Source organism: Girardinichthys multiradiatus, chromosome 5, assembly GCF_021462225.1.
Source record: "Girardinichthys multiradiatus isolate DD_20200921_A chromosome 5, DD_fGirMul_XY1, whole genome shotgun sequence".
Lineage (NCBI taxonomy): Eukaryota > Metazoa > Chordata > Actinopteri > Cyprinodontiformes > Goodeidae > Girardinichthys > Girardinichthys multiradiatus.
Genome location: NC_061798.1, coordinates 148390 through 292568, shown reverse-complemented (window position 1 = coordinate 292568; position 144179 = coordinate 148390). Strand labels below are relative to the sequence as shown.

At 42.4% G+C, this 144179-nt stretch overlaps 2 protein-coding genes and 3 long non-coding RNA genes across 12 annotated transcripts; all 5 read right to left on the bottom strand.

The window, feature by feature from the left end:
* Positions 1–37634: 37634 nt before the first annotated feature.
* Positions 37635–132074, bottom strand: LOC124868333 (GTP-binding protein 2-like). 7 transcript variants are annotated; one of them, XM_047365493.1, is made up of 13 exons: positions 131332–132031; positions 117983–118021; positions 116993–117019; positions 107559–107743; positions 84460–84571; positions 83685–83882; positions 59509–59683; positions 47554–47710; positions 47202–47337; positions 46417–46475; positions 46050–46221; positions 41320–41484; positions 37635–41251 (listed from the first exon to the last, which is right to left on the bottom strand). In XM_047365493.1, exons 1-13 carry the CDS (start codon positions 131515–131517, stop codon positions 41069–41071), a joined length of 1794 nt encoding a protein of 597 aa, XP_047221449.1. In that variant the 5' UTR covers positions 131518–132031; the 3' UTR covers positions 37635–41068. The 7 variants fall into 7 exon arrangements, with proteins under 7 accessions (XP_047221449.1, XP_047221446.1, XP_047221451.1 ...); XM_047365490.1 differs by having other exon boundaries at positions 47554–47773; positions 131332–132029; XM_047365495.1 differs by lacking the exon at positions 83685–83882 and having other exon boundaries at positions 47554–47773; positions 131332–132033.
* LOC124868335 lies at positions 52109–54236 on the bottom strand. The gene is made up of 3 exons (XR_007038304.1): positions 52764–54236; positions 52419–52680; positions 52109–52348 (listed from the first exon to the last, which is right to left on the bottom strand). It is a non-coding gene; the product is annotated as an uncharacterized LOC124868335 (long non-coding RNA).
* On the bottom strand, positions 122320–125544 carry LOC124868334. 2 transcript variants are annotated; one of them, XR_007038303.1, is made up of 4 exons: positions 123934–125544; positions 123298–123447; positions 123017–123167; positions 122320–122944 (listed from the first exon to the last, which is right to left on the bottom strand). XR_007038303.1 is itself a non-coding variant. In XM_047365498.1 (4 exons), the coding sequence occupies exons 2-4, from the start codon at positions 123408–123410 to the stop codon at positions 122421–122423; spliced, it is 756 nt and encodes a 251-aa protein (XP_047221454.1). In that variant the 5' UTR covers positions 123411–123447; positions 123934–124614; the 3' UTR covers positions 122320–122420. The 2 variants fall into 2 exon arrangements, 1 of the variants encoding a protein (XP_047221454.1); XM_047365498.1 differs by having other exon boundaries at positions 122320–122912; positions 123934–124614.
* A 289-nt stretch (positions 132075–132363) lies between the features above and the next one.
* On the bottom strand, positions 132364–133914 carry LOC124868336. Its single transcript, XR_007038305.1, has 2 exons — positions 133050–133914; positions 132364–132937 (listed from the first exon to the last, which is right to left on the bottom strand). It is a non-coding gene; the product is annotated as an uncharacterized LOC124868336 (long non-coding RNA).
* Positions 133915–135490: 1576 nt separating this feature from the next.
* On the bottom strand, positions 135491–136711 carry LOC124868944. The gene is made up of 3 exons (XR_007038434.1): positions 136575–136711; positions 136398–136458; positions 135491–136025 (listed from the first exon to the last, which is right to left on the bottom strand). It is a non-coding gene; the product is annotated as an uncharacterized LOC124868944 (long non-coding RNA).
* Positions 136712–144179: the final 7468 nt, after the last annotated feature.

Below are 144179 nucleotides of genomic sequence, written 5' to 3'. Positions count from 1 at the left end.
TACCCCAGTCCTCGTCAGGACTGAGTTTGGATTGCCAAATCCGGAACTTATTTACTGGCCACTTTGAAGCGTCCCAATCCCTCGGGGAGGCTCTTACTAACCCCAGCCTAAACACCCCAGTCCTCGTCAGGACTGAGTTTGGATTGCCAAATCCGGAACTTATTTGCTTCAACACCATCACCATTTAAGTATCTTCGGTGAAAAGTATGTTACAGCATCAACATTCAAGTATCTCGGCTAAAATTTATCTTGTCTCAATCAACAAATATTTTTACGCAATATATCATTTCTTTACCGTAAGCCATTATTTCAACCAACAAATATTTTACCCAAAACTGATCAAGACTGTAAAATTAAGAGAAAACAGATATCTATTCCACAACACCACCTACACTATTAGCAGGCAAAAGGAGAATAAATATAGATCTCCTTACCTTTTTTTATTGTGGGTCGACCCAGTGTTGTTGTAGAACGACGTCCGCCTCGTAATCAATTAATTATCCTTTAGTTAGTGCCAAATCCCGGGTTTCGGCACCAATTGTTGAGGTAGGAAAACTTTACTGGCCGTCAGTTAACTCTTACATTACTCCTTACCTCTCCCCGACTCTTTTATTTGGCACCCAAAGGACTATCCTCAGTCAGAGATCAGTTGTACGTTTCCACAAGTTTATAAAAAACCAATCTGAATTCAGAGAGGAGACACACACTTACACTGGTACCTGGAAACGTCTGTGTGTTGTCCATTTTGGAGGGGCCACAAATACCTTTATATACTCCTTGCTGCTATGCAGTACACATACACAATCATTCTATCTGTGGATATCTCCCCAGCAACCATATAACCTCATATCCAAATAAGGAGTACTTCTGGTTCTTCTCTTATAACAAACTTATCCTGCCTTGTCTCTAGCCTTGTCTCCTTCCCCAATTTATGACCTTGCCCTCTCTGTGCGCTGTTCTCCCCTGTCTTCTTCTCCCCCATCAGTGATTCCTTGTCCTTCACTAATTTATGACTTTGGACTCTCTACTTCACTCCCTAAGCTTGAACCCCTCTGGCCTTTGTACACATGTCAGTTACACACAGAGATAGTTAATATTACACACATAGATATTTTATATTCTACAAGACTCACGGGTTTTTTAGTTTTTTTTGATTGTTGTGTTTAAAGAGTTCAGAGTTAATGATAAACAGCCACAATATTTAAGCCTGAATGTAATATTAGCAACATAAAAATAGTTTGACCGCGGTGTAGTTTGAAGTTGAATATTGGATATTCGAGCTCCGCGGATTCAGCGGGTCAGCCTCCTGTTTCGGCCGGCAAAAGGGGGCTGATTCCGGGCAACTGCTCTTTGCCGTCTCGCTCCTCCTACACACGGTGGTTCGCTTAGGGACCGTCGATAAATGTCCGAACCAAACACTGGGGAGAAACAAATATTAATAACTTTTATGTCTTGTAACCTAGTGACACAAAATACATGTCAAATAATCATATTAGACGTGAAAGATGTGGCACACTGATTTATTTTGAATTTAAGTGCATTTTCTATTTTTTATGAATTTTTAATATTACAATTCACCATTTGTCTTCAATAGCTTTGAGATTATGTGACCAATTCACATAAAATCACTCTTAAATCATCCTACTAGACTGGGAGAAGGAGGCACACCCATTATTTTCTCATTTAGAGGCATTTCTTATTTTTTATGAAGTTTGTACATTAAAATTCACCGTTTCTCTTCAATAGCTTCCAGGTCATGTGACCCACTGACACAAAATCTGTCTGAAATGGCTCTACTACAATGGATAGATGAGGCACACTCGTTTGTATTCCATTTTAAATCTTTTAAAAATTTTCAACAATTTCTTTCATCACAAATCATGATTTTTTTCAATAGCTTTTAGGTCACATGACCCAATGATACAAAACTAATGTGAAATCGTTAACATGAAATCATTCTACTAGACAGAATAGATGAGACACACTTCTTTTTAAAGAATTTTTGCAATCACAATTGATCACATTGATTAAACATAGGATTATAATACATACTGTGATCAGTTGCAAGGTAATTCTCAAAGCTTACAAGCTCCAGTCAAATGTAAAACATTAATTTTAGCAGATCACACCTGCTTTTTTGAAACTGTCCAGCTTTACTGTATACGTCTTCAATGCATGAACCAGTTTCTTGGTATATCTGATTGCAAGTTACCCTTACTTAGGAAAAAGAGGGGCCCAGACATCCTTTCACAAATCAAGAGTCAAAGCCTGTTCGTCCATCATTCAGAGTTATGCTCCTTTTGTCCACATCAGCAGTTGACAGGAGAGGTATGTGTGTGATTGTATTTTTTAAGTTCATGTTTCACTTATTTGTCAACATTTACTTCATCATTATATCAACAAATGTTTTGATTTGCAGGCAAACAGTTTTAGCCACTTTAAATATTTATAATTTTGTCAGGATGTGACATTTTGGACTTTGTTTGTGGTTTGTGTTTTTGTTTACCTTTTAGCTAGATGTTTCTTACTTGTGTTTTGTATTCATGTTAGTTGTGGTTTTCTGTTTTGGGTTATCTTCTGCCCCCCAGTGTGCTCTCCTAGTTCTTGTTGGAGTTGTCCTCCTAAACTCCTGCGTGTTCGTTCATTTGGTCAAAGCATCTTAATTCTGTACGAGAAAAAACTAAACTTAAATGTCTAAGAAAAGAAAACACGGACAAGAGGTTGAAGCTGATTCACCCGGCCGGGGGAAGAGATGCTGCGTCTGCGTAGTCAGGAACACATCTGTTTGTCTCTCCCCTGCACCGTTCTTTTATTGAACACACACATACTACAGAAATATACATTTTACATTTGTTGTGCAGCCATTTCTCAGTTTCTCACACATTCTGTTGCTGAAGTATACATTTTACAATGCTTGTGCAGCCCTTCTCAGTTTTCTCACACATTCCTTTGCTGAAGGACAGTTTCTCACACGTCTTCATGAATCTTCAGGGAGAGGAGTTACCATGCCTCCCTAATATACTGGTGGTTTCTCACGATACAGACAGAAAACACCTGCAAGCTTTAACCTTGAATAATAAACACTCATTGTGTGACCACACTAGAAGCTACTGTCTAAGGATTTTTCTAACTGTCAAAAGCACAACTAAAAACTCCTAATAATAATCAATCTATAAGCAGCAAATCCCAAATATATCTTAGCTTTAGCTACTAATGATAAGTCATTTATATTAATGATAATGATAAGGCTTTTATATTTCCACAATTCCCTTTTGAAGTCTGTTAAGACTTCACTAAAAGAATACAGAAAGTAAACGTCTATACCAGAAGCCTAAGCACAGCGAAATTGAATCAAATTCTCAACACCCCTTCATATTCCTCGTCGTCATCAGGGATAGCCAACAAAGGCATCATATGAGGGGGTGTGGTTGCCTTGCCTTCAATAGTTGCAGTAATAAAACGCACAATCAAAGATCTAATACATGGTACACAACAACATCCACACGTCACCATAATAGCAACAAAAACAGCAATGGATATAAACAATGACATAATTAAACCTTTCCAGTGTCCAAACATACCAGTCATCCAGTCTTCGAACTTGTCTATTCCTGAGTGCTCATGCATAGTGGCTGAAAGTGTTTTTAACCCTTCTAAAGCTTTTGAGACGGAACCATCAGGGGCGGTATTATTGGGTATGAAAGTACAACACATGTCTCCAAACATAGCACATACGCCCCGTTTTTCAGCTAACACCATGTCCAGGGCCATCCTATTTTGTACTGCCATAAGGGAAGTAGGTCCTGATTGATCAGCGAGTCCCTCAACTGCATCTCGAGTTAAGTTTGCGAGGCGTAGGATATTGTAATGAAGATAATTGATGCGGTCGACATTCTTGTTAGGGGTCACAGGGAAAAGGGCAGCAATGATTGGTATATTCTCAAATCCTGCAGAAATTTGGTCAGCCAATTTATATTCATTTGGTACTCCCCTAGGGACACCTATAGCATCTACATAGGTGGGGGAGCCCTGACTTAAATCAAATCCAGCAGTGCTTCGTTTCATAATATGCCGTTGCCTTTTGCGGGTGAGAGCTGTGCTTTCTGCATGTTTTGAGGGAAGATACTTAAAGTCTTTACCTAACAGAATGAGAGGTGCCTGCAACCTAACCATGGCACACATTCCAATAGTATTATTTTGAATCCTAGTTAATAGCCGATGTCCTCCACAATAATAGTAGAGTCCTGATCTTGCCCAGGGACCTATCACTGAGCCTGGCACCGTGATGTTACACCAATCGCGAGGAATTTGTCCTACATTTACCTGTGGTGTTGTGGAAGTGAAGGTAAAGCAAATGTATGTGCCATTTCTTCGTTGAGGGTTGAAAGGGCCTGCTCTGGTGTTATTGGCAATGGGTGGGAACAGACTGGCCAAAGTGGTACAGTTTGTGGGAGTAGCCACTCTAGTCAGCTGTAGCATACAGCTATAACCCCACTGGTCCTCTGGATACAGGGGAGCAGGGTCAGTAGTTAAATGTGGTCTTGCAGCCGCGCATGCCACACAATCTGATTCACTTTGTTCTTTGGCAGTCTGAGATATCCATTGGAGCCAGAGGTTATCTTCGGTATATCCCGTGGCCATCTGGATAACTTCTATGGGTTTTAAGGTGTTGTAGTCTATTTTTATCCTCCCCTTGCCTGACTCTGCCTGATTGGAGTGATTTACGAAATTTATCTTGATGATGCCTTCCGGATTCTGTGTGTTCCATCCCAGTCGAAGACCAAACATGAAATAGGCGATGTGTGTTCCTTGGGGGTTGTGTGTCAAGGCTTTAAGTGTTTAAAGAAATGGCTGTGGGCCGTTTGAGGCGGTATCAGAGAAATGTTTAGCGCTTCAAGTTTAGGTGTCGGGTCAGGGTTAAAAATATCGGTATTCCATGATCCGCTGTAATATATAGTATTTTCCACCCCCTACCGCACAAAGGGGTGGGTGTGTCTGTACTTGTGGATGCGCAGTGTGTGGAGAGTTCAACATTAGTGCATAGGTAATAGTGGAGCCTCGTCGACCATGTGCTGCCTGGGATTTGGTAAGAGCTACAATTGATAACATCGCAGAGATCAAATTGGAAAGTCGTGGTCGCGCCGAGAGTGTAATTTAATTCTATTCCCCCAAACGCCTGGAGGCATTTATCTGGACCCTGGGGTTTGGATTGTCTTTTACTGATCTGAAGATGACTGGAGCATGTCTGGAAAGGAAGTTCACAATACATACCTAGAATCAATGTGACAATGAAAACTGATAAAACACCTATACCTCCCATGACCCAACCCTCAAGGGGCCTGGGTCCTAACTTTTGATCTCCCATTCTTTTCAAAGGTACCTGTAAAAGAAGATAAGGATTAACAATATGGTGAAACACAAAAAACCTGTAAAATTAGATAAGGATTAACAATATGGTGAAACACAAAAATAACTTTTTTTTTGTTTTTGTTTTTCAGAATGTTCAGTTCAGTTCTTTGGTGGGAGAGCAGCTACAACCACCAGTGAAAGAGAGGAAAGCTCAATCATATCCGCCTCTTCTGTGTGATGTCCTGGTCTTCACTCACAGGTGTAGACTGACCTGGAGCTAAGTGGTCTCACCAGGGGATTATTCTGCCCCTATTTGGTGGGACCACTGATTTAACGGTGCACCTAAGGTGTAGACTAACCTTTAGGTGTAAATTAAAACTTTCTCACCCTAGGGGATTATTCTGCCCCTTGAATTGGGTGAGAAAGGTCTTGAGGTGTGCTGGTGTTGTCCCTCAGGTTCTGCTGGACCTCTGGCAGCGATCTCTGTGGTGCCTCTGCTGCTGCACACTGGCTCCAATGATACCACGTGTCTCCTTTGCCCTTGACCCTCACCGCATGTGAGGTTCTTTCTGTGACCTGGAATGGACCCATCCACCTGGGCTCTGACCACTTCCGTTTGATGACTTTCAGAAGGATCCACTCCGCGTCTGAGGTTGTGGCCCGAGCCTCGGATGGTTGGGCGGCCACTTGTTTTGAGAATGCTGCAACCAAGCTGTGGAGAGATCTATAGTAATCACGGTGAGACATAGATTGTTCACATTCAGTCAGAAAAGGTAACCTGGTTTTTGGGCCTGGAAAAGGTCTTCCAGTCTGCAGTTCATGTGGAGTTAGACCATGCCTCTGATTTACAGAGCTTCTTACTGACATTAAGGCTAATGGTAAAGCTGTGACCCAATTCATTTTGGTCTGTGCACAGATTTTAGCCAATTTGGTTTTGATTGTCTGGTTCATCCTTTCCACCTTGCCCTGGGACTGTGGATGGTACACTGTCCCAGAAGAATGTTTGAGACCCAAAAACTTTTCCACTTCTTTCAGCTCTTCATTTTTAAAGTGTGTGCCATTGTCTGATCTGATTTTCGCAGGAAAACCGTGCCTGGGAATGTAGTGATTAATCAGACACTTCACCACTGTTTTGCTGTCTTCCTTTTTTGCTGGCCAGGCTTCAGGCCATCCTGTGAATGCATCCACACATACCAACATATATCTGAACCCATTCACTCTCTCAGTCATATCTGTATAGTCAATGATAATTTCTTTCCCTGCAATAGGATCCACTGGGAATTTCCCTGGCGCTGGCTTCAGGGTAGGTTTGGCATTGAACTGTCTGCAGATTTCACAAGAGTTTATCCAATGCACTGCCATTGGTTTTAAATAAGGATGCCACCAATGTTCGAGATTTTTCAGCATCTGTGTGGTTCCTACATGCCCCATGCCATGGGCTTCCTCCAGGGCTGCTGTAGTGAGCCCTGGTGGCAGGATTGGACGTCTGCCTGGACTCCTCCAAAGTCCATTTTGGTCCTCACTGCCTCCTCTCGCCTTCCACATCGACTTTTCTTCTGGTGAGGCCCCCTTTTGTAGTTTCACTACTTCCTCCAGAGTGGGCTCTGGTGTCCACCCTACCTCTGAACACAATAATATATTTTTTGGTTGATACCCCGCACACTGCTTTGCTGCTTGATCTGCCGCCTGATTCCCTAGTGCTACTCTGGTATCACTGCTGTCATGTCCTTTACACTTGATAACTGCCACCTCCTGTGGTAAGAGCAATGCTTCAGCCAACCTTCTCATTTCCTGTTCATGCTTGATGGGCTTCTGTCCTGCTGTCCTAAACCCTGTTCTCAACCAGTTCAACATGCACTGCGCCTGTGGTATATGCTGAGTCTGTGTAAATGTTTATTTTTTGTCCTTCTCCTAATTCTAGGGCCACGATCACTGCCAAAACTTCTGCTTTCTGTGCTGATTGTGTGTCTGTCAGCCTTTCCGCTTTCACTGTTACAAAGTCTGTCCCTGTGTCCTCCACAACTGCATACGCTGCTTTCAGTCCTTCTGTGTCATGTCTGAAACAGCAACCATCTGTATACAGATTTCTTGCCTCTGTTAAGGATGTGCTTTGTAAATCTGGTCTGATTTTTTCATTAAACTCCACTTTTTCTGCAGAGACATGTGGTTCTCCTGATGTCATTCTATCTGCCATGTTTATGCCTTCATGTGTGTATGTGATGTTGGGAGCTTCCCGCACCTTGCTCAGTCTCTGTTGTCTCAGTGGTGATAGTGTGAATGTCTTTGAGTTCACAAAAGCCACTACTCCATGTGATGTGAGAATGTGGAGTGAGTGTCCCATAACTACATGGGCTGTTTTCTGGATTATTTTAGCCATCCCTGCTGCATGTCTGGTGCATTCATGATGTCTTTGTTCCATGTTGTCCAACAAAACACTTATGTACATTAGCACTGTTCTTATTCCCCCTTTTTTCTGAAACAGCACGCCATTGGCTGTGTGTGCTGTTACAGAAACATCTAAATAGAACGGCAATGTGTAGTCGGGGTGTGCCAAGTGTGCAGCTTGGGATAGGCTGGTTTTCAAAGCTATAAAAGCTTCCTCAGCTTCTCGAGTCCATTCCAGTGGGGCAGTGAGATTTCTCATGCCCTGCTCTTTGACCAGGTCTCTAAGTGGAGCAGTGAGATCAGTGTATCCTGGAACAAAAGATCTACTGTATCCAGTAAGACCCAAGAAGGAAAGCATGTCTTTCACAAAAACGGGTTTGGGATGGGAAAGAACAGCTGACTGATGAGTAGGGGACATCCCAGTGCCCGGTTGGGAGATAACTCTATCTAAAAAGTCAACCTGTTTTCTGCAAGTTTGCAGTTTGGCTTTGCTGACCTTGTAACCGGCTTAAGCAAGGTGTGAGAGGACCACAGCCGTGGCCTCCAAACATTCTGAAACAGTTGGCGTTGCCAAAAGGATGTCATCCACATATTGAATCATTGTGGTGTGTGGTGGAAGGGGGCAGTCCTGTAGAGAGTCTTTAAGAACTTGGTTAAAGATTCCTGGAGATAGAGCAAAACCCTGTGGCAAACGAGTGTATCGATACCTATGTGATCTATAGGTAAAAGCAAAAACATCCCTGCATTCCTCAGCTAAAGGCAGACAAAAGAAAGCATTGGCCAGGTCAATGCATGTGAACCATGCATGTTCCAGATTAAGGTTAGTGAGAGCGACATAAGGATTTGGAACTGGGACAGTGGGAGTGGACAGTGCTGCATTAATAGCTCTCAAATCATGTGCCATCCTCCATTTTCCTGTCCCTTTTTTCTCTACTGGCAAAATAGGTGTATTCCACGAGGAGGAGTCAGCCGACTCCAGCACACCTGCATTACACAGCCCCTCTATTGTGCTCCTAATGCACAGTTCAGCAGCGGGTTTATGAGGGTATTGAGATCTCCAGATTGGTTGATCAGTCGTAAGCTGAAAGGTCAGAATCAGAATCAGAATCAGAAAAGCTTTATTGCCAAGTACGTTTTTGGACATACAAGGAATTTGTTTTGGCGTAGTCGGTGCAATACAGTACAAATTAAACAGTATAAACATATCTACAATATAATATAAATATATGTGCACAGTTTTAAGTGAGTGAGAGTAAGTATAGAGCAGTATAAGATGCAAGAGCAATACAACAGTGCAGGTGATCATTGTGCAAGTATGGCAGTGCAAGTAAAGCAGGAGTCCAAGCTGAGCGTTAATGTAACGCATAGAGTTACAGGTTACAGGTGTCCTGTCAGCAAAAAAGGGGGGTGTGGGGGAAAGGGAGAGTGTCAGGGTGGTTTCCGGGCTTTGTTAACCAGGCTGGTGGCAGATGGGAAAAAACTGTTCTTGTGGCGTGAGGTTTTGGTCCGGATGGACCGCAGCCTCCTGCCAGAGGGGAGAGTCTCAAAGAGTCTGTGACCGGGGTGGGAGGGATCAGCCAGAATCTTCCCTGCCTGCTTCAGGGTCCTGGATGTGTACAGTTCCTGGAGCGACAGTAGACTATAGCCAATCACCTTCTCAGCAGACCGAATGACATGCTGCAGCCTGCCCTTATCCTTGGCTGTAGCAGCGGCGTACCAGATGGTGATGGAGGAGGTGAGGATGGACTCAATGATGGCTGTGTAGAAGTGCACCATCATAGTCTTTGGCAGGTTGAATTTCTTCAGCTGCCGCAGGAAGAACATCCTCTGCTGGGCTTTCTTGATGAGGGAGCTGATGTTTGGCTCCCACTTGAGGTCCCGGGAGATGATGGTTCCCAGGAAGCGGAAAGATTCCACAGTGTCAATTGTGGAGTCACAGAGGGTGATGGGGGCAGGTGGGGCTGGGTTCTGCCTGAAGTCCACAACCATCTCCACTGTCTTTAGAGCGTTGAGCTCAAGGTTGTTCTGGCTGCACCAGTCCAACAGATGGTCCACCTCCCATCTGTACGCGGACTCGTCACCATCAGAGATGAGTCCGATCAGGGTGGTGTCGTCCGCAAACTTCAGAAGCTTGACAGACTGGTGACTGGAGGTGCAGCTGTTGGTGTACAGGGAGAAGAGCAGAGGAAAGAGAACACAGCCTTGGGGGGAACCGGTGCTGATGGTCAGGGAGTCAGAGACGTGCTTCCCCAGCCTCACGCGCTGCTTCCTGTCAGACAGGAAGTCAGTTATCCACCTGCAGGTGTAGTCGGGCACACTCAGCTGGGAGAGCTTCTCCTGTAGCAGAACTGGGACGATGGTGTTGAAGGCAGAGCTGAAATCCACAAACAGGATCCTGGCATAGGTTCCTGTAGAGTCCAGGTGCCGGAGGATGAAGTGAAGGGCTAAGTTGACTGCATCATCTACAGACTTGTTGGCTCTGTAGGCAAACTGCAGGGGGTCCAGGAGGGGGTCGGTGATGTCTTTTAGGTGTGAGAGCACAAGGCGCTCAAAGGACTTCATCACCACAGAGGTCAGGGCGACGGGTCTGAAGTCATTAAGCCCTGTGGTCCTTGGCTTCTTGGGGACAGGGACGATGGTGGAGGACTTGAAGCAGGCTGGCACATGACATGTCTCCAGTGAGGTGTTAAAAATGTCTGTGAAGACTGGAGACAGCTGATCAGCGCAGTGCTTCAGGCTGGCTGGTGAGACAGAATCCGGACCAGCAGCTTTCCGGGGGTTCTGTCTCCTGAAGAGTTTGTTGACGTCCCTCTCCTGGATGGAAAGAGCCGTCCTCGGTGTGGGTAGGGGGCTGGTGGGGGGGAACTTCAGGGTGGGGGTTGGAGGTGCCAAGGCCCCTCTTGAGGTTGGGGAGGTGGGGGTGGTGGATTGTGGCTGCAGCTGTTGGGGGGCGTCGTGGGGGATGGTTGCAGGACTGTCCCTTTGTCTTTCAAAGCGGCAGTAGAACTCGTTCAGGTCATTGGCGAGGCGTCGGTCGTTGATGGAGTGGGGGGCTTTCGGCTTGTAGTTGGTGATTTGCTTGAGCCCTTTCCAGACAGACGCAGAGTCGTTGGCTGAGAACTGGTTTTGGAGCTTCTCAGAGTACAGTCGTTTGGCCTCTTTCACTGCCTTGCCAAACTTGTTCTTTGCCTCTCTGTATATGTCTTTGTCCCCACTCCTGAAGGCCTCTTCCTTATCCAGTCTTAACTGTCTTAAACTGTCTATATTTGGGGAGTTCGTGGGTGAGATTACCTTTGTTAAAGTCACCAACGACGAGTACTAAGAAGTCCGGGTTGGTCCGCTCCACACTCAGTATCTGGTCGGTGAGCATGCGCTGTGCGTTTCTGCACGTTAGCTTGCGGCGGGATGTAAACAGCGACCAGGATGAACGAAGCGAACTCACGGGGGGAATAGAAAGGCTTACAGTTTATGATGAAGGCTTCCAGGTCTGGAGAACAGTGCTGCTGAATCACTGTCACGTCGTTGCACCAACCACTGTTGAAGTAAAAACAGATTCCTCCACCTTTCGCTTTGCCGGAGAGTTCCGTGTCTCTGTCCGCTCTGTAGAGCTGGAATCCTGCCAGCTTCAGCGCAGAGTCTGGTATTAATCCACACAGCCACGTCTCCGTGAAGCACAAAACTGCCGATGAATAAAAGTCCCTGTTTTTCCCCAACAGCAGTTGTAGTTCCTCAATTTTGTTGGGAAGTGAGCACACGTTAGAGAGAAATATTCCAGGTAACGGTGTTCGTAGTCCACGCTGGCGAAGACGTACCAGCACCCCAGCCCGTTTCCCTCTCTTCCGGTGTTTCACAAAGGTGAGCGCACCTTTGACCAGAATGTCCAAAAATTCCAGAGCAGTAGGCAGAAAAGTTGGAAATAACTCCTCTGGTGTAGTAGCCCTGATGTTCATGAGTTCTTCTCTGGTGAGAGAGCTCCGGGTACCATCACAGAAGACCGTTTTAAAGCAAAAAACAAAAGAAAACAAAACAATGCGCACCAACACACCGAGGCGACCATCTGCGGCGCCATCTTGGATTTATGAGGTAATAGGAGTACAGTGTATGAGACCTACGTCCGTAGGACCTTCAGCCCAAATTGTGGAGGGCATGCTCTGGACAACAGCTGCTGCCAGTGGGTGATCTCATTTTTCTCTGCCATGATGTCTGTCTAACTGTACATGTTCCAGGGTGCCTACATCTGTGGAATGATTAAGAATGCGGTAAGTGTTCCCTGAAGGTGAATAGGAGAGGTTAGGAGTGGAAGAGAGATGCCAATCCTGTAGGGAGAGGGAGCGTTTTAACACACCCCCTAACTCACGTGCTTGATGTCCTGGATGGAGGGCTAAAGAAACGTGGGGAACGCCATCAGACCACATTTTAAACCACTCTTCCTGTTCTTTTGATAACTGTACAGATGCGACAACGCCCTCGGGAGCTACATAAATGTCAGTGGTGACAATGTCCCATGTCTTACCCTCCAGCTCATCAGCAAAGCTTTCCTGGTAGCATTCAGTTATGTCTGTCATAAAACAGCGTGACATGTGGTGGGTGAGGGGGAGGAACATAGGGTGCCAGAGCGGAGATCCAGGATTTCCACCGAAGGAAGGAAGAGAGAACACCTCTGCATGCCGTGGTTTCTGGGTGTAGCAAGACCCAGTAAATGTCAGCCATAGGATCGGGCAAGGGCTGGATTAAATACTGTCCATATGAAAAAAATGTGTTTCTGCCACATGAGAGTTGGGTGCCATTAGGAAGATGCACCTGCAGTCCTTGTCTGCGGACACTAAGTAGCTGTGGTTCAAAAGTTGCCCTCCTATTTCAGTTCTTAGGGGCTTGGTGTAAGGTAGGACCTATTTAGCCCCAGAAAACCCCATGACAGTGGTAGTCCGTGTGGAGAGAGTGTTAGGAGGGGCTTGTTGGATGGTTGAGCCCCAGTGTCCACTAGAAAAGGAAGACTTTGTCCATACACCGTCACGGACAGTAAGGGGTCCTCAGTCCCTCTGTCCGGGGGGCTCTGTGGGGACCCTCAATGGTTCTCTGGCCAGTGACTGGGCTCATCCCAGGCTGGCAATTGGAGTGAAGGCTGCTGCTGTTGGCCTCCACGTGATGGACCGCCTCGTCCCCTTTGTGGGCGTCTCGCAGACCCTCCCATAGGTCCATGCCATCCATAACCCACATGTGGACCGCGTTTGTAGGGACAATCCCTGCTCCAATGCCCAGGCTCTTCGCAGTAATAGCACACATCAGCATTCCCCCCCCTCCGTGGCGGTCCTCACTGGAATCCCCTTCCCCTGGGCCCAACCCCTCCCCTGAAGTGACCAGCATGTGCCTGATAAGGACCAGAGGCCATAGGCCCCTGTGCAAACGTGTCCTGGTGGTCAGGAAAGGGAGGAGCTTGTGGAGGTTGGGACACAGCACTTTCATACGTTATTTTAGGGGTTTTACCTTCTTTCTTCTTTTCTCCAGCTTTTCATTGTGCTTCAGCTAACTGCATTTTCAGTAGCTGAGTTTGTAATGTTTTAAGTTCTTCCTCATCTTTTTTATTTTCCTCTCTTATTTTAGATAAATGGTGGATTAAATGGCGGACCCATATTCCAGTATCAGCCCCTAGCAAATCAGGATTGTCCTCCATGTTGGTTTTAACCTGTGTGGGCAAGCCTCTTAACACAGCATCTCTGAACCAATCCCTCTGTGAGCCCTCATTGGCTGGATTAGTACCGGTTTGTGTTTGCCAAATGGATTTACACTGGTCCAAATATTCTCTTGGATTGGTATTTGGATTCCATTCAAATTTAGGGATAGTGCGCCCCCTGGTTACAGGGTATAACTCCGTCAACGCGTCCCCTATGTCTTGGGCATGGAAAGAGAAAGGAGCTGTGTCTGGGAAGAGAAGGGAGCGAGCATTCGCTTCAACCTCTCTACAGCTGTGTGGCTTCATGCAACGTACTGCAATTGCGCAGTAGTCCCCTAGAACGAAAGTGGATCCTGCAGTTAAAGAATCCAATGTTTGCAACCAAATAGATGCACCCCCTGTAATAGGGGGTAATTTGTCGCACAGAGTGGTGAGATCTCCTAAGGAGAAAGGTTTATATTTTGTTTGACCTCTGGACCCCGGCTGTTCAAGAAGCGGTAAATTGTACGTATGTCCTGGCTCCCTAGACGCCACCGTATGCAAAAGATACCTGTTAGGTATGGGCCCACTATGCATGGATGAGGGCCCCACACCTTCCTCATTTTCTTCCGCAAGACTAGTGGGCTCATTGACTGGGGGGGCTGGATACGCAGGGGTGGAAGCATTGACGGAATAGGAGTAGGCAAGGGTTGGGGGCCTGGGTACCACTGGCCGTTAAGGGCCATGACAACTGAGCCCTGTGTTGGCTGTGGAGTTTGTGGAGTGTGTTGAGGAGCGGGTTGGGTGGGAGTTTGGTTAAGCTCGCAGTAATTGGTATGCGGCTGTGGGGGTAGAGATGAGTCAAGAGGACCTGCAGAGTCAACAATCTGTTGGAGATGCTCTCTCATCTGACGCACGTTCCAATTGTCAAGAGGCAACCCTCTGTATGTGTCAAGTGAGGGTTCTTCACCTGTGGATGATTTAGAGGTACAATCGGATGAAGAGAAAGGATTTCCGGGAGATATATGACCGGACAGAGGTCCGGAAGACACAGTAGAGAAAGATGCTGTGGGGGGTGGTTGCGGTGGGGGAGATGATGCTCCGCCTGCTGGAGAGTTTTGTTCAGGCAAACCAGTAATCCTCAGTCTGCCCTCAGAAATGTCCAATGTGGGGTAAAGGCCCACTGGAGTGGGAGGAAAAGATTCCTTAGTGGTGGATTTTGGAGGAGGAAGACCATATGGTGGTAGTTTATCTCCAGTGTGTGTGTTGGTGGGTGTTGTGTGGGGTTTGTCAAACATAGCATGTTTACCTCCCTGCCATATCAGCACCATTTGCGACCAAAACATTTCATTCTTTGCCGCTTTATCTCTTGTTTCTTTAAACTTCCCTTTAAACCGTCCACTATTTTTGCATTTTTTCTCAGCCAACTCTCTTTCTGTCTTAGCCTTCTTCATATTCAGCCAAAACCACCTTCCCACGTTTTTTCTGCTCTTTTCATCAGTTCCATCTTTTTCGACCTCCTCCTGTATTTTCTGATTCATCTTCTTAATCAACCTTTCTGCCTGTTTTTCTTCCTGTGTCTGCTGCACCAACTGCCTCACCACATACACCTGTTCCTTAAATGTTTTCCACACTGGTGCCTCTTCACCCCAACCTGAGTCATCTGTGTCCCGGTCAAATTCACCATCCATCCTGCTAGCCTGTATAAATTCTTCACCAAAAGTTTTAGCACCCTCAAAAGTTTTCCAATCTTAGAGATTAGTTTAATTTTTGTGTGGTACCACTGTCCAATCAGGATCTTTCTTACCTTCAAAAATAACCCAATTTGTCCAGTAAAGGTTTGTTTGGCCAAGGAAAATGTGTTTAACAAAACCAATTACTCTCAAAGGTTTTTAAAAGTTTTTCAAATCCGTATTTTATTTTATTATGTGAAATAAATGTTCAATGACCTCTACACAATATGCGCACAAAATCCGCTTATCACTGTGTTGCCATTGTTAACAACACAGTGCATTTATTCATCTGCAATGACACAGCTGCTTCTCCACTGGCTGTACCCCCACACACACACACACACACACGGTCAGAGCTCCTCACAGAAACACATTCCAGTTCGTATTTCCTCAATTCGACACAATTCTGACAGACACTCGCCCACAGGAAATATGCACAAATATGCAAAAACAATCCACTACAAGCCACTTCACCCTATATACAACAAATGCATTTTATTTTCGCTTAAGTAATTAACAATCCAACCGCATGTTTAAGTCAGAATGTGTGTTCAAATATTGAAATTCGACTGCACTGCCAGCCACTTGTGTAATTCCTCCGTGTGACCACTAGATGGAGACTTTAACCCTTGTAAAATTTCTGAATGAACCGTTCACCTGATTGAAAAAAAATCAGATGCTCTGTCAAGATTTCTATTGTATTCACACCTTTCTTCACTCCACTCTGTTCATTCACTGGTCAACTGAGGCCGTCCAGAAAATATGGCACGCAGTGTCCCTGGTATCTGGACTATTTGAGAGTGACATAAACACGTCTCAAGACACCTCAATTTTCCCCCAAACCAAGCAGCTTATCAGCACTCTGTCATTGTTGACACCAGTTAGGTTTCCATACAGGAATGCTGCATTAATTCACCTGCCAATGAGAGTCTGGCGAACCGCTGCGCCTCTCTCCAGTCACACCGTATTTTTCACACACTCCTCCTAACAAGTCTGTCTCACAGATTATTCTTCCGAGGACAGCTCATTTATTTTATGTGTCTTTATGTTTGTGCACTTTTTCTATTATTGGAGTGCACTAAATGCGCTCCAGTTTCTGACTAGTCTTGCTGAATTATCCTATTCAGCTCATAGTTTTCTCATGCTGGTCTTGTTACAAATGTCATTCATAACGCACAGTCATGCACTCACTGTTACTGGTCTTACAGATTCATACAAACTGTTCACAGTAACTTATAGCTTCACGGGACTTCAGACTATGTGTTTTATGAAGTACCACATCTGTAATCTGGTTTTATTGAGACAGAACTCGAATAAAACACAGCATTCAAACCTTTGTGTTTTGCCCTTTCTTAGCTTCTGATTCCAAGAAAACTGTTGAATTCTCGCTTATTATTACAGTTTCACCATTTAAGTATCTCAACTGTCTTCCCTCACCTGCCAGTACATGGTCTTGGGGTCCTTCAACACCGTCACCATTTAAGTATCTTCAGTGAAAAGTATGTTACAGCCTCAACATTCAAGTATCTCGGCTACAATTTATGTTGTTGCTCACTTAAACAGTATTTGACCTCTTTTATATTATCTTAACACACTAGTCTACGCATTTTAAATTTAGCAGAACATTTCACTTACTCAGACATCTGACACCAAGAATTTAGGTCTATCGACAATGCCAAAAGTGCAGAGTTCGTTTTAAACAGGTTTCTGCTTACCTTGTAAGAAGTGCGGGGGTACCCCGGTGTCAGACATCTTTTGGTGAAGTTCTGATTTAGCCGAAAGTCCTCGCTTTTCCCAAATCACGTCGGTGGTCACCAAGTGTTCGTTTATTTGGTCAAAGCATCTTAATTCTGTACGAGAAAAAACTAAACTTAAATGTCTAAGAAAAGAAAACACGGACAAGAGGTTGAAGCTGATTCACCCGGCCGGGGAAGAGATGCTGCGTCTGCGTATTCAGGAACACATCTGTTTGTCTCTCCTCTGCACCGTTCTTTTATTGAACATACACATACTACAGAAATATACATTTTACATTTGTTGTGCAGCCCTTCTCAGTTTTCTCACACATTCCTTTGCTGAAGGTCAGTTTCTCACACGTCTTCATGAATCTTCAGGGAGAGGAGTTACCATTCCTCCCTAATATACTGGTGGTTTCTCACGATACAGACAGAAAACACCTGCAAGCTTTAACCTTGAATAATAAACACTCATTGTGTGACCACACTAGAAGCTACTGTCTAAGGATTTTTCTAACTGTCAAAAGCATAACTAAAAACTCCTAATAATAATCAATCTATAAGCAGCAAATCCCAAATATATCTTAGCTTTAGCTACTAATGATAAGTCATTTATATTAATGATAATGATAAGGCTTTTATATTTCCACATTCTCTTGGCATTGCTTTCCTGTTTATTTTCTTAGAATGGTTTTCTTATGATTATTATTTCTCTTAGTTCTCTGGTTCCCTTGCATTCTCATTTATTAGTTTCTTTTCTGTTACTCCTCTCATCATTTGTTTTCCCTTTTTAGTTATTACTCAGTTTAAGTTCCCTTTATTCTCCAGTTCTTCTTAGCTTTGTTCCTCTAGTTCATCTTTGTTTTCCACCCTCTCCTTTATAGGTTAGCTTTAGTTGTTGTTTACTTAGGTTTCTTTACTTTTGTAGTCAGGGTTTCCTTATGGTTTCTGTTTTGCTAAGTGCTTAGGTTGTTGTGTTCCCTCCAGTTTCTCAGTTTCCTTCAGTTCATGTTTATCCTTGATTCTTATGCTTTATTTTTATCTTGGTTTATAGTTTCATTTAGGTCTGCTTACTGTCTTGTCTTTAGTCCCTTTCCTCATGCTTTGGTTTTATTAGGTTCACCTGCTCCCTCTGCCTCCCAGCCTCCTTGTCTCACCTGTTCTTAGTTCCTTTGATTACCTGCCTTTGTTCTCCCTCTGTATATTAGTTGGTTTTGTTTCATTGTTCCCTGCTGGTTCCTCTGTTTGTTTACACTCTGTTCTGCCTGTGGATTCACGCTCACTACCCTCGTCCTTGCCTTGTTCTTGCAGTGTCGCAGCTTCTTAAGTTTTCGGATTCCGGTTCTGTGTTGTACCTGCAGTGATTTTGTTATGTTTTTTGATCCTTCAAATAAAATAAGGATTTATTTAAGATGCTGCTCCAAGCTCTTGTCTGCGCTTCGGTCCACCCCAAAATCTCATCTTGACAAATTTATTATGTTACTTATGCAGAATATTGCAAGCCTTTTTAATGTGGCAGTCCATGCATCGGGATTTACCTCCTAAATCCCTCCACAGCTGGTGTGATTCTGTTTGGTGACAGAACAGAGCTTCCTCCTCACAGTTAACCAAAGGTAATATATACAGGGGTTGTACAATGAAACTGAAACACCTGGTTTTAGACCACAATAATTTATTAGTATGGTGTAGGGCCTCCTTTTGCGGCCAATACAGCATCAATTCGTCTTGGGAATGACATATACAAGTCCTGCACAGTGGTCAGAGGGATTTTAAGCCATTCTTCTTGCAGGATAGTGGCCAGGTCACTACGTGATACTGGTGGAGGAAAGCGTTTCCTGACTCACTCCTCCAAAACAACCCAAAGTGGCTCAATAATATTTAGATCTGGTGACTGTGCAGACCATGGGAGATGTTCAACTTCACTTTCATGTTCATCAAACCAATCTTTCACCAGTCTTGCTGTGTGTATTGGTGCATTGTCATCCTGATACATGGCACCGCCTTCAGGATACAATGTTTGAACCATTGGATGCACATGGTCCTCAAGAATGGTTCGGTAGTCCTTGGCAGTGACGCGCCCATCTAGTACAAGTATTGGGCCAAGGGAATGCCATGATATGGCAGCCCAAACCATCACTGATCCACCCCCATGCTTCACTCTGGGCATGCAACAGTCTGGGTGGTACGCTTCTTTGGGGCTTCTCCACACCGTAACTCTCCCGGATGTGGGGAAAACAGTAAAGGTGGACTCATCAGAGAACAATACATGTTTCACATTGTCCACAGCCCAAGATTTACGCTCCTTGCACCATTGAAACTGACGTTTGGCATTGGCATGAGTGACCAAAGGTTTGGCTATAGCAGCCCGGCCGTGTATATTGACCCTGTGGAGCTCCTGACGGACAGTTCTGGTGGAAACAGGAGAGTTGAGGAGCACATTTAATTCTGCTGTGATTTGGGCAGCCGTGGTTTTATGTTTTTTGGATACAATCCGGGTTAGCACCCGAACATCCCTTTCAGACAGCTTCCTCTTGCGTCCACAGTTAATCCTGTTGGATGTGGTTCGTCCTTCTTGGTGGTATGCTGACATTACCCTGGATACCGTGGCTCTTGATACATCACAAAGACTTGCTGTCTTGGTCACAGATGCGCCAGCAAGACGTGCACCAACAATTTGTCCTCTTTTGAACTCTGGTATGTCACCCATAATGTTGTGTGCATTTCAATATTTTGAGCAAAACTGTGCTCTTACCCTTCTAATTGAACCTTCACACTCTGCTCTTCTGGTGCAATGTGCAATCAATGAAGACGGGCTACCAGGCTGGTCCAATTTAGCCATGAAACCTCCCACACTAAAATGACAGGTGTTTCAATTTCAGTTTCATTGTCCAACCCCTGTATATGTTTGTTTATTGTGATATTGTACCAATGCAAGAAGTAGAACTCTCACACATCAGCACTGAGTTAAACATGATTGGAAATGAACAAATCTGCATATAAACCAGTAATCCAGTGAAGAGTTTTAATAATACCTCTCTTTTAGAAGGTGTACTTTGTCACTAAAATAAATGACATACAGTACATCTGCAAAGTATTCACAGCGCTGCACTTTTTCCACATTTAGTTATGTTAGAGCCTTATTCTAAATGGTATCAATTTAATCTCTTTCATCAAAATTCTAAACACAACACCCCATTATGACAATCTGAAAAATGTTTGTCTAAGTGTTAGGTTTAAACACCAAACACTTTCACAATTCTGCACAAAGAAAGACACAGAGAAGTTAGTTCATTTTAACCTGCAGGTGAGAGTGTCTCAGAGGCTGCTCAATTACAATCCTCCAAACACACTCTGAGACAGCCCCTGCTCTCTCTGCCTTTTATTCATAAGAGAAGAGGCCCTGGTTACAAAATGTTCCAAGCACAAAACAGGGAGAGATGCACACTCATATTGATTAGAAACAGCTGCACTGACAGAATGTTCTAGAACATCCTGTCTCTATCTTGCAGCTCTTGTACATATAAGATATAATCACTCTGAACAGCAAGCTTCACTTCTATTAAAGTTAAAACATATATAATCATTAATTAACCCTAACATTTTCCTCCTCTTTATAAATGTTTTAAACACTTGATACATCAATCATTAACCTTTTCTTCTCAGATTTTCAGTTAAGACATCATGGTGTGTTTTATCTGTACATGTCATTAAAAAAGTAGCAGGAGGTCTTTTAAGTTTACTGTATACAACTAATTGTCGTCAGGGTCAAGATACAGATCAGGGAAATGCAGAGAAGTCTCTTCTTCTTCCTGGTCATCATCATCATCATCACTGGCTCCTTCTGTCTCCTCAGGTCTCAGGAGGGCATACATCTCTGACATTTCTGTTTTGACTGGCTGAATAGCAGAGGTTATTATGCGAGTGCACAAAGCTCTTATACACGGAATACAGCAACATCCACACAATGTGAGAATAGCTGCAAAGACTGCTATTGACATAAGGATAGACAACACTAATTGTTTATATTTACCAAACATTTCTCCAAACCCATCCCACATTGTGGTGTCAACTCCAGAATGATCTTTCATTTTGCTGTTAAGTGACCTAAGGCCCTCCAGGGCCTTGGTGAGGCTCCCATCAGCTGCGGTGTTATTTGGAATAAATGTACAACATTGATGCCCAAATATTGAACATACTCCACCTTTTTCAGCTAAGAGCATATCGACAGCAATTCTATTTTGGAAAGCCATTAGAGAGGTAGCTGACAATTGTTCATGGATGGCTGAGAATCCTTCTTCAGTTTTATTTCCTAGTCGTTGCACATTGTAATGGATGTAATTTATTCTGTCAACATTTTTATTTATTGTGCACCACCAGCATATGGTGGATTCAAAACCTGCTGCTACTTGATCTGCTAACTTATATTCATCAGGAACTCCTCTTGGTATTCCTATGCTATCTATATAAGTAGGGTCGTCTTTACTCCATCCTGATCTTTTTTCTCTATTTTTCCAGGTGTGTGGAAATATGCTGGCTACTGTTCCCAACAACTCTGCCACTGAGAGTGGAATGACAGACACGGGAAATATTAATGACACTGATGCACACAAACCAGTTGTGTTGTATGGCAACCTGTCATACAGTTTATCGTCTCCACACCACCACCAGATGTCGCTGCGTGCTTTAGGTTTAAAGCTGACACCTACTGCTATGATGGAGTGACATTGATCTTTATTGAGTCTGCTTATGTTTGATCCCACACCTGTTCGGTTTATACAGGAAAAATTTCCTGGAGCAACCTTATTTGAAAACATCGGTTTTTGTTTTTCAGCTGTAGTCAAGGGATAAATCTTATCCCACATAGTACAGTTTGTTGAGAGTCTTGTGCTGTTCATTACTTCTACTAAGCATTTTTCTGTCAACGTTGAGGGGACCACCTGTAACAGTGGTCTGGCTCCCATACATACTACACAATCTGTTTTTACTGCCTGGGCAGCCTGTTCTGCCATTAAGAGCCAGTTGTTATCTATTTTAGATATTCCTGTAGTTATTTTAAACCAGTCGTCTGTGGTCAGGTTCTCAGGATCAATTCTAACTCCTTTCTCTACTGTTTTTTGAGAGAGAGTCGTTGTATTCTTATGTTCACAAATAAACAGTAGGAAACTGGGATCCGTCCCTGATGAATAGGCCCTTAGTAGGAAAAGCCAACAATCTCCCTGTAAGTTGCTCCCAGGGGGTTTTAGGGAAGTTTTCGTAAGGTTCACGGTTAAATATACAACTGAACCTGTCACGTTAAGTTTGAACAGTTTTTTCTGGTGCTTTGCATATGCAGTAGTGCCCCACGTTGGGGTCCACTCATTATTTGCATCAGCTACTATTGTGGCCCATTGTGTTTGTTTTTGATCATTAGTCAAGTACCATTTGTAGTTTTTATAATCTTGGCCTTTTGTGCTCGAATGGCTCAGACTGGTAAGTGGAATGACAAGACTTGTGGTGGTATTTGACTGTGCACACACCATTAATCCGGATTGATAGGCATTACTTGCGCTACACATGTGTGTGTCACGTGCCTGGGATCTTTTGTGCAGTGTTCTATGATTTCTTTCCCATATTAGCAGGACACCTACAATTATGATCGAGATGGTGCCCCCTATTATCAATATCTTTTTGTGTGTTGGTGTGAACATCTTTCTGTAGATTGGCGCCCTTCCTAAAAACCTGTAACAGAGCTGTGGACAATCTTCACCGGTTTGAGACAGCTGCAAACTATGATTGCAGCTCCCTTTGTAGCCGGACTTTCTCTGAAGGTCAGATGAAGAGCTACAATGCTACAACAGATACCACAATGCTATGACCACAACACAAATTATGATGGTTAGAATAAACACTGCTATTAAGAAACTTATTTTAGTCCCCTTTTTGGTCTGAAGTTCCCTTGTGCATTGTGTTTAGCACAGATCAAACATGTTCTACAAAAATTTTTTGAATAAGAGTTAAATCCATATGTTGTGTATATTTTGTTCACTAATCCTACCATTCCTCCTCTCGAGACATGAGAAACTCCATGACTCGATATTGCTGCCCATTTGTATAGGTTTTTTGGTAGGATAGGTTTATTTTCTGGTCAGGTGTATATTGTTGCACTTTTTCCTGTCATTAATTTGCATGCTTCAGTTAAGGCTACTAACTCAGCAGCTTGCGCTGAGTAGTGTGAAGGGAGTGCTTCTGCTTTCAGTACTTTATCAAGAGTTACTACAGCATATCCGGTTTTTGTTTTACCTTTCTCATCCTTTTTGGAAGACCCGTCTACAAATAATATTTCTCCATCTGTCAGAGGGGTATCTTTTAAGTCTTTTCGGCTTTTTGCTATTTCTTCAGATAATGTTTGGTTTAGTTCTTATTAAAAATAAAAAATAAAAACTCACTCACTGATGAACACAAAAAATGAAGGGCATATTATATCTTATAATCTTAGTTTGTTTTACCCAGTTTTATAGATACAACATACAGTTTCAGTCAGCTTTGTATTTAGTTCAAGTAACTAAAGTTTGTTTCAATTAACTCAAGTTTTCTCTATTTCAGTCCAGTCCAGTAATTCTGTTAAGGTTCATTTAATCTTATGTTAAGTTTGAGTCTAATTCAATCATTTTGAACCTGACTGGAAAAAGTCTAAACATCTGTTAAAATCTTTTTGTTTTACCATAGAGAACTGACCTAATATTATTATGGTAATGTTGAGGACTCTAATTTTTACATAACATGAAACAGACATTTATTTCACAAAAACAGAAAGTCAAACACAGACATTTGGCCACATGAAAGTTTAAATAACCTGTTTGTAAAAGAATTAGGAAAAATTGAAGACAGATCTATGAACTTTCCTATAGTTATCAGTATTTTTAATACAGGTAGAACCTTTGCTATCTTTATATGATTTTTCGGAAAAGATTCTGGAAACCTTATTAAGATATAAATTTGGCAAAGATCATCAGAACATCAGACCTTTATTAGCGCTTTTAATGTCCCTCAAAGATGCATTACAATGAAATCAGTCATTCCCATTCACACACATTCACACACTACTTACTTATTTCTCTGTCAGAGTAATTTTTATTTGCAAAGATTTGAACATAATTTGACTTCTATTATTCTTAAAATGCACATTGTTTCCTCATAACCCCTTTTGTTTCCACAAGGTCTGTTTTGAACGCTTCAATTCTTTTTTTTTTTTTTTTTTTTTTTTTATTCACCAAGAATCAATAAGGTGGTCTTAGTGGATCCACCTTAAAGGTGTTATCTGTTGGGTGTCATGTTATCATTGTCAGGTCAGTGAGGTTCATAAGTCAGTCAGAACCTTGGTCATTTGTTCTGTGCACATAATGTTTCATAAATCCAGCCTATGATTAATCAGCAAAACGTCCACCTATAGGAGAAAAAATGATTGTTAATGAATGAGCTGCATTTCCTAGGAACACTGTCTTCCTCCTGGATGAGCATCACCTGTTGAAAAACTTTCATCATTGTTTGTTTCACATATTCACTCACATCTTTATATTATATCAGTAGGTGAAGTTGTTAGTATCTCATGTAGACTGACATATACTGTTGCATTTGGAGAAGATCTCAGATTAAATAAACTTAGTTAGAGCTTCAATCCAGGTTCATTTTATGTCTGCAGACTTTAGCCAATTTTTCTTTTCTTTCTTTTTTTTTTTATACATAAAGAGCAAGATTCAAAACATTTTCAAAAGGCAGATTGTGGCAGAATGTAAACAAAACTGCTTATTGATTGACAAAATAACATTCAAGCACACAATCACCATATTAAAAGGCTCTACTTCTAGAGAATCACTAAACTTCTGGGGTCCGGTTTTGGCCCGCGGACCTTGAGTTTGACACATGCAGGGTAGAGTTACAATTTTTTTTTTTTTCAGACCTTTCAGCAGAGACAGGCTTAGTTTTATCTTTGTTTTCAGGCAGCTGCATCTCTTTGTCAAGGTCGTTTCACAGAGCTGAAATTTAACTTCTCTCAAAGAGGAAAAATCAAGAATGCACACAATCTGAGCCAAATATGGAATTATTTCCCTGTAAAATGAATCTTTTGCATTTTATCATGATATTGTTGGTAGTATAACACCATAGAATGATTTTTAAAGCACCTGTTTCTCACTAATGCTTGCCTACAAAATCTTTTACTCTCAGATTACTTCTTTAACAACTCTAGTCATTGTTCACTGGGTTGTCCAGTTGGACAGTTTCCATGTTGTCCACATTGTCACCTCCTCTTTTAACTTCTTTTACCACGTCCTCTAAAACCACCTCTTAGTCTTTATAATTTGGGGCTACCTTGGTATTCTAAACTGGGATGGGTGGCAGTCCGCCCCCCCCTTTATTTGTTTTCAGTTAAGCTGAAAGTTTTTTCCTGTGCTTTTCTTAAGGCCTCAGTATTATGGCTATGTCAGTTAAAAGCTGCTCTTATTGTTGTTTTTTTTTTTAATTCATCTTTTTGTTTTAATCTGTTTATCAACTGTGAGCACTCAGGGACTGAAAAGTCCCCTTTGAAATTATAATCTGGCAAGGTTTTTTATTGTCTCTTGAATCTTTTAAATGCATAATCTCCAGTTTAAGATCCCCGTGTAGTTTTAGGATTTCAGTGATAATTAAGTTACCTGAAAATCCGTATTTTTATGCCATCGTGTACATATTTCTGTTAAATCAGAGCTTTTTCTCTGTTCTTCCCCCATTGTTCTTTGTTATTTTTCTCTTTTTAGTTTTCATTATTGCTAATTTTAGATCCCCTTGTAATTTTAAGACATCCTTTGTATCTAATTTGCCCAAAAACCCATGTTTTTTATTTTTTATTCCATCTATGACAGATCATACCTGCTCCTTTTACATAGTTCTCCATAAACTTTACCTCCCCTTCTAAGTCAATTAGTTTACTTTGTTTCTCTTTACTTTGCCCCTTTCCCATTTTGAACTAGATTTAGATCCAGTATGTTTTTTAATACCTGGTGTATTCTAAATACTGGATTTATGTATTTGAAAACAGGATGGTGATCAAGAAGTCAGTTGTGGTAAAATCCACTTCAACCCTGTTCAGGTGGGATTTTCTTGCCTACAAGCATCCACAAAGGCTCACCATTTACTATCTGTTTTCAGTTTATATGAAAAGTAAGGACCTAATGGTCATTACGATTCCATTCACTCTTCCACACGTTTTTCAGTCACACTTTTTTACGCGTTTTACTCTTACTGTAATTACTTTCACAAAAACATAACAGAGGACTCCGCCGTCCTGTGTAGAGTTTAATTAGTCTATTTCAACTAAGGGAGTCTACCCTCCTGCGGAATTTAACTGTCTATTTTAGTTCAACAGAGGACTCCGCCGTCCTGTGTAGAGTTTAATTAGTCTATTTCAACTAAGGGAGTCTACCCTCCTGCGGAATTTAACTGTCTATTTTAGTTCACCTGATAGTGTCTAGAATTGTCAGGGTTTCTCTATACTGTACTATTTTAGGTCATTTGCATTTCATCACTCATTCCTTTTAAATGAAAGACCTACTCACTGGTTCTCTGTGTCCTCGGGAGTACCGTCAGCCGTCAGACCCCAGCCTGTCAGGGAGGGACCAGTCCCGGAAAGGGTATTAGTACTGTGGCCACAGATTTGTCTGGAATCTCACTCACCCACTGGGATCGTCAAGCGTCTTGGTCTCCGGCTCGAAGGACCATTTATGTTAGGTTTAAACACCAAACACTTTCACAATTCTGCACAAAGAAAGACACAGAGAAGTTAGTTCATTTTAACCTGCAGGTGAGAGTGTCTCAGAGGCTGCTCAATTACAATCCTCCAAACACACTCTGAGACAGCCCCTGCTCTCTCTGCCTTTTATTCATAAGAGAAGAGGCCCTGGTTACAAAATGTTCCAAGCACAAAACAGGGAGAGATGCACACTCATATTGATTAGAAACAGCTGCACTGACAGAATGTTCTAGAACATCCTGTCTCTATCTTGCAGCTCTTGTACATATAAGATATAATCACTCTGAACAGCAAGCTTCACTTCTATTAAAGTTAAAACATATATAATCATTAATTAACCCTAACACTAAGTTTGTTGCAAATTTATTAAAAATAGAAATCGCATTTACGTAAGTATTTACAGCCTTTGCTTAACACTTTGTGGATCCACCTTTGGCAGCAGTTACAGCCTCAAATACAGCCTTGTATATGACGCCACAAGCTTAGCACACCAGTTTGGCCCATTCTTCTTTGCAGAACATCTCAAGCTCCATCAGGTTGGATGAGAGAGGTCTGTGCACAGCTATTTTCAGATCTCTCCAGATGTTCCATCAGATTGAAGTCTGGACTCTGGCTGGACCACTCCAGGACATTTACAGGGTGGTTCTGAAGCCACTCCTTTAAGATCTTGGCTGTGGGCTTCGGGTCGTTGTCCTGCTGAAAAATGAACCGTCACTCCAGTCAAAAACGCTCTGGAGAAGGTTTTCATCCAGGATGTCTCTGTACATTGCTGCTGCATTCATCTTTCCCTTTATCCTGACTAGTCTGCCATTTTCTGCTTTGAAAAACATCCCCATAGCATGATGCTGCCACCACCATGCTTTACTGTAGGGATGGTATTGGCCTGGTGATAAGCGGTGCCTGGACTCCACCAAACATGATGTATATTTGTCTAATCAGACCAGAGAATTTTGTTTCTCATGGTTTGAGAGTCCTTCAGCTGCCTTTTGGCAAACTTCAGACAGGCTGCCATGTGCCTTTTATTAAGGAGTTTTTTCAAGGAGTAGCTTTCATCTGGCTACTCTACCAACAGGCCTGATTGGTGGGTTGCTGCAGAGATGGTTGTCATTCTGGAAGGTTCTCCCCTCTCCACAGAGGAATGCTGGAGCTCTGATAGAGTGACCATGGGGTTCTTGGTCACCTCCCTGACTGAGGCTCTTCTCCTCCAATAGCTCAGTTTAGATAACTGTCCAGTTCTAGGAAAAGTCCTGATGGTTTCAAACTTCTCCCATTTACTAATGATGGAGGCTGCTGATTGTGGTGACACATCTTTAAAATGTGGAAACCTCTAAGTGGTTTGAAAACATATTTTAAGAATTCTTAAAACACTGGTAGAAGTATTCATACCCCATAGGTTGTTCCACAAGTGATGCTGTACAACCAAATATGTCAATATATTTTCTCTTTATTAAGCAACACAACTTGCACTGAAAAAACTATTCATACTTATTACATGTTTATCTGCCTTAATGCTGTGAAACCACTAATTACAATGCATTTTAGTGGAGTTTTATGTGATGACCAAAACAAAGTACGATGATAAAAACACTTTGTTTGCTGCTGTTAAACTAAGCAAAACCTGAAAAGTGTGACCTGCATGGGTTTTTAGCTCCCACTAGTCAACACTTTTAGGTCCATTGGGTTCTTTACAGCTGCAAATGTTTTGTCAATATGTTTCCTCCAGTTTCAGGATGTAATAATGGCTCAAACAAATCATATGGATTGTCCACAAAAAGACTTGTACTTTCTAAAACACGAATATGGTTTGATATAAACCTTGAATCACCAGTGACCTGAAGGACATACTTAACAAGGAATAAAGAGCCTTCAGAGAGGAAGACAGGGAATTATTGAGGAGTATACAGAAGCAACTTAAAGTCAGGATAAGATACAGCAGGGAGGTGTACAAGAACCCCCTTCAGTTTGCTTATCGCTGTGGAGTTGGAGTTGAAGATGCCATCAAACACCTGCTTCAACAAACCCACTATCATCTGGACAAAGCCAGCAGCACTGTGAGGACCATGTTCTTTGATTTCTCCAGAACATTTAACTCAATCCAACCTGATTTGCTTTATCAGAAACTCCAGAAGACTCAGGTGGAGGCCTCAACAATCTCCTGGATCAAACACTACCTGACAAACAGACCACAGTTTGTGAGACTGGAGAGTTATGAGTCTAACCAGGTAGTCAGCAGCACAGGAGCACCACAGGGGATGGTACGCTCACCATTCCTCTTCACTCTGTACACCTCAGACTTCCAGTATAAGACAGACGCCTGGTCAGGATCTGGGTTTGTGTTTGTTTTTGTGCTTGCTACATGTGCTCATTTTCAGGTGGTGCTGGAGCTCTCAGGTGTGCTGGGTGACAGGTGCGACTTGTTCCACTGATTGCCAGGAGGAGTACTTAACCAGGAGGTTGCCAGCAATTCAAGGCGAGAGTGTTTTTGCCACAGTGGTACAAACTCGAGCCACGCTCTAAGTCTATGCTTCGTTCTTCGACCTCGTTTAACTTTGTTTTTTGCTCCTCTGCAGATTTTGAAAGCCTAAGCTTTGGATCTATGTCACTGAGTTTTCTGGACTACGTTTCTGAAAGTTACTCTTAAGGATCAAGCCTGTCTTCGTTCTGAGGATTCCTGTCCTGTGATCTACCTTCGTTTGGATTCGCATCAAGCTGGCAGCTTCCTGTCCTCTTTGTCTCCTGAGCCAAGCCACAAGCGTACCCTGTCCACCCTCCAACGTAACCCACCGCACATCGAACTTGTTTACTGTAACCTGAGCTCCACAGAACAGCACCAAGTGAACTCTCTACGGATATACCTGCTTAAGACCTGGATCCTGAATCTCATTCCCCCTGGCAACCTGACCATCATAACTCAGTAAGCCGATCTCAGTATCAAAATAACTATTTGCTCTTAGTTTAGTTTTTCCCTCTGTTACCTGTACTCATCCATTCTCTTCACTTCCCCCTTACAGTGAGATATTTCGTGCATTCCGTTCCTGACTATATCTTCAATAAACAATCCTTATTTTACCTCCTCCTCCTGCGTGTTCTTTGTATGTGGGTCCGAGCTATTTTCAAACATAATGACACTCCTGTCATCTGCAGAAATACAGGGAGCTGGTGGAGCGCTTTGTAGCATGGTGTAGAATAAAATAACCTCATCTTGAACATGAATTAAATAAAGGAGGTGATTGTAGATTTTAAGAAAAACAGGAATAGGTCAAACACTATTTCCACCATGGGAGAAGAAGTGGAGGTGGTGGAGGAGTATAAATACCTCGGTGTTAACCTGGACAACAGACTGGAGTAGAGATGCAACTGTGAAGCCATCTACAAGAAGGGACAGAGCAGACTGTACTTCTTGAGGAGGCTAAGGACCTTTGAGTTTGAAACAAGATGCTGCATATCTTCTATAAGTCTGTTGTGGAGAGTGTGATCTCTTCTGCCATCATCTGCTGGGGAAGCAGCATCAGAGCCAGCGACTTAAAAAAGCTCAACAAGCTGATAAAGAAGGCTGGCTCTGTTCTGGGAACTCCTCTGGAACCCCTGGAGAGCATTGTGCAAAGAAGGATTCTTCATAAAATGAAGAACATTATGGAGAACCCTGAGCATCCTCTTCATGAGACTGTTGAACAACAAGAGTGTCTTCAGTCAGAGGCTACTTCAGATCTGCTGTAAAACAGATCACTACAGGAGATCCTTCCTGCCCACAGCCATCAGCATCTACAACGATATTAACAGATCCAGTGTGATGACTGACAGATGGCTCCATGTCCAGTGCCTCAACACAAACGGCATAGAAAATGGCAATGCAAAGAAAGGATGGAAATGTCCATCATGCAAGTAAGGTGCAGTGTGAAGTTTGTCCAATAATGTTAGAAGGAAATTATAGAAATTATATGTTGGAATTAAAACTGTAGATCTGTCAGATTGCTTTAAGACTGTGTCATGTTTAGTAGAATGATTTAACATCAGTTTTGTGAAAGGCATGTTACCTCAAAGCTATTGACAAAAAATAGAAAATGCAGTTAAATCAGATAAAAGTGAGTGTGCCTCATCTATTCAGTCTAGTAGAACAATTTCAGACAGATTTTGTGTCAGTGGGTCACATGACCTGGAAGCTATTGACGAAAAATGCTAATTTTGCACTAAAACAAATGTAAAAAAAAAATATAAAAAGGCTTAAAATGGAATAAAAAAAGAGTGTGCCTCCTTCTTCCAGTCTATTTGGATAATTTATGATTGATGTCATGATTGTGTCAGTAAGTCACATGACCTGGAAGCTAATGAAGAACAATTCAGAATCAGAATCAGAATCAGAATCAGCTTTATTGCCAAGTTCGTACATACAAACAAGGAATTTGACTCCGGTACACTTTGCTCTTTTGTTTTGCTTTTGCATTACAGAATATACATATTTACAATGTACAACATACACATATATAATAAAAAGGTGCATTTGCAACATCTGTAAGCTGTTGTTTTGTACTCTATTTAATGTTCAACAGAGAAACAGCCTGGGGGAAGAAACTGTCTCTGTGGCAGCTGGCTTTAGTGAACAGTGCTCTGTAGCGCCACCTGAAGGTAAAGCTCTAAACAGTTTATGTGCAGGGTGTGTGGGGTCTGCAGAGATTTTAGCAGCTCTTTTCCTGACCCTAGACCTGTATAAGTCCTGGATAGAGGGAAGGTCAGCTCTGATTATTCTCTCTGCATTCATGATTATTCGTTGCAGTCTGGACCTGTCCTGTTTTGTGGATGATCCAAACCACACTGAGATGGATGAAGACAAGACAGATTGAATGATGGCAGTGGAGAAGATGACCAGGAGGTTGAACTTCTTGAGTTGCCTCAGGAAGTACAGTCTCTGCTGGGCCTTCTTTCGAACAGTGTCTATGTGTGAAGACCATCTCAGGTCATCCGAGATGGTGGTTCCTCAGAACTTGAAGTGGTCCACGGCCGATACAGTGTTGTTGAGGATGGTGAGGGGGTGTATGGGGGTGGTGTTCTCCGAACGTCCACCACCATTTCCACAGTCTTGAGTGGGTTCAGTTCAAGGTAGTTCTGACCGCACCAGTGTACCAGCCGATCCACCTGCTGTCTGTATGCAGACTCATCACCGTCCTGGATCAGTCCAATGACAGTGGTGTCATCTGCAAACTTAAGGAGTTTCACGGACGAGTCCGATGAGGTGCAGTCATTTGTGTACAGAGAGAAGAGGAGTGGGGATAGAACACCAGTACTTATTGATCTGGATCGGGAGAAGATGCTCCCCAGTCTCACCTGCTGCTGTCGGTCTTTCAGGAAGCTGTTGATCCACTGACAGGTGGAGGCTGGGACGTTGAGCTGTGTGAGCTTCTGGTGGAGGATGTCTGGTATAATAGTGTTGAAGGCCGAGCTGAAGTCTACAAACAGGATCCTGGCGTACGTCCCTGGGTGGTCGAGGTGTTGCAGGATGAAGTGTAGACCTAAGTTAACAGCATCATCTGCCGACCTGTTTGCTCGGTAAGAAAATTGCAGGGGGTCCAGCAGGGGACCTGTGATGTCTTTCAGGTGCTTCAACACCAGCCGCTCAAAGAATTTCATGACCACAGACGTCAGGGCTACAGGCCTGTAGTCATTTAATCCTACGATGGTGGGTTTCTTGGGAACCCGGGATGATGGTGGATCGTTTGAGGCAGGAGGGGACCTCACACGTCTCCAGTAATTTGTTGAAGATCCGGGTGAAGAGCGGAGCGAGTTGATGTGCACAGGCTTTCAGGCATGATGGGGGAGACGTTATCAGGTCCTCCAACTTTCTTTCTTTTAATGCCCTGTAAAAGCCTATTTACATTTTCCTCTGAGATCTTTAGTGCAGGCAGGTTTGTTGAAAGGATGTTTTCTGGGCAGCGTCAGGACTCTGTAGTCGGTTGGCATCCTGAAACAGCTCACTAGGGGAGAGAGAGCGATTACTATCTGGCAGATGAACTTGGATATGAGGAAGAGTAGTTTAAGGCTTACTTGTGGGTGAAGGTGGTGATTCCAGGGATAGATGAGCAAACCACAGAGGCTGAGGTTGGCTGGCAAGCGCGCCATGTGAGCAGATTCCTCCAGAAGGTGTGTGATGTTGGAGGGTGGACAGGCAGAGTGAGTGAAGATCCGGGTGAAGATCGGGGTGAGTTGATTTGCACAGGCTTTCAGGCATGATGGGGAGACGTTATCAGGTCCTCCAGCTTTCTTTGTTTTCATGCGCTGAAAGAGCCTGTTTACATCATGCTCGGAGATCTTTAGTGCAGGCAGAGGATCTGAAGGTAGGGGGTTGGTTGTTTTACGGGTCAAATTTGTTCCTGAATGGGATGTGGAGGAGATGATTTGAGGTGTGAATGGCTTCTTGTCATGTCTGCAGTAGAAGTCATTCAGATGGTTGGCCAGGAGACGACTCTGTTCAGGATGGGTGGGGGGGGGCTCCTATAGGCAGTCAGGTTTCTCAGACCGGTCCATACAGCTGAAGTGTCACCAGTAGAAAGGCTGTTCTTCAGCTTCTCACTGTAGCTTCTCTTGGCTGCTTTGATCTCTTTTGTTAGTGTGTTCCTGGCCTGCCTGTACCGCGCCGATCTCCACTGCTGTGAACTTCTTCCTTTTCCCTGTGCAGATTCCTGAGGTGTGGAGTAAACCATGGCTTTGTGTTCCCAAAGGTGCAGAAGGTCTTGGTGTGCACACACATGTCCTCACAGAAACTGATGTATGATGTCACCACATCAGTTAGTTGGTTTAAGTCAGTGGCTGAAGTTTCAAAAACAGTCCAGTCTGTGCATTCAAAGCAGGCCTGTAGCATCTGCTTTGATTCCTCAGTCCACTTCTTAACAGTGTGAACCTTGGGTTTGGAAGCTCTTAGTCTCTGTCTGTAGGTTGGGATGAGGTGGATTAGATAATGATCCAAATAATCCAGAGCAGCCCTGGTAACAGCATGATATGAGTCCTTTAAAGCTGTGTAACAATGGTCCAGTGTGTTTTTGTCTCTGGTGGGACACTTAATATGCTGTCTGTATTTGGGGAGTTCATTTGAGAGGTTTGCTCTGTTAAAATCTCCCAGTATTATAATGAAAGAGTCCATGTATTTTTTCTCCACATCTGTAATCAGCTCAACAAGATGTTTTTCAGCAGCAGAAGTACAGCCATGCGGTGGAAAATATGAACCAATTATTATAAACGAGGAAAACTCTCTCGGTGAATAAAACGGTTTACAGATTATGGAAAATGACTCCAGATCCGGGCTACATGTTTTTCCCAGCACTTTTACGTCTCTGCACCAACCTTCATTTATATAAAAGCAGATTCCGCCTCCTCGCCTCTTACCCGATAGCTCCGCGCTGCGATCCGCTCTGAACATCTGGAAGTCCAGCATTAGCAGTGCGCGGTCCGGGATGTTTTCACTCAGCCATGTCTCGGTGAAGCAGAGAACGAAAGTTACGTATGTAACTACGGTTCTATGAATCCCGGATGACCGCCAGAGGCGGTGCTTCAAGCACTGAATGATCATTCTTGCGCATGCGCAGGTCGAGAAATTAATAACAACATGGTCACATGTGACCTATCGGTGGCTCACGTGAGTCTATATAGTCACATGACACCAGGAGTCCAGTCCCGACAATCTTCTCGCGAGCACGCGGAGACCGAGGGACCGAGCGCTTTGGCGGTCATCCGGGATTCATAGAACCGTAGTTACATACGTAACTTTCGTTCTATTTCATCCCTACTGACTGCTTCAAGCACTGGATGACGCATACCAACAGGGTCCCGAGGGATCCTACGGAGGCCCCAAGGAACACAGCAACACCACTAACCTCAACGGGACGCAGAAGACCGTTGCACCAGTATTCCCTGCAGGGGATGCGGCGCGGCGACGTTCACCCTGTAAAACCTGGCAAAGGTGCTTGGCGCCGTCCAGGAAGCAGCTTCACAAATGGCCTCCAGAGGCACCCCGGTCATGGCAGCCCACGAGGTGGAGAGGCTCCTAGTGGAGTGACAGCGCACGCCGCTCGGCAGGGGCTGATCCTGCAAGGAGTAAGCCACAGAGATCATCTCCACAATCCAACGTGCCAACCGTTGTCTAGAAAGGGCCTGACCTTTCCGAGAGCCAGCATAACAAACGAAGAGACAGTCAGTCCGACGAATGGGTGCCATGGAGCGGACATACGCCTCAAGCGCTCGGACAGGGTTGTTATTAATTTCTCGACCTGCGCATGCGCAAGAATGATCATTCAGTGCTTGAAGCACCGCCTCTGGCGGTCAGTAGGGATGAAATAGAACCGCTGATCCGCAGAGGTCCGTGTTTTTACCGGTGAGAGGAAGCAGCTTGTCCATCTTGTTGTTTAGAGAGCGGACATTTGCCAGGTGGATTGAAGGCAGTGGTGTGCGAAGTCCTCTTTTGCGGAAGTTTACCAGCGCGCCAGCACAGTTTCCCCTTCGACGCCTTCGGTGCAGTATCCCGTATAGAGCCGCAGCTCCGCTTGCCAGGAGCTCAGTGAACCTCAGATCAATGAAAGATGGTGAAAAAATCCCAAGAGAGGATTCTCTGATGTTGAGAAGTTCCTCTCTACTGAATGAGACCACAGGATTGTGGCTCGAAAAAACACACAAAATACAAAAACAAAGAGAGAGCGAAGCTCCGAGGCTGCCATCGTCGGCACCATCTTGAGATTATAATTGTGAATTTTAATATTAAAAATTCACGAAAAATAGAAAAATACATTTAAATCAAGAAACAATGAGTGTGCCTCCTTCTTACAGTCTAGTAGGATAATTTATGGTTGATTTTGTCAACTGGTCACATGACCTGCAAGCTATTGAAGAAAAATAGTGAAGGGGTTAGGGTTACCCTAATACAATAAAAAAAAAAATAGGAAATGCATTTAAATCAGACAGAAATGAGTGTCACTCCTTCTTCCAGTCTATTGATTTATGATTGATTTTGTGTCACTTATTCACAAGACATGAAAGTTATAGTTCCACCCACCCCCCGAGTGTTTGGTTCGGACATTTATTGAAGGTCTCAAAGGGAACCACCGTGTGTAGGAGGAGCGAGACGGCAGCGAGCAGTTTCCCGAAATCAACCTGCCCGTGCTGGCCCAAATAGAAGGCTGACGCCGCTGAATGCGCGGAGCTTGAATATCCAATATCCAACTAACTTCACCGCGGTGTACAGAAGATTCTTTCTCCACATCATCTGTCACTTTATCTATGCCTCCTTCTGGCCAAAGACAGCAGACATTTTTGCGTCCCAGTTAGCACTTGTATTTTAAATGTGCTAATTTCACACGCTACAATTGCGCCCGCAATCCCTTCCAGGTTTGGAAAATGGCATTGCGGGTGGAGAAGGATTAGATTCGCATATATCCTCCCATAAATTTGCGGGTTTGGGTCATTATCACGTGTTATGCATATTTATGAAGGCAGACACGCTAAAATGTTTGCGCCCGCAGTTCTGCTGATTTTCCACATGCAATCCGATTACCACGTCGTTTGTAGATCAGCTTTACGGACGCAAACAGGTTTGCGTGCGGTTTAATACACGCAAAAAAGGTCAAAATTTGTGTCACCACATAGAACTTAATGCTGAGATGAGGATGGGATAGGAACCTCCGCCCATCACTTATCATGCAGTGTGTATTAAATCCACGAACCTTTGAAATCCACATGAAATACAAACCAATGTAAAGCTAGAACACAAATATTTCACTGCAGGTAATTTGAAAAAGGTGTTCAATGTGTCAGCTCCAGCTGATACAATTTACCATCAACAAGGCAAATTTAAGATGTGCTGAACCCCTGAATCCTTCAAAATGCAGAAAAACACCATGAGGCAGAGATATGGTGCCTTATCAGATACTGGACACAAATGGCTAAGAAGATACCCAATCTAAACCTGCAGAATTTAACACTGTTGGTAAGGTAAGTTTATTTATATAGCGATTTTCAGCAACGAGACACTCAAAACGCTGTACATACAATTATAATACAATCACAAAGAGAATAAACACAGATACAGACACAGAAAAACAAATCAAATGAATAAATCAAACAGCAAGACGAGTGAAATCCTTCAATCCTTCTGATTTTTTCTTAGCCACGTCATCCATGGCTCCACAGTGTATAATAAGGTTTTCTAGAGACGGGCGCTTTTCTGTGATTGCAAGAATATTCTCTGAGATATCGGACACCACGTTTCTGGTACTAATCATAACGTTTGTGTTTTTGTTGTTGCAGAAGTTTTTAATCCCATCCACAGCTGTGTTGCCCACTATTAGGGTTCTTGGTCTGGTGGGGTACTTTTTCTCTGGCAGCTTAGGAGAAGACTGTTTAGAGTGAAGGTTGTTCTCAAACCTTTTATTGTTCTCAGAAGATGGATCATTTTCCTGGTTTTCGTTCTGTAGTGGAGCAAATCTGTTCTGGAGGGAACTCCATTATTTCCAGCTGTCTCACTCCTATCAGTTGTTGTGACAGCAGCTCGCTGTCGAAGTATCCTTTTCCCAGGGGAAACGGGGGCATTTTTCTGTAATTCTGGCCATTCTGATTTATTTAATTGTTGAGATCTTCCAGTGAGTCGTCCACCTTGATTTTTTGGGCATGCCCCTAAAACATGCCAGGGGGGTCTGCCGGTAGGTTTATTCTCAGTGTTCTGATTGCTGGCTGAGTTGTTGAGCTGGCTGTCACTGTTTGGGATCACAGGCAGAGTTGAATCATCGCTGTACCCCATATTCACCTCCACATTCACTTCTAGTCCATGGATTTTCATCTCCAAAACAGCCAATTTCTGTAAAAGTTTGTCAAAATCCCTCCATGTTTAGCATGCTGTACAGTTATTAGGGTTAAGTTTCCCTTAGACTATGGCCAGGATGGTCAAATTCATACCACCAAAATGAGAGACAATGAGGGAAGCGTTAACATGTGCCAAAAGGTAGTGAAATGTTTGATGCCTGTTTAAATACAAACCGCACTACATGTGCATGCTATAAATGTTTATTAGTAAAAGTATGACAAAACATGACAAAAAGTTGTTTTAAATACACATCCTCAACTCTAAATACTAATTGAATTATGTGTTGTATTTCTCTAATGCAACTGTTACAGTTTCAGTACTTCTTCCTGTCAACAGTGATTCTGACTATGTTGTTTAAACAGTTCAGAATGAACAGTTTTTATCCTTAAATGCCTATTGAAGTCATGGTCTTCAATATTTCTTATGCAAAACAGGAGGTTTTGTAAAAATCTACCAATGATGGCCCATGTTGTATCATACTACAATGGCAACCAAATTGCAGCTTACTCATGCACATGTTTATACTGTACTATACTTGAAGTTGTAGCTTTCAATTAGGTCTCTTCTGATGTAGAAATCCTCACCATTGTACCTTGTAGCTTTCAATATCAGTTTTGATTATTAAGTTGCAGTAAAGCTTGTCTATGCCATGCTTTACACTTCTTGTTTAACTAAATTTTCTCAACCTGTTGATTATTTACTGTGACAGAAATGTATGTGATTTGTGAATACATTGTTTCTCACATTTATTTGGCTGGGTGGAGCTAAATGCAGTGCAGACCTGGCGAGTTGACTTGACCTACAAACCACCAGGATCGGTTTGATAAACAGCAAGTACACCTAGCAGTACAAGAATCCTCACTGATGTCTTCACCTTTATTGGACATAAAAAATTCTAAACATCTATAGGTAATTATCATCAAAATATCAAAATATGACACTAGTTCCATTTGTGGAAAGGGGTTAAAAAAATTCTAAAATCCTGTGCGGTCATACACAGAGTCAGACACCTATTCACCCAAATCATGGACCTTAGTTCAAATTCTAATGTTGTGAGCAAGTATAGAACTGAAACAAATCAACTAATAATTGTAATTGGTAATAACAATATAGTTTGTTTTATGCATTTTTCTGTTGCTTAGCTGTTATTTGTTCCCTTACAGATTTTTTGTTTTTGCTTTTTAATCACACCTAAAGATTTCAGATCAAACTAAATTTAGTATCAGATGAACATAGCCTGAGTAAATACAAAATAACGTTTTCTAATAATTATTCAATGATGATTCAATGTATCATTAGAAAGAAGCTACCCAAACCAGCTTTACAGGAACAACTGATCACCAGTGAAACTTTCTGGACGTGTGCATCCAATTAAATCGGGGCCCTGTTTCAGAAAGCAGGGTTACCAAGCTCCAAGTAGAGAGCACATACCGTGAGTAGACCTACTCCACAATATTATACACAGGGGTTTTGGAATGAGAACAGGTTGTAACAACAGGGTTACTCATCTCTGAGTAGAAGTTGCCTGAGTTAAGCATGATCGCAAGGAAATAAGAAGGCCTCATCAATGGAATGCAGATAACGTGATTCACCATTGCAAAGGGAGGAAATAAGAAGCCTGGAAGTGCGTTTCCCGCCGACGGAATTAGAAATATTTATGACAGCATATGTAGAATATCAGCACATATTTAAGAAAAAAAGCATTGCTGTTGCTGCTACAAAAACAGCTATTGGTATGTTTAACCAACTAACCAACTAAATTACCTAGCATTCACTGGCTATATTCAACATATGCAATTAATGATGAGTAAGAAGTTAAAGGTTGGCTGATGAGTTAATATGAAAAAGAGTAGACATGCAACTGCAATTGAGATATTTTTCTCTCCATAACGTTCCTGTGAAACAGTTGTACAAAGTGTATTTACAAGAAATACAAGAAAACATAGAAACATGTCTAATCAGAAAGGAATACCTAAAAATGCAGCTGCAGAAAACATAAAGTACAACAGCTGGAGCATCAGTTAAACGTAGGTGAGGTGCCCACAGAAGTGGATGATTTTATTTGTTTAAACAAAATATCAATAACTACTGTATTTCCAGTTGCAGGCAATAAAGAACACTTAATAAAATGAAACGACTGTTGTCTTTAGTTTGGGAAGTGATTGGTGAATTTGAAATTATTATAACAAATATGATTTTATATATATATATATATATACTAATCACAAAATATGTGTAATGCACAGACCCAGGCCACTTGGCTTCCACATTGCTGATTATGTGGGCTGCAACACATATGATCCTAACACTACAAAACTGCAATTATTTGCTATATCAATGACATTTGTATTGATTAAGTGAATTTAATACAGAATAGAATAGAATAGAATAGAATAAACATCCTTACTCTTGGACGCATCATGCACAACACTGAATGTTACAAATAGCTTTTTATTTTTCCTTTTTCCAACTTTGCGTGCACCTCTCCTCATAGCACTGGATGGTAGTGCATCTCCACCACCCTCAGATTATTTGCTGTCATCATAGGATGCAGAGGAAAAACAAATAAGCAACACATGCTAATCATGGTGCATGTTGCAGCAGGAGGAGGATAAAAAATAAAAGAGCTGTTTAAACAAATTCTGCTGTACTGTACGTGTACACAATGAAATGAAAAAGTATTCTAATTCCATAGTCGAATGGTGCAGGGGCCTGGTTTGCGCTCCAGGCACGGTATATAGTAAAACACTTTATGTTTGCTGTAAGATATCAAGTATTTTTATGTCAAGGAGCTTGTCATTGGTGTGAAAGTCCCAGTCAAGTCATAATCTTTGTGATTTTAACAAGTCAAGTCATTTAAGTAATTAAATTTGTGACTAGTCTGACTCGATTCCAAGTCACGACTCAAGTTTACACCTCTGATACCTTCTCACATCTTTCAATAAAACAGTCTGAAAAGTGCAGCATACAGTTTCTTATCTGAATCCTTATCAAGATAAGTGAGCACTCTATTTCTTTAAAGGAATGTAAAGCTTGGTCCCCCAGATAATTCTTCTAATAGCAGCAAGATGGAATAAAAAACATTGTTAAATTAGTCTCTGACATGACATTAGAGGAACTATTCAGAATGAAGTCCACTACAGTCATGCATATTCAACATAAAGCACATATGCCTGCTGGCAATGATGATGATTTACTCATTAGGACCCAAAGGTGTGAATGAAAACAAAACATAAAGCCTGAAAATATTACATTAGAACACAGAAATTTGTTCTCTCCCAGGTCTGCAAGAAAAAAAATTGATACGTTTTTACAACGCTAGCCTGGGTTCTGGTAGTCTTTCCAGCTTGGGCAGAATATATTACTTGTGTAATTGCTCAGAAATTTAAAGTGGGTGTGTTTACTACACTGATGTTTGCTGCAGTAAGATAGATCTATGAGGACTTCCCAGAAATTCTTAACTTGAGTTTGATGTTCTTGCTACCTTGGTGAAAACACCACATTTTATTTTTTTGTGAATTATGTAAAGGATTAAAGGGTGGATCAATATGCATACACTGGGCAGGATCATAAAGCTAGTTTTTGTTGGTCAAATGAAGAAGAGAGTGTGAATAGTCGCTAATAATCCTGCAGATTCTGGTCATGGTTCAGATACTGGTTGTGTGGTAGCAGACGTGTAACATGACCAATGCCCTTGGTGACTCCTTCCCTGAAGAGCAGCTTGGCAGTCAGTCGCAAATACTCAGGGTGCTTGATGAAGTGAAAGCGAACAACGGCCCTCTCTCCTGTTCGAAGCTCGTCCTGAAATCAGCAGTGAAGGCTTTATAGTCTGTTTTTATGTGCAAGATAAATAAACAAAACTCACCAACCTTTCCATGAAGGCGCTCCACTGTTGCTGTCTGCCTGACATTACCAACATGGACAGTGACCTGTGAACCCCGCCGGAAAGTCTTTGCGTGAAAGAGCAGAACAATGGCAGCTTCAAACTGACAGCAGATGGTTGGGTTCATCTTGGGGCTGACCATCACCATGCCCTGAAATGAACAAACAACTGCTGCTAATCACATTTTAAGGGATAGGCCAGCTTAAAAAAAATGATTATTCATTGTCCACAGAAAATGGCTCCACCACTGATTCTGGCTCTGAACATCAGCTGAGAAACCAGCAGCCCTACTGCAGCCACAAATATGGGCGGTTCTAGAAAGGTACCAGTGCCCCTGTAGAACTGGTCTTGGCCCCTGTACTGAAGACATCATACTAAATCAGTTTCTTATGATGATATGCGCTGTCACAGAAACTGCAACTAATTGTTTTTTCTTACCTTTACAGTTTTACTTTAACAATTAATTTAAAATTAAGGTGCTTTTACCGTCAGCCGTATTGAGATAGGATTACAGTTTTCATCTGCTAGATCAGTGGTCTTCAACCTGCATCTCCAGAGCCACAAGTTATATATTTAATATAATAAATGATGAAATATTGCATTTTTCTTTTTTCTATTTTTAGGCTCTAGGTGACGAGTCAGACAAAGAGCGGCTCAAGACACCTTCACCCCTCCTTGAACCACCACCTTAATGTGGTGGAGGGTTTTGAGTGCTCGAATGATCCTCGAGGCTATGTTGTCTGGGGCTTAAATACCCCTGGTAGGGTCTCCCATTGCAAACAGGCTCTGGGTGACGGTTCAGACAAAGAGCGGTTCAAGACAACTTCATGAGGACCACAAAATCAAGGCACGTGACGTCACCTGGTACGGCGGAGCCAGGGTCCCACCCTGGAGCCAGGCTTGGGGTCGGGACTCCTCAGTGTGCGCCTGGTGGCTGGGTTGCTCCTCGCGGGACCCGGCCGGGCCAAGCCTGAACGAGAGACACGAGGCCATCCCCCAGTGGGCCCACCACCTGCAGGGGGAGCCATGAGGGACCGGTGCAAAGAGGATTGGGCAGCGGATGAAGGTGGAGACATTGGCGGCCCAATCTCTGGATGCTTAGGCTGACGGTAGGGACATGGAATGTCACCTTGCTGTGGGGGAAGGAGCCTGAGCTTGTGTGGGAGGTCGCGAGATATCTACTAGAAATAGTCGGGCTCACCTCCAGGCAAACCGTGGGCTCTGGAACCCATCTCCTCGAGAGGGGCTGGACTCTCTTCTACACTGGAGAGGCCCACAGGGAGAGGGTGGGTTTGCTTGTTGCCCCCCAGCTCAGCCGTCTCGTGTTGGGGTTTACCCCAGTGGATGAGATGGTCCAATCCCTGCGCCTTCGAGTTGGGGACAGGTCTCTGACTGCCATTTCGGGCTACGGGCCGAGTGGTAGTGCGGAGTACCCGGCCTTCTTGGCGTCCCTGTCAGAGGTGCTGGATAGTGCCCCTCCCGGGGACTCTATTATTTTGCTGGGGGACTTCAACGCCCACGTGGGAAACGACAGTGACACCTGGAGAGGCATGATCGGGAGGAATGGCCTCCCCGATCTCAATCCGAGCAGATTGTCGTTATTGGACTTCTGTGCTAGTCACGGATTGTCCAAGCATAAGGGTGTTCATCAGTGCACTTGGCACCAGGACACCCTAGGGAGGAGGTGGATGATCAACTTTGTTGTCATGTCGTCAGACCTTCGGCTGCATGTTTTGGACACTCGGGTGAAGAGAGAGGCTGAGCTGTCCACTGATCACCACCTGGTGGTGAGTTGGATCCACTGGAAGAGGAGAAAGCTGGACAGACTTGGCAGGCCCAAGCGTATAGTGAGGGTCTGCTGGGAACGTCTGGCAGAGCCCTCAGCCAGGGATATATTCAACTCCCACCTCCAGGAGAGCTTTGACCAGATTCCGGGGGATGTTGGAGACATAGAGTCCGAGTGGACCATGTTCTCTGCATTGATTGTCGATGCTGCTGCCCGTAGCTGCGGCCGTAAGGTCTGTGGTGCCTGTTGCCGCGGCAATCCCCGAACCCGGTGGTGGACACCGGCAGTAAGGGACGCTGTCAAGCTGAAGAAAGAGTCCTATCGGCTGTGGTTGGCTCGTGGGACTCCTGTGGCGGCTGACGGGTCTCATGAGGCCTAGCGTGCCATGGCCCAGGCTGTGGCATAGGCAAAAACTCGGTCCTGGGAGGAGTTTGGTGAGGCCATGGAGAAGGACTACCGGTTGGCCTCGAAGCGATTCTGGCAAACCGTCCGGCACCTCAGGAGGGGGAAGCAGTTTTTCGCCCACACTGTTTACAGTGGTGGGGAGCTGTTGACCTCGACTGTGGACATTATCGGCCGGTGGAAGGAGTACTTCGAGGATCTCCTCAATCCTGCTGTCATGCATTCCCTGGTGGAAGCAGAGGCTGGGGACTCAGGGTTGGACTCTTTCATCACCCAGGCTGAAGTCACCGAGGTGGTTAAAAAGCTCCACGGTGCGGAGGTGAACGAGATCCGCCCTGAGTACCTCAAGTCTCTGGATGTTGTGGGGCTGTCATGGTTGACACGCCTCTTCAACATTGCGTGGCGGTCAGGGACAGTGCCTCTGGACTGGCAGACTGGGGTGGTGGTCCCCCTTCATAAGAAGGGTGACCGGAGGGTGTGTTCCAACTATAGGGGAATCACACTCCTCAGCCTCCCTGGTAAGGCCTACGCCAGGGTATTGGAGAGGAGAGTCCAGCTGATAGGCGAACCTCGACTTCAGGAGGAGCAGTGTGGTTTTCGTTTCAGCTGTGGAACACTGGACCAGCTCTACACCCTCTACAGGGTACTTGAGGGTTCATGGGAGTTTGCCCAACCAGTCCACATGTGTTTTGTGGACCTACAGAAGGCATTCGGCTGCGTCCCTTGTGGTGCCCTGTTGGGAGTGAGTCGGGGCCCCTTTTATTAGGGGCCATCAGGTCTCTGTACAAGCGGAGCAGGATTTTGGGCCGCATTGCCGGCACTAAGTCGGACCTGTTCTTGGTGCTTGTTGGACTCCGGCAGGGCTGCCCTTTGTCACCAGTCCTGTTCATAACTTTTATGGACAAGGGCCGGAGGGGGTCTGGTTTGGGGATCAGAGGATTTTGTCTCTTATTTTTGCAGATGACGTGGTCCTGCTGGCCCCCTCTAGCCAAGACCTACAGCATGCGCTGACGCAGTTCGCAGCTGAGTGTGAAGCAGCTGGGATGAAGATCAGCTCCTCCAAGTCAGAGGCCATGGTTCTCAACCGGAAAAAGGTGGCTTGTCCTCTTCAAGTTGGAGGGGAGTTCCAGCCTCAAGTGGAGGAGTTCAAGTATCTCGGGGTCTTGTTCACGAGTGAGGGGAGAATAGAGCGGGAGATTGACAGACCGATCGGTGCGGCTGCCGGAATAATGGAGACGCTGTGCCGGTCCATTGTGGAGAAAAGAGAGCTGAGCCGAAAAGCGAAGCTCTCGATTTACCGGTCGGTCTAGGTTCCTACCCTCACCTATGGCCTTAAACTTGGGGTCATAACCGAAAGAACGAGGTCCAGGATACAAGTGGCTAAAATGAGCTTCCTCCGTAGGGTGGCCGGGCACTCCCTTAGAGATAGGGTGAGGAGCTCGGCTATCCGAAAGGAGCCAGTTGAGGTGGCTTGGGCATCTATACCGGATGTCTCCTGGACGCCTTCCTCCGGAGGTGTTCCATTCCAGGCGCGTACCACTGGGAGGAAGCCCAGGGGAAGGCCCAGGATACGCTGGAGGGACTATGTCTCTCGGCTGGCCTGGGAATGCCTTGGGCTCCCCCGGGAGGAGCTGTCTGGGGAGAGGGACGTCTGGGTGTCTCTACTGAGTCTGCTGCCCCGCAACCCGGTCCCGGATGAAGCCAAAGACGGTGAGTACGAGTACGATATTGCAGTTTTTTCTGTTTCTTTCTTTTTTTCATGTGTCCCCCATTAAAAAACAGCAGCCCCACCCTGGCTCCCCTGGTAAATTTAGCCTAGAACCGCCACTGGCCACAAGTAAAGATATTATCATTGTGAAGTTCTGGAAAGTTTTGCAATGTACTTTTGTTACAGTTTTTGTCACTGCAGTGTAAATTTTTCATTTTGTAAAGTACTTGTCTTGTTGCTGAAATGTGCTATACAAATGAACTTGCCCTGTCTTGTGCTGGTTCCCTGTGATTTGCAAACCAGTCCAATATAGAGAAAAGTTTATTTGGTGTTCATTAAAGTCCTATCAATAATTCAAGGAAAAAAGGCTTCTAAACCCAATAGGCTCTTTTGTTAGCAGATTGTTAAGCACTAGTGACCTTATTTCATAGTTTTAATACAAAAAATGAGACAGAGAAGGCGGCAAGACATGCAGCAAAGGTCCTCAGGTCCGTAATTGAATCTTGGACAGCTGCATTGAGGACTGGGGACCCTATACACGTATCAGTAACTGTATTGGAACAAAAAAAGAGGGGATACTACTTCCTTAGTCCCTTTAGTTTCCCAAAGTATATTGGTTTTATTGAAACCATGTAAGGTGATTTTTCAGGAAAATACTAGTCCTCTATCACCTGAATCTCAGAACAAATTAAATCAGATCAGAAATGCTTCTGATAATCAAAAGTAACAACAACTACTGCTTCAGTGTACATTAGCAGATGAGCTCCATTAGCCACAAATCCCATTGTAAATAATAACTCAACTTTAAGTGATCTCTGACCTTGCGCAAAAGAGAACGGTCAAAGTTTCCTAGAGCCAGAGTGGCTGCCTGTCCGGCCTTTAACACCCTGCAAGCTGAGCGGTTCCTCTGGATGCTGTCCACTTTCAGACGCAAGAAACGGCCATCTTCTGTGGGACCCACAACTAGTCGCTCACCCTCCCTGCACACTCCACTGGCAAAAAAAAGGTAAAGTGTGCAGATTTTATTTTCAAGCATTTAAAGTAAGAGGTTAAAAAAGGACTGAGTAAAAGTGTAATTTAAACTGAATCTAAACATTAGAAAAGTATAAGGTCAGCTAATTCATTCATCATGTATCACAACAGCAGTAAAATGGCCAACTTTTTCTGTGAAGACCATGTCATCTAACCTGTACAGAGTGCCTCCTACAACAGTCCCAACGTCAGGAACTGAGTAGATCTCATCCACCTACAAACACAGAGGCATGATGGGACATCTGCAGCATACAAAAAACATTTTTAACATGATGATTTCTTTGGATTAATTTAGCCCACAATAGTTTTAACTGGCCACTTTGGAGGGTTTTAAGCATGAACAGTCTCTTTTAAGGTAATGCCACAGGATCTCAATCAGGTTATAGTCCACACTGTTGCCTCTTTTCCATTCAACATTCCAGCACTGCATGGCTCCGCTCCACTCTACCCTGCTCTACTCGTTAGAAAAGCTGTTGTGTTTCCACTAAAGCCCTACATCTAGTCGTCAGTGTTATGTTCTTTGCAAAGTAAAATAAACACTCACAGTCGTACATCATGCCCTCTCAAAATATTGAGGTTGCGGAGTTCAGACCACCCTTTTGTCACTCCCAGGTTTTATGAGCATTTCCTGGCACTGTGATGTGTGGTAAAATTCGTTGCTCGTCATTCTCTCCTAGCCCTCCCAGCAAACACTTTCTTGTGCCGTTGACATACAGCTGACCATGCTCAAGGCCAATCTGTGAACAGTAGTCTGTTCACTTCACATTTCGGCTCTGCTCAGGACTGATGAGCAGAAAGCTAGTACCGAGCCGGAAAAGCCAGTAATAGAAACGGTTGAAAAATATGCTGAGTGGAATGGAGCCAGCCAAAGTAGAACCCATGGAAAAGGGGAATGTAAAATGTAATGTCGTATCCATGTTGTGTGTTTATGCCCATAGACCTGGAATTCAGTAAGCTGTTGCATCAGATCTTCTTGCTCCTTGCTGTTGCTAAGTGGAGGAAGGATGTTCAGGAAAACCTTCAGAAGGTCTAGACTTTCTCCAGACACACTGGACAAGGTGAAGATAGGTGTGATGCTGCACACACACACACAAATACATACAAGAGTAGCCGTAAAACTTTTAGTTTGAAGGTTTCAAGTGACCATAGAGAATAAACATATATTTAAGTGAGATTCAAACACTGATGTCAGAGTGTAGAAAAATATTATTTTTCTGTACTGACAACTGCTGTTTCATTTAGTTTGGTAGTTAAGTGAGTGTTTAACTGCATCATTACAAGTGAGTACCCACCATGCAGATTGAGCGAACTGCTGCGCTGCAGTCACAGCATCATCGGGGTTCAGCACTACCATGGGAACCTTGTTGCAGCCTGGTTGCTTGAAGACTCGCTCCAGCTGGCGGACAGTTCGCTCCACTGTGCCATGGGAGCACAGATCCACTTTACTGACTACAATAAAAATGGGGACTTTCAGAGCCATGGCTAGTCCCAAATGCTCTCGGGTTGTACCAGCTGGACATAGAAGAGATGAAAAATACTAAGCCTGGTAACCACGTGCAAGAAACATAATCCATCTATCTATTGTTTAAACCCACTTGACCCTGCAACCCTACATAGGTTGTGAGTGGGAGGGGCTGGTTCCTATATCCAGCATTGGGCGAGAAACAGAGGACACCCTGGACAGGTTGCCAATCCATCACAGGGCAACACAGAAACACACAGAACAAATAAAGGGCAGTATTAGCATGACCAATTAGTGTAACAGTTATGCTTTGGGACTGTGGGAGGAAGCCAGAGTACCTAAAAAGAACTCACACAAGCAAGGGGAGACCATGCAATATCTATGTATCCTACACTATATTGCCAAAAGTATTGGGTCACACAATCAAATCAACAAATTCTGGTGTATAAAGTTTGGTGTGGAGAAACTTGACAGGTCTGTACAGAGTCCTGACCTCAACCTTCTTAAACACTTTTGGGATGAATTAGAGCAAAGGCTGAAAATCTGGTTTTGTCATTCAAGTATGAACATACTCCTTAACCTTGGAATTGTGGAAAAAAGAACTGTGGAAAATAGTTCAACTTGCTATTGCTGGCAAAATGGGTCCATCAACAAATTAGACCTTATATATATTAATATTTGGATTTCGGGTGAAATTTAGGGAAAACCTAAAAGGTTCATGCTCCAGATATATATATATATATATATATATATATATATATATATATATATATCTCAGAATCAGCTTTATTGCCAAGTTCGTACATACAAACAAGGAATTTGACTTTGGTACACTTTGCTCTCTGGTTTTTGTTTTTTGCATTAAAGAGTATACATATTTACAATGTACAATATACACATATATAATAAAAAGGTGCATTTGCAACATCTGTATGCTGTTGTTTTATACTCTATTTAATGTTCAACAGAGAAACAGCCTCGGGGAAAAAACTGTCTCTGTGGCGGCTGGTTTTAGCGAACAGTGCTCTGTAGCGCCACCTGAAGGTAAAGCTCTAAACAGTTTATGTGCAGGGTATGTGGGGTCTGCAGAGTTTTTAGCAGCTCTTTTTCTGACCCTAGACCTGTATAAGTCCTGGATGGAGGGAAGGTCAGCTCTGATTATTCTCTCTGCAGACCTGATTATTCGTTGCAGTCTGGACCTGTCCTGTTTTGTGGATGATCCAAACCACACTGAGATGGATGAAGACAGGACAGACTGAATGATGGCAGTGTGGAAGATGACCAGCAGGTCCTGTGGAAGGTTGTACTTCAGAGCATCGTCCGAGCTTCTGCTGGCAACAACTTAATGCTCACACTCTACCGATGATCCACATAGCCCTGTCTTTCAGTGTTTAACCCTTTCTCTCTCCTAGACATGGCTATTGACTGAGCTTAACTGTAACAAACTATGTGCTCTCTTTCAGACTCTATCCTTGAAAACTGGCTCAGAGTTTATCTGCTCTTTCTTTCTAGATGAAACCACTAAAGAAGTTACATCCATTAACATTTACTTTTCCTTCCCATAGAAAGTACTCCTGGATCAGTGCTTCTTTGTTCTCTTTGTGTCTCTGCTCTGTTCTCTCAAACCCCCAGTCAGTCGTGGCAGATGGCCGCTCACACTGAGCCTGGTTCTGGTTCTGCTGGAGGTTTCTTCCTGTTAAAAGGGAGTTTTTCCTCTCCACTGTCTCTACATGCTCATCCAGGAGGAGTGAATGCTGCAAGTCACTGACTGGATGCAATCGGCTGGGTTTCCTTAGATAGAAAAACTTTTTATCCAATTTTAATAAATAACTGAATCTGACTGAACTGTTCAATGGTTACGATTAATTGGAATGTATGAACCTGACTTTTGTGAAGAGCCTTGAGACGACATGTGTTGTGAAATGGCGCTATATAAATAAACTGAATTGAATAGAACTGAATTGAGTTGAGTTGCCTCAGGAAGTACAGTCTCTGCTGGGCCTTCTTTCAAACAGTGTCTACAGGTCCTTCTCAAAATATTAGCATATTGTGATAAAGTTCATTATTTTCCATAAAGTAATGATGGAAATTTAACATTCATATATTTTAGATTCATTGCACACTAACTGAAATATTTCAGGTCTTTTATTGTCTTAATACGGATAATTTTGGCATACAGCTCATGAAAACCCAAAATTCCTATCTCACAAAATTAGCATATTTCATCCGACCAATAAAAGAAAAGTGTTTTTAATACAAAAAACGTCAACCTTCAAATAATCATGTACAGTTATGCACTCAATACTTGGTCGGGAATCCTTTTGCAGAAATGACTGCTTCAATGCGGCGTGGCATGGAGGCAATCAGCCTGTGGCACTGCTGAGGTTTTATGGAGGCCCAGGATGCTTCGATAGCGGCCTTTAGCTCATCCAGAGTGTTGGGTCTTGAGTCTCTCAACGTTCTCTTCACAACATCCCACAGATTCTCTATGGGGTTCAGGTCAGGAGAGTTGGCAGGCCAATTGAGCACAGTGATACCATGGTCAGTAAACCATTTACCAGTGGTTTTGGCACTGTGAGCAGGTGCCACGTCGTGCTGAAAAATGAAATCTTCATCTCCATAAAGCTTTTCAGCAGATGGAAGCATGAAGTGCTCCAAAATCTCCTGATAGCTAGCTGCATTGACCCTGCCCTTGATAAAACACAGTGGACCAACACCAGCAGCTGACACGGCGCCCCAGACCATCACTGACTGTGGGTACTTGACACTGGACTTCTGGCATTTTGGCATTTCCTTCTCCCCAGTCTTCCTCCAGACTCTGGCACCTTGATTTCCGAATGACATGCAGAATTTGCTTTCATCCGAAAAAAGTACTTTGGACCACTGAGCAACAGTCCAGTGCTGCTTCTCTGTAGCCCAGGTCAGGCGCTTCTGCCGCTGTTTCTGGTTCAAAAGTGGCTTGACCTGGGGAATGCGGCACCTGTAGCCCATTTCCTGCACACGCCTGTGCACGGTGGCTCTGGATGTTTCTACTCCAGACTCAGTCCACTGCTTCCGCAGGTCCCCCAAGGTCTGGAATCGGCCCTTCTCCACAATCTTCCTCAGGGTCCGTTCACCTCTTCTCGTTGTGCAGCGTTTTCTGCCACACTTTTTCCTTCCCACAGACTTCCCACTGAGGTGCCTTGATACAGCACTCCGGGAACAGCCTATTCGTTCAGAAATGTCTTTCTGTGTCTTACCCTCTTGCTTGAGGGTGTCAATAGTGGCCTTCTGGACAGCAGTCAGGTCGGCAGTCTTACCCATGATTGGGGTTTTGAGTGATGAACCAGGCTGGGAGTTTTAAAGGCCTCAGGAATCCTTTGCAGGTGTTTAGAGTTAACTCGTTGATTCAGATGATTAGGTTCATAGCTCGTTTAGAGACCCTTTTAATGATATGCTAATTTTGTGAGATAGGAATTTTGGGTTTTCATTAACTGTATGCCAAAATCATCCGTATTAAGACAATAAAAGACCTGAAATATTTCAGTTAGTGTGCAATGAATCTAAAATATATGAATGTTAAATTTTCATCATGACATTATGGAAAATAATGAACTTTATCACAATATGCTAATATTTTGAGAAGGACCTGTATGTGTGAAGACCATCTCAGGTCCTCAGAGATGGTGGTTGCTAAGAACCCGAAGTGGTCCACGGCCGATACAGTGTTGTTGAGGATGGTGAGGGGGGTGTATGGGGGTGGTGTTCTCCGAAAGTCCACCACCATTTCCACAGTCTTGAGTGGGTTGAGTTCGAGGTTGTTCTGACTGCACCAGTGTACCAGCCGATCCACCTGCTGTCTGTATGCAGACTCATCACCGTCCTGGATCAGTCCAATGACAGTGGTGTCGTCTGCAAACTTCAGGAGTTTCACAGACGAGTCTGATGAGGTGCAGTCATTTGTGTACAGAGAGAAGAGGAGTGGGGATAGAACACACCCCTGGGGGGCACCAGTACTTATTGATCTGGATCGGGAGAAGATGCTCCCCAGTCTCACCTGCTGCTGTCGGTCCGTCAGGAAGCTGTTGATCCACTGACAGGTGGAGGCTGGGACGTTGAGCTGGGTGAGCTTCTGGTGGAGGATGTCTGGTTTGATGGTGTTGAAGGCCGAGCTGAAGTCTACAAACAGGATCCTGGCGTACGTCCCTGGACGCTCGAGGTGTTGCAGGATGAAATGTAGACCTAAGTTAACAGCATCATCTGCCGACCTGTTTGCTCGGTAAGCAAATTGCAGGATTTCATGACCACAGACGTCAGGGCTACAGGCCTGTAGTCATTTAATCCTACGATGGTGGGTTTCTTGGGAACCCGGGATGAGGGTGGATCGTTTGAGGCAGGAGGGGACCTCACACGTCTCCAGTGATTTGTTGAAGATCCGGGTGAAGATCGGAGCGAGTTGATTTGCACAGGCTTTCAGGCATGATGGGGGAGACGTTATCAGGTCCTCCAACTTTCTTTCTTTTAATGCCCTGAAAAAGCCTATTTACATTTTCCTCTGAGATTTTTAGTGCAGGCAGGTTTGTTGAAAGGATGTTTTCTGGGCAGCGTCAGGACTCTGTAGCCGGTTGGCTTCCGGAAACAGCTCACTAGGGGAGAGAGAGCGATTACTATCTGGCAGATGAACTCGGATATGAGGAAGAGTAGTTTAAGGCTTACATGTGGGTGAAGGTGGTGATTCCAGGGATAGATGAGCAAACCACAGAGGCTGAGGTTGGCTGGCAAGCGCGCCATGTGAGCGGATTCCTCCAGAAGGTGTGTGATGTTGGAGGGTGGACAGGCAGAGTGAAGCGGGGAGCAATTCTTGAATTTAAATTGAAGGATCCAGAGCAGTCCTTGAACGGGAGTGAATCCAATGAAGTACTCACCTTGAACAACCAGAACCACGGAGGTTATCCAGAGCAGGACTGCTGACAGCAACCTTGAGGGAGTACAGAGCTGGGTTAGATGCAGGCAGGGAAAAATAACGGCAGGTTCAGAGCAGGGCTGGTTCAGTCTGATTACCATACAGCAACGCCTCCTTCAGAGTCCCAGCCGCTTAAGTACCCTCACGCTGATTGCTCCAAATGCAGCACAGCTGTGAGCTGTGGGGCTGCCCCAGTAACTGCCTGTCGCACCCTTGTGGAGGAAGGGAGAATAACACTCACACAGCACACAATACCTGCACTCAGCTCCGTGGCCTGACATCAATATGTTTTCTATGGGATTCAGCTCTGGAGAAAGTGCAGGCCACTCCATTTTAGGTACCCCAGCCTCCAGCAGGATGACTGAATTGGCAGTCCTTCCCTAATGATGCAACCTCAGTGAGCCAGAGCATTGTCATCCATGAAGATGAAATTGGGCCTGTGTTGTTAATGCAGGGGAACAATGACTGAACTTATAATGTTATTCAGGTATTATGGGCTTCTTACTGTAACATTCACAAAGTGTAGGATAGTTCTTTGTTGAATATAAACACCTGCTTTTAGCAAAATGATAGTTTGCAATGTTAAGATCCTTTATACTTTGTAATTGTACAGCATTACACTGCATGGGTCTACAGCATGTCACATTACTGTGCTAAACTGAGTACAAATTAAAAGTTAATTAAATAGTTTTAACTTCTCCAAAACAATTTATTTTGCTTGAAAAATTATTGTGGATTCATTAGACTGAACGCATTCCCTAATGCCATTAAAAGGGAGTTTAAAATATTCCAAAAATAAGGAATATATTTTGAATGAAGGACCTGGGTTAGGATTATATACATAGAGGAATATAATATTTAGTTCAAATTTTTGTTTTTATTTTATTTCAATTTAAATTTGAGTTTATGCATTAAAATTGCATGACACATTTCCATTAATTTAGATCTACATATCTGTAAACAAGACAAATCAAAATGATGTGTGACTCATTTATAAATACATAACAACAAAATGTATGTTTTATTGTTAATAAAACTGAGATAATTGCAGTTATTTACAACCTGTTTTCTGGCTGGACATTCACAGCCAAATTTGACTGAATGAAAACATTCATTTGAAATACACGATAATACATTAATTTAAGCATTAGAAAAAGTTAAAGGATTAGAATTATTTATCAGGAATAAATTAATGTCGAACAGAAAATGTTCAACATTAAATTATTCCTGATAAATAATTCTAATGCTTTAAATGGCCAAAACCTAAAGTTAAGAAAAGTTATTAATATTTTAAATGCATCACTCCTATCTGGTTTAACTAGGTTAAAACTATACGCATCACTTCACATGATATGCAAAGGAAAATGCCATATTCTAATTTCCCCTCGGGGATCAATAAAGTATCTTTCAATTGAATTGAATTGAATATTGCCCACATGAATAGAAGCTACCCGTACTCGTACTCGTCATCTTCCGCTTATCCGGGACCGGGTCGCGGGGGCAGCAGACTCAGCAGAAACGCCCAGACGTCCCTCTCTCCAGACACCTCCTTCAGTTCCTCCAGGGGGAGCCCAAGGCGTTCCCAGGCCAGCGTGTCCTGGGCCGTCCCCTGGGCCTCCTCCCGGTAGGACGTGCCTGGAACACCTCCCGAGGAAGGCGTCCAGGAGGCATCCGGTATAGATGCCCGAGCCACCTCAACTGGCTCCTCTCGATGTGGAGGAGCAGCGGCTCTACTCCGAGCCCCTCCCGGATTGCCGAGATCCTCACCCTATCTCTAAGGGAGTGCCCGGCCACCCTACGGAGGAAGCTCATTTCAGCCGCTTGTATCCGGGATCTTGTTCTTTCGGTCATGACCCAAAGTTCATGGCCATAGGTGAGGGTAGGAACGTAGACCGACCGGTAAATTGAGAGCTTTGCTTTTCGGCTCAGCTCTCTCTTCACCACAAAGGACCGGCACAGCGCCCCCATTACTGTGGCAGCCGCACCGATCTGTCTGTTGATCTCCCGCTCCATTCTTCCCTCACTTGTGAACAAGACCCCGAGATACTTAAACTCCTCCACTTGAGGCAGGAACTCCCCTCCAACCTGAAGAGGACAAGCCACCCTTTTCCAGTCGAGTACCATGGCCTCGGACTTGGAGGAGCTGATCCTCATCCCAGCCGCTACACACTCGGCTGCGAACCGCCACAGTGCATGCTGTAGGTCTTGGCTAGAGGGGGCCAGCAGGACCACGTCATCCGCAAAAAGAAGAGACAACATCCACTGGTCCCCAAACCAGACCCCCTCCGGCCCTTGGCTGCGTCTAGAAATCCTGTCCATAAAAGTTATGAACAGGACCGGTGACAAAGGGCAGCCCTGCCGGAGTCCAACATGCACCGGGAACAGGTCCGACTTAGTGCCGGCAATGCGGACCAAACTCCTGCTCCGCTCGTACTGGGACCGGATGGCCCCTAATAAAGGGCCCCCGATTCCATACTCCTGGAGCACAACCACAGGACTTCACGAGGGACACAGTCGTATGCCTTCTCCAGGTCCACAAAACACATGTGAACCGGTTGGGCAAACTCCCATGAACCCTCGAGCACCCTGTACAGGGTATAGAGCTGGTCCAGTGTTCCACGGCCGGGACGAAAACCACACTGCTCCTCCTGAAGCCGAGGTTCGACTATCGGTCGGACTCTCCTCTCCAATAGGCAGGCCTTACCAGGAAGGCTGAGGAGTGTGATCCCCCTGTAGTTGGAACACACTCTCCGGTCACCCTTCTTATGAAGGGGGACCACCACCCCAGTCTGCCAGTCCAGAGGCACTGTCCCTGACTGCCACGCAATGTTGAAGAGGCGTGTCAACCATGACAGCCCTACAACATCCAGAGACTTGAGGTACTCAGGGTGGATCTCATCCACCCCCGAAGCCTTGCCACCACGGAGCTTTTTAACCACCACGGTGACTTCAGCCTGGGTGATGAAAGAGTCCAACCCCGAGTCCCCAGCCTCTGTTTCCACCACGGAATGCGTGATGGCAGGATTGAGGAGATCCTCGAAGTACTCCTTCCACCGGCCGATAATGTCCTCAGTCGAGGTCAGCAGTCTCCCGCCCCCACTATAAACAGTGTTGGCAAAGCACTGCTTCCCCCTCCTGAGGCGCTGGACGGTTTGCCAGAATCGCTTCGAGGCCAACCGGTAGTCCTTTTCCATGGCCTCACCGAACTCCTCCCAGGCCCGAGTTTTTGCCTCTGCCACAGCCCGGGCCGCAGCACGCTTGGCCTCACGGTACCCGTCAGCCGCCTCAGGAGTCCCACAACCCAACCACAGCCGATAGGACTCCTTCTTCAGCTTGACATCCCTGGCATCCCTGACATCCTTGGCATCCCTTACTGCCGGTGTCCACCACCGGGTTCTGGGATTGCTGCCGCGACAGGCACCGCAGACCTTACGGCCGCAGCTACGGGCAGCAGCATCGACAATAGATGCGGAGAACATGGTCCACTCGGACTCTATGTCTCCAACATCCCCCGGGATCTGGTCGAAGCTCTCCCGGAGGTGGGAGTTGAATACATCCCTGGCCGAGGGCTCCGCCAGCCGTTCCCAGCAGACCCTCACTATGCGCTTGGGCCTGCCAAGTCTGTCCGGCTTTCTCCTCCTCCAGCGGATCCAACTCACCACCAGGTGGTGATCAATGGACAGCTCAGCCCCTCTCTTCACCCGAGTGTCCAAAACATGCGGCCGAAGGTCTGATGATACGACAACAAAGTCGATCATCGACCTCCTGCCTAGGGTGTCCGGGTGCCAAGTGCACTGATGTTTGAACATGGTGTTCATTATGGACAATCCGTGACTAGCACAGAAGTCCAATAACAAAACACCACTCGGATTCAGATCGGGGAGGCCATTCCTCCCGATCACGCCTCTCCAAGTGTCACCGTCGTTCCCCACGTGGGCGTTGAAGTCCCCCAGCAGAATTATGGAGTCCCCGGGAGGGGCACTATCCAGCACCCCCAACAGGGACGCCAAGAAGGCCGGGTACTCTGCACTACCACTCGGCCCGTAGGCTGAAATGATAGTCAGAGACCTCTCCCCAACCCGAAGGCGCAGGGATACGACCCTCTCATCCACTGGGGTAAACCCCAACACGAGACGGCTGAGCTGGGGGCAACAAGCAAACCCACACCAGCCCGCCGCCTCTCCCCGTGGGCCACTCCAGAGTAGAACTGGGAACATTTTAAACTAACTCTGGCTGAAGTAAATAGTTATGCCAGAATTTGTTTCTTTAAAACCACATAATGTGGTATCCTGAAACTATGGAAAATAATTACCTGTAATCAGGCCCTACTCAAACATCATACACCTTATATCAGGCATCTCTCCAGGTGCGAGTTGTCTGCCATTAGCAGGATGCAGTCATCTGCACCAACTGCAGCAAGTATATTGGACATCAAAAAATCGAAAGTCCAAAATGTAAACCGGGGCTGTTCCAAGGAGCTGCTGGTGACTCAGACATCAGCAACTAATTGCAGACAGGTTCCTGATCCACCAGCGTTAGCCCAAGCCAATGGGCTAGAGCACTAGGCCTGCTCCAACAATTACAGGATTGAAGGAAAGGAGATTACCCCATGAAGGAAAGCCCATCCACAAACCAAACTGTAAACTAATCACTGGAGGTGGGTGAAGAACACAGGGCATAATAATCCCTTGGGTATTGCAAGGTGTGTTTTAAAATTAAGATCCTGATCCAGCTGATCATGCTGGATCAGCTTTCAACATCAGGCCTTCCAAGATGAAGATGCACAGCAGATTGGCACGCTTGCTTTTCAGTTTACCTGTAATTGCTGTGTTGAAAATGGTTAATATTACTCTTCACAGGGGGTTAAGCATGCAAAGCCATGTAAGGAGGCCATAGTCCTCAACGCGGAGTCCCGGCCCTGGTGACATTGCCGCACGTCTTCCCCCTCTCTTTCCACCCCCATGTCCTGCCTGCGTACTTTCTGAAAAAATATCTTTAAAAAAAGTATCTTAAACAGGAGGGAAATGTTAGATAGACTTTATTATTTGTAATGACATTTTGTAATGAATTTTGTAATGTCCCTGTAATCCTTTATACTTTGTAACTCTATAGCATTAATGTTAAATTACTGTGCACATGCTGAACTGAGTATGAACTTGTGAGTTCTCACAGGAATGCTGTGACCTTTAAAGATTTAATGGAGTTCTGAGAAAGAGGGAAGCCCTGTGATCGCAACCTAGGCAACGATAATAGTGTGTGCAAAACTGAAACATGTAGAGGCAGGAGCTCTAGACAATTGCAGACGCATTACCTGTGTTAGTTAAACTTGAGACAACCGAGACACTGTACAGGTTGCATTTTGTTGAACGCCTTTGCTTTGAGTTGTTTCTCTTGATAAAGGTATATCAGGAAACCTTTTACCCCCCACCTGCCCATACTGTAACACCACCGCCACCAAAGGCATGTCTGGTGACAACAGTGGCTAATCATTTCTGCTCAAGTGAATCGACTTTCATCAGATGAGGCCCACTGGTTCTCGTCCGGCATAATTGCTCACTGGTCCATGTAAGATAGTGATGTCTGCGCCTGGTAGTGTGGTCAGGTAACCTTGCAGGTCATCTAGCACCCAGGTTATGCTGATGTAAACAATTTTCAATGGTCTAATGTGACAGTGCCTGTCACCTCCCTTAAATGTGCCTGGAGTTGAGTGGCCTTCATCATCCTGTTCTGTAGGGCATATCTCACAAAGAAGGGGTCATCAGTGTGGGATCTGGCTAAAGGACGTCAACTTCTATGTCTTTCTGTGACTCTTCCAGTTTCTCTGTATCTCTGTTGGAACCTGCTGATGACACTCTGTGACACTCTATGCTCAGTGGCCACTTCCATCAGAGAATAACCTGTTTGAACCCTTGCAATGTTGAGGTACTGTTGATCAATTATTAGGTGTCAAATTGGTCTCATGTTGTCAAAATGTGAACAACATGATGAGGTGGACTGTTTAAATAGCAATTCTGATTGAACCAGGATCAAACAGTTGTGGATTTTGCCTTTAAGCTCCTTGTTTCAGAACAGCAAGTTGTGTAAAAAGCACTGGAACATTGAACAGTTGGGCACATTGATCTAAAATTTTGAGAATGTCACATGAAGTTCACCGGTAAATGTTATTGTGCATTTTAGGTTCATCCTGAAACTTCACCCAAAAGCCAAATATTTTGTAACTTTTTGTAAGTAGTGCATATATAGAACCATAATTATATTACTAACTTTACTTTGTTTTTCTTCACACAGTTCACCATAGTACTTATGGAAGAAAAAAAATTGTTTTTTAAACAGATTAGTTCTGAGCCAGTAGTACAATTTATAGGATAAAAATGGCATGTTAGTGACAACAGCAGTTCTTTTAATATGGCTTAATCCAGGAAACAGGGAAGGTTAAATACAGAAAAACGTGGCAAGGTGTATTATCTATGGAGATACAAAATGATGTTATTGGCAGTAGGAGCTCAGATGGTTGCCATGTCCAGGAGGGAGACAGCTAAACACAAAATATCAATCAAGTCCTAAAGCAAAATGTATATGGAGCACTCAGGTACTATTTTTTCAAAGTTTTATTGCCCTTGTGTGTTCAACAGGTTTCTCCTTTTTAAAAGAAATGTGACTAATAATTCATGTTCACTACATGAAAGTGTGACTGATATAATAGAAAATGTTATTTTATTATGAAATTACAAATACCATAAAAGAAGGTTTCACAAATCTGTAAGCCAGAATCTGTTTAGGTACACTGGAATAAGTTGTTCTGGAATCGTTGTTTGGTGGAGGTGATATGTATCTGCAGCTCACCTATACCAGTGTTGGCGCTCACCACGAGCATGGCAAAGTCAGGGCAGTAGCTGGTTAGACCAAAGACGGTGGTCTTCAGGTACTTTTGGTGACCTGCCAGGTCGATGAAGGTGATCATTTTGGATGAGCACTCACAGATATCTTCAGCTGTCCGAGACTCACTGTAGTTTACCACCTGAACAATACAACAGGACAGTGGAGTTGTCAGGATCCTGAAACATCAGTGGCAAAAGCCACTATTATGCTGATGAAACAGCAATATTTATCCATATATCCTGCTCAACAAAAGCAGATAGACTACAGACATGTCTTAAATACATAAACAACGAAAACATTTGTTTACATTTTCTGCTTCAAAGAAAGAAGTCTTTGAAAAAGAAACTGCTTAGTCAATCAATAGTAAAAAATCTTGGTGTCATTTTAGATGAGGACATATAATTTAAATCCCATATGAAACAGGTTTCTAGGATTTCTTTCTTTTACCCTCAAAATATTGCCAAAATTAGAAATATCCTGTCCAAGAATGATGCTAAAAAATGAGTCCATGCATTTGATGCGTCAACACTGGAGTACTATATTTCTTTACTATCTTTACTATGTAGACAAAATACAGTTCTGCTTATCCGTAACACTGCAGCAAGAGTTCTTTTTTAGAATAAAGATTAGATTAAAATTCTCCTTCTCACATATTAAGCCTTTAATTATCAAGCTTTATCCTATAATAAGAGATCTGATTGTTCCGTATGTTCTTTACAGAGCTCTTCTTTTTCATACTGCAGGTTTACAGGCGGTTCCTAGATTTTTTAAAAGTTGAACGGGAGGCAGATCTTTTAGTTATCAGGCTTTTCTCCTGTGGAACCAACTGCCAGTTTTAGTGTTTAGCTGTGACACCTTCCTGGAGGGGGGCATCGGCTGAGCTGCTACTGCTAACAATGCTCTCCTTCTACAGATGATATGAGGGATTACTGCAAAGTCAACGACACAATTTAAGCGACTCTCCACTCCTGCTACATGCTCAACTGGGACCAATTGGAATGTATTTACTTGACTTGTAATCTGTATGATTCAATTAAATTGACATTGTTGAGATGATGTGTTGTGAATTGGCACTACTTAAATAAACTGTATCGAATTACTTAGCCCAGCTCAAAAACAGTTGAGTTACCTTGGCATCATTTTTAAGTAATAGTATACATTTTGTTCTAGCGAAAAACCCATTACTAAAATAAAGAGATTGAGTTCAATCTTTTGACTTCTAATGTATTAAACAAAATTATTAACTTTATTTAAGCTGAGATTCTTACTCTAAATATGTTTTATTATTGATCCATTCTGCTAAAGTAGCTCGAGTTTTATAATGCAAACTTTACAGAAAAAGTTGTACCACCCCGTTATTACTATGTTTTCTTGTAACTAGAGGTCAGGTGGTTCAGCCTCCTTCCTATGACGTCTGAAATATTCAGGAAAAAAAGGGCTCTTTAAATCTATGTTGTGTCATGAATCAAATGTTTTAAGTTTTAAGCATGGTTTGGTTAGCTATAACAGGCAAAGTAGCAGAATCTATTTTAAATTAGATCTTTGGTATGATGTGACCATCAGTCTGAAAGATGACTCTTTAAAGGATGATGCTTCCACAAAGTCTTGTGTAAGGCCTTATACATTTTTCTCCCTATTTCGTTCTTTTAGATCTGACACTTCTGTTATCTGCCAACTATCTGCTATACTCAATTTTAGGCACACACTTCACATTAGGTGATTATGGCCAACAACTAGACAAAAAATGAAATGGAATATTCTTTAAAAGGTTGCATCCTTGCTGCAACAGGATGCAACTTTTGCCTCCACTATTCTGAGCAGAACGTCTTACTTTAGAAATATCTTTTTTTATTTGCGTGACAAGTGAGAGAAGATGCTGTGAATACAACATCAGCAGGTATTTGAACTCTTGCGCTGAGAAAAGTACAATCCTGCTTAAAATATTAAGAATTATTTGTATTTGTAACCAGGTTGTAGACAGAGCTTCTAAATTCAGAACAAAGAAACACCAGAAGCGTGTGGTGTGGGAGGAGATGTGTTCTTTGAAAAGATGTTTGTTCTTTCAGCCCCTCCTTCGCAGATGCCATCTTAAGGTTAAAGTGCTGCAGTTAGCATCAGCAAGGGCCTTAATCTGAGTCAATGATTTGCCTGCATCTTCAGGTAATCCATTGGATTCAGCACAGGTGAGATTTATTCAAGGGTAACACTTGCCTTTTTGGTCCCATATATCTCAGGATATTTCAGCAAGCTGGAAAAATACTCTGCCAGAAAGAATTAAAAAAAAAAACATTCTTGCCCTTGCCATCTGAAAGTCATGATATTCTGAATACTTGACCGAAAAGCCAGATTTATGGATATATTTTACTTTTTACAGATATGGTCTTAAACTGTTCATCAGCTGAGAACCAAGTTCTTATCCCAACCAGAGCCCTCTCAATTTCCTCTCCTCTCCTCTGCTCTGTTCTGTTCCAAAGCCAAGAGAAAACATGGGAGCATGAGGTTGTTAGGAATAATGTCTGTTTCGTCTGTCCGTTTATGTGGAATGAATGATTGTTTCATGCTAATTAAAAATGAGGTTATATGTGGGAGGATGAATTTAATTTTACAATTTCCTGATCTGAGGCTAATTGGGATTTTGAGTTTTTCAGGGCTGGGGAGCAGATCCAAAGAGGTAAACAAGGTTCTGGCCAGCCCATGGACAGCCTGCTTAAAGGGTGAAAACATTTCAAAGTCTGATGCCCATCATTATTTATTAAACGAGGAATTGTCTTTATGCCAACTCGGGTTATCATAATAACAACTAGAAACTACAAAAAGCAGGTCTGATCCTCAGTATCATAATAACGTTCGGTCAGTTCTTTATGGTAAAACAAAAGGAAGTCCTGACAGTGATCATTTTTCCCCTCAAAACAGGATTTTGGTTAACAAAGGTTTAGACTTTTTCCAGTCAGGTTCAGAATGATCAAATTAGACTCAAATTCAACACAAATGAAACACATGCTTTAACAGAATTACAGGCAAAATTACAGGACAGGCTTATTATATTTAAAATTATATGGTGTTTATACAACTGACAAAGACAAATTAAGGTTATAAGATATATGCCCTTCATTTTAGTGTCTATAAATTTTATTAAGCTTTGTAAACTGATGTGGAAAGGGGAACCAGATTTAGAAAACGGTATCTAAGGTTGAGATTTAATACTTATATTCACAATTTAATGAATACAATGCTCGGACCCTTTTTGAATCCTGCACCTAAAAAGAAACTAATCGAGATATGAAAGACATTAAAATAATAGCAACTGATAAAACCTAGCCTCTCTTACAAAATATAAGGACTAACTGCATTAGGAAAACACAGATACAACTAAATAAAGCTAAAGTTGAATAAAAACATTCTGTGTCATTATAATCTTGCAGATGGATAAACTCAAACTGTTATGAAACCAGATGATTAACAGAGAAGAGTTTAATCATGGCCAGACAGAAATGTTTGTAGGAAGCAAACTTTAAGGGCAACCTTGAACTACACAACAGTAATACAAATCATGCATTTTAACACACACACACGCGCACACACAAACAAGAGACTCAACCATCACGCACAATACACTGCATGGTACTTTCAGACATAAAATAAGGCAATACATACTGATAGAGAGCACTATGCACATCCCTGTCAGGATTCAGTCCAGAATAAATTAATCTTTGTTCTTATTATAAGCAAGACTAAGATGTTTTACAATGAAGAACTAAAGGAGAGGGAGGTAAATTATCGCAAGTGGATAGAAATTTAAACTGAAATGCACAAGGCTAAATTTCTTTCCTAAATTATTGTTATAGGAAGCTAAAAGATAACTGATCAGTATTTCTCAGGCTATATTTTGAATAAAATGGGATTAAATATTGTTTTCAGTATGGAGAAAAATTAAAATAGATACATTTAAAAGTAAATAACCAATAAAGTTTTCTTCTGATGTGGAGAGCTAACCAGTTCAAGGAATCGAACATAAGACAGTGATGAGTCCTTAATAGACACTGCAAAAAATAAATCTATAGAGACTATTATATAAAGCATTGAGAGGATGAAGTTTAGCATTGACGTAAAATAACATCTGTGTGTTATAGAATTTGCAGGACCCGTTGTGTGAAAACTCCTTTATGAACTGGAAGGGAAAAGCATTTTTTAGAACGATAATGGTTTGGATTACAATTTTAAGGCAACAGGCTTACAGACAATAATTAATGCACGATTTCTGCACAACCAGTTAGCCTTTAGCTTTGTCCAAATCCAAAAGTTGTTTTTTTCAAAAACCTCACAACAAATAATTAGTGATTAAACTTGGCTAAACTTTCATCCCTTCAAGACATACAGATAGAAGGACAAATGCTGTTAACTCTATAATTTCCAAAGGAATACACCTACCATTGCCTTCTGACCAGATTAAAAATAATGTCACATATTTAAGACTTGGCTTTTCACTGGAAGTGGTAGGTGCATTAAATGACACATTTGATTTAATTGATGGCATTACAAACAATTGTACAGACTTATTTCTGCATAAATAGCTTAATTGTGACAGGCTTAAATATGAATTCATTTTTCAACTTTCACTACTTGATGGCGCCAAAGTGTGACGAGATGCCACTGCTAGACAAAATACCCTTTCCTTTCTACAGAGAATGATTCCATTTATAACTAGTCTATCTGCATTCGACGTTCTAACTTTAATGCCGTTACTATTTGTCTACTCTGCATATGATAATACTGGGATTAACAATGTACAATTATGATTATGTGTTGTGAAATGAAGAAGGGGGGAAAAAAACAAGGAGAAAAAAAAGGAAAAATGCTGATTTCACCACCGAAGTTTGTGATTTTTTTGTTCTTGTTAGATTGTTGTAGTGGGACGGCTATATGATCAAATTATTTATTTTCAGGCTTTGCAGGTCACAATACACAGGAGTTAATGATTTTTCTGGAAAGTTTAGTGAAGAGTCGTCCCACTATATTGCCTGCTGATGTGAGCAATAATCCTAAACATATAATTTTCTCCTAGGTTAAGAAGGCCTGAAAAAGTGGCTGGGAGCAGCCTGACAAAAGGTTCCATTGACACATTATTACTTAGGACATAAGATCCCTGGGGTTCAGAAAGAGTATGACTTGAAAGATTGGGGTTGGAGGATGAAAACAGTGTGATGGAGCAGGGTGTGACAGGAATGAATGAAGGCCCAAGGTATGAATGATGTATTGATAACTTATGAGGAAAGAATTATAAATTCCTGTGTGAACCTGAGTGAAAGGTTCATGAATCGAATGGTATGTTTTGATTTCTGTGAGCTCATTATTTGTTTTGGGTTTTGATTCATAGTTGTGTTAGGACAACTAATGAACGTTTTAGAGAGCACCAGGTTTTGTTTTTCACATGTTTTTTCTCTAATGTCGGTGTTCACTATATGTGTTCAGATGCTCGCAAGTTGAAACAATTATCTGGGTTTAAGTTTCAGAGGGTGAAAATGTAAATTTCTTATGAATTTTCTTAAGATGAAATTGGATCTAAATTCTCTTTGAGGTGAGAACAGAACCAAGTAGAACCTGGCATTCTGCCACAGGTTTCTGGTTGAATAATTTGATGGTAAAAGATTTGGCCGCCCAAACTTCTTTAAGAGGGGAGGCATGTGTTGTGTGCCTTAAGTGTCTGTCTGACTAACCTTTATACTTTAGAGTGAAAAATAGTAATAATAATCCTATAATGAAAACATGAAAAAATGGGAAAATTGGGGTAATGACTGCTTACAGTGATCAGAAGTTTAATAGGGATGAATAAATAAATGATAGTATGATTGTGGTCGTTTAGAATATAAAAATTACTTTTATCTAGTATTGGGGGTAGATGTAATGGGGAAGGACCATAAAGGTCTAATTTAGGTAGATGTAATCACATTATTAGCAGTGTTGGGATTCTTCTGGAACTTTCAAAATAAATTGCATTTAACTGACTTCCAGCAACTGAGGAAAGGGGGGTAGCAGCGGACTTCCCATGATGCCAATGTCTGAATAAGAGCATCCCCTCTCCAACAAGCCGACCTCTTCCACACGGCCTTCCAGAGGGACCGGATAGGGGAGACAAAGCGCAATGATGTCTCTTTGCTGGCAAAAAGACATAAACTCTTCAAACTGGATCCAAGGGTGTCATACGATCATCGATCATATGCAAAGTTAAGTACGAATGAAATACTGTATGTGTATCCGGTATTTTCATTGATGAATGGGGAAATTAAGGTGCAAGCATTGCTTACTTTCTCTCTGAGGTCTGCAGAAGCAAACTGTCCGATAGAAGTTCCCTACAGAGACGCGGTCTCTACGAAGCCGAGCGGAGCGGTTTTCCCTGTCTGAGAGAAGGACAACAGGAGTTGCATCACCGAGTTAAGGTGCAGTGTGGTCAGCGGACAGAACGAGCCGTCTTCCAGCCACTGCTCCAGTGGTTAGCTGGAAGCTAACCCTTTGTTCACAGAGCTCTCTTCAAACTTCATCGTCGCCCGGACAGCTTTTCCTCAGCACAGTTCATACGAGGTTAGGTTTGGGCAGAGCAGAATAATATAGAAGTGATTTAGATTGAAATGATCTAAACATTTTTCATTTTATGAAGTTTGGTTTTGTTTGTGTTGAACTCTGCTATCTGGGTGCTAGCAGAATATCTGCAGCACACATGTTCAGTTTTGTGTTCTTTGTGTATTTTGAAAGTTAAGACAAACTTTATTTAAAGGGTGATTTTAAACACAGAAGATCGGCCATAACGCGCCGCCCGCACTCATGCATTTTAACCCTTTTATTGGCAGTATTTTTAAAGGTGTGGGTTTGATTCTGGTGCTAAGCTATCAGCTTCTTTGTTAGCTTCAACTGCTAACAGGTAAATACAGTGGTTGCTGCTAAAGAATATTTACCCAGAAAGGTTTAGTTTTCAATCCAGTAAATAATCTGTCCCTAACATAATTTTACTAAACTTGACTTAACTAAGTAAACACCATTAAGCCCCATTTCTACAGAAAGATTTGGCTCTTTTCCAAAATACATCCTTAAATCTTTTACCATCCCTTTAATAATATTTCTTTAAATATTATTTGAATAAATAAGGGCAGCTAATTAGACACCATTGAGAATTAGTCATCCAGAAGGTTGGTTTTATTCAGCAGATCATTCTTTAAAACATTATTTTATTCAAATAATATTTTACCTGATCTTGCATTGTGAATGGTTGTCTAAGTTAGTTCCAAGACTAACTTAAGTTCATTTCCAGATTCTTCAAGATAATCCTTGGTTCTCAAACATAAACATTGCATGGTAATGTTGCATCACTCCTTCGGTCATGATTTTCAATCATCTTTAATCATAATTTGTTTATATTGTACATAGCCCATTAGTCTTCGTTATTCTTAAATTCTGCTTGGTAGTTTAGTTGGATTGTTTTAGCATAGTAAAGAGTTTGTTGATTGAAATATGTTTGACTTTGAGTTGACTTATTTTTATTAATACATTTGTTGGAATAATTTAATATAGATTTATCTTATAGTTTCTCCTATTCTTTAACTTGACTATTTGATCTTATAACCTTTAATGATGTAAGTGTGAGTAAGGATGTGTAAGTTGTCTGCAGGCAAAGATCATAAATGGAGCTGAGGAGGAAGCAGTCCACAGTTGAGGAGGTCATAAAGATGAAGGCTGATTGTGCTGAACAGAAGACGCACTGATCTTAAAATGATGGAGACTGTGGAAGTGTGTTGTTAAAAGATAATGGTGCTTATGACCTGTTTACGATGCAGCTGTTGTTTCCCATCCTTTAGAGAGCAACGTTCTTTGTAACTAGGGACCCCCGAACGATAATAAAAAGAGAGGTACGGACAGATGCTGTTCAGAGCGGTGCGAGATTTGTAACTGAACACATCTTGACTGCTCTCCTCGTTGCGAGTATATAACTAATTCTTTGTCTTTCTCTTCTTTTTGTGATGTTATAAGTATTTTAGGTTGTTTAAACCTGACATTAATTTGGTCCTTCGAGAGCCGGATTCCAAATATGCCTGAGGGTTCCAGCAGGTCGGTAGACTCCAGGAAAAGACCGTGCGCACGGCTGTCTTCATCAGAGGGACACACAGACCCTTTCCGGGACTGGATTTCGGCCTGCCCGCTGGGATCTGACGGAACTCTGAGAGAGAGGAGAGGACAAAGTGGTGAGTTGAATCTGGATTTAAAAAAGTGTGACGAATGACTGGGGGTCATTGCGTAAAATAAAAAACGCTGTAAATCCTAGGCTCTAACAGGTAAAAGCAGTGCGGCGGAGTCCTGTTTAAAGTATTAAGAAAGTAATACTAAAATTCCATGTTTTCAGGACGGCGATGTCCGCGTTTAAGTATTTTAAACAACAAAAATACTAAGAAAATTTCACGTTTAAAATGTGTGCATGTGAGAAATGAATGGAGGATTTAAACCACTAGGTTTTGCCTCATATCAAAGCAGTGGGATTGAAAGTGACTAACGTTTGTGGAAGCAAAGGCAAGAATTCTCCACTCGGAAGAGTTGAAGTGAGAATTACCACAAACGGAGATTTTTCTGTCACCCTACTGAGCAGAATAATCCAGCATTTATAATACCCAAGGTATTTATAAGTTGGACCAAATTTAAATAAAATAAAAAATGGGAAAAGGGGGGAGTAAAAATAAACTAAAAATGAATAACAATGCAAGGATTGGAAATTTATAGAAGCACAGGATCAAATTAAAATATTAAAATTTAAATATTTAGATAAATGGATAACCACATATCATTATGATGGTCGTTTAAACTCTAAAAAAATTAGTTAATCTATAGGATGCAATAATTAAAAGTACATTAAAAGTAAACGTGATTTAAGAAAAATGTACAAAGAAGGTTATGAGGATGTAGATTATTGGTTAAAAGTAACTAAAAAGAAAGAGATGTGATGCAGGAGATAAGAATGGATGTTTTTGTGGAAAGCAGAAAAGGTCAAAGGGCTAAGAAGTAATTTTTGATGGACTTGCAAAGTAGAACAGCAGGACAAAAGAAAGGGAGTAAAAGAGTAGGTGGAAAGTTTTTGTTTTGTACCAAAGATCTGATGAGGTTTGACAGGATTGGATGGGCTAAAATGAGTCCCTTTGGTGAATAAATCCATCCCCACCATGGATGTACCTCATGTATCTTTTATTTGTGTTTATCTTTTATTATTGTTTTGAGATGCTGAAGGCTGTTTATACAGCGTGTCACGGAGGTTCATGGCATGACACGGGTTTTTTTTCTCTGTGTAACCTTAGAAAATATTTTACTTTTTTTAACAGCAGAACAGAGTGAGGGGATTAATCGATAGACTTACAGTTAGATACAGACGCAGAGCTGACTACGCAGAAATAGCCAGAGTGAAACAAAAAGAGGAAGAACCTTTTGAAGAATATAGGATTAGACTGATAAAAGTGTTTAAAATACATAGTGGTCTACAAGAAGATGAAAACGAGCAAGGAGCTTATCGACAGCAGTTAAAAAATGCACTACATACTGGTTCCAGGGATGCAATTAATACCTGGGTAAGGAGACATTTTATAGGGTGCCCCACAGCAAATCTAGAAGATTATGTAAATCATGCCCTCCATGCAGAAAAAGTAATGAAGGATAAAAAATTAAAAAAAGATAGTCAACACCTTTTTCCAGCAAGAAGAAGAAGAACAGATTTATTTTCAAAACAACAGAGGAAGAGGAGGATTTAGAGGCAGAGGACAAAACCGCAGGTGTCAGAGAGGAGGAGTGAGCAGAGGAAATTACAGACAATACACCTCAGGGTGTTGGTGTTGTGGGAAAGAAGGACATCTGATCAGAGACTGTCCTGAGAGGAGAAATAATGATTCAGCATGACTAGGACAGAAAACAAGTGAAATTGTTCCTAGTACTTCAGACACCGATAAAAAACCAAAAACACAGGGGCAGGATGTCCTCCTAAATTTCTAGGACCTTCTCTCCCTAGAAAGCATTAAACCTGAAGTTACCTTACTGTTGAATGGAAAATCAATTACTTTTCTTTGTGATACCGGAGCATGCAGGACCACCTGTAGAGAAACAATCCCAAATTCCAGACTTAGTGATCAGTAAATAACAGTAAGGTCAGCTAGTGGGAAATTGACACAAGCCGGTGAGTCTGAACCAGTTTGGATAAGAGATCCCAATGGACAGTCATGCCAGCTATCTATTCTAATGTTCCATGAGTGTCCGGTGAATCTATTGGGACAAGATGGATTACTGGGGTTAGCAATAATTCCAAACTCAGAAGGACATATTGTAGTAAAGAGAAAAGCAGAACTCAGCCAAGGAGATTATTTCGTGTTAAAAGAGTGGGACCACCTTATTACCACTATTCACTGGATGTTCCAAATAAGCCACCCCTAGACATAGGGACAGCTTTATTAACAGAAGGAAGAAATGTCATTACTTGACTACAAGATCAGATGACACCAGATGATCTACATATTACCATGTGGTATAAAAATACTCCTGGACCAGATAAAACTTATGAAGAAACATTAACTAAAGTAACCCCTACCAAAGTCATGGTAACTTATGTTTATGCAGATGGGAAGGGTACGTCAGTTGCTGAAGTATTGTTAGCGGAAGACACTAGGAAGCTCTGCAAAATGTGGACACCTCCACACATATCTTTATTCAAGGATAAAGAACTCAAGTGGCATGATATGGGAAGAATAGTGAAGAGGGGAAAAGATGCCACAGACTGGTTTGCAACAACAATGAATACAGAAATTAGTGCATCCACAGGATTAACTAGAAAATTATTATTTTGGACAGTGACAGTGCCGGAAGGGATACATTTGCATACAAAGCATCGATGAGAAATATTCCTTACTGAATAGGAAGTACCGTTCTTGAGTGAAGTTCCCAATAAGTTATGGTCAAAAGACCCTACTGATGTGGTTTAGTAAAAGGAGCGTTACCTGTCCAAATTAGAGCAAAAACAGAATACAGGCCCAGTGTAAAACAATACCCTTTGAAATATGATGCTCGTGAAGGAATAAAACCAGTAATAAAGGATTTAATAACTGCAGGGGTGATAATAAAATGCGAGGACTCACCATGTAACACCCCGATTTTTCCAGTTAAAAAACAAGCTCCATCAACAGGATGGCGCATGGTACAAGACTTATGGGCAGTTAATAATGCTGTTGTTCAGAGAGCACCGTGTTCCTGATCCTTATACATTATTAAATTCCCTAAGACCAGATGCTAGAATATTTACTGTAGTTGATATAAGTAATGCATTTTTCTCTGTACCTATAGATAAAGATAGTCAGTTCTGGTTTGCATTTACTTTTGAGGGACAAAGATATACTTATACCAGACTACCTCAAGGCTACTGTGAAAGTCCAACTATATACTCTCAGGTAATGAGTGCAAATATGACCAAGTTTGACCCTCCAGGAGGTAGTCAGGGTTTACTATATGTTGATGATGTGCTATTAGCCTCTCCTGATGAGGAGACCTGTAAATATGACACAATAGCATTATTAAAACATTTAGCAGAAGAGGGACACAAAGTCAGTAAAAAGAAACGTCAGTTTTGTAAAAATGAGGTTAAATACCTAGGCCACAATCTTAGCGCAGGGGGATGCACAATTGTAGAAGAAAGAAAGGCTGCAATATTACAAGCTCCAAAACCAGTAACAAAAAAGCAAATGATGTCCTTCCTTGGACTAACTAATTATTGTAGAAACTGGGTGCCAAATTATGCAGAAATAGTAGCTCCATTAAACAAGCTAATGTATGAGGAAGAGCTGAAAATGACGTCTGAACTGAAATGGAGTGTAGAAGCTGAAGATGAAATTAACATGATTGTCAAGAATTAGCAGAAAAAGAAGAAAAAACTAGAAGTGATTTGCAGGATCACGAAATAGTTTATGTGAATGATTTCTCCAAAAAAGATGAGAGAGGGAAGACACAAACAGGATATTGGTGGCATTGGTGACAAAAGATACAGTGTTAAAAGAAATGCAATAACAAAGCCCACTACAGGAGATAGAAATGTGGAAAAAACATGGAGCTGCATTAAAAGATGAAAACTATATCTGACCAGATAATAAACCTGTCCTACCAAAGAACCTATATAAATGGGCGGCAATATTGAGCCATCGTGTTTCACAATGTCTCAACAGGGAGGAATGGTAGAATAGATATATTAATATTATATAACATATGGATTTAATTCTTAATTCTTATTAAAAAATTTTTTTTGTAAAACATGTTTAACATGTGCAAAACACAATCCACAAGGGAATTTAAGACCCCGAAGGGGACAATTTCCAAAACTAAGATACCCCTTTCAAACAATTCACATGGATTTTATTAAGTTAAATCACAGTGAAGGGAAAAAGTTCTGTTTAGTCATTATAGATGCATTTTCTAAATGGATAGAACTATTTCCAACTAAACATCCAGATGCCTTGACTGTAGCAAAAGCACTGTGTAAAGATATCATTCCCAGATATGGGATTCCAGAGAAAATACATAGTGATAATGGAGCCCATTTTGTAAATCAAATAATAAAGAAAATAGGAATTATGTTTCATATAAATCTGAGAAACCATTGCGCTTACCACCCTCAAAGTGCTAGATTAGTGGAAAGGTTTAATGGGACTATAAAGAACCGCTTGAGAAAGTGTATTGAAGAGACAGGAAGACCATGGACACAGTGTCTGGATCTAGTAAAACTATATATAAACATTACAAGCACCTCAGGGCTAAGACCCTATGAAACGTTATTTGGAAGACCATACAGATTACCACAGTTCAAAAATCAGTGGGACTTAGATGAAGAAGCTAACCTAGCTGATTATATGAGGAGTATGTTAGAAAAGCAACAGAAACAAAATCAAACTATTGAGGAATGTTCTATTTCCCAGCAGGAAAACCAACTAGTGGAACCAGGAGACTGGGTGTTAATAAGGAGTGTAGAAAAGAAACATTGGTATTCACCTAAGTGGGAGGACCCATATTAGGTATTATTAACCACTCCCACGGCAGTAAAAATAGCTGTGAGATCAACCTAGATACACCTTATACATTGTAAAAAGGTCATTTTGGTTGAAAGTTCCACCAGGGGAAGTGATTTACAGACTGATAATCGGGTGGACCCAGACATTTAGAGGCTGGAGAGACCCGAAAGTCAGTGAAGAAAATTAAGACACTGGAACCACTTAGAGGAGTCACAATTTCAGCCAAAATGACTTTTAGATGGATGAACAATGCATTCCGTTGCTGGGTATTATATTTTTTCTCATATTGATTTTTTATTTTTCTGGTACTTCTGGGAACCAGTCAAGATAAAACAGGATGTAACAACACCTGCTATGAGTCATATGAAACAAGTAGCGCTAAATCAAGGAAGGCAAGATAACCTAACTATGTGCAATAAACAAACTTCTTATACTTATGGCATTCAAGTGTGCGTGAAATCTAAAACCATAGCTGTGGTGCTGATCCCACTCATTAGCTTGACCAAACGAGGAAGGAAAGGACAGGATTATAGAAGTTATAAATGGTACTTAACTAATGACAGAAGAGACACCTCATGGTCCACGATGGTAGCTGATGAAGGAAATAATTGGACACCAGAGTGGTGCACCACTGCTTATGCTAGTCATCAAAAGAAGTTGTTTAAGCTCCATAAAGCTGATAATGCAATCCAGGTAACAAAGCGAAGAGAGTAAAAATTATGTTAGGAAAGTTAACCACAGATGACTGGTTCCAGGTTATTACTGGAGTATCAGGAACAAATAATAACTGGTTATTGATGGTAGAGCAAGCGGCTAACATGACTAAAAGAGATTGTGTTGTGTGTATGGGTCCCAGGCTTTTGTTACAAATAATTCCAGCTGTGATACCACAACCCTGTGTGATGGAAGTAATGAATCAAACTAATCTAATGAAATGTGTCAGCACTGGGATTCTGTCCTTCCTGTAATTACAGCAGATAAGGATAAATCAGTATTCCATAAGCGGGTCACCACTGGAAACTACACATGTATAAATATGACAGAGAGAGGTAATAAATTGGGAAATCTCATTGCAGTATGGTGTACTGCAATTGTAAAAGTAAATAAGTGTTTTAAACCAGTCTCTAGAGGAGACATTTGGTGGTGGTGTGGTTACCTTCAAAATGTAACAGGACTCTGTGCTCTAATTACTTTATTGTTACCAGTTTCAGTATATCCTATGTTAGTAGATGAAGTAACAGATGGACTATCTAGTGTAAACCACATGATTGGCGTGATAGAAAGTGCAGAAAAGTAGCTTGGCAGACTGAGGGAGACTCTAAATACATAGATACTATAGATGAATATAAATTGACTGAACAAGTAGCTGCAAGATTTGAATCAAGTATCTGTAAGTGGTGTATGCTGAACAAAAACGTAGGATCAATTATATCCACTACAGTGTTAAAAAACTAGGAAATTGGACAAAGCGGGTTTGAAACTGTCCATGACCAATTGGCTTCAACTTCCCTGATGACATTGCAGAATAGAATTGCTTTGGACATGTTGTTAGCTGAAAAAGGAGGAGATTGTGCTATTTTTGGAGAAATATGTTGCACATTCACACCTGACAACACTGCTGACTGACGGCAGCCTCACTAAAGCCATAGAAGGTTTGAGATCTCTAAATGGCAAAATGAAGGAGAATTCTGGAATAGACACCTCGATGTGGGACTCCTGGCTGGATGTGTTTGGGAAGTATAAAATTTTTGTATCATCAGTAATAATTTCCTTTGCAGTGTTTGCTGCAATTTTGACATTGTGTGGATGTTGTTGTATTCCCTGCCTTCGTTTTCTGCTTAACCGTCTCATCACCACAGCTATTTCTCCTATGGAAGACAGAGTTACACATCTCTATCTGTTATTTAAACATCAGGATGATGAAGATGATGAGGATGTGACTTTTCTGACCTATAAGCAGATCTATCTCTATATGAATCTGTGATTTAAATGTCAGTAAGTACGTCTCAGTATGATTGTCTTTGTACACATGAAAATAATCTTAAAGTTAAAAATCTCAAAGAAGTGGCTGTTAAGTGATATGAGAATATGAGCAAATATAAGATAAACGGAGGAAATGTTGGATTAATTTAATATAGATGTATCTTATAGTTTCTCCTATCCTTAACTTGACTATTTGATCTTATAACCTTTCATGATGTATGTGTGAGTAAGGATGCGATGAGTAGTCAGCAGGCAAAGATCATAAATTTAGCTGAGCTTGCTGAGGAGGAAGTAGTCTGCAGTTGAGGAGGTCATAAAGATGAAGGCTGATTGCGCTGAACAGAAGATGCACTGATCTTAAAATGATGGAGACTGTGGAAGTGTGTTGTTAAAAGATAATGGTGTTTATGACCTGTTTACGATGCAGCTGTTGTTTCCCATCCTTTAGAGAGCAACGTTCTTTGTAACTAGGGACCCCCGAATGATAATAAAAAGAGAGGTACGGACAGATGCTGTTCAGAGCGGTGCGAGATTTGTAACTGAACACATCTTGACCGCTCTCCTCGTTGCGAGTATATAACTAATTCTTTGTCTTTCTCTTCTTTTTGTGATGTTATAAGTATTTTAGGTTGTTTAAACCTGACAAAATTCTTGTATTTTAAGAAATTCTGTGAATTCATTCCATATATGTGCAGAGTTTGTGCTGTTCAATAATGTCAGAGCTTGGCTCACCCTTTTCAATTTTGTCCTAATACCATCGCCTTACTGGGCTAGTATTTACAAGACAACCCTTAACAGACCGAAATATTATTTGATAAAATATTAAAATATTAATATTAAATAATATTCTCAAATTCATAATCCCAACAGCAGGCTTGAAAAGTTGTTTGTCCAAAAAACTAGAAACCAGAGTGTTTTGTTCTAGGGATAATTTGATGGAGGCGCTGGCTTAGAGATGTTTTCTATGAGATCATCACACACTGAACGCATGGGTTTAACACCACATGAGCTGCTGACAGGAAGAACTGTGCACCAAGTCTGGATTCCCAGTGAGAGGAATTAATACTGTACGTTAGGCTTAACAATTGTAATCTGCTGTGCAGCTTTTGTCTCATAACACACAGGACGCACTGAACAAAGAACCAAGGGGAGAAACTCTGGAACAGAGTGGATATACAGAAAGGTGTTCCACAGATCTTGGAAGGACCCCAGGTGGATTGGAAATTTTAAAGTGGTAAGCTCCACCACCTACAGTGTGAAGGTTTAGTTAGATGAGGGACAAACTAAGGGAGAGCCATCCTCTAAAAGAAACCTCAGAGAAATCAGAAAGCAACTTAGGGAGTACAAGCAAATAGGTTCAGTTGGATATCTTTGGACTTAGGGGCTTGGTTACTTCATACAAGGGAACGTGATAAAGGAGTAAATAAAAAGAAAATTGTAGTTGTTGAGTTTAAAGGGGTGAGTGCCAGTAAACTTGAAAGAAGGTCTCTCTTTGGAATCTGGTGGTACAAAAATCAGAGAGGGAAGAAGGATTTCTAAAGTGTTAATAACCAACAAACAAATGTGTATTTCTGTGTGTCAGAAGAAACTTGTGGAACAATTTGTATGAGGGGTTGAAGGAGTGCTTAACTATAGGTCAATTAGAATAACTTATGAGGAAAAAATAATAAATTCATGTGTGCTTCTGAGTTACTTTTTCATAGATACAGTTGTTTGATAGCTTGATATAAGGCCTTGAACTTTTAATTGCTGTTGGACATTTGAAAGTGATCGTCCTAGGGAGTGGCTACTTGTTGACTGGACAGGAAAGATGTGCCCTGGTTACCCTCTCCCTCCAGGACGCCCTGGGACCGATTGGCCCACTTCGTCAGGGGGGACCTTTTCAGAAAATAGTTTTTGTATTTGTCACATACAGCCATTTAGCTTACACTGACGGTGCTTTACTGAGATCCACATTTCCAGAGCCAAGAATAGAAGCACCTATTTGGATCAAATAATTTCTGACAGCATTTAGTGGACAGAAATTGGCGATTGGTGATGAGAGAACTTGCTTAACAGCTCACCTGGAGCAGCATGACATACTTATCATAGAGGTGGCTGCAAGGACTAATGACCTGACGTCTACCCTTTAGCCCCCGTGTCACAACAGTTTTGGGCTACCCTTAAGACAACTTTTCCTGTAAGAACAACAAACTCTGACACAAATCAGTTGAACCAAAGCAGTTTATGATGACAACAATGCCTGTGTTTGGTGGGGACATACTGTGCACGGAGAGTTCTTAGCACCTCCTTAGTTTCAAAACAGAACAGCTTTGGATGTGTTCCTAGCAAAAAGATGGAGGGGTGTGTTGTATTATTGGAGAGGCTTGTAGTTCCAACCATACAGCACCTGACGGATACCTCATGAAGGTCCAAAGAGGATTTAAACCACTATCCATTAAAATCACACTCAGGATTTGATGAACCATTTACAAATATGTTTGAGACATGGTTTGGAAAATGGGGAAACCTATTGGTGAGTATATTTACCTCATTAATTATTGTGACTGTAGTGATCGCAGTCTGCTGTTGTGCACCATGTATTCGAGCTCTCATCCTTAGGTGCATAGATACATCTGGTGGCCCTGGATGCAGGAGGATTGGGAGTCCTAACTGCCTATCAAATGTCAATGGTAAAGTATCGACTCCTTTATTGCATGAATATGAGGAGGAGGGGGGAGCTGTGTTCTGGCTTAAAGGGGTAGCAGGTGTCATGATGAAATATGAGGACTGCATTCTGGGCTGATATCCTTTACAAAGATTTCTGTGCCTAAATGACAAACGAGTGAAAGTGACCGAAGACTTGATTGAATGTATGAATACTTTGTTTAACTTAATTACTGATTAATTATGTGAAATGTGTGAATTGAGAAAATGTCATGAATGAAAGAATAATTTAAAGCTTGCAGTATAAATTAACAAATCCGATTGCAACTAGAATTTGAACATAAATTGTGATCTTTAAAAAGGATTACACAATCTGCTGTATTGGAGAACACTAAAATAATATGCTGATTAAAATTGGAGTAAATAATAGAGGATATATGATTAAACTAATGGGCTTATTAACTATCACCAGTTAACTTCATACTAGATTTGTCACAGTCTGAGCTGTGTTGTCTCCCTGCTACTAACCCGTTGCCATCACCAGGTGCCGCTAGTTGAGCCAGGTTGAGGTGTGACAGGTGCGGCTCATTGCCTCATCAGATGTGAAGCTTAAGAGGGTGGATAGCCAGCACATCATCGCCTGAGTGTTTTGCCCTCTGCGGTAATGCTATCTGGCTAGGATCCTGCCTTCAAGAAGGTTCAGAATCTGTTTTCCCTCTTGTGACCTAGTACAGATTTTTTCCCATTTTGCCACTCCAGGTACAGATCTTTGACCTCATCTAGCCAACCAAGATTCACAACACGCCCAGCTGACAGCCTCGGACCCTGTGACGCTTCCGCTGGTGGAGCGAACCCTCTCCACCCTCCAACGCACTACCACTCCAGACTCCTATCTGGGCTCCAGTAGGCACCGTGGATTGCCGTGCTCGAACCCCCAGACTCTAACCCCTCTCCCTGGCAGATTCTCTCAGCCCGACCAGTAAGCAGCTACACGGTTCTAGCCTCATTCAGACATTCAGCTTCTTACCTGTTTTCTCTCTCTGACGCAGTGGTGAGGATCCAGTTCCAAGGACGGGTGACGTGGTTTTGCTTGAGAAGGACAATAAATCTAACTAAAACTGTTATCTGTCTGTGAGTGTTCTGCATGTGGGTCAAAGCGGCAGTCAAAATTATGACAGAACACTCAGGTCAGCCGGACCCAGCAGAGGCTCTCCAGAGAACCATCGCCGAGCATAGCCAGCAGATTCACTCTCACGGCTCAACCCTCCAATCCCTCCTAGAGCAGCAATGGCAGACCAATCAGCAGCTGGACCAAATGGCGTCCCTGTTACAGCACGCGTTGAGCACCAAGACCGCCGCCACTCCAAGTGGCACTACCGAGTCACCAGTCTCCCAGCAGCTTCCGCATATCCACGACGTCACTTCCCCCAACCCTGAGAAATTTTCCGGGGAGGTTGGATGTTGTCGCGGCTTCCTGCTCCAATGCTCGCTGGTGTTTAACCGGTCAACCCAATCCTTTTCCCACAATGACACTAAGATATCGTACATTTTGGGTTTGTTGACCGGCAGAGCACTGCGGTGGGCAGAAAACAAGATTCACTGATTGTAACCAGTTTGGTTGCTCTTTTAGTGAATTTATCCAGAGGTTTAAGCAAACGTTTGACATTCATTCAGATCAGTCCAGTGTTTCACATAGGTTATTGGCACTTAAGCAACAGAATCGACCCCTGGCTGAATTTTCAGTTGAATTTCGCACAGTGGCAGCGGCTTCAGGCTGGAACGCCAGTGCGTTACAGGCGGCGTTTTTCCAGTCTTTAGATGAGGCCGTAAAAGATGAGTTAGCCTTAGTTGATGAGCCGGCAGGGTTGGATGATTATACTGCCCAGGTGACTTTGTGAAGAAGGACCTGGGGGGTGGGGGGGGCGCTACCTCTCCGGACTTGCAGGACTTGGAAGAATAACTTAACATTTTTATCCAATTTGAATAAATAACTAAATCTGACTGCACTATTCAATGATTAGGATTAATTGGAATGTATGTATCTGACTTTGTGAAGTGCCTTGAGACGACATGTGTTGTGAATTGCCGCTATATAAATAAACTGAATTGAAATAAATAAAGATAATCTCTCCCCCACCCCCCACTACCTCTTTTCCCTTTTTTTAACTTGCCCTTGTTCTTTTGTTGTATTCGGTCTTCAAATGCTACGTAAACGTCTGTACTCATGTTTGATGTTTTTCTTGTTATTGAATGACACAACAGTTTAATGTTAATAGTCAGCCAGTAGGTTATACTTTAAAGTTTTGTATTGGAACTGAAAAGGGTTAAATTAGCCAATTAGAATATGCAAAGTGATTCGTCATCTTCAACATTTGGGTGCCTAGATAACCTTTTAACAGGAGACTCATTTAAAGCTTTCAGATCACTTTAGGTTGCGCAGGGGTTGGGTTGGCCAACTATATCACTCTACTTTTCAAAGCGTGTACTGCCATTTTATTACATAAATCTGTGCCTTTTGTTTTATCTATGATTATTACAGATCAGAATGGTAGATATATTTTTGTTTGTGGAAGCATATTTCATCGGCAGTTTTGTGCTTCACGGAGACGTGGCTGTGTGGATTAATACCGGACTCTGCGCTGCAGCTGGCAGGATTCCAGCTCTACAGAGCGGACAGAGACACGGAACTCTCCGGCAAAGCAAAAGGTGGAGGAATCTGTTTTTACCTCAACAGTGGTTGGTGCAACGACGTGACAGTGATTCAGCAGCACTGTTCTCCAGACCTGGAATCCTTCATCATAAACTGTAAGCCTTTCTATTCCCCCCGTGAGTTCGCTTCGTTCATCCTGGTCGGTGTTTACATCCCGCCGCAAGCTAACGTGCAGGTCGCACAGCGCATGCTCGCCGACCAGATACTGAGTGTGGAGCGGACCAACCCGGACTCCTTAGTAATCGTCGTTGGTGACTTTAACAAAGGTAATCTGACCCACGAACTCCCCAAATATAGACAGTTTATAAAATGTCCGACCAGAGAGGACAACATTCTGGATCACTGTTACACCACCATCAGAGACGCTTATCACGCCGTCCCACGTGCTGCACTGGGCCAATCCGACCACATCATGGTCCACCTGATTCCTGCATACAGGCAGAAACTAAAGCTCTGCAAACCTGTTGTGAGGACGACAAGGAAGTGGAGCAGTGAGGCTGTGGAGAATCTCCAGGCGTGTTTAGGCTGTACAGACTGGGATGTGTTCAGGACTACTACCAACAGTCTGGACGAGTACACAGAGGCTGTGACTTCCTACATCAGCTTCTGTGAGGACAGCTGTGTACCATCATGCACCAGGGTGAGTTACAACAACGACAAACCCTGGTTCACAGCTAAACTCAGAAGGTTAAGACTGGATAAGGAAGAGGCCTTCAGGAGTGGGGACAAAGACATATACAGAGAGGCAAAGTACAAGTTTGGCAAGGCAGTGAAAGAGGCCAAACGACTGTACTCTGAGAAGCTCCAAAACCAGTTCTCAGCCAACAACTCTGCGTCTGTCTGGAAAGGGCTCAAGCAAATCACCAACTACAAGCCGAAAGCCCCCCACTCCATCAACGACCGACGCCTCGCCAACGACCTGAACGAGTTCTACTGCCGCTTTGAAAGACAAAGGGACAGTAACCTGCAACCATCCCCCACGACACCCCCCAACAGCTGCAGCCACAATCCACCACCCCCACCTCTCCAACCTCAAGAGGGGCCTTGGCACCTCCAACCCCCACCCTGAAGTTCCCCCCCACCAGCCCCCTACCCACGCCGAGGACGGCTCTTTCCATCTAGGAGAGGGACGTAAACAAACTCTTCAGGAGACAAAACCCCCGGAAAGCTGCTGGTCCGGATTCTGTCTCACCAGCCAGCCTGAAGCACTGCGCTGATCAGCTGTATCCAGTCTTCACAGACATTTTTAACACCTCACTGGAGACATGTCATGTGCCAGCCTGCTTCAAGTCCTCCACCATCGTCCCTGTCCCCAAGAAGCCAAGGACCACAGGGCTTAATGACTTCAGACCCGTCGCCCTGACCTCTGTGGTGATGAAGTCCTTTGAGCGCCTTGTGCTCTCACACCTAAAAGACATCACCGACCCCCTCCTGGACCCCCTGCAGTTTGCCTACAGAGCCAACAGGTCTGTAGATGATGCAGTCAACTTAGCCCTTCACTTCATCCTCCGGCACCTGGACTCCACAGGAACCTACGCCAGGATCCTGTTTGTGGATTTCAGCTCTGCCTTCAACACCATCGTCCCAGTTCTGCTACAGGAGAAGCTCTCCCAGCTGAGTGTGCCCGACTCCACCTGCAGGTGGATCACTGACTTCCTGTCTGACAGGAAGCAGCGCGTGAGGCTGGGGAAGCACGTCTCTTACTCCCTGACCATCAGCACCGGTTCCCTCCAAGGCTGTGTTCTCTCTCCTCTGCTCTTCTCCCTGTACACCAACAGCTGCACCTCCAGTCACCAGTCTGTCAAGCTCCTGAAGTTTGCGGACGACACCACCCTGATCGGACTCATCTCTGATGGTGACGAGTCTGCGTACAGATGGGAGGTGGACCATCTGTTGGACTGGTGCAGCCAGAACAACCTTGAGCTCAACGCTCTAAAGACAGTAGAGATGGTTGTGGACTTCAGGCAGAACCCAGCCCCACCTGCCCCCATCACCCTCTGTGACTCCACAATTGACACTGTGGAATCTTTCCGCTTTCTTGGAACCATCATCTCCCGGGACCTCAAGTGGGAGCCAAACATCAGCTCCCTCATCAAGAAAGCCCAGCAGAGGATGTTCTTCCTGCGGCAGCTGAAGAAATTCAACCTGCCAAAGACTATGATGGTGCACTTCTACACAGCCATCATTGAGTCCATCCTCACCTCCTCCATCACCATCTGGTACGCCGCTGCTACAGCCAAGGATAAGGGCAGGCTGCAGCATGTCATTCGGTCTGCTGAGAAGGTGATTGGCAGCAGTCTACTGTCGCTCCAGGAACTGTACACCTCCAGGACCCTGAAGCGGGCAGGGAAGATTTTGGCTGATCCCTCCCACCCCGGTCACAGACTCTTTGAGACTCCCCTCTGGCAGGAGGCTGCGGTCCATCCGGACCAAAACCTCACGCCACAAGAACAGTTTTTTCCCATCTGCCACCAGCCTTGTTAACAAAGCCCGGAAACCACCCTGACACTCTCCCTTTCCCCCACACCCCTTTTTTTTGCTGACAGGACGCTTGTAACCTGTAACTCTATGCGTTACATTAACGCTCAGCTTGGACTCTTGCTTTACTTGCACTGCCATACTTGCACAATGATCACCTGCACTGTTGTATTGCTCTTGCATCTTATACTGCTCTATACTTACTCTCACTCACTTAAAACTGTGCACATATATTTATATTATATTGTAGATATGTTTATACTGTTTAATTTGTATTGTATTGCACCGACTACGCCAAAACAAATTCCTTGTATGTCCAAAAACGTACTTGGCAATAAAGCTTTTCTGATTCTGATTCATATTTAATTCAAAATTGATCCTTGCAAATATATATGCTCCCAACTGGGATAACAAAAAATTCTTTAGCAACTTTTTCTCTAGGCTTCCTGATATGTCTTCTCATTACCTGGAGGGATCTTCAACTGTTGGCTCAATAGTTTAGACCGCTCTTGAAATATACCTGGTAAGCAGTCCGAATCTTATCAATGCGTTTTTTTTTGACCCACGGGGAGAGAGTATACTTTCTTTTCCCCGGTCCATTGTGCATATATTGGTATTGATAATTTTTTTCTTGATAATAGACTTATATCCCATGTTCGATCATGCTCACATAATGCTATTGTTGTATTGTTCTCAATTTGTATCATGTATGCAACATAAACAATAACCAGTAAACACATTGGGGGAAAAAAAGTCAGGCATAATGTTTATTGATTTGCCTAAGAATAAACAGTTGTTAGCAAATTAATGACTTAAACACTGTGGTGGGTGATTTTAAAATAAACTGCAGGAAGATGAGAGACAGTCACATTGTGTTATTCTGGTGCTAATCAAACAATTTATTTTCTTAGTGGGCTGTTTTTACTGGTTTTTGTTTTGAATTTTACCAATCAAAAATAAAAACTAAACTACGGAGTTTAAAGAATGGTGCTCACAATGTTTTAATAGGCTTGCCTCTAGCTCATGACAAAAGCAGTTCTTTCCTCGAGCCGAGCAGCAAAGTGGTGCTGATATAAAACAAATTTTTCAGAGCTAAGACCAGAGTTCCAGCTATGAAACAAAAGGGACCGGTGCTTAGTAAGCTGTCGGACAATGAAGCAATGGAACTGGCCCCATTTTTTGGGATTTGGGACTATGTAAAAACCTGAACGGAAATAAAATAATGACCACTATATCTTCAGTCGGAGGTGTTCATGTAATACCTCTCCTTTGCTGTTAAATCCCAAGATTTCAAAGCTGATGCTGGAAGTACGCCCAGTCTGGATTTCGTGCAGATGTCTGAAAAGGTTTAGTCGTGCTCGGCCTCGGCCGTTATCCAACTCTCCCTGTGTCAGGACACCCAGCAGGGTCGACTTCCCTGAGTCCACATTACCCAGCACGGCCACACGCAGGTCCAAGAACTGTAGGCCAACCGAAACAGCATGAGAAATGGATCACATTTTTCAACAATTCTTAACTGTTAAAATAACTTGTGCTGTGTTCTCTTTTAATGTCTCCAATGTCAAAGATTGGTGTTGACTTCATGTTTTGCAGCCCTGAATTCAGCAATGCCCTGACTGGCTTCTTTAACTATCTATCACTATGAAACCCAACAATTTTAGAACTTTACCAAAGATACCAGACAACGAGGTAATACGGCAGCATGGTTAAACAGTATTAAGGTATAACTGGGTATCCCAGTGGTTTTAATGGAGAGTCTGCGACACACAGAGATTATAAAAATATAATTGCATTTCTTCTACAATGCAAAAACGTCTTTCAAAGGAAGGTCTGCTGCTTGCCTCTAAACACCCTAAATTACATACAGTAATCATTCTACATTACATGCCAGTCAAGCAGACAGTAGTATCGTATACCCTGGTATTTTTAGAGTAAGGCTTAACAATACTGAAACATGGATGTGGCCCAACACTACTAGGAAATACAGAATTACAACACATGTTTACAGACATATAACATTGCAGAGAACACACCCACCTGCTGATCATCAGGAACCTTTCGGACAAGGACCTCTGCAATTTTCCGGGTATTTCTGTCCAGGCCATAGTCCACTTCCCTTTCTCGCAACAGCGTTATATCAGCTCCGACCCTTCAAAAAAAAGGCAAAACAATGCATGATTTTAAATTATTTTAGTGTACAACTCTCTGTAGTGATGACTGCATGGGACTTAATACTTAAAATCAAATAAATTCAATTCAGTTTTATTTATATAGCGCCAATTCACAACACCTGTTGTCTCAAGGCACTTTACAAAGTCAATTCAACTGAATCATACAGATTTCAAGTCAGCTACATACAGTCCAATTGATCCTAACTATCAAACAGAGCAGTTGGATTCAGTTTATTATTCAGATTGGTTAAAAGTTTTTCTATCTAACCCAGTAGTACTTTCTATCAGAAATAAAAGTGAAACATTATTTGTTATAGCTCCTTTAGAGGCTTCATCTAGGAGAGAAAGATGGCTAAGCAGATGAACTCTGAGGCAGTTTTCAAATCTAGAGTATGGAAGAGAGCACATACAATTAGTCACACTAGAAGCTCAGCCAGAGACACAGAGTTAAACACTGAAGGCCAAGGCCAAGTGTGAACAAGTATAAGTATAAGGTGAGCATTAAGTTATTGACAACAGCAGCTTGGCCGATGTCCCCTTCCAGGAAGGTGCAACAGCTAAACACAGAGCCAGACCAGATTTAGCTTCTAGAAAGAGAAAAAACAAAGAGAGAATATAGAGTTAAAAGCTGAAATAACAGCAAATGATGCAGAATTGGAGAGTAGTATAAGAATGTAGCAGAGAGAGTGAAAGTGGTCATTATGTCCTCCAGCAGTCTAAGCCTATATCAGCATAACTACAAGGATCTGCCTCCCATTCTACTTCTAGGAACCACCAGTAAACCTGCAGTCTGAGAATGAAGTGCTCTGTTAGGAACATATGGAACAATCAGATCTCTGATGTATGATGGAGCTAGATCATTAAGGGCTTTATATGTGAGGAGGAGAATTTTAAATCCTATTCTGGATTTAACAGGGAGCCAATGAAGGGAAGCTAAAGTAGGAGAAATATGATCTCTCTTTTTAATTTTCATCAGAACTCTTGCTGCAGCATTTTCATATATGCAAAAATGTCTTATTTATGTTTTTATGTCTAAAATGATCCACTGGGATAAATATCTGGACCACAGCCCAGCCAGAACTTATACAATAAGGCTCAGGGGTTCTGATGTGGCAGGACAAGCAGAGAGGAGAGACGCTACTGTCTGGATGGTGAAGCTCCAAAGTTTGCCTGAAGAAGATACAATTTTGTGTTTTATGAGGAAGATTTTGTTTCAGCCATGGTGAGAACAAGACAAGGACTTTAAAGAGTCCCTCCTTCTGCAGACCCTGGTTCGCTAAAGAACCGTAAATAAATTTCTGAACCAAACACGTTGTTTTATGGTGGTTTTGTTTTGTGTGTTTTGGGGGAAATGCTTGTGCCTCTGAACAGCTGATTTTATGTGTGATCAGCTGGGTTAGGATGTTATTACATACAGCGCTCTGCCTACATGTAATTCAGAATGGTGATTTGTCTTTTTTCTTTTCTGTCAGCCTTCAGGCATGGTTTATGACCCATAAATGGTCAAATTACATGTTTGATCTGCTCTGGCCACTGTGGTCCTTAATATTATTGTAGTTGCTCTTGACGTAATTTATTAACTTTTCCCTGCACTGTCTCAATGAAAACCTTCTTATTTCTCCTCCTCCCACAGGCAATCAGTGAACAGCAGTCTGGTCACATAAAAACTGTAATGGAAATGCTCACAAAGCGAGCCGAGTGGAGTCGAGTAGGGCCAAATCGAGCCAGTTGAAAAGGGGCATAAGATTCACCAGAAAGACCAAAATCCACAACTACAGGTCCTTCTCAAAATATTAGCATATTGTGATAAAGTTCATTATTTTCCATAATGTCATGATGAAAATTTAACATTCATATATTTTAGAATCATTGCACACTAACCGAAATATTTCAGGTCTTTTATTGTCTTAATACGGATGATTTTGGCATACAGCTCATGAAAACCCAAAATTCCTATCTCACAAAATTAGCACATCATTAAAAGGGTCTCTAAACGAGCTATGAACCTAATCATCTGAATCAACGAGTTAACTCTAAACACCTGCAAAAGATTCCTGAGGCCTTTAAAACTCCCAGCCTGGTTCATCACTCAAAACCCCAATCATGGGTAAAACTGCCGACCTGACTGCTGTCCAGAAGGCCACTATTGACACCCTCAAGCAAGAGGGTAAGACACAGAAAGAAATTTCTGAACAAATAGGCTATTCCCGGAGTGCTGTATCAAGGCACCTCAGTGGGAAGTTTGTGGGAAGGAAAAAGTGTGGCAGAAAACGCTGCACAACGAGAAGAGGTGACCGGACCCTGAAGAAGATTGTGGAGAAGGGCCGATTCCAGACCTTGGGGGACCTGCGGAAGCAGTGGACTGAGTCTGGAGTAGAAACATCCAGAGCCACCGTGCACAAGCGTGTGCAGGAAATGGGCTACAGGTGCCGCATTCCCTAGGTCAAGCCACTTTTGAACTAGAAACAGCGGCAGAAGCGCCTGACCTGGGCTACAGAGAAGCAGCACTGGACTGTTGCTCAGTGGTCCAAAGTACTATTTTCGTTGTCATTCGGAAATCAAGGTGCCAGAGTCTGGAGCAAGACTGGGGAGAAGGAAATGCCAAAATGCCAGAAGTCCAATGTCAAGTACCCACAGTCAGTGATGGTCTGGGGTGCCGTGTCAGCTGCTGGTGTTGGTCCACTGTGTTTTATCAAGGGCAGGGTCAATGCAGCTAGCTATCAGGAGATTTTGGAGCACTTCATGCTTCCATCTGCTGAAAAGCTTTATGGAGATGAAGATTTCATTTTTCAGCACGACCTGGCACCTGCTCACAGTGCCAAAACCACTGGTAAATGGTTTACTGACCATGGTATCACTGTGCTCAATTGGCCCACCAACTCTCCTGACCTGAACCCCATAGAGAATCTGTGGGATATTGTGAAGAGAACGTTGAGAGACTCAAGACCCAACACTCTGGATGAGCTAAAGGCCGCTATCGAAGCATCCTGGGCCTCCATAAGACCTCAGCAGTGCCACAGGCTGATTGCCTCCATGCCACGCCGCATTGAAGCAGTCATTTCTGCAAAAGGATTCCCGACCAAGTATTGAGTGCATAATTGTACATGATTATTTGAAGGTTGACGTTTTTTGTATTAAAAACACTTTTCTTTTATTGGTCGGATGAAATATGCTAATTTTGTGAGATAGGAATTTTGGGTTTTCATGAGCTGTATGCCAAAATCATCCGTATTAAGACAATAAAAGACCTGAAATATTTTAGTTGGTGTGCAATGAATCTAAATATATATGAATGTTAAATTTTCATCACGACATTATGGAAAATAATGAACTTTATCACAATATGCTAATATTTTGAGAAGGACCTGTATATGAAACACTTCAGTTGACCTTTTCCTGTCAGTCTTGTGATTTTTCTGCAGCCTGCGCAGAGGCAGTTTTTTTTACCAGTCCAGTGTCCATATAGAGGATGTAACTTTCATACTACAGTGTACTCCACATTCAATGCACATAGAAGTAAACAGCACAGAACAGACAATTGGAGGATGTTCAAACGTGTCTGGTAGTGAAACTAATGAACTGGAAGAAGAGGGACATGGGTCATATAACAGCTTTTACATGTAAATGAACTCTCCCAACCACTGTTGAACAATTCAGTAAGGGACATTTTGAAGCTACACACAGATGTGGATGATTCAGTTGTGAAAAAGGTAGTCAGGCTGCCTCAGAGAGCAATGTCATACTTAAATTGTGTGGCAAATGTGGCTCCCTATCAAGCTCTAAAAGGAGAGCAGTATATGTGAACAAACATTTTGAGGTGGTTATGCCAGTTGAGTATTTCATTTACAGGGAAAAGAAATCCAGCGCTGTATATGTAATTGTAAATGACATGTTACAGAAAATGTTGAACAGTGCAGACATTTTAATTAAAGCTCTTTCAGTACAAAAACATGTGCCATATGAGTGCAGTATACACACAGATGGTTTGCACTGTAAAGAAAATGGCCTCCTTAAAGGCGAGGAATTTAAAATCGCTGTTGGACTCTACACAGATTATTTTGAAGTGTCCAATGCATTAGGGATATCTAAGAGGAAACACACAATAAGTGCAGTTTATTGGGTGATTGCCAATGTACCATCAAAAAATAGGTACACACTCCAGTCCATTCTGCTTGCTCTGTTATGTAAATCCTCTGATGTAAAAGAATATGGCTATGCTTAAATTGTTCATCCTCTAATCCAAGATCTGATTTCTTTGGAGCAAGATGGCCTATATATTGAGAGGTTGGGGCCTGTGTCAAAGGCATAGTGTTGTACGAGGCTGCTGATAACTTGGCTGCTAATTTATTTGCAGGATTCTTTGAGAGCTTTGGAATGGACAAGTTGTGCAGCTTCTGCATGGCAACGAGGAGTGACTGCAGACACACACAACCAACAGGTGCAGGAGGTAAAGCAGAATCCCAATTTGGCAAAACAGTACGGTGTGAAGGGAGGATGTGTACTAACTGGCATTGCACTAACTGGCATTTGGCACTGCTCATTGGCCATAAAGTGCCTGAAGGGGACAATGCCTGGAATGTTCTGATGCTCCTTAAAGATCTTGTTGAGTTGGCTGTAGCAACAAGGCACATACATTTATTTGACTGCAAAGTGTCAGAACAAAGAGATCTGTTGCAAACTGCATTCCCCGATTTCAAATTGCGTCCAAAAGACCATTTCATTGAGCATTATCCTGATTAGGGCATTTGTTCCACTGTCAGATGTCTGAACAATGCGTTTCGAAGGAAAACACAAATTCTTCAAGCGGGTCATTCGTAATGCTCACAACTTCAGAAATGTGGCTCTTACTATGGCAGTAAAGCATCAGAAAATGATGGCTTACTGTTTGGAAACAAGTTTATTTTTCAAGCCCTCAGTTGAACTGGACAGGGTTACCAAAGTGCAGATCACATCTTACCCTGAGAATGTCCAACAAGTTTTCTGCAAGAGAGTACCCCAGCTTACTTGTTGCATCATCAGTCTCTGTAGATGGAATTAAATATTGTGCTGATATGATACTCTCCGTTGGTTCATGCTCAGGCCTTCCAACTGTTGGGACCACAGCCATGGGTACAACATGATAAGACCTTTTCTGGAACTTTCAAAATAAATTACATTAACCTATTTCCAGCACAGCCAGAAACGGGTAATAACAGCGGACTTCCCGTGACATCACTGTTTGAATAAAAACCCTGCTTTTGCAACAAACTGACCTCTTCCACGCAGGTTCCCAGCGCACCTGGACGGAGGGACACAGAGCGCTAATGTCTATTTGCTGGAAAATAGACATAACTCTTCAAACTGGATCCAAGAGTGTCATGCGATCATATGCACTACGTTTAGTAGGAATGAATTGCTGTTGGTGTATCCGGTATTCATTCATGAACGGGGGTAATTAAGGTACAAGCATTGCTTGACTTTTCTCTCTGAGGTTTACAGAAGCAAACTGTGTTCCAGAGAGTTCCCAGCAGAGACCCTGTCTCTACAACACCGAGTGGAGCAGTTTTCCCGATCTGAAGGAAGGACAAAGGGACCGCATCACTGTGGTTACAGCAGTAACGTGCAGTTTGTCCGGCCAACAGAACGAGCCGCCCCGCCCCACCCCACAGCTACGGAGGTTAGCAAACTAACCCTTTGTTCACTGTGGATGCTTCGTTCAACTTGGTCGCCCAGATAACTTTTTCTCAGCACGGTTCACGTAAGAGGTTGTGTTGGGCAGAGAGAAGTAGTTTAAAATGAAATAATCTAAACATTTTTCATTTTATGACATTTGGTTTTGTTTGTGTTGAAACTCAGCTATCTTAGTGCTAGCAGATAATCTGTTCAGCACATGTGCTGAGTTTGTGTTCTGTGTTTGTTTGTTTTTTAAGACAAACTTTATTTAAAGGGTGATTTTAAACACAAGATCGGCCATAACACGCCATCCACGCTTATGCATTTTAACCCTTTTATTAGTGGTATTTTAAAGGTATGTGTTTGATTCTGATGATAAGCTGTAAGCTTCTTTTGTTAGCTTTACCGTTTAACAGCGGTTAAAGCTCAAGTCAAACATATTTCTAGGGTGATTATCACAGAGAGCGATATAAGAAAGGTCGTTCTGAATATGAGGCCTACTACATTGGAGGATTTAACAAGCAAGCTGAATGAATGACTGGGACTTAATTTCAACTGCAGTCTCCAGTACCAAGATCCTGATATCAATTATGAACTATGCAATCTGACGAATATGGAAGATCTTCCCAAAAAACTAACAGTCAAGGTCATTCCAGTGATTGAATTGGTCAGTCAGTCATTTTCTACCCCTTATTCCATAGTGGGTCACAGGGAGCTGGTGCCTATCTCCAGCAGTCAATGGGCGAGAGGCAGGGTACACCCTGGACAGGTCACCAGTCCATCGCAGGGCAACACACAAACAACCATGCACACACTCATTCATACACCTAAGGGAAATTTAGAGTGACCAATTAACCTAACAGGCATGTCTTTGGACTGTGGGAGGAAGCCGGAGTACCCGGTGAGAACCCACGCATGCACGGGGAGAACATGCAAACTCCATGCAGAAAGTCCCCAGGGCGGGATTCGAACCCAGGACCTTCTTGCTGCAAGGCAACAGTGCTACCAACTGCACCACCGTACAGCCCTGATTGAATCGGTACCTGTCTTAATATCAGATGAAATCTTGGGTGACACACCCAGTGTAGCAGATACAGAAATTCTATACACGTCACCTTAGGAGCGACAGAAACAGTGGCCAAAATTGTTTAATATCCCAGATGTTTCTGTTGATGTAGCATATCGACTTAGGCAAGCAGATCTGTTGTTTCTTTGTAACGGCACAGACCTGAAAGTATCAAAAGAGCTGAAGCATTAGATCCTTGAAAGATTAGCAGAGAGCATGTATAGCTACACAGCATATCCAAATAATGCCCAGTTTGAAAGTGTTGCACAAGCCCTCATAAACAAGCACCCCTGTCTCCAGGAGCGAGGCTCAACCAGTCGCTGTACTGGCTGGAAAAATAGGCTAAAAGTTCAAATGGCTAATTACAGAACAAAGCGCAGAAGATCAGGGTGCTTTGACGTAGCAGTAAATGCAGGTAAACGAGGAGGACATTCAACTGAAGGAGAACCAGCCAACAAGAACATCAAGAAGGCAAAGAAAGGCAAGCTCCATTACCAAACCAACTTTCCTGAGGGATTTAATCAGGTAGCTAGTGAGGGTGCCCACAAAGACTTGGTTGATGAAATGCAGAAGAGAACACCAAATGGACAACTTGTAAAAGAAAAGATGGACCCGATGTTTACTTTGAAAAGAAATGAGGTGGTGGAGTCAGAACCTACCATCAGCGAGATGTTGGAACTTTGGCCTGCTCTTTTCACAGAAGATCAGGTTAGTTTGTGAATAAAATAAAATTGTTTTCATTTGCGTTTGTCTTTCCAATTGAAAACCACCATTATAAAACCAAAATATATCTATTACCCAACCAGACTGTCTGCAAAAACAGTAATTTTACCTTGCAGGACAAGGGAGTTGCTGTCTACAACTGTCTCTATCTGGTAGGTAAGGGACATTGCCAAGTGAGTTGGTCATTATTGTGAAATTAACCCCAACAGCCTAATGCAGGACTCAGATTTCCAATTATCCTGAGGGGATTTATTTTTCAGTAATGTCCTGCTCACTGTACACTATCTTGCATATTAAAAAGTTACTTCCCAATATATATCCATAGAAGTAACAGACTTCAGAATCATGGAATTGACAATTCAGAATTGAGTAGCAAAGCTATTGAAAAATGTCAGTCAGTCATTTTCTACCGCTTATTCCATAGTGGGTGGCGGGGGAGCTGGTGCCTATCTCCAGCATCTCTATGGGCGAGAGGCAGGGTACACCCTGGACAAGTCGCCAGTCCATCGCAGGGCAACACACAAACAACCATGCACACACTCATTCATACACCTAAGGGCAATTTAGAGTGGCCAATTAACCTAACAGGCTATTGAAAAATGTATAACATGGAATTTCAGTGTTTGAAGTGTCCAATTGGATTCACAGAGGTCACACAAGCGCAAAAAAATCAAGGCAGTAGACAAGCAACTCCTGTGTTGAGCCTGGTAAAATGACTGCTTTTGTCAAAGAACTTTGACCTGAAAAATCAGAATCAGAATCAGAATCAGAAAAGCTTTATTGCCAAGTACGTTTTTGGACATACAAGGAATTTGTTTTGGTGTAGTCGGTGCAATACAGTACAAATTAAACAGTATAAACATATCTACAATATAATATAAATATATGTGCACAGTTTTAAGTGAGTGAAAGTAAATATAGAGCAGTATAAGATGCAAGAGCAATACAACAGTGCAGGTGATCATTGTGCAAGTAAAGCAGGAGTCCATGCTGAGCGTTAATGTAACTCATAGAGTTGCAGGTTACAGGTGTCCTGTCAGCAAAAAAGGGGGGGTGTGGGGGAAAGGGAGAGTGTCAGGGTGGTTTCCGGGCTTTGTTAACCAGGCTGGTGGCAGATGGGAAAAAACTGTTCTTGTGGCGTGAGGTTTTGGTCCGGATGGACCGCAGCCTCCTGCCAGAGGGGAGAGTCTCAAAGAGTCTGTGACCGGGGTGGGAGGGATCAGCCAGAATCTTCCCTGCCCGCTTCAGGGTCCTGGAGGTGTACAGTTCCTGGAGCGACAGTAGACTGCAGCCAATCACCTTCTCAGCAGACCGAATGACACGCTGCAGCCTGCCCTTATCCTTGGCTGTAGCAGCGGCGTACCAGATGGTGATGGAGGAGGTGAGGATGGACTCAATGATGGCTGTGTAGAAGTGCACCATCATAGTCTTTGGCAGGTTGAATTTCTTCAGCTGCCGCAGGAAGAACATCCTCTGCTGGGCTTTCTTGATGAGGGAGCTGATGTTTGGCTCCCACTTGAGATCCTGGGAGATGATGGTTCCCAGGAAGCGGAAAGATTCCACAGTGTCAATTGTGGAGTCACAGAGGGTGATGGGGGCAGGTGGGGCTGGGTTCTGCCTGAAGTCCACAACCATCTCTACTGTCTTTAGAGCGTTGAGCTCAAGGTTGTTCTGGCTGCACCAGTCCAACAGATGGTCCACCTCCCATCTAAATCTAAATTACCCCAGATTTAAATTGATTAAACCATGACCCTGACTACACCTGTGCAATTGTTATTGCTGGCCTCACACTGGTGCTTCCAGCTTTGGTTATTATTAGCTGTTGAGATGTAATATTGGAGCTTACTCTGTATTTTGCAGGTATACATGGAGTTCAACAGGATTGTGAGCAAAAACCTCAAGCAGGAATTCTAAGAGCATCGATCCACACAGTCCTTGTCGTATAGAGATTTTTCAATCCAAGAGAGGGAATGTTGGCCAAATGTTGATACAACCTTCCCAACAGACCAAGGTTGGTCCTATTATGCATTGTTATTGCTTTTAACAGCTCATGTAATGACATGTTATTTAAGTGCAACTGTATTCATTTTCATGCTCCCCATAGATTCTTCAAATGTTTGAAAGATTTTAAATTTAAGTATGAAAAAACAAACCTGTGAGCTTTTGCACTCCATTAAAGCTTTTAGAGACCTTTAGTAAAGCTTCTCAATGTTGTAACAGTTGGCTATTTAACCATAATGCATGTGTTCTTAAATGTTAGGGAATATGCCTTCAAAAGTCCTTGGTTATGATGCTTAAAAATGTGCGGGAACTATTAATTGTGTAATACAATCACTTGTGCTTGGTTGCTCCCTTGTCTGTCATTTTACTGTCCAAGAAGACTGCAGAGTCAACTGATATTCGAACACTGGTTCTCAGAGGGCTTCCTCTTATCCTTGGAGACAACCCCACAGACTTCTACAAACCAGGCTTTGTGAGTAATTTTACTCTCTATAAGACTACCTAAAGGAACAATGACAGCTCAATCTTAAATTTGTCACTCTTCTACGTTGTTCTCATGGGTCTTTGGAATTCTTTAAGATTTGTTAGTTTGGGGGATGGGGATGAATGCCTTTTAAGATTTGTTAGTTTGGGGGATGGGGATGAATGCCTTGAATGTTTTTGAACATACATTTTGAAGTACCTAAATAAATTTTTTGCAGAATGATATTTACAATTCATTTTGCAATAATTTATTGCTGGGTTGTTTATATGAGCTATCTATCCAAAGTTGTGTGTTATTTGCAAAAGCTGGCATTTGACACGTCCCCAGTTTGGAGAAGCAGCAGGGGCACTGGTGTAGGAAATTAAACGATGCACTGCTATGGACAGTGTCTGCAGCAACATTATTTTAGTCACCTCAAAAATCTATCAGTGAAGTGTACACTACAAAAAAATATTATTATTTCGTACTCGTCGTCTTCCGCTTCATCCGGGACCGGGTCGCAGGGGCAGCAGACTCAGTAGAGACACCCAGACGTCCCTTTTCCCAGACACCTCCTCCAGGGGGAGCCCAAGGCGTTCCCAGGCAAGCCGAGAGAAATAGTCCCTCCAGCGTGTCATGGGCCATTCCATGGGCCTCCTCCCAGTGGGACGTGCCTGGAACACCTCCTGAGTAAGGTGTCCAGAAGGCATCCAGTATAGATGCCCGAGCCACCTCAACCGGCTCCTCTCGATGTGGAGGAGCAGCGGCCCTACTCCGAGCCCCTCCTGGATGGCCGAGCTTCTCACCCCATCTCTAAGGGAATGCCCGGCCACCCTATGGAGGAAGCTAATTTTAGCCGAGGTCAGAGCTGCCGCGCACAGGACCACCGCCACAACACCACAGCACGCCATCCAGCGGAGGACAGACACCGTGCAAATGCGCCCCCACTAACCCTCCAAAAATACCCCCTGCCCACACACAAAAACACGACAGTGCACCACCTTAAAAAAAATACCCACAGCATCCAGGTCCAAAAACGACACCTATATCCCTGCCTGAAGTAGCCCCGCGAGGAAACATACACCGAAGCCCACAAAAGGCAGAGAGCCAAAACCAAAACCCACCGAGAAGCCGAGACCAGTCCACCCTGAGACCAACCCTGGCCAGCCTGCCCGCCCAAACCATGCACACCCCTAAGAACCCCTTCCCCAGACAGAACCGGGACTGACGTCAGGAACCGGAACCCAAACAAGGAACCAGAACCTGAACCGGAACCACCCAGGTCCAAACGATGCCTATCCCCACCCAAGGCAAACTACCCACCTCCACCACAGAAGAAAACCAACACCCACCCCAACATTCGAACAACTCCCAGAACAAATAAGACATTAGACACCCAGGTTGACTCCGTCCCACCCCCTCCAACAGACCCTCTGCCCCGCCAGCAGAATGCACTCCTTGAAGTAGAGCGCACCTGCAATGAGATGATACTGACGCAGCAGTTTAAGAAGCCCCTAAGCCCACCAACCACCGAAGGCAATGCACGGAAGGTTTCTATATTAGTTAATATTAAGAAGGTTTCAATTTTTCCAATTTATTAGGATAGTCTTCTTAGCTCCACAATTTCCAGAATAAAGTCTGGATAATGCAGGTGGAAAGAAAGGCACAGTCTTTCTGTGGGAAGAAAAAGTATTTGATAAACTGCCAATTTTGCAGGTTTTCCCACTGCAAAGCATGTAGAAGTCTTTAATTTTTGTCATAGGTACTCTTCAGCTGAGAGTGATGGAATCTAAAACAACAGGTCGCGGGGCAGCAGCCTAAGCAGAGACCCAGACTTTCCTCTCCGCAGCCACTGGGGCCAGCCCGTTCAGGGGAATCCCAAGGCGTTCCCAGGCCACCCGAGAAACATAGTCCCTCCTGCATGTCCAGGGTCTTCCTCTGGGCCTCCTCCTGGGCCTCCCACAGGCTACATCTTGCAATTGGTAAGCGTGTGTACTTTTATAAATTAATATAGGATATGGATTTAATGTGATGTCTGTGAACTGTGTATTAGTAGTTTTTCTCTTAATTTTGTTTTCTTTGAAGCCCTTATAAATGAGTAAGAAATATTGATAACATATTTACACTAATATTAGATAATTAATAACTTTTGCTTAAGCGTTTGATGTATTTTCCTGTTTTCTATAATACATTTTTCTCATATTTCTTTATACTGGTAGAAAAATCGGTTTGCATTTATTATATACAGCCTGTAATGCTCACTTAATGTCTGTGTTCTCTTTTTTGCCCAGAAAATGCTGTTAAAGATGATGCAAGAGTTAAGCAGGCAACAGGACTCTGCAAACATTTGGTGTCTTCTGTCATAGCTGGAAAAGGAAGACTGATCACAGAATGTCAAGATGGACAAGATGGGGCTCAAGGCAAAAAATGATAGGGAGGGTGCTGGAGCAGAGCAAGGCGTTGTCTCAGGTTCTTTCTGAAGACAAGAAGACACGTCACCTGGTCCCAACTTGGCAGGATACAGATGTCCTTGAAGCTATAAACAATGCCATTGGTCCTCTTCAGGAATTTACAGATGCTCTGTCCGGTGAAGCATATGTAAGTGTGTCATACCCGAAGACAGTTCTCCATCTCCTGAGAACATCAATCCTGACTGAAAGTGATGAGGACAGATCTCACAAAGGACATAAAGTCAAGAGCTCTTGGTTACATTGAACAAAAACACAGTGACCCAGCCACACAGGAGCTACTGGACATGGCTTCATTCCTTGACCCTAAATTCAAAACTGACTACATAACTGCAGAGAATGTCCCGGACATCAAAGAAAGACTGAAGATTGAAATGGAGCAGGTGGCACAAAAGGTAACTTGTCCTGTATTTTTTTGTGTGCGTGTGTGGTTTAGTGAAATAAAATGCCACATCACTGCAAGTGATATTTTATAATTCCACATTTTTTTTTTTTTAAAGAATCCTCAATTGCCCAAAATTCACACCCGACTGCAAAACGTAAACAATTCTTCTTCTTTTTTTCACAGGAAAAGAAGGCTCGTCTCAGCACCACAGATGACGTGCCCCAGGCAGCAGCAGAGGCAGATCCACCAACCAGGTGGGGGAGAACGGTCACTGGGCAGCTTCTTCAAGAGCAAGGCTGTCCCTTCTCCCTCCTCTACTATACAGTTGGAGGATGCCATCGAAGCTGAACTAGAAAACTATCTGATGACTCCTATCGATGGAGAGGAAGATCTACTGGCCTGGTGGAGAGTGCACAGAGTGAACTTTCCATGGCTGAGCAAACTGGCTGGTAAATATCTGTGCATCTGATGACCATCAGAAAGAGTGCTGGTGGTAATGTTGTTACATGTCAGTGCTTGTGTTTAAAACCGTCAAAGGTTGACATGCTGAGTTTCTTGACAAAAAATCTGTAAAGAGTGATGTGGATATATCAGAGAGCAAGTATTATTGTTTAGTACTTTTGAGATTTTATTTGTTCTGCATTTTACTTTGTTCAAAAATATATTTGTTATATTTCAGGAAAAAATATTTTGTTTACAGAATAGATATGCAATATCTGGCTACTGATGACTGAGCCATGAATAAATGACCCACCTATATTAATGTCTGAGATTTTTCAGATGGGCACACATAATGGTGATTTAATTTTAGTAAGTTTTATTTCATTACTATTACATTTCAGAATGACTTTGGCCTACCAAACTAGAGTGTAAGGCCCTTTTTCCTTTTATTGAAATTGTTAAATTCTTAATTTATCTAATTGTTGTTTATGTTACATTTTTTTATTTTACATTGTTTGCTTACTTTGTTTTCATAAAACAATAAAAAAAAGGTGGAGCAAAAATCCTTAAGATAAGACAATCAAAGATGGCTCTTAGTCATTTACATATAACTGCCATTGATTAAGGACTTAAAAGAATGTACATGCATGTTTTTTTTAATAAATTCATTGGAAAATAATTCTTACCTTTTGCATTTTTATCCTATAATGTATTGATGGTACAATGAAATTTGCTGTCATGTTTGTAAATGTTACTGTACATTGTCGATATTGCACTGAAGCTTGATTTTAAGAAAATCGTGATTCAAATCGAAATCACATCTGCCGGAAAAATCGCAATTAAATATTTTCCTAAAATTGTTCAGCCCTAGTAGATATGTTAACAGGCCATGTCCATGGACGACTGGTGTCAATCCTGAACATTTACTTCCCTCCGATGCAGTCTAATGACTTTATTTCGCAGGTTTTCTACCTAATTAGATTGATGAAAATACAGTTGTAGCGGTTGATTTTAACTGCTACCTGTCCTCAGTAATAGATAAATTGCCCCCATAATATAACCCAATGGCTAGAAGAGCTAGGGCAGTTTCTGAAACCAGCAGCAAACTTGATGTGGTGGATACATGGAGTGCGTTACACCCTGATGATAAAGCTTTTACCTTTTATTCTAGTGTACATAAAACACCCAGAATAATTGACTTACCCCTACAATCTCATGTTGGGTCATCCATTTTGGTCAAACGACTACTCAGCATGCGTCGCAGCAATGGCGTCATCAGAGCTTATAACGAGCAGAGGAAACAAACCTTTAACCTGTTAAGCCCTAAGGGGTTTTAGAGCAATTTCCGCCTTAAATTACATACCATACTGCTAGAAACATACAATTAAACTACTTTCTAAAAAAAATAAGATAAAGAAAATAAGCTATGAACAAGAGAAATAAAAAATAAAACTTTAATAAATAACCAAGAAATTGATACTGTGATATTACAGTTCAGTGTGAATATGTACGCTTAAGAACCAAGTTGTGTTTTGATGGACTGGATTAAGGTCAGATTAGCTTTAAATTAACTAAGAACATAGTTGGTTTGTGTTCAAACCACCAGTTCGCAATGCAAAGCAGAAGGCAGAATAAGGTATTATTTTAAAAATAATTTGCCAAATTAGAAATCAATAACCTTTTGGAAAATTGATTCTTAATATTGTGTCAACTAACCATCACAGTTTTGATTGAAGTGATAGACTACCAAGGCGGCAGCGTAAAACGTTAATGGACTCTCAAGATTGCAAACGTATGGACAAACGGCATGGTGCTATTTAGGAAACCATTTAAGTACCCTTAATAAAAACATTAATGGGTATATGAGTGCTGACGTGTGCTACAGCCTATTGCAATGCCAACAGAAGGAGCTGTGTTTTAAACAGCAGAACTAATGCTGACTACCATTTTAGCAGAGATTTAGTTTAGAATTTGCAGCTGAGATTACAGACACTATTTAAGTACTATGCAGACATGTTTTATGCAGGTTAGTGAGAGGAGATGAATGGAAAACACTGAATTTGATCAAAATTGAACCATTTCAGGTGCTTTTCCAATCGTTTTGAAAGGTTCTTGGATGTCCTACTGTCAAAAATAATCATATCTTCCCCTTTTCTAATTCTAGATAAAGAACTAGAAAGAAGAAATTTAGAAACATTACATTCCATGATCTGTATATTAATAATAAATTTGCTTTCTTTGAACAACTAATGATGAATTTTGGATCTATAGGTTACAATTATTTAGGTACTTGCAAAAAAGAGGCTTTGTGTGCTCCATATCAGAGTGTTTCAATTATCTTCCTGCTGAGTCACTTCTGGATTTGGTTGACAAGAGTAAAACAATGAAAAGTACACTCTGGGCAAAATCTACAACTTATTTAACTTTAATTGTACAACTAACCTGAAATCTCTTAAAATAAATGGAAGGAGGATCTGGGAGATGACTTATTAGCTCAAACCTGGCAAATGATTCTTGTTGGAGTCATCCATTTTGGCCGCACAGTTGAACACGCACAGCTCAACAGACATTGCAGCTCTGACGTCACCCGGGATTATAAAACCGTTGCCATTTCCAGCTTGTCTCACAGGACGACGCAACGGAGGTGCATTTCTAGAGAGACAAAAGCTCACAGGCGAACTTTTGCTCCACAAGGCCATTCCTGGAATAGCTTGAAAGCTGGAATTCTGTCTGATACAAGAAGGTCAGAAGATTCATATACCGATCAAAGACCACGCCGACACCAGGCACAGGTGAAAAACCCACAGAGGTTTTATTTCCTCGCCCTCCTCCCGCCACAAGAAACTTTGGCGCGGATCGCCTTCCTGTGGTTCGGCTGCCGAGGAGGTGGTTTCCCAGCCAGCCTACTTGAGGGCTGCAGCAAGTAAGCCCGCATCTTCGCCTGCCACAGCACTGTCTGCCAGGCTCGCTGCACCTCTGTCCATGCCGTCTGCGCTCGCTCCTGCCCGGTGTTCTGAGGCAACACCTGACGAGCTGGAGCAGCGCTTGAGGTTCTATGAACACCAAATAAAGATCCTCAGGACGACTAGTCTCCTTTATTCCTCTCCTGAGCTGATGGAGAGGATAAGGCAGATAAAGATGGATTATGAAACGGCAGTAAGGTTGTTTTACAACCTGTGTCCAGGCCTGACACACCACAGCCTGACATGATGCCTGACCCTAAGTAAGCCTCTGCTCACGCCACTGAGGGTCCGGCTGACGCCTCAGCCTCTGCTCAAGTCACTGAGGATCCGGCCGACGCCTCAGCTCCTGCTCAAGTCACTGAGGGTCCGGCCGACACCTCAGCTCCTGCTCTTGTCACTGAGGGTCCTGCCGACGCCTCAGCCCCTGCTCACGTCACTGAGGGTCCTGACGACGCCTCAGCTCCTGTTCACGTCACTGAGGGTCCTGCCGATGCCTCAGCTCCTGCTCACGCCACTGAGGATCCTGCCGACGCCTCAGCTCCTGCTCAAGTTACTGAGGGTCCGGACGACGCCTCAGCTCCTGCTCACGCCACTGAGGGTCCGGCCGACGCCTCAGCTCCTGCTCACGTCATTGAGGGTCCTGCCGACGCCTCAGCTCCTGCTCACGCCACTGAGAATCCCGTCGACGCCTCAGCTCCTGTTCACGTCACTGAGGGTCCTGCCGACGCCTCAGCTCCTGTTCACGCCACTGAGGGTCCTGCCGACACCTCAGTTCCTGCTCAAGTCACTGAGGGTCCGGCCGACCCCTCAGCTCCTGTTCACATCACTGAGGGTCCTGCCGACGCCTCAGCTCCTGCTCAAGTCACTGAGGGTCCCGACGACGCCTCAGCCTCTGCTCACACCACTGAGGGTCCTGCCAACGCCTCAGCTTCTGCTCACGTCATTGAGAGTCCTGCCGACGCCTTAGCTCCTGTTCACGTCACTGAGGGTCCTGCCGACGCCTCAGCTCCTGTTCACGTCACTGAGGGTCCTGCCGATGCCTCAGCTCCTGCTCAAGTCACTGAGGGTCCGGCCGACCCCTCAGCTCCTGTTCACGTCACTGAGGGTCCTGTCGACGCCTCAGCTCCTGCTCACGTCACTGAGGGTCCGGCCGACACCTCAGCTCCTGCTCAAGTCACTGAGGGTCCTGCGGACGCCTCAGCTCCTGCTCACGCCACTGAGAATCCCGTCGACGCCTCAGCTCCTGCTCACGTCACTGAGGGTCCTGCCGACGCCTCAGCCCCTGCTCACGTCACTGAGGGTCCTGCCGACGCCTCAGCCCCTGCTCACGTCACTGAGGGTCCTGCCGATGCCTCAGCTCCTGCTCAAGTCACTGAGGGTCCGGCCGACGCCTCAGCTCCTGCTCACGTCACTGAGGGTCCTGCCGATGCCTCAGCTCCTGCTCAAGTCACTGAGGGTCCGGCCGACGCCTCAGCTCCTGCTCACGTCACTGAGGGTCCTGCCGATGCCTCAGCTCCTGCTCAAGTCACTGAGAATCCCGTCGACGCCTCAGCTCCTGCTCACGTCACTGAGGGTCCGGCCGACGCCTCAGCTCCTGCTCAAGTCACTGAGGGTCCTGCGGACGCCTCAGCTCCTGCTCACGCCACTGAGAATCCCGTCGACGCCTCAGCTCCTGCTCAAGTCACTGAGGGTCCTGCCGAGGCCTCAGCCCCTGCTCAAGTCACTGAGGGTCCGGCCGACGCCTCAGCTCCTGCTCAAGTCACTGAGGGTCCGGCCGACGCCTCAGTTCCTGCTCACGTCATTGAGGGTCCTGCCGACGCCTCAGCTCCTGTTCACGTCACTGAGGGTCCTGCCGATGCCTCAGCTCCTGTTCACGTCACTGAGGGTCCTGCCGATGCCTCAGCTCCTGCTCACGCCACTGAGGGTCCTGTCGACGCCTCAGCTCCTGTTCACGTCATTGAGGGTCCTGCCGACCCCTCAGCTCCTGCTCAAGTCACTGAGGGTCCTGCCGACGCCTCAGCTCCTGCTCACGCCACTGAGAATCCCGTCAACGCCTCAGCTCCTGCTCAAGTCACTGAGGGTCCTGCCGACGCCTCAGCTCCTGCTCAAGTCACTGAGGGTCCGGCCGACGCCTCAGCTCCTGCTCACGTCACTGAGGGTCCTGCCGATGCCTCAGCTCCTGCTCACGCCACTGAGGGTCTCGGCGATGCCTCAGCCTCTGAGGGTTCGCCAGGCTCTGCTTCCGCCTCTGAGGGTTAGCCAGGCTCAGCTTCAGCCTCTGAGGGTTCGCCAGGCTCTGCTTCAGCCTCTGAGGGTTCGCCCGGCTCAGCTTCAGCCTCTGAGGGTTCGCCAGGCTCAGCTTCAGCCTCTGATCATTCGCCAGGTTCTGCTTCTGCCTCTGAGGGTTCGCCAGGCTCCACGCCTCTGGGGTTCCACAGAGTTTTTCGGGGGGCCTCTACTCTCCTCTGTTGGCCTCCTTACCTACTTGCAGGTTCCCGTCGCAGGCCGCCATGGCTTCGCCGCCGACTGCCCGGAGCTCTGTGGTGCAGGTCCGGTCACCCGCCGGAACTCTGTGCCTGCTGGGGACAACCTCCTGGTCGCCCACCTGAACTTTGCTTCAAAAGGAGTTAACCCGGTGGCAGAGGAGGAATGAGTGTTGTGGGCATATTCAACCCATGCTAGATGAGAAGACCATGAAGAAGGATTATTGTTGATGACACAGCGAAGAAGTGATTCAAGATCCTGATTTGCTCTCTCAGAATGACCGTTAGATTGAGGGTGGTAACCAGAAGCTCACTGATGCACCGATAGCTTGACAGAAAGACTTCCAAAGCTGGGAAACAAACTGCGGAACTCTGTCAGAGACAATGTCGCTGGGAATACCATGTAATCGGAAAACATGCTGGGTGATGAGCTGAGCAGTCTCGTGTGCGGAAGGAAGTTTTGTTAATGGAACGAAGTGAACAGCCTTGGAAAATCTGTCAATGATGGTGAGAATGGTGGTGTTATCTTCTGACGGAGGTAGTCCAGTGACGAAGTCAAGAGAGATGTGAGACCAAGGTCGTCCAGGGATGGGAAGTGGCTGAAGAAGTCCAGAACAAGGTCGCTGTGAGCTCTTGTTTCGGGCACACACAGAGCAGGGAGAAACAAACTCCTTTATGTCGCTTTACATAGTAGGCAACCAAAAATGCCGCTTAGAAAAGGATAACATCCTGTTGACTCCAGGATGGCAGGAGAACTTGGAGACATGAATCCATGTGAGGACCTTGCTGATTGCAGTCTTAGGGACAAAAAGGCGATTAGGAGGTCTGGTACCTGGATCTGGTTCCACTTGTTGTGCTTGACGAATCTCGTTCTCAATCTTCCATGTGATGGCTCCAATAGTGCAGGAGAGAAGCATAATGGGTTTGTTGCACTTGGAATGATCTGAGGAAGACAACTGTCGAGACAGGGCGTCAGGCTTGACATTTTTAGATCCTGGTCGGTATGTGATAGAAAAGTTGAACCTAGAAAAAAAGTGACCATCTTGCCTGTCTGGCATTCAACCTCTTAGCCTGTTGCAAATAAACAAGATTCTTATGGTCAGTTAATATGATGAACGGGACCTCTGTGCCCTCCAGCCAATGCCTCCATTCCTCTAATGCCAGTTTAATGGCAATAAGCTCTCGGTTTCCAACATCATAATTGGCCTCAGATGGAGATAGGCGTCGGGAAAAGAATGCACATGGGTGTAGGCGATTATCCTTTGGGGATCGTTGAGAAAGGACCTCCCCCACACCTGAGCCCGAAGCATCCACTTCCACTGTGAACTGAGTTGAGGATCAGGATGACACAAGATGGGAGCAGAAGAAAACAGTTGTTTTAACTTACAAAACGCACCCTCGGCCTCAGAGTTCCATGAGAATGTGCGGAGGGTGGAGGTAAGTTTGGTAAGGGGGCCTGCGACTCGGCTGAAATCCCTGATGAAGCGTCTGTAGAAGTTCGCAAACCCCAGGAATCGTTGCAGCTGCTTTCTGTTCTCTGTTCCGGGCCACTCTGCCACTGCCTTGACCTTCTCAGGATCCGTCCGAACCTGTCCACTCCCAAAAATCAGACCCAAAAAAGATATGGATGAGGCATGGAAATCACACTTCTAAGCTTTGACAAATAGTTGATTCTCAAGGAGTCTCTGAAGACAGTGCGAACATGTAGTGAATGTTGGTGAAGGTCCTTGGAAAACATTTATATGTCGTCTAGGTAGACAAAAACAAATCGATTTAAGAGGTCCCTAAGGACGACGTTAATAAGTGCCTGAAAAACTGCAGGTGCGTTGATGAGACCGAAAGGCATCACCAAATACTCAAAATGTCCCAATGTTCTGAATGCAGTTTTCCACTCATCGCCCTTTTTGATGCGAACCAGATGGTAGGCATTGCAGAGATCTAACTTAGTAAAGATGATAGCCCCTTGAAGTTGTTCGAAAACAGAATCAATAAGAGGGAGTGGATATTTATTTTTAATGGTAATGTTGTCGATGCATGGTCTCAGTGATTTTTTTTTCTTGGACACAAAAAAAAAATCCTGCCCCCAAGGGCGAGGTGGATGGGCGGATGATACCAGATGCCATGGATGATTCAATGTACTCACGCATAGCCTCCCTCTCAGGGCCAGACAGGTTGTAAAGTCTGCTGGATGGTAGGGGAGCCCCGGGAAGAAGATCTATGGCACAGTCGTAAGGGCGGTGGGGGGAAAGAGAGAGAGCTTTGGACTTACTAAATACTTGAGCCAGGTCATGGTAACAAGAGGGGACTGTAGATAAATTGACCCTCTCAGTTTCAGTAGAGAAAGATAAGGAGGACACAGCAGCCCTTAAACAGTTCTTGGAAGATTCACTCCATGAATCTACTCTTTTTTGAGACCAGTTAATGATGGGGTTGTGTTTGTGGAGCCATGGGAAACCCAGAACCATTTGAGCGTGTTCAGAACGAAAAACAAAAAACTCACCCAGCTCATGGTGGTTGACAGAGATCACAAAATGAAGAGAGGGAACCTTATGGGTGACAGAGGAGAAGGTTTGTCCTGTGAGAGTTATCATGGATATGGGTTGACTAAGTTCCTTAGTGGGGATGCAGAGTTGGTCCACCAGATTGTCACTTATTAGGTTCTGCTTGGCCCCTGAATCAATAAGAGCCAACACAGGGAGGTTAATATTATTGACACATAATGTAACTGGTAGCGTGAGGCAGCTCTCAGGAGAAAAATCAGCAGCACCCACCCGTATCTCCTGAATTACTGGTGGGATCGCCCTTTTAAACGAAGGCGACAGTTAGCAATGAAATGACCCTTCAAATTGGATAAAACCAGAACCAGGCTCAGTGTGAGCGGCCATCTGCCACGACCGACTGGGGGTTTGAGAGAAATAGCTAATTGTAATTATTAAGAGCTTTGAGCCCATAATCACAACACCAGAGGACATCTCTGATTTCGATTTATAAGTAATGATTTTGGTTAAGAAATTACTTTCCTGAATTATGATTTTTAATTATAATCTTTGATAAATATTAATTAATCAATAATCATAATCCTTACATTATAAAAGGTTCCACTCTTCCATCTCCCTCAGACATATAGAGATGCAGTTTCAAACCCTAACCCTCACCTTCATTGGTCCCAAGGCACACTTTCTAAGATCAGAGCCGATGTTGACCCTACTTGTGGGTCAACGCCAGCTAATTTCATATACATGTTCTGCTCCTGTCTGAAATTGTTCAGGTTTTGGCAAAATATTTTTCTGGTATGTTCTAATCTATGCAGGAAAACAAAAGACCCCTCTTTGTTAATTTCACTATTTAGAGTTGTTCCTTTGAACTTTTCTGGTTACCCGAGGTAACCTGAAAAGTTCTCTCTATGATTTCCTTTGGCTCTCTTCTAGCTAGAAGGCTAGCTCTTCTGAAATGGAAAAATCCTCTTCCTCCTCCAAAAAATCGTCATTGGGTCACAGACATTATGCACCGCATTCATTTGGAAAAAATCAGGCACAGTGTCAGACATTCAGTTGGGAGATTCAATTTTATCTGGGAACCTATCATATCCTATGTTTAAACTGTACAATCTACCAGTATCAATACTTGTGTCCAGTTTTGTTTGTTTTGGCTCGAGATGGGATGGGTGGAAATTTGAGAAAATGCAATTGTTTTATGACTTGATACGCTGCATGAGCAAACTTAGGAGGATTCACTCCCTGTTGCAACAGTCTCAGAGATAGTTCTACAGGACATTTCGAAAAAAGAATGCCATTCTGGGCCTTGAGTTCTTTGAACAAGATTGGGAAGAATTCCCAGACATGTCAGGGCCCAGTCCTCAAGGGAGTTACCTTAGAATGATGTTATAAGAAGGTTTCTTTCCTTTTTCTAGTCAGAACAGATACTGCACACCTCTTGAACACGCCAAGTGCTGTAAACAGTTCTTCCTTCCATGGATAATAATAAAAAGCTGATTGAGGGACTATTAGCGATCTCTTACTTGGTTAAATACAAATTTTATTACAACAGTCCTAATTGATTTTCTTTAATGGGAGGCATAAAACATAAATACACCACCAAGAATGTATCATCCAAAACCAAACCACGTTGTACAATGTCTGACTACCTGTAGCCACTTGTACATTTGTTTTTGACCATCTTACTGTACAATAATAATAATGATGATAATAATAATAATAATATGGTTTTTAAGAAAACAGCAGAAAATCATCATGAAAATGTTGCCTAATGATTGTCGAAGCCTTTGGAACCTCAGCAGACAATTGAAAGGAGGTCACCTACTTCTCCGCCATCCTTTTTAAGGTCCTGAGCGATCCTTTCATATCTGTCTCTGTCAGACCAACTAGCAGGCCGTTGTCTTCCACTCCAATCTGGTACACGGCCTCACCACGGCCCTCCTGCAGACGCCACTTCAGCTGTGTGGCCAGATGCTCAAAGCGATACTGAGTGGGATTGACAAGCTTTAACTGGAAAAGGCAGGAAACAAATAACAAATTTGTGCAGCAGGTAAATGGAATCCAAATATGCTTCTTAATCCCCAAAGATAAATTATGTTACAGCAGTTTTTTTTATTTATTAGAAACTAGAATAAACTGCTATTCCCCATAATTAAATTATTTCTAGCTGTCTCAAATCTTAAAATCTGCCTATCTGAAGGGTAAATTAAAAAATCCAGTTGCTAAAAGAATACACTATTAGTAATCAGACTAAGATATTAACTAAAAAGACATCTTAAGTATTTTTGGCCCAAGGACACCATATGCTTGAATTAAAACAGTAACCTTACTATATAGTGGCTTCTTTAATGAAATTGTAAGCAATACGTTCAATTCAATTCAATTCAGTTTTATTTATATAGCGCTAATTCACAACACATGTCGTCTCAAGGCACTTCACAAAGTCAATTCAATCGAAACATACAGATTTCACATCAGGTTCATACATTCCAATTAATCCAAACCATTGAACAGTGCAGTCAGATTCAGTTATTTATTCAAATTGGATAAAAAGTTTTTCTATCTAAGGAAACCCAGCAGATTGCATCCAGTCAGTGACTTGCAGCATTCACTCCTCCTGGATGAGCATGTAGAGACAGTGGACAGTCACTGGATTTGACTTTGCAGCAATCCCTCATACTGAGCATGCATGTAGCGACAGTGGAGAGGAAAAACTCCCTTTTAACAGGAAGAAACCTCCAGCAGAACCAAGCTCAGTGTGAGCGGCCATCTGCCACGACCGACTGGGATTGTGGCAGATGGACGTAGTGAAAATCTGTCTTCTACAATGTAGCCTACGACTGTCAGTGTGTGAATATGTGTATGAATTGGTGGATGACTGACTGTTGTGTAAAGTGCTTTGGGGTCCTCTGACTTGATAAAGCACTATACAAGTGCTGTCAGAATCCATGGTGCCTGTGTGCAGGTTATGTGTGTGCTGTGTTGTTTTTTCTGCTTCTCCATTCAGGGTGTGACAGGCAGGTGTTTCTGCACAGGTTTTCCTTATCTGAGAGCAATCAGCTGGGCTTCTTTAGGGAGTGGAGAGCGAGAGGAAGGCTCGTTTTTGTTCAGTCAGTGGTAAACAGCTCGATCCCTGCTTCTATGCAGTTTTTCTGTCCTAAAAAACTAATTGTCTTGTTTGTCTTTCTTGCCTAGTCGAGTGCTTCATGGATTTTTCTGTCCCTGCAGTCTTTTCTTGTGCCATATCTGGAGGAGTGTGGAAACTTTAAGCCGCGACGCCTTCGATTGATAGTCCCTGCTCTATTCTCCAACTCCAAGCCCAGCCTTCCAAAGAACTCTCCAAGCCTCAGAGGTTTATTCACCTGCCTGTCCACCCTCCGACGTCCCTCTCAAATCACAGCGGAGCTCCTCCGCGGAAAAGGGAGAACACTAAGCTAGAAATTACTGGAAAGTATCCGCTCACTGCCTGCCAGCCACAGACACTGTGGAGAAAGACTTATGTCCCCCTGCCTTGCTCAGACTCCCTTCTCAGTAAGTCTGTCAGCTAAAACTATCACAGTAATTTCCAGTGTTCAAGCTTGAACCCTTCTAAGTCTATTTTCTTTTCCCTCATGTTTAGAACGATTCCAGTCTGATCCGCTGACACAGTCCTGGTTCCTGGTCATTCACAACACAGGGTTAAAAATAAACTGTTTAAAAACGTTCTCTTTGATCCTCGTTATTGTGTGTTCTCAGAGTCTTAAAACCCACCATTATGACAAGTGCAGGCCATTTACCATTTCATAAATTTAGGCGTAGTCAGCCCCATTTCCATGCAGTAACTAGACAGTAAGGAGACTTTAAATCTCTATGAAGCCTTTACACAAAATAAACTTGCAAGATGATAATCTTTTTTTTATAACTTATTTTTATTGAGTTTTCTTTGAACAGTTAGTGTCGGGGCATATCATACATACGGAGTAATACATTCTTACACCAATGTCCCTATTGTCCATTATTGATGGTGGTGTCTACTTCTTGTTATCTATAAACTATTTTTCCCATTTTTCCTCAAATTGTGTCTCTTGTAGTATTATTTTATGTGTAATTTTCTCAATTCAATTTAGTTTTATTTATATAGCGCCAGTTCACAACACATGTTGTCTCAAGGCACTTCACAAAAGTCAGGTACATACATTAAAATTAATCCTAACCATTGAACAGTTCAGTCAGATTCAGTTATTTATTCAAATTGGATAAAACGTTTTTCTATCTAAGGAAACCCAGCAGATTGCATCCAGTCAGTGACTTGCAGCATTCACTCCTCCTGGATGAGCATGTAGAGACAGTGGACAGTCACTGGATTTGACTTTGCAGCAATCCCTCATACTGAGCATGCATGTTGCGACAGTGGAGAGGAAAAACTCCCTTTTAACAGGAAGAAACCTCCAGCAGAACCAGAACCAGGCTCAGTGTGAGTGGCCATTTGCCACAACCGACTGGGGGTTTGAGAGAACAGAGCAGAGACACAACATAAAAAATAGTTCTTCCACTGTGCACAGCCACTGCTGCAAGGTCGGTGGTTTGTACCATAATCACGTAATTGTTTTTTACTTGCTGATAGTAGCACTCTCATGAGATATACATCCTCTCACAGTATGCAATGTCCTAGATTCCCCACATAAAGTATTTCAATTTGTTTGGTATTTCATATCCTGTTTTTTTTTTTCTTAGCCATATTTTGTCCCAATAATCTTGTATCTTTTGACATTACCAAAATACATGTAAATTGTCTACATCCATCTGTCCACATGCTCTCCAGCATGGTTGCTGGACAAATGTCATTTCGTTCCTAATTTTAGAACTAATAAAAAATCTGCTCATTTTTTTCCAAATAAATACTCTCCAGATCCTGGAGCTAGTGGATGTGCACTAGTGGATGAGTGTTTTACAGATATTAAACCACTCTTCCTCAGTTATTTGTTCATTCATTTCTTTTTCCCATTTTTCTTTGATATAGAAGGTAGAAGACTTTCTACTCGACATCAAGCTTTTGTATAGGACAGATATTGCTCTGCACTTTTTGCCTTCATAAGCTTTCTGAAATACTCCAACAATTTTATGTTCAGTGATTACCCCATAGAGGCAACCAGCCCCCGGACCCAGGAGGTGGTCCCCTTCCCTGCGGGGTGGAGACAGGCAGACCGGCCCAGCACCAGCCCAGACTAGTGCCGGCAACGCCCGGACACGAGCGACCCCGGCCCGGACTCCAACCCCCTGACCCAACCGCAGTCCGCAACAACCTCCAACCCAATCCGGAGAAGGGGCCATGTACAAAGAGGGGTGTACCTAGTCCAAACGAGCATGCCAACCAGAGCCGCATTAGGATGAAACAGTCCCAAACCCCCAATGAATTGTGATCTTAACCCCATGAGCCCCCCACCCCCATGAACCCCTACATGAATTTCTCCACAGGGCCACTCCCGACCAGGCGCAGATATTGAACACATTACCCTGAACCCAAAAACCATGAATCCCCTCCCCACAGGAACACACCCCCACAGATCCATCCCCGAAAAGCTGACGAACATACACCCACACAGCGCAAGCTCCACACACAGCCCTGCTCCAAGCACCCCACCCACATCCTGCCCCCCCACCGCACAGCACGCTGCGATGGCACGGCAAGGGCCTTGTGCAACGCCACCCCAGCCTCCACCCACAGCCTCCACCCACAGCCTCAACGGGGCAGACACCACCGAGCACCCCACACCCAGATGGGACAAACTCACCTGGCAGGAGGTCCCTGGCAACCAGGGACAGCTGCATTCACCACAACCCTGCAACCACACAAACACACCACAACGCTGCCACTGCAACAATAGCCCATGGAGGAACCCACATCCAAAAAGAGGACACCCCCCCCCCCCCCCCCCCCCCCCCCCCCCCCCCATGCGCTGCAAACCCTCCTCATCATGTGGTCTTCACCTATATAGGTTGGCTGTGAATATAATTTACTGTAATATTCCTCAAATACCCTTTCTATTTCCTCTGGTTCTTGTAATATTTTATAAGTATAGGGTCCCTTATTTTATGTATATTAGTTAATGCTTGCTCTTTCTTTATGCATTTAGCCGTAACCTTGGTGGCTTTAGATCCTCCCTCATAGTAGGTTTGTTTTATAAACCTTACATTTCTTGCTTTCAGGGCATCCCATAAGAATGTCCGGTCAATCTCTCCATTGTCGATATCCTCCCTGTATCTAGGTATTTGACCTTTTAATTCTCCAAATAATCCCTTATTGTTTAGTATACCTCTATTGAGTCGCCATACTGTATTCTTCCTCTTATTATCCAAAACATTTTTGAGTAAACTGCACTATGATCTGCTACATCCATCACCCCTATCCTGCATTCCCTTATTCTTTGTATATCTCCCTTAAACCTTAAGAAATAGTCAATTCTGGAGTACATGTCATGTGGAGCTAAGTAGTGGGTACTATAATCCCGATCAAGCGGGATCAAATTCTGACTTCATTATGTTCATACATCTGTTAATTTGTTTTTCACTTCTATTCGTACCTGCACTGTGTAGCCTGTAGTTTAACACCACATTAAAGTCCCCTCCACACACCGATGTTCCTCCATTTCCAAATTTATAAGATCAAATATTTTCTCCTAAAATATTTTCCTACTTTCCAGAGGAGCATATACATTGAGCAGTGTCACAACTTGGCTTTCATTTCCCCTTTATTATAATATCTTTACCCTCCCTATCACCAATTTCCTTAATCATTTCAAACTGCATCATGTTGGAAATCAATATCATCACACCCCGCCTATGATTCCATCCAAAAGAGCTGAAAAATAAGTTCCTATAGCCTAACATTTTAAACTTTGCATGCACCTCCTGTGATAAGCAAGTCTCTTGAAGAAAATTCTCTGCTTTATTATAAGCTTTATTTCTTCTTGTAATATTATTTAGGCCATTAATATTCAGTGACAACACCCTTATATCATTTTGTGGCATTGTTTGAAACCCCTGAAATGTTAGGATCTGCCATTTTGGACTTTGTTGTGGTTTTGGTTTTGTTTACTTTTCAGCAAGATGTTTCTATTTCTTTGGGTTTTGTAGTCATGTTTGTTTATTTCCTACTGTTTCCTGATAGTTTTGTTCTCTCTCCTGCCTCCTAGTGTTTGTAGTTCTTTCTCCCCAAACCCATAGTTCCCTTGCTGGTTGCTTTCTCATTTATTTATTACTTAGAATGGTTTCTCCTGATTATTATTATTATTATTATTATTACAGTTCTCTTGCTTCCTTGGGTTCTCTAGTTTAGTTCCCGTTTAATGTCTCTGTGTTTGTTTATGGTTAGATTATTTGTTATTGCTGCACTCTTCTGGTTTATTAGTTTCTTTTCCCTGTTACTCTTCTTGTCATTAGTTTCCTCGTCACTTATTTACTCAGTGTTCGTCTTCCTTTATGTTTATAGTTCTTCCCAGCCGTATCCCTAGTTTTTATTGTTTCAGTATCTTCTATAGGTTAGCTTGTAGTTATTGTTTGCCACTATACTTTGTTCCACTTATTGTTTACATTCATTCAAGTCTTCGATTTCTCTTCTCCCTTTCCAGTTAGTTTCAGTGAGTGTTTGTTTGGGTTTGTTTACTTTTTCAGTTAAGGTTTCCTTTATGGTTCTTATATCTTAGGCTGTTATAGTTTGCTTAGGTCTGTTTCTCTGAGTTTGTTAATTAGTCCCTTCTCCCATGGTTTAGTCTTTGTATTAGTTTCACCTGTCCTTCAGCCTCCCTGCTTCCCATGTCACACCTGTCCTTAATTCTATTGATTACCCGTCTTTTGTTCCACATTGATTACCCCCGGTTTATTAGTTGGTGTGTTTTCCTTGTTCCTCGCTGGTTTGTTCGCGTCACCTTCCCTTGCATCAACTTCTCTAATTGTTTATTTTACTCTGTCTGACCTGGACTCCTGTAAAACCCACTGTTACACCCTGCCTGCCTGCCTTCTGTAAGCCGGAGTTTAACTTTAATAAATCATCGTTCTGCTCACCATGCCGTCTCCTCGACTGCCTCTGCAATTTGGTCCACAAAAACCCTCATCTATGACATGAAATGATTACTAGCCCTTCCACTGTAGTATAACATAAAGACGTACTATGAATAATAGCACAAACAAACACAAAAACTGAACTCCCCTTGTAAATTAAGACCCTATTCCCCATAAGCCCTGCCTCCATTTCGGTGGGAGTGGGGGATGGTCCCAGAAGACAAAGTGATTCTCCTTTGACCCTAGTGATTTGGGATATGTCAGGGTTTGTGGTAGCGGAGTCGGACCAGGATGCAGCTAGATACTCTGGAGCCACATGATAGGTTGAGATGTGATTTATTGAAGGCTTGAAAGTGCAGGTTTTCTCAGGCCAGACGTCCAGGTCCAAAACAAAGACGCATAAGGCTTACAAGCTGAACAGGAACTACACAGGCTGGAACTCAGGAACGTAGCAGGTCTCTGGCTGGAGTATGATAGGTGGATAGAAAGATGCGGCGACCGGGAATAAGGAAAACCGGTAACCTTATATACAGGGAACTGAATGGTGAAACAAAGGGAACGAGAGAGGCAGGTAATCAGATGATTGCTGGCAGGTGTAAAGACCAGGTGTAGAGAACTGAGGGAATAGGTTTCTGTGGCTACAGGACATGGGAAACACAGGGACAGGAGGGGAAACTAAACTAGTAACAACTCTAAAGGAAACAAACACTAAACTGAGAGGAGCAGGGTTAAGAACCCCTAAACATAAGCTACAATAAATAGTTACTCTAGAAGGAACTAAATCTAAGGACATGGAAAGAACTAAGTAAACGAACAGAAATACTGAATAACAGAATATAAATGACTGCCAGACAGGAACTGAAACATAAAGGACTGACCAAGAGAACTATACTATAATAACTAACCTGGGAGAAAATAATTAACTTTAAGAATGGAGGAAAAGGAACTAATAAAACTAAGGAGCACAGAACTACTGGGGGAAAAAATACAAGAACCTAGCCAGAGAATAAACATAAATGAGCATAACTACTAAACAGAGAGCACATGAGAATGACCTAACTAGAAAAGTAAACAAACACAAAACCCAAAATGACAGATCCTGACAAGATAAGCCTAAAATAGGTCCCACCATCCTACTAGTAAAGTCTAACAGTCATTTTCTCTGTAGCTCACCTTGTCAATTATAATATACACAGAGAAGTCTCATTTGTAAATGGGGGAGAGGGGTGTGGTTCCAAGATTCTCCACTTTTAAGTCCCTCTTAGCAAAACCCTTTCAGTTGTTGTAAATAATATTTAATATATATTGAACTCACGTTATAAATAAAAAATAAAGGTCAAAACACAACAAAGATTGTTTCCCATAAATAATACAAAAACTAAATAGGGCGCTTGTTATCTGTATAATATTGGTGGCTCTACTCACCCAGCCATCGTCAAGTCTTCAACTTATAAACAGGAGATATTTACCTCTTCTGAGTCCTCTGGGGACTCATCTTCACCATATACCCCCCAACCCCACCCTGATTCACCTGATTTTCCATTGTCTCTTCATCTTCTAAACTCCTGCAGCTTTTCCCTCGCCCGGTTCGCTGTATCTTGACTGGGATTCTCAGATAGGGCGGCTTCTCTGTTTGTTCCAACGTCATTTTAACCTGTTACCATGGCAAAGCTCTTAGGAGCCCCTTCAGTGACGATTCCCTGGTCATCCACTATGTTATGCCGCTCGCCCATCTCCAAACCTTTCCTCCTCATATCCCGTTCTGCGTCCTCAATGTTGTTGTAGATCTTGGGCCCATCTGACCAGTCGATCCTTATCCAACTCAGAGGTGTCTGAATGCGTATCATTTTTTCTTTCATTACCTATTGGGATGGTTGTGATCAAAAATATCTGTTTCCCTTCCAATTGTATTTTCTTTTTCCAGGCTTTAACAAGTATCTTCTCTTTGGTCTCGTATTTAAGAAAGTTGACCACAATAGACGTCGGGGTGCTCCCAGTGGTGGTTTCTTCCCGAGACTTCTGTGCGCTCATTGACTACTAAGCTCGGGTAACCTCCGCCTGTTCATTAAAGTGAGAGCTGTGAAACTTTTTGCTTAAGTTGTAATATTATAATGTTTGTTTTTATACAAAAGCTGCTTTAATGGCTCTTGTTATTTTCTCATCTTAAAATGGCCCAATCTAAACTTCAAGAACCACTTTGTATGTTCAAACACTAAATATGTTTGTATACGTTGTATTTTACAAATGTTCTTAAATTTTCATGTTTGTCTAAAACTGAATCGAATTGAATTGAATACATTTTTGTCTCCTTACAAAAAGCTGCAAATAACGCTACAAAATAGAGCTGCTTTGTTGTACTCTCTCTAGTCTTCCTATTGTCTGAAGAAAGTGTCACCTTTTTTGGAGCCTAACTTAACTCTACATACTGTGAGGAAAATAAGTATTTGAACACCAGGCGTGTGGATTTCTGTAGATCGAGACCGTTCATTGTATGGAGAATATTTTTCCTCTTTCTCTGTATTTCCGCCATTTTCTCTGCTTAAGACACTCTTAGGCCCACGAAAATGGCTCCTCACTACCCTTAACGTTTGTTCACTTTAGAAGCTCTATTACTGCCAATGCCTGGGTCACATGGCAGGATATTTATCCAATTTGTTTTTAAATCCATGCAATGGTAAAATTATATTGGAACAGTGAAAAGAATCACTCAAAAAAATTACTATAATAAACTGAAATACTGAGTACTCTAGGCTGCACGGTGGTGCAGTTGGTAACGCTGTTGCCTTGCATAAAGAAGGTCCTGGGTTTGACTCCTGGCCAGGGGTCTTTCTTCATGGAGTTTGGATGTTCTCCCCGTGCATGCGTGGGTTCTCTCCGGGAACTCTGGCTTCCTCCCACAGTCCAAAAACATGACTGTTAGGTAAATTGGTCTCTCTAAAATTGCCCTTAGGTGTGAATGAGTGTGTGTATGGTTGTTTGCCCTGTTGTGTCTGTGTTGCCCTGCGATGGACTGGTGACCTGTCCAGGGTGTACCCCACCTCCCTCCCTTGGACTGCTGGAGATACGCACCAGCTTTCCCGCGCCCCGGTATAGAAAACGACTGACTGACTGACTGACTACATGAAAATTTCAGTTCAACAAGTTTTTTTATGCAGTTTAGAATGCTGAATAAAAGCCTAAATTAAATCTAAGCACAACATATAAACAAACAAACTTAATTACCTTATATTCAATGTTTCCTTCTTCAGCCTGAAACAAACAGAAACAGAAGGCATGTGAGATTTCTAAACAGTATATTGATAAAGTACAGAGTGCAGTAACATGTTTAAAGGACCTATCATGCTTTTAAATATGTCCTTTTCACATTTAAATGATTCAGTTGTGGTCTATATAACTGGTAGAACTTTGGTCTGAATTCCCTATTATTGTAGCCCATGAAGCCCCTCTTTTACACCTGTTCTGAGGTGCATTTGAGAGCAACTTGCTTTGGTGCAGTCTCTAAATGCTGTTGAGGCACTTCACACCCCGCCTCCCTCCAGGCCGTAGAGCATTCCACTGCATCCATTTTTCTAGTTTGATAACAGAAATATAATTATCTAGGAGCAGAAACAAGACAAAAATGGCAAAAACAATGCAAAACTGTATACTATTCAAAACAGGCAGTATAGGTATGTCCTCAAGGAGCTAAAAACGAGCACACAGCAATAAGATAAGCAGAAGGCACAATGCCACTGCTATCAAAACAAGACACTCACTTATGCTACACAAAGAACTGTGGTTACAAAAGTAATCTAAAGTTTAATTTAAAAGTAGCACATGACATGAAGTCATATCATTCTGCAATCGTGCGACTTTGTTAAATTTTAAATGCTTCACATGATCTGTTTGTACTGATGCATTACTATGGTAAATTACCAACCAAAATGCCCTGCTTTAAAGGAGGAGGAAGGGAAGTATAACTGTTGGTTCTATATTGGTCTTTATGGATGCCTCAGGGGGCATCTCCAATGCACAGAATGGCAAAACATCTTCCTGTTGCACACTTTACAACCGAGGAGGGTGTTTGGGCATCTGGAGCTTTTTAATACATGTACACAGGTGTTTTGAAATCATACTTCATACACTCCACAGACATCTAGAGTGCTAAACAAAACCACACTTGTTTCCTGCATATTTATCAAGATTAATATCCAAAACTACCAACCACAATACCTTGAGAGCTGCCTTGGCACCTAAGCCGATGTCAACCCTCTGTGGGAGAAAGAACAAGTTTTTAATCAACCAGATCCAGATTTGTGAGTTGAAGGGGGCTGATGTCTAGCAGGGTCTCCCTCTTAACACAGCTTCTCAGTAGACTCTCTCAGTAGACAAAAGTACAATTACCCAATGTAAACTCCCTGTTACTTGCACACAGACATCACAATGCCATTCTAATTCAGTAGGATTTCATTCAATAAACACAGCAACTACCAATGTGGTAAATACTTTGATTATGTTGTTTTGGATTAAATCATCTGCTAGATGACTAATTAAACAACGATAATGTATGCTGAGAGGCTTAAGCCAACAGGTGATACTACCCATATACACTCACCGGCCACTTTATTAGGTACACCCATCCAACTCCTTCTTAACGTACATTTCTAATCAGCCAATCACATGGCAGCAACTCAATGCATTTAGGCATGTAGACATGGTCAAGACGATCTGCTGCAGTTCAAACCGTTCATCAGAATGGGGAAGAAAGGTGGTTTAAGTGACTTTGAACGTGGCATGGTTGTTGGTGCTAGACGGTCTGGTCTGAATATTTCAGAAACTGCTGATCTACTGGGATTTTCACGCACTACCATCTCTAGGGTTTACAGAGAATGGTCCGAAAAAGACAAAATATCCATTGAGCGGCAGTTCTGTGGGCGCAAATGCCTTGTTGATGCCAGAGGTCAGAGGAGAATGGCCAGACTGGTTCCAGCTGATAGAAAGGCAACAGTAACTTAAATAATCACTTGTTACAACCAAGGCATGCAGAAGAGCATCTCAGAATGCACAACCTGTCGAAACTTGACAATGAGTTCAATGAACTCAAATGGCCTCCACAGTCACCAGATCTCAATCCAATAGAGCACCTTTGGGATGGTGGAACGGGAGATTCGCATCATGGATGTGCAGCCGACAAATCTGCAGCATCTGTGTGATGCTATCATGTCAATATGGACCAAAATCTCTGAGGAATGTTTCCAGCACTTTGTTGAATCTATGCCACGAAGGATAAAGGCAATTCTGAAGGCAAAAGGTGGTCCAACCCGGTACTAGCAAAGTGTACCTAATAAAGTGGCTGGTGAGTGTACTATGAATAATTACCTCAATCAACTCACCCAAGTATTTGCCAAAGAAAGGCAGCACCGGTTCATCGTCTGCTATTTCCTCATGAACTGGTGGAATGTCCTGGCCACAGTCATGAAAAAGTGCATCTTCGCAATGGTAAATGGCCTGCACTTGTATAACGCTTTATCAAGTCCAAGACCCCAAGCGCGTCACACTACAATCAGTCATCAACCCCTTTCACACACTGACAGTGGTAACTACATTGTAACCACAGCCCTGGGACAGACTGACAGAAGTGAGGCTGTCGTACATTCGGCACCACCAAGCCCACCATCAGCAAGCAAGGCAGGTGAAGTGTCTTGCCCAAGGACAGAACAATGATTTTGATTTAGGATCTGTTTTTGCTCTCACCATTCACATACAGCATGAGAGATGGACAGACTGCAAGAGCTTGCTCAATTACGGAGAGACTTTCAAGCCACCTGTGGCCACAAAGTGGTAGATTTTATGACTTGTACATAGCCCTTCCTCCTTGCTGGAACGTTGTGGAAAAGGGCATTCATACAAAGTTTTATCTACCTGCCACAGCGAAAATCGTGAACACCAAGATATGGCCCGGTTATGGTGCGTGTCAGCTCTCTCTTGATGAAGTCTGCCAAGCCAAATCTTACTAGGTAGGCAATCTTGTCCGGCTGATACATAAAACTTTTTGCAATATCCGAGTTAGGGAACATTGCCCGGAAGATGCTCACTACGCATCACTACTACTGTTATATGACAAATATTTTGTAATTGAGTGCAGGATCCAAAGTGCTACAGATGTTAATGTTTCATAGGATCCAAATGTAGCCTGAAGGTGATTTGCCGACGTGGTAGTTACACAGGACTGGAGTCCAGAGAGAATGGGCACTGAAGACTGAGGGGTTGGCTAACAAAACTGAGTTAACAAAACTGAGTTATGGCTTGAGCCCCCTGAAGGCTTTTTGTGGCACGCTGGTGTTTCCTTGCCTTGGAGTGAGACTCAAGCACTTTCCCACCCAAGGTCCCTAACTGTATGATCCTTTTGCAAAGCTTACAGCGAGCTTCATATCAACTGCTGTGTGCATTTTGCAACCAATTACAAAAATCACTGATATCAAGCCAAGTCCTGACTCTGCAGGGGCTAATTGGAGGTAGCAAACATGGTAAAAATCTGGGCCATTTCTTGCCTGCAGTTATCACGGGATTTGTAGCTTAATCATCACATACCAACACTGGTAGCCATCCGAGCCATTCAAAAAGACAATGTCTGATCACAGCATTTTACACAGTGTATTTTATGCTGCCAACACTTCTCCAATATTTTAGATATTTTTAGACTTTTAAAGTCCCCATTAAAAGAACCCTGATATCATCTGATCTCCACCAAATTCAATATAACCGATCTTAAACCAGCCCTTAAAATGTGTGACAGGCCATGGTAAAAACAGGAACAAGTCTACCAGAACACATCTCCGAATACATCTTGATACAAAATCCCAAAGAATTACAAAATCCCTTGCATGAGTCAAGATATATATACAACAGTCATATCATTGTTGTGTATGTGAGACTTTTTGACCAATCAGATGTAGCCTTTCACTTACGCACATTTTGGCACTCACAACATTGATTTTCAAGCGCAGTTCCAGGAAACATCTGCAGGAAATAAAACTGGTCTACGTGACAGTTTGTACCATAACAAATTAATTAGCTTATAATTTGTTCCCAGACAGGCCTTGCATGCTGCTCAGTGACCTCTCCCTTATGCCCAGAACAAAGAATTCACAGAATTCATCTTTACATATGGTAAAAACAATAACACTTTTAATCTAACAAAAAAGCTTTAAGCTTCCACAAAAACAAGCTTCAAAGTTTTGTTAGAATCACCCTGGAAGCTGGGCGGTGACAAAAGCTGTTATTTGAATAACTATGTATAGCTTGCTGCAACACCTCCCCCAACGTTTGTCAACAGAAGCTCTAATGCAAATGACTGAAAAGTCATTGAACTCACAGCACTATTTTTCTATGTAAAGATAATTTACAGCACTGCACTACAATATTTGTGTACATTTCACCACCATCTTTCAACTGTCCAAAAACGTAGAACACCACATTTAACAGTAACACACATAAGAAAAACTAAGTAAAAAACGTAACTTAAAACACTTGACTTTTACAAAATTGAGAAGAGTCAACTGTTTAAGTTTTTTCCTGCATGTTATTTTTGTCTGGAAATTGCATCATGACTGCAACTTGCTCTGAAATTAACATGATGATACATTGTTATTCCTGGTCTTTTTTAATTGCTCTTTTTGTTTTTTAAAAAAACATTTCAAAGTCTTTTATGGGTCATTTTAAAATACAAACAAATCCAACCCATCCTTCCAGGTTGCAGCAATCGATCATTCAATAGGTGGAACCATAAGACAGCAGTTTGGGGGTTGGTGATCAATGTGTGTGTCTGATCAGAATGGAGGTATGAACAGAGCTATGGGCCAATAGTTTGCACCTTTTGAATAGGTGTTTCTGAACAGGGAATTCTGGGGAAATTGTGAACAGGGGAAACAAAGGAAATATTTCTTTCAGCTTTTAATATTTGACTGGTCAGATATACGGGAACTTGTCCGCAAGCTGGGGAACAATAGTCTGCCCCGGGGGGGGGGGGGGGGGGAAGAAAGGAGAGAAGGGGGAAGAAAGGGGGAAGAAAAGAGGGGATTTAGTGAGTTCGATTCCACCTGTGAGCATGTTGTTTATAGAAAATATTTATAACAATTAAAGTGTTTAAGTGTTAAAAGTAAACATGTCCATTTAAAAACTAAAATCATTGTTAAATGCATTATTTTGTGCAAATAAAAATGTCAGCAACTACTTAGCTGTTTAGCTTTGAACTTAACTGAAAATACAGCATTCCTTTGTCAAAATCCTTCATTTTTTAAGGTTCATAGTAACTAAAGTGTTCTTAATTTTATTTTTTTCAATGACATATTTCAATAAAGCACATTATACACATTCAAGTGTACTTTAATAACATTAATCATATCTAGCTTTTATATTCATTATTTGCTGCAAATTAGTAGTTTAAAGTATAGTATTTTCTGGAAAGATGTCTTTCCTAAAGTACTTTCTGTGTTAAAGACAAGAAACTGAATATTTTTTATAGAACCAAATGTTTATTATTCAACAATTAAAACAGTGAGAACCAGGAAACAGGAGTAACTGTACACAATAAAACTGTTTGTAAAAGCTTTCATATTTAAAACAAGACAAAGAGGAAACAGATTCACATTTATTTTTGCTTTTTAATGTGTTATAGCCAAAGCTCCTTTGTCATGCTTTCATTGGAGGGACAGTAAATATGTCCTCTATACTGGCTGTGTCCTGTCTCAGCAATTCTAAACTGCCCACATTTTTTGCATGTATTGTGCAAAACCTTGCGGGTCAGTTTTCGGGGTGCTTTAGTGGGAGCCGGAGCAGGAGCATGTGGTGGAACACCAGCCCCCGTAAGATGCTTCCCACAAGCTTGGCAGAACACCCTAACTTTCCACTGATGATAGGGCATCCACACCAGAAGCCGGTGGGTAAAAAAACAATCGGGTGTTGGAACCTGGTGGTAGATGAGGGCTGGTACAGGAGGCTCATACCACAACTTGAAATCTGGGCGCACTTTGCCGGCATGAAAGAGGGTATTTCCCATCCATCTCTGGTCCTGTACAGGAATGGTCTTCCTCATCTCACTCGGCAACCAGCCAGGTCCTGCATCACCAGCTGCATCTGACTGTTGCACACACGCTGCAGGCTCCTCTTGGAGAGAACAACAAAAGATGTGGAAATCTGCATACATATATTTCATTAAAGATGACTAAAAACTTAACTGGTTTTATTAATACATACTGCTGTACTCACAGGTGAAACTGTCTGGCAGATGTGTGTCGGTGTTGTGGATGATGAAGCCAGGCTAGGGGTCCTCACAGAGGATGGTGCCAGGCTAGGGGTCCTCACAGAGGATGGAGGGGGGCCAGAGGTCCTCACAGAGGAAGGTGCCAGGCTAGGGGTCCTCAAAGAGGGCAGAGAGGGGCCCGGTGGTTTCCGAGCAACCAAGTTGGGCTTCAGTGAATTTGTATGAGACCTCACCTTCATATGCCTCACTACACATACAGGTGAGTAAAACAGTGGGTATGCCTTACCTTCTGATAGAGAGCATACCACTTCTTCTGCCTCGGGGCAGGTCTATTCCCTGCATTTGACGGCCAAACCCCATCGCTGGAAAATCCCCTAAGCCTTGCCATCCACTCCTCATCTCCCAGGGCTTTATGGCTCTTTGGTTTGAAGCTCATCTGAAGATAAAATCAACAGATTTTTAAGAATCAAATGTAATAACGCAATTTTACTGCATTCAACAAAAGAAGTAAAATATCTAATAACTCAAAAAATGTATATGTCAGTAATTTTCAAAAATCCAAAGCAAAGCATCATTTTGTGTCACTACTAAATAACAGTTAATAATAACAATAATAATAACAGCACACTTAACTTATAGTGCACTTAATACAAAAAAATATACAAAGTAATGTTAGTGACAATTTTCTACAGTGTCAGTTAGGATTATATATTAAATCACAAGAAGAGGACAATTATCTTTGTACATTTTACATGTGTTGGATATGTCGTTTTTTTAAATAAATCTGCCTCAATGTAAAATGAGAACATCTAATCGACTAGTTATGTGAGTAAATTGAACTGAAATACAATGTATTTCACGGTCACAAGAACAACTTCGTTTCACGAACGTAAAACAAAAACAATTAAATATTTGTACTTACAGTAAAGTTGTTTTTTTGCTGTGGGCAGAGGTGACAGCACAATGAAGCGATGTGGAAATTGTCTTTAACGGCGCTGGACCAACAAATTCTATTTATTCAGCCGTCCTTGCAACTTAATTTCAAACAAAAATACTTTAAAGTTATTTTGTTAATCTAAAGAGGCCCGTTCACCTTGATTGGCTGAGCTCCATTGTGAACTCGTACGTGGATTGGCTGAGCTCCATTGTGAACTCGTACGTGGATTGGCTCGTAGTGCTTCGCCTTGATTGGCTGATGTCCATTGTGAGCTAGGACGTAGATTCGACGGTCCATTGTGAGACGAAGCGAGATTGGCTGATCCGTCCAAAGTGAGAATGGAGAGGCGCGGAGCTCATTGGAGGAGAGTTACAGTCTAACGTGAGCGAGGTAGCGCCACAGTCGCCACTTGGGTGAAGTGTCTGAAAGGGTGAGTGGCTGAGGTGTCCACTGATCACCACCTGGTGGTGAGTGGGATCCGCTGGAAGAGGAGAAAGCCAGACAGACTTGGCAGGCCCAAGCATATAGGGAGGGTCTGCTGGGAACGTCTGGCATTTACGAATTAACCAAATGACCATGGAAATATCATAATCATCCACAGCTTTTAAAGTATCAAACTCAGAATTGAAATACCTGAGCATAACCAATACTAGATGGACCCGCACACAGAGAGAAAAGAATTTTGAAACTGTAACCTAAGTGATAAAATCAGGCCTGCAGAGGTGCAACTGTTTTATTGTGTCTAGTAAGCAGGGTCAAAGCAATTAAAATTAACGTATTGACTAGGTAACTGTTCCAATGCATTCCTTCAGGTGAAAAAAGAATTCCTTCTGTGAAGTTCAGCAATGAAATTATTTCAACTTTTATCTTGTCAGGTGCTCAGGCGAGGGCTAACAGAGCCTTGTTGATGAGGGCTAGATCTAAAGGATGCCTAGGTCTCCCAAACCTAAATGGTTACCAATGGGCTGCCAGTGTTCACAAGATAACACTCTGATTCAAATAAGTTGGTGCAGGATTGAATCAAACTTATGCACCTCTTCACTTCAAGTACTAGCATGCAGTATATATCTTTGTTCCCTACCAGATTTACATCCAACATGGTAGTCATTAATACCTGGAAAATCTGGCACCAACGTAGTCATCATTATGGGTTTTCTTTCCCATGCAACACCTACATTTATTCATATTACAGAAGACTAACCTCAGATAAAACTCATGGTGCCTTGTACAACAATAATCAACTCGCCCAACTGATCACAGAATTTAATCTTCAAAATCCAGATTTTCTCAGATTCTTCCAACTTTGCAATGTTGCCAAGACCAATAATTGCTTTCGCTCAAGCACCACCTTGTTAGTGGTACTGATGTGGTCCTCAAGGTGAGTGGTAAACCTATAGGTCAGGCATCATACCTTCATGATATTTTATCTCCAGCAGATGAGGTGCCCTTGGTTAAAATAAGATCAAGCTGGGAAAGTGAATTGCAACTCCATTGCAATTCTCAGATTATTTCTGGACTGGGGCCCTCCAAACTATTAATTTATCCTAGAGCTGCGCCAGACTAGGTTTTTATAGAGAGCTTCTTGCTCTGCTCTCGGTGGAAGACGCGTTTTCTCTCCCTCCCTCTTGCCTGCTTCTGCTTCTGCTTTTGTCTGTGTTTTTCTCAGAGCCTCACTTTACATATCTTCCAAACTTGCAAATTATGGATTTGGTCAGCTGGTCTCTCATCGCAATTGATCAAATTGTTTCCAAAGGAAGACAGGGTAAAGGAGAACCCTCTTCCCAGCTGGTACATTCTTCTCTGGATACACAATGGATTCTTGGCAACAGTGTAAGATTGAGTGCTTGACTACAATGTTGGTTGAGGATGCAGAAGACGTTTATATATTTGGATTTTTGATAACAGGATTTCTGCTTTTCGGAGCCAGCGGTTACCTGACTTATCGAGTGAGTAGGAAAACATGGGCAGCTGTTCAAAGCAATCCAAAGTTGCCTGCGATGCTGGATGGAATCTGCAGAGCAATCAGTGCTCAGACTGAATTTTTAAGAGAGCTAAGCCGCAAGCTGGATAAGATTCTTGAACAGAATCGTAGCCTGGAAGCAGCTTTTGGACTCAGAGGTGAAAGGATTTAATCATGGAGAAGGTTGTTAGCTCTAGAACTGTGGAAAGTCCCAGAAATTTGGATATTTGGATTCGCAATTGAGAGATAACAATAAAAATTCTTAAAGTGGTTGGAAGTCCACACAACTGCTTGAACCACAACATTTATTGTTTTTCTAAATCTGGTGCCCCAACGTGGCCTTGGCAACTTCTGCTAAGTGGCTATCGACAAAATATCTCCTGGATGTTATGTAAATATGGCGCTCTTTCCCAGCACCCCCGAACAGCTGTGACCCAGATAAGACTTTGCGGCCGATTGAGAAAACTTCTATCTCTCTCCTCAAGGACAATGGCGCTCTATCTGTGTTGACAGTCTAATTCTTGCACACACACTCATAGTTATATATTAGCACCCCCAGGATTCCACCACACTCTTGCAAAATCTTTTCTTCTTGTGTAGGAGGAGTGACTGCTACAATTCTCTGACTCGATGCAATCTGCTGGGTTTCCTTAGATAGAAAAATGTTTTATCCAATTTGAATAAATAACTGAATCTGACTGAACTGTTCAATGGTTAGGATTAATTGGAATGTATGTACATGACTTTTGTGAAGTGCCTTGAGACAACATGTGTTATGAATTGGCGCTATATAAATAAACTGAATTGAATTGAATTGTGTGCTGCTTAGCCCTGCACCATATTGCGTGATTTCATTACTTTTTCATAGATTTTTAGTTTTATCAGAAGGATTACCAGTGAAAACCAAACATTATTAGTAATAGAAAATTTGGACTATAGCTGCTCTTACACCAATGACCCAGCTTTCTTAGTTAGACTACAATGGACTGTTATTACTTAGTTCAACTTCAGTACCAGTTAAAGCAATATATTATTAGCACCTGAAAATGTGGATTAAATCTGTTTTGTACCAGTGACTCAGCTTCCCTAGTAAGAATTCAGCGGAATGATGAGACTATCAACATTATCATCTTCTTTTAGCATAAGATGCTGTATTATTAAGAGTGACTTGGAACCAATTTCTACCAGTAAACCCGGAAGGATTATTAATTATTATTACTCCCAAGGATTATTAGTGTCATTTGATTTGTTTTTCTGTGTCTGATTTTCAGTACCATTGTAATGTTTTTCCTTATGTACAGCGTTTTGAGTGCCTTGTTGCTGAAAAGCGCTATATAAATAAACTTGACTTATACAGTTTAAAATAATCCATAGACTCAACTATTGAAAGGCCAGGCTTTCTCGACTCTATCAAAACAAAGTCAATGAATAATACGTTAGATGAACACAAGCCCATGCCACCCTACAAACCTGTAACTGTCCCAAATTAATTAAAGAATTAAATACAATTAATTTCGACTTTATTTGAAAAGAAAATTGCCTTTATATTAAAAGAGATTTGCTAGGAAACTATAAAGATGATGGAATAAAGGTAAATGACTTATAAATAAATAGATTCCTATAAATCATATGGTTACAATCCTTTCTAAGAAATGGCAATAAGATGTGGTTCTCTATACTGTCACTGATCTTTGATAAATTAGAGGGAATTCAATTTCTGTTAAAAAGTGAATCACAAAAGTTGCCTATCAAGCTTTCAAATTCTCATCATCAAATCATGTTTTTCTGAAAAAAAATTTATAAACATAGTTTTAGTCCTCACAGTATGCCTTAATGGAGTAACTTTTATAGGAGAGTGGATGAATAAAAGTTTTTGTATACTCTCTTAACAATAAATGAGACATTCTTCAGTTAGACAAGCTGCATGTTGGGACCCACAGCCATGGAAACAACTTTAAAACTACGGTACAAACTTTTCTGGAACTTTCAAAATAAATTGCATTTAACCGACTTCCAGCAACTGAGGAAAGGGGGGTAGCAGCGGACTTCCCATGATGCCACTGGCTGTATAAAAGCACCCCCTTTCCAATTGTCCGATCTCTTTCCACTGCTCCTCTGCGGGACCAGGATAGGGGAGGCCCAGCACGCTAATGTCTCTTTGCTGGCAAACCGACATAAACTCTTCAACTGGATCCAAAGGTGTCATAAGATCATGCGATCATATGCACAAGATAAGTATAAATAAATCACTGTCTGCGTATCCGGTGATTTTCATTCATGAACGGGTAATCAAGGTACAAGCATTGCTTGACTGTTCTCTCTGAGATCTACAGATGCGAACTGCTTCCAGAGAGTTCCCAGCATGACACCGAGTGCAGCAGTTTCCCAAGGAAGGACAACGGAGACCGCATTACGGCAGTTAATGTGCAGTGTGGCTGGCGGACACAACGAGCCGTCTTTCATCCACAGCTACGGAGGTTAGCTGGAAGCTAACCCTCTGTTCACACAGCGGCCGCACCTTCAACCCTGATCTTGCATTGTGAATGGTTGTCTAAGTTAGTTCCAAGACTAACTTAACTTCATTTCCAGATTCTTCAAGATAATCTTTGGTTCTCAAACATAAACATTGCATGGTAATGTTGCATCACTCTTTTGGTCATGATTTTCAATCATCTTTAATCATAATTTGTTTATATTGTACATAACTCAGTCTTGCTTATTCTTTAATTCTGCTTGGTAATTTAGTTGGATTGTTTTAGCATAGTAAAGAGTTTGTTGATTGAAATATGTTTGACTTTGAGTTGACTTATTTTTGTTAATAAATTCTTGTATTTTAAGAAATTCTGTGAATTCATTCCATGTTTGTGCAGAGTTTTGCTGTTGCCTATGTCTGGACACTTACTGTTGCCATCTTAGTGACTTGTCGCTATATTTTATGGGTTTTCAGACCACTTTTGCAACTCTTTTTTTTTTTAAAAACATACTGGCAACAAATCTAGCAAGTTTTGTGTCATTGAAGACTTTAGCAACTACACGTGAAAGCAGCAGTTACTGCCCCCAGCGAGGAGCGAGTGCTGCCATGAGCCCCTCCCACTTCCCAAGCACTGACAGGTGGTCAGTCTGTAGCCTCATTGTGCGGCAAACCCCACCTGCAGTCAGAGCAGGGAGCAGAGCACATTGCAAACGAATCACGATGCGCAGAAATGCAACTGATCCCACCCTGGATTACAAAGTGGAATTTAAATATAATTTGAATATAATTTTATTTACTTATATTCTAACAAAATGTATTTCTGTAGTTAAAAGGGTTAAAATTATGAAATTATTTTATCTTGGAGTGGGACCCAAATGCAGAAAGCATTCGGTGACCAGAAGAATTTAGTAAATAAAAGGCAAAAAACTTACAGGCAGGCATGAGGTGGGTGAAGCATGGAGCAATGGCAAAGACAACAGGCATTAACATGGCATGAAACAAACAGTCGGGAACACGGGGAGAACACGGAGAAAACATTAGTGTTCCCCTGGTAGTGTTATTGGAGGGTTGGGGCGGACCCCCCTTCCATCGACTGTGAAGTTAATTGTTTTCAAATTTATTTTCTAAATAACGCTGGAGAGCTTGGAGCGGAGAAGAAAAGAGAAATCAACATTGGTGGTTCATGCTCACATGGGCCAAAACTAAAATTTTCAGGTGCGCACTTCAAATAAATCACATCTTTATTTCAATTAAAATCTTTCTAAGTCAAACAGTCTTCTGAATGGTCCTGACCGGGACGGAGGAAGGATTTCATAGTAAAATCAAAGTCCACCTCTCTCTGTCATTGACATGTTAAACACATGTGCATCCAGACAAAGTGAACCAATTAACTCTCAATATCAGAGACTGTAAAGTGTCTCAATTTTCAGACGTTGTCCTTTATTGATTTGCTGTTGTTCCTTATTCAGTTGTTTATTTAAACATCTGATTAACTATCAAACCAAAATACGTGTTTTTTTACTTTAGAATATTGCATTAAATAAAGATCTTATTTGTTCGAATTGTTTGCAAACCGAATGTTACTACAGTTGTGTTCATATAGAAGTACTTTTAAAGTACGTTCACAAAACAACTTTTGAATTCATTACTGAATTTTGCACATCACAGTGCAATTAATCTTAACAAGAATCTTAACAGTTGTCCAGCACTAATAGATATAGATAGGTGAAGACAGATTGAGAACTAAAGCTAGACAGATGGAGATGAACAAATATATGAGGACAGATAGAGAGAAACAGATAAGAATGGAAAGATAAATATATAGATATATACCATAGATATATATACTACTACTGATACAAAGGAGTGTTCGTTGCATAACTGTTAAATTACATTGTGTCTATATTGAATTGTATGTAATATAGACTGATTGCTAGAAAACATGAAAACTATGACTTCTTTAGGTGTTTGTGCCAGTACCCTCACCCCCCCACCCCCAAAATCCTAGGGGAAACACTGATGTAGTTAATACAACTGTTGTGAAATTACAAAACCTTAGCTTTGACGTGTAAACCTGCTACACATAAGGTGTAACAATGCCTTCCTAAGACAACAAATCATAAATATGTTATAACCTGGTCCTGCCGACAGAAGCTTTTACCTTAAAAACTTTAGTAAACAGAAGTTTCAGAACTAAATTTGGGGTCTCTCCTTGGTATTAAAACATTCATTTTTAAACTTACTAATATTTACCCTTCTAAATAATTTCTTATAGCCACATTTATATTTGAAATTGAAAATTGCCATCTGTGTAACAAAGAGGCTGAATCAACAGACCATATATTTTATTACTGTGAAAACATTAAAACTTTATAATTTTCTTGTCATTAATGGTTAAAACCCAAATTCCTAGGGCTGGATCTCTTTCGTCGGTGTACTTATATATGTGTGACCTGTGTTATTCAACCAATACCAAGTTTTGGCTTTTCAACTTGTAATTATTACATTTTTGCTAATTTAAAAAAACTAAATTGTTTAGAAGGCTGTGGTATGAAAATCTTTAGAAACAATTTAATTCATTATTTTGCCCTAAGTTTGCTCAAAAGATCTTGATAGTACAGTCTGGCCAGCTGATGATATGTTGAAATGTGCAAAGAGAAAAGACATAACTGTCAATTGTTTCAATCAGCATTTCACTACAGAGACTACAAACTGGCGCTGGGTTCTGAAATCTTTAAGAATAAAAAAGCACGTAGGTGTTGGTAGGTTTTATATCTAATTCAGGAGAGATTATGTTTAGGTATTAGATGATAGACAGGGTTTTCCTAATAAACACAGCAGCAGTTTAACATGCAGATATGACGCCACCATGTTGGAGATTTTTTCATCAACTCTGCTGCAGTACTGGCTAACTGCCTTCGTTATTCCTTGGCTAAAACAAGGTAGCTACCTCCGGTGGTAAAATCGTTGGCGGTGTCCTGTTGTTCTTCTTCCTTTTATTCCTTCTCTTCCTGGCTTGTTTGCCTCGTCTAGCTCGCGACTTTTTGGAGGATTTCTTCCCTTTGATACATGATAGAGAGCCCGGTCCATGTCTGTTTCCGGGAGGTACCGCGGCAATTTGGACCAAATCTACCATGACTGACTTTATAGTGTGAGCGGCCGAAAACAATCATTTACAGTATTCCCCAGAACATTCCATCTCCATCCCATGGCGTTGTGTGGAGACCTGCAGCAGGTCGGATGCCCTCTCCTCAGCACCAACATGGATGTAAAGTCACATTGTTTATCAATGTCCAACTTCCTTCTGAAGCCACACAAACCGGAAAAGAATGGTGGAGTGTTTTCAAAACAAAACCCGAGTAAAAAGATCAATAACTAATTTAAGATAATAATGTTCGCATTGTCATCATAACAAACTTAATTTTCTAGTCAGATTTTGTTTTGGGGTGGGGGGAGGTTTACGGTTTTTAGCCTTAAAGCTAAACGTGGTGCAAAAACCCGGACTTCTATTCACTTTAATTGTTCAATAGTCCCGATTTTGAGCTACTAAATATTTGTTTATGCCGCTAGAGATTTTTCATTAACAGAGACCCGAACATGTTATACTTCAGTCCCAATTGTAAACTGCATAACTCATAATTAATTAGAAATAAGATTTATCAATCATTGTTATCAGAACACATTGGTGCAGTTTTGCTTAACTGCTCACTAGATTGACAGGAAAAATTGAAATGTAACCATATGTCAGTTAATTTTTATGACTCTCCAGGTTCATGGCAGTTTGCCACAAGCCAGTGCGAATTACAGTCTCCTGACAAATGTGGAACTCGGTCTGGTTTTCTGCTTCTGTACCTTATCTTATTGAAGCTAATTTTACTTTTTATCTTCTCAAAAAGTGGACCAACTCTTCTCTGACCTGTGACATCAACAAGCCATTTTTATCCACATAACTTGGATATAGATATTGTTGAACCATTCTCTGTAAATCTGAGGAATAGATTTTAATATCATTTAATCAGCAGTTTCTGAAATACTGAGATCACTCCACCCTGTCACCAACAACCATGCCATGTCTTTCTTTCTTTGCTCTATTTCAACTTCAGCACATTGTCTTTACCAAAGCAATTTAAAAAATTTATGAAATTTGAGGTACAAACCACCCTGAGGCCATCCCTTTGCATAAAATAACTGCAAAATCTGTGGTAAAGCACTAACAAAGTTTTTTTCTATGTTTGGCCTGCCAAAAGTCATGCAGACAGACCAAGGTACGAATATATTCAGATAGGTTGCTCAGACTCTCAACATTAAACATGTTGTCTCCTCTGCGTAAAATCCTGAGTCCCAAGGTGCTTTAGAACGGTAGCATCTGACCTTAAAGTCAATGCTCCTGAAGTATTGTCTCCAGTCCGCAAAGAGTTGGGAAAAACGGATCCTATTTGTGCTGTTTGCTACTCGTGAAGCTGTGAAAGAATCACCAGGTTGTACTCCAGCCGAGTTGGTTTTTGGTCACACGCCTCGTAGTCCACTCAAAGCCCTGAAGGAGAAGTTCCTGCTTCCTACAGACAGGTCAAGCAAAAGTGTGGTTGATTATCTGAAAACCTTTTGATTATGTGATGGTCCATTTGAGGTTGGAGGAAAAGTGGGAGAAAGTGACTATGTCATAGATACCCCTAACCGAAGACAAAAGTCCCATGTTGGCCACTTAAACATGTTCAAGTTGTTACAACCGTACCAGGAAACTGAAGTCATGGGTGTTCCTGTTGTGGCCACAGTTCATCTTGGGGAGAAAAGTATAGAAATTATTGACGGTCAGAAAATTTGTTACCCTAATCGTTCTAGTCTACGTCTTGCAAATTCAGAGATGATGGGGTGCTGGAACACTTTTTTTTTTTTGGACAGTACATTGCCTTACCTGGAAAATAAGAACATTAGCACAGAATCACATAGTGAAATGTCAGCATCATTCCATGACTGTGCACGAGTAACCATGCAGGCTGGGTACAGTCTGGGGTTTAAAGGACACAAGTTTGACACCTTCTGGCCTAAAGGATCATCTAAGACCTGCAGACCTTGATGCACTAAACCTCCAGCAATGTCATTCCCCATTAACATAGCTACACCTTCTATTGGTAAGGCAGGGCAAACAGCAACAAGAAAGCCTCCTATGACAAGTTTTGATCTTATGTAAACTTGGTGGACTGGCCTGGGATTATAACCGTATTATAACTAAATGCCATGTAGAACAGAGTTGAAACCACAGGCACTTTGAGTTGAAAATGGTAAAACACTAGAGAGAATAATGGACTGGGAGCGTCCGGGGTTTCTCTGAATGCACACTGGCTTCTTATCAAAAGGATCAGCTGTCAGCGAAACTAAGCCATCAAAAACAAACTGTTCAAAGCAAGGATCAGGATGTTAATCACCACAATCAGGAACCTCATGACAGGTTTTTGCTTGCACAAAACCAACCTCTTTAGTAGGCTAGTGTAGTAATGTGAGTTTGGCTATAAATACAGGTCCTTCTCAAAATATTAGCATATTGTGATAAAGTTCATTATTTTCCATAATGTAATGATGAAAATTTAACATTCATATATTTTAGATTCATTGCACACTAACTGAAATATTTCAGGTCTTTTATTGTCTTAATACGGATGATTTTGGCATACAGCTCATGAAAACCCAAAATTCCTATCTCACAAAATTAGCATATCATTAAAAGGGTCTCTAAACGAGCTATGAACCTAATCATCTGAATCAACGAGTTAACTCTAAACACCTGCAAAAGATTCCTGAGGCCTTTAAAACTCCCAGCCTGGTTCATCACACAAAACCCCAATCATGGGTAAGACTGCCGACCTGACTGCTGTCCAGAAGGCCACTATTGACACCCTCAAGCAAGAGGGTAAGACACAGAAAGACATTTCTGAACGAATAGGCTGTTCCCGGAGTGCTGTATCAAGGCACCTCAGTGGGAAGTCTGTGGGAAGGAAAAAGTGTGGCAGAAAACGCTGCACAACGAGAAGAGGTGACCGGACCCTGAGGAAGATTGTGGAGAAGGGCCGATTCCAGACCTCGGGGGACCTGCGGAAGCAGTGGACTGAGTCTGGAGTAGAAACATCCAGAGCCACCGTGCACAGGCGTGTGCAGGAAATGGGCTACAGGTGCCGCATTCCCCAGGTCAAGCCACTTTTGAACCAGAAACAGCGGCAGAAGCACCTGACCTGGGCTACAGAGAAGCAGCACTGGACTGTTGCTCAGTGGTCCAAAGTACTTTTTTTGGATGAAAGCAAATTCTGCATGTCATTCGGAAATCAAGGTGCCAGAGTCTGGAGGAAGACTGGGGAGAAGGAAATGCCAAAATGCCAGAAGTCCAGTGTCAAGTACCCACAGTCAGTGATGGTCTGGGGTGCCGTGTCAGCTGCTGGTGTTGGTCCACTGTGTTTTATCAAGGGCAGGGTCAATGCAGCTAGCTATCAGGAGATTTTGGAGCACTTCATGCTTCCATCTGCTGAAAAGCTTTATGGAGATGAAGATTTCATTTTTCAGCACGACCTGGCACCTGCTCACAGTGCCAAAACCACTGGTAAATGGTTTACTGACCATGGTATCACTGTGCTCAATTGGCCTGCCAACTCTCCTGACGTGAACCCCATAGAGAATCTGTGGGATATTGTGAAGAGAACGTTGAGAGACTCAAGACCCAACACACTGGATGAGCTAAAGGCCGCTTTCGAAGCATCCTGGGCCTCCATAAGACCTCAGCAGTGCCACAGGCTGATTGCCTCCATGCCACGCCGCATTGAAGCAGTAATTTCTGCCAAAGGATTCCCGACCAAGCATTGAGTGCATAACTGTACATGATTATTTGAAGGTTGACGTTTTTTGTATTAAAAACACTTTTCTTTTAATGGTCGAATGAAATATGCTAATTTTGTGAGATAGGAATTTTTGGTTTTTATGAGCTGTATGCCACAATCATCCGTATTAAGACAATAAAAGACCTGAAATATTTCAGTTAGTGTGCAATGACTCTAAAATATATGAATGTTAAATTTTCATCATTACATTATGGAAAATAATTAACTTTATCACAATATGCTAATATTTTGAGAAGGACCTGTACAGGTTGTCCACCAGAAGGCTCTGTGGGTACAGCTTAGAAATGATGTAATACTGTAATGTGTTAGAAGAAGAGTTACTGCTCAGAAGGAAAAAGTCTACAGCTAGAATGTAACTACTGTGAAGACTTATTGGGTGCCAATTAAACCCTGTTCTTGTGGAACCAATGTCTGGTGAGTTACTACACTAGGAATTTGACTGCATTTTTTGTTTTAAACATTCCCGGCCCTCCTTCAACACAACGGTTTTACCTGGTGGAGATTGCGGCACATTGTTAACACAGTACTTGTCATTAACATTAAAAGTTGGCTTATGGGTAGGCACATATTCATCAGCAGGAAGAGCAGCTGACATAAGAGTAGTAAATGGCTTCAAAATGGTTCACGTCCTCCTGCTTGTTGGTTTGTCCTACAGTGACACCCTGGGGACTGTTCTGGTTTATTTTGAAGAGCGCAGTTTTTCTTGGTGGTTTTGTGTGATGCTGTACTTCCTGTTCCTGTGATTAGCACAAGGTGGCAGATCCTGAAAAAGAAACAGAGGGAAATGTTGAAACTAGTGCCTTTGGAAAGAAGAATGAGGTATAAAAATGCATGTTGTGTGTTGTTATTAGAAGGGTGATGTATTTATTCAAGAAAAGAGAGAATAGAATTGTTTTTCCTTTTTTTTGGTCCATACAAGTAAAACCACAAATGCTACAAAGTTAAAGAAACTACTATTTTTGTGAGCATTAATCTGTTTTGTCTCATTTAAATGAAACAATTTATATTTCATTGTGATTAATCATTTAAAATTATTTATACTTGATCAAGCATGATCAGCAATCTTGTATATTTTCTCTTTTATGCTATAGTTTTCACGGTGTTTAAGGCAAGCAGAGAAAAGATTAAACTGCACCTGTTTGGAACTCCCTGCGTCCGGCTGTATCACTCCTAGTGGGCGCTACAGTGGTCACCTTCTGTTCATTTAAATGCAAAGCAACACATTCAGGTATGCACTTTTTAAAGTACTCCAACAATATTAAATCACGCAAAGTGTCATAGTCCTTGGTTTCTTAAGTAAAGCACCATTTACCGAATAAGATCCCATTCTTTCTGGCAAATTTCACATTAGTTTGCCCAGCAACTTTCCCTGTGTTGCCGAAACTTCTGTATGTAAGCTTCAGGGACTAACTCATAAGCTTGCACAACTGCTGCTTTAACAGTCTCACAATCTAGGCTGTCCCTTAAGGGGTGCGCTGCCACCAACTCTTGAGCTTTACTACTCATTGTAACAAAAGAGGCAAAATATCACTAGGCCACACCAAAGCACCTGCAATGGGTTCAAATGCTGCAAAGTATGAATCAATCTCTGTGTCACAGTCCATGCAGTAAGGCAAAGGACAAAGGTATACAAAAAATATCCTCCATTTATTTTTCCCAAAAAATATTAACAAAAATCCATCAAAACCACTCAAAATCCTGAAAAAGTGGCCCAAAAGAAAATATCAAGTAAGACAAACCTAACCTAAGGATAACAAACAAGAACTGACCTCTCACAATGAACACACAATAATGTATACACACAGGCTAGCCTAGAAGCAACAAAGAGGGGAGGGGAGAGAAAACTGAAACAATAAATTAACCTAAACAAGTAAATCAAACCTACAAATTATAACTACAACACAAATATGAAAACTAAGACATCCTAACACCAACATCTCTTTTAAACAGTGGAGCTTTAAGAGTTTGACAGCTTCTCCAGGGCCAAGTCCCCCATTTCCAGCCGCCTGATGGATTCCTCCACTTCCTGGTATTGCATCATATTTGCTCTCCCCAGCTAGTTCCTTCAACCTCAGCAAAAGAAATAAACAGTTAATAATCTGCACAGACATAGGGTGTTTCCTCAGTGTGGGCACCCATATTAGCAAACATCCTAAAATAATAATAAAAACTCAAACAGATATACTGTGTGAAAGAAACATAAAATACTAACACTGTGAAATAGCTGGAGGAACCTCCACACTCAGATTCTCTAAATGCAGGCACCAGAGGAATACACTTGCTAATATCAATTGTGTGGAAGACACGGAGGGGGAAACTGCAGGGTTAGTGAAAGTAGGTGGTGCCTCATTCTGGGACTCCTCTATTTACAGTTTCCTGACTTCCAATTCCAACTGACCTTTTATGGCTTGGGCCTTTTCCCTAGCCTCCATTTGAAGATGTGCCAAGCGCACCTTTAACTGAGCTCCATCTCGGTCAAATTGTTGTGGTCACCAACCATTTATCTATGTGCTGAATGTTGTTTTTTTTGCTCTTATTCCATATGCGTGGTGACTATATTAATTGTTGTCCCCTAAATAGTAAGGACTATATATAATTTGCTCTGAAATATGAAAGAGTTTTTTTTTGTTTTATGTATAAAATGAATATTTGAAGTGACAGCTGGAGTACATGGAATAAAAGGAGAAGGAAGTGATGTTTTGTTTTTATTTTGCTTTTTGAGAGAGGCCAATTCACAACAAATGTCGTCTCAAAGCTCTTCACAAAGTCAATTCAATCGAATCATGCACATTTAAAGTCAGGTACATACATTCCAATTAATCGTAACCATTGAACAGTGCAGTCAGATTCACTTATTTATTCAAATTGGTTAAAAGTTTTTCTATATAAGGAAACCCAGCAGATTGCATCCAGTCAGTGACTTGCAGCATTCACTCCTCCTGGATGAGCATGTAGAGACAGTGGACAGTCACTGGCGTTGACTTTGCAGCAATCCCTCATACTGAGTATGCATGTAGCGACAGTGGAGAGGAAAAACTCCCTTTTAACAGGAAGAAACCTCCAGCAGAACCAGAACCAGGCTCAGTGTGAGCGGCCTTCTGCCACGACCGACTGGGGGTTTGAGAGAACAGAGCAGAGACACAAAGAGAACAAAGAAGCACTGATCCAGGAGTACTTTCTATGGGAAGGAAAAGTAAAATGTTAATGAATGTAACTTCTTTAGTGGTTTCATCTAGGAAGAAAAAACAGATAAACTCTGAGCCAGTTTTCAAGTTTAGAGTATGAAAGAGAGCATATAGAGTTAGTCACAGTAAAAGCTCAGTCAGTAGCTATGTCTAGGAAAAAAAATGGGGTTAAACACTGAAAGACAGGACCAAATGTATAATCGGTAGAAGGTGAGCATTAAGTTGTTGCCAGCAGAAGCTTGGACGATGCCCCTCTCCAGAAAGGTGTCACAGGTAGAAACAGAGTCAGGCCAGGTGTAGCTTCTAGGAAGAGAAAAGAGAGAACATGAAGTTAAAAACTGAAATAACAGCAAATGATGCAAAATTAGAGAGTAGAGTGAGAATGTAGCAGAGAGTGAAAGTGGTCATTATGTCCTCCAGCAGCCTAAGCCTATAGCAGCATAACTACAGAGATAGCTCAGGATAACTTAAGCCACTCTAACTATAAGCTTTATCAAAAAGGAAAGTGTTAAGCCTAGCCTTAAAAGTAGACAGGGTGTCTGCCTCACGGACTAAAACTGGGAGCTGATCCCACAGGAGAAGAGCCTGATAACTAAAGGATCTGCCTCCCATTCTACTTCTAGAGACTCTAGGAACCACCAGTAAACCTACAGTCTGAGAACTAAGTGCTCTGTTAGGAACATATGGAACAATCAGATCTCTGATGTATGATGGAGCTAGATCATTAAGGGCTTTATATGTGAGGAGGATAATTTTAAACAGGGAGTCAATGAAGGGAAGCTAAAATAGGAGAAATATGATCTTTTTTTAAATTTTCATCATAATTTCATGCCAACCAGGTTAAGTGATTGACTAAGCAGTTTCTTTTTCAAAGACTCTGGTCCAAAGACAACAACTACTGTCTTGTCTTAATTTGGATAGTAGCAGTTGCTCTGCATCTTACTCGTGGGATTACTATTCGCCTCTAATTGGATTGCAGTGGATTATATCTTTTATTTGCCTAGGTATACAGGGGAGACACACCAGAGGAGTGTACAGACATACAAGGACTGGTGAGACTGTTTCCTTTTGTTTCCCGTTTGTTGTATGTGTTGTTTTTTTTTCTCTCTCCTGCTATTACAACCCCTGGCAAAAACTATGAAATCACCAGTCTCGGGGGATGTACTTTCAGATGTTTAATTTTGTCGAAAAAAAATAAATCACAGACATGACCCCAAACTACAGTAATTCTAAGTTGCAACCTTACAGACTTTAAGAAACACTTAAAGAAATCAATCAATCATGACCCACCAGTCCGTTATGCCCATGCTGAGTATGACTTTCATCCAGTCATCCACAATTGCTTTCCTTAGTCCACTGTAACCCTGTTTTCTTTTGTTTAGGTGTTAATGATGGCCTGTTGTAAATCCCATGTCCTTTAGGCAGTTTCTAACAATTTGGTTACAAACATTGACTCCAGTTTGCTCCTATTTGTTCCTCATTTGTTTTTTTGTGCATCGTTTTGTTTTCAAGACATATTGCTGTAAGTTCTCTGTTCTGACGTTTTAATGTCTTCCTTGGTCTACTAGTATGCTTGCCTTCAACAACCTTGTTGTTTGTACTTGGTCCAGATTTTGGACACAACTGACTGGGTACAACCAACATCTTTTGAAACATTGTGTGATGATATACCTTCTTTAAGAAGTTTGATAATCTTCTATTTTGTTTCAATTGACAGCTCTCGTGTTGGTGCCATGATTCATGTCAGTCCTCTTCATGCAACAGCTCTCCAAGGTGTGATCACTCATTTTTAACTGCAGACTGAGCAGATCTAACCTGATGCAGATTTTAGTTTTCGGAATTAAATTTTCCAGGGTGATTCCATTATTTTTTTCTTCTGCTTGAGCTAAAAAAAAGTGACTGTTACTGACTACCACAATGCTTTTCCTTGATTTATTTTAGTGTTTCTTAAAGCCAGAAAGTTGCCATTTAGAATGACAGTTGTTTTGGGTCATGTCTGTGATCTGCTTTTTTTTGACAAAATTAGAGAACTGAACACCAGTATCATCCTCCAAGATTGGTAATTCCATAATTTTTGCTAGGGGTTGTAAGTGAACTTTCTGTGAGAAGGATATCTAAAAGTGTGAACTTTGGGACCTTTTTGCCATTTGATCTATTTATGTGGGCATAAGCATTATTCAATTATACTATTAGTATTGTATTTGATGTTTATTGTTATGTTTCGGTTGCTAGTCAGTTGTTGGAGCATGTATGCAGATTTGATTTGATTTGCAGGTGACTAACCCCTGCTGTGTTTTGGTTATCATTATCTGAGCTAGTTAAAGTTCTGTTACATAGCCCACACTACAGACACTACCCATGAACTAATTTGAGTTTATGAATTTAGTCCTTTGATCTTTAGTTTGACAGGAAAATGTTACAAAATCACACTTGAGATAGCTATTAACAAGCTCAATATATGCAGCAGCCACAAAGTGCTCCAATGTGGATGCCATCACTCTAAAACCAAGAATGAAACCCTCAGATGCCGGGATGTTCCTGTTATCTTATCTTGGAGTATTCCTACTTTCCCGGATAAGCTCCCACTTATGTTACGCCTGCCGTTGGCATGGAAGAAAGAGGTTACATAAAAGTGGTTTCCAGATGGTAAGTTCAGGTTAAAAAGGTTTATTTACAGGGTTCGGAATGTAAAGATGTTACCAGAAAAAGCCTCTCTAAACTAAACCCTCTACCCCAAATAAAAACAGTCTTAGAGAAGCACCATATAGTTTAAACTGAATACCAGGTTTACAAGAAAACAGCAACAAGCAGATACAAGATCTGGTGGTTGATCGGCAGACATGATTGGTCCAGCATCCCAAGGGTGGTCCGATCGGAGATCTGCAGGAAGGAAGGAGGCCCAGAGTCTCACACACACACACACACACACACACACAGTTGCAGTTCATCGGCCATAACAGTAGAGTTATCAGATTTTAGCAGCTGACATAATTTTAACAAAGACATAATTCGGCACGTCTTTCAGGAATATTTAGACACATTTTAGCAGGGTATTTAGAGGAGATGGAGTGAAAACACAGATAAAACAGAGCAAACTCACATTACCGGACCATTAGTGTTTAAACCGCTCACTGAAATAAAGTTTGTATTAACTTTAGAACACAACCCAAAACAAATAGACTAGTCTTAAGGCTTGGAGGCCTGTTAGTTCCCAGGCAGGAAATAATTTTCTCTGCCCAGACACAACCTCTTACAGTGCATCCCACAAGTATTCAGTGCTGTACTTTTTCCACATTTTGTTGAAATATTTTTGTTAGCATTTGGAATATCAAACATAAAGACAGAAAGGAATAAATGAATAAATAAAAACCTTAAATGACCAAGCCAGGAGCCAGACGTCTCACATCTAATCTCTTCTATTCAGTAAATAATCCGCCAGCAGCTTCGACCTTCAGCAGAAAACATGGAGCATCAACAACAATAACGCTGCCTCCAACAGCTCCAGCAGAAACAATCAGCCAGTTGGCTGAGAAAGAGAGGTCATCACAAAAGGTCTCCCCGTCGAAATCCACAGGAGAAGTGGACCCCCCATTATACCCCCATCCCCCCAAACCCAGACCCAGACCGACACCCCCGGTAAACCCCCCTCACCCCAGACCCCGACCCAGACCGCACAGAACTCTCCCATCTCCCCACTGAGTCCGCTTTTTGCTTTACTGGATTCTGATAACATGAAAGGAGCTCTTAAGATCGGGACCCAAATGGCTCTGACATCTTCTCCATTCAACACCCCGTGGCCGAGGCCCTGCTACTAAACCAACATCTTCCTCCACCACTTCCTAATCTATCTCCTCCTAATCAGGTCCTTCAAATCACTTCTCCGTGATACAGTCTGGGTCCCAGTGGTAACTCTATCAGAAATGAGCATGTCCAGGAAAAATTTGGGCCCCTGATAGTAGATAGTTGTAAAATATCTGTGCTTATATGTGACAGAAAGAACAAAGCCAAAAGGATAAGAGACAGTAATAAACAATCAACAGAAGCCATAAACTGTCAGGAACAACCAGACACAGAGTTAATATCAGCAACCAAGTCATATAAACTGGCTTTATTAAACATTAGATCTCTGTCAGGAATATCATTTTTAATCAATGACTTCATTACTGACCACGATCTTGATGTTCTGTTTTTAACAGAAACATGGTTACATGAATTTAATAAAGCTCCGATTCTGATAGAGGCGACGCCTCCGAACTACAATTTTCTTTGTGAGAGCAGACAGCAAAGAAAAGGTGGAGGGGCCACTTTGTTTAAAGATTTATTAGAGTTTAAAAAAGTATTTCTGGGCAAATTTGACTCTTTTGAATATTTGGCTCGCCAGGTAAAGAGCCCGGTCCGAACCATGTTCTTGAATATTTACAGGCCTCCTAAGTCCAAAACAAACTTTATCAGTGATTGTAATGAGCTTTTATCTGTAATATGTGTTGATTATGACTGTTTAATTATTGTGGAAGACTTCAACATTCACATGGACAATCCTGAAGACAGAAGTACAATAGATCTATGTGACACTCTTAGAAATGTTGGTTTGACTCAACATGTTAAACAGCAAACGCACAAACAAGGACATATTTTGGACTTGATCATCACTAAGGGTCTAAACATTTCCAAGGTGTCTGTAACTGATGTTGTTCTATCTGACCACTTTTCTCTTACCTTTGAAAGTATCATCTGCAATGACTCAGTTTGCCACAGAGACATGATAAGAAAATGCATCTTTAAGGACGGTGCTGCTGAAACCTTTAACCAGATTTACTCTTCTACCTACACTTTGCGCTGTAACAATGTAGATGAGCTGGTTGAAAACTTTCATTCTAAAATCTCAGACATCATTGATTCAATTGCTTCAATTAAAGTGAAAGTCATTTCTGGGAAGACAATGTCTCCATGGAGAAGTGCTCCACCAGTCAGAAGTGAAAAAAAAGGAGAGACTGGACTCCAGGTTCACAATATTATCTATAAAGAGAGACTATACAGATATAACCTATAACTGAAAAATGCAAGGGAATCTTTCTTTTCTGAGATCATCAGCAAAAACATTAACAATGCTCGTGCATTATTTGCCACGGTCGACAGGTTAACAAACCCTCCTGTAACTGTAGCATCTGAACTCCACTCTACCAGGGCCTGCAATGAATTTGCTAAATTCTTTACTGAAAAAACCCAAAAGATCAGAGGGGCAGTGAGCACATCCACATCAACTCCAGTACCAATGTTGTCTCCAACTAGAACTGATTTTGACAAAATTTCCCAATTTCACCAAATAAACTGCAAAATTTTAGAACAAATCGTACAGCAACTAAGCTCTTCTTCCTGCTGTCTTGATCTTTTACCCACAGCTTTCCTTCAGAAAGCTTTGCCTGTAATAACATCTGATTTAACTCAAATAATAAACACGTCCCTTTTGTCAGGTGTTTTCCCCCAGGCCCTAAAAACGGCAATTATCAAACCTCTATTGAAAAAGAGCAACTTGGACAAGCTGCTACTACAGAACTACAGGCCTACAGTTTCAATGAAACTGAAACAACTGGTTTTAGACCACAATAATTTATTAGTATGGTGTAGGGCCTCCTTTTGCGGCCAATACAGCATCAATTCGTCTTGGGAATGACATATACAAGTCCTGCACAGTGGTCAGAGGGATTTTAAGCCATTCTTCTTGCAGGATAGTG

Excerpts from the sequence above, each read along its gene's own strand:
- LOC124868334 (XM_047365498.1), bottom strand. The coding sequence starts at position 123,410 with ATGAGGAGTGGATGGCAAGGCTTAGGGGATTTTCCAGCGATGGGGTTT. Across the intron at positions 123,168-123,297 it reads GGTATGCTCTCTATCAGAAG|GACCCCTAGCCTGGCACCTT; the intron begins GTAAGGCATACC and ends GCCCTCTTTGAG. Across the intron at positions 122,913-123,016 it reads TCTGCCAGACAGTTTCACCT|GAGCCTGCAGCGTGTGTGCA; the intron begins GTGAGTACAGCA and ends TCTCTCCAAGAG.
- LOC124868333 (XM_047365490.1), bottom strand. The coding sequence starts at position 131,517 with ATGGTAGATTTGGTCCAAATTGCCGCGGTACCTCCCGGAAACAGACAT. Across the intron at positions 83,883-84,459 it reads AGGTTCCTGATGATCAGCAG|TTCTTGGACCTGCGTGTGGC; the intron begins GTGGGTGTGTTC and ends GTTGGCCTACAG. Across the intron at positions 46,476-47,201 it reads AACAGCTTACTGAATTCCAG|GTGGATGAGATCTACTCAGT; the intron begins GTCTATGGGCAT and ends CTGTGTTTGTAG.